The following is a 144,179-nucleotide window of genomic DNA, read 5'->3' as shown; positions in this document are numbered from 1 at the left end:
CAATTATTTAACTAATTATATAAAACAATATTGTCAATGCCCTACAAATAAACTGGTTTTATACATTTATTTTTTTATTCAAACCCAGAATTATATGTTTAATCCTTTAATGCAGGCCAAAGCACAGCATTGAGAGGTAATCTTTTTAGACAGAAGATTGGCTCACACGCTCACACACACACACACACACACACACACACGCACGCACGCACGCACACACACACACACACACACACACACACACACACACACACACACACACACACACACACACACACACACACACACACACTCAAGTCTGGTTCACTATCTTTCTGGGGACTCATAGACGTAATAGTTTTTATGCTGTACAAACCATATATTCTGTCCTCCTACACTGCTCCTACCCCTAAACCTACCCATCACACAACTTTCTGCATTTTTACATTTTCAAAAGAACTCATTCTGTTTGATTTATAAGCTTCTGTACCCATTGGGACCTCAGTTTAGGTCCCTACAGTGACGTGTCCCCATGAGTCTGTGTGCATTCAGGTTGAAGTCCCCACCAGGCTAGAACAACACACACACACACACACACACACACACACACACACACACACACACACACACACACACACACACACACACACACACACACACACACAGTAGTAATGCTGAAGTATGCTGCAGGCAACTCAAATCAGCTCAGCCCATCCCCCCACCCACAACACCCCCCTTCACCCCCCCCCCACCCCTCACACACACACACACACACACACACACACACACACACACACACACACACACACACACACACACACACACACACACACACACACTCATGACTGGTTCGCTATCTTTTTGGGGACTCATAGACGTAATGGTTTTTATGCCGTACAAACCATATATTCTGTCCTCCTACACTGCTCCTACCCCTAAACCTACCCATCACACAACTTTCTGCATTTTCACCTTTTCAAAAGAACTCATTCTGTCTGATTTATAAGCTTTTGTACCCATTGGGAAGTCCCCATGAGTCTGTGTGCATTCAGGTTTAAGTCCCCACCAGGCTAGAAAACCATTCACACACACACACAGAGGCAAGTTTTTTTTGCTTGAAAACTTATACAATATTGCCCTCTACTGGACATTTAAGTGAGAGCATAAGTGTTGAAAAAAAAAAAAAAAAAAAAACAGTGTGATATAAAGAATAACCAGCAGGTGGGAGTATAGCCTTATTTATGAACCAGGTACTTGTGTCCATATTTTGTATTTTTTAGGCTTTTGCTACGGGAACACCGTTTGAGATATCCAATAACCGTTCGCATTTTAGCATCTTCTGTATATTTACTTCATGTTGTCCGAGTTTGGAGGAGATTGAATGAATCGCTTTTGAGGAGAAGGTAAAAACTCAGAGCTCGCTTTCGACTTCTTGTTATCTTCCAACCAAATTATCTGACTTCCTGTTGGTCAGAGCCAATGACTTTAAATTAGAAAGTTGTCCGGCTCGAAATGTACAATATATATACCGAGTTTGGTGAATGTACATAAAACTAACCCCCCACTTTGGACAAAAGATGTCGCTACTGAGCCCCTCTACCACGCCCGTTTCTGAATCTTTGCTTGCATCTTCTGGACAGCATGTCAGATGTGTGTGTTGAGTTTCATGCAATTTCAAGCATGCTAAGTGTCTCAAAAACACCAAAAAAGATTATTAGACTTTGACACGTTGCCATGACAACAGTATTTCAAGAATCAGGAATCCATTTATATGTCTATATCTGCCATGTTTTGACATAATACTGATGAAGTTTGAAGTAAATCGGGTGAAAATAAGATGGGGATTTAAAGCATTTTTGAAAGTGACACACTTCCTGCTGCCAGTTGGTGGCGCTATAACTTTGACTCACAAAAGTCATATCCATGTGATCGGCCTCTTACAACGAACACACAGCTGAAGTTTCATCAAAATGAATTAATGTATGCAGAAGTTATAATACACTTCCTGTTTGCCTTTTCTCGCCATAAATTCGTCTCTTCGCCAAGGCCTAACCGTTTGAGATATCAAAAAGTTGCTCGCAATTTAGCATCCTCAGTATCTTGACTTCAGGCTGACCGAGTTTGGTGCTGATCGGGTGAATCGTCTAGGAGGAGTATCGCAAATTCCACAGCATGCGTTTTCCGAACAACCCATAATAGCTCACTTCCTGTTGGGCTGACGCATAACTTAGAGCACGAAAGTTGTTCGGCCCGATGAGCTCTATATGTGTACCGAGTTTCATATATGTACGTGCAAGTTGGTTTGATTTATAGACCATGTTTTCAGACCCCACTTTAGGGGGCGCTGTCGAGCCCCTCTGCCACGCCCGGGTCCCAGCCTCAGCCCGGCCCTGATGGCCGTGCATTCTGATGCGTGTGCAAAGTTTCAAGAGTTTTCGAGCATGGGAAGGGCCCCAAAAATGCCCAAATAGTCGGTAAAAAAAATAATAATATATAATAATAATAATCCTTAGAAGAACAATAGGGCTCTGCGCCCTTTCAGGGCTTGGGCCCTAATTAAAGCTGTGAGCAGCGATGGCGGGCCCAAGCCGGTGGCACCGCCACCCCGGTGGCATCAGCTTAACTGTGCACAGCAGGCCAACAGGCATTTAATATGGGAAAAAATAAATAAAGAGACTATGTCAAAGTCATTTTAATTCACCTCATTAACTGCAGCAACTGGTGCTGCTATGACCAGGAACCACAACACTCACATCTATGAGATCAATTACATTTTATTCATTAATTTTATGTCAGATGATGTCAAATGTCAATTTCAAAATGAGTGCAGAACACTGTCCAAATGCTGAAGTTGTATTATCCTGACACTTCTCTTAAAATTAAGCCAAATCACAGAGACCGCAACAATGATTTTAATATCAGTGTCAGGGAAGAGTAATATGCGTGCATATAATTTATGGAAGTTTATAATAAACAGCCACTTTTATAAAATCATGTGAAATTAAATTTTTTATCCATTTGAATTCTATCAATAAATAATTAGTTTAAAGAGGTGTTATACGTGATCTTTGCAAACACAGCGCATGACCTTCTTTAAAGCCCATGTTACAGAAAACAATTAAAAGTATTAGGATATCACTTTCAATTATGTGCAAATGTATTTTTTGCAGCTCAAAATATTGTAAGTTCAGAAGACCAGTGTTATATATATATATATATATAATACATTTTTTTAAACTTATTTTTCACAATAAAGTGATAGATATTGCTGATAGCCTATGATATGAAAGGGTTAAATTATGAAAAACAAGAAACAAGGCGACATACACAGAGTGAGAGAGACCCCCTCCACACACACACACACACACACACACACACACACACACACACACACACACACACACACACACACACACACACACACAGAGTGATCCTGAGAGAGAAGGGGGAGGGGGGGAGGGGGGGAATGACAGACACAAAATCTAAACAGTGAGAGAACATTGTTTTTATTTCACTGTCTGAAAACACTGTTTTGCAATAACAATAATAGTTTTATCTTCAAAACAGTGTTCCCTAGGACATATCCAACCTGGTTACTAAATAAGGCTACACTCCCACCTTCTGGTTATTCTATATGCCGGTAGCTCATTGGTTCTCATTTTTGTCCTTAAACAAAAGGCATTAATCTTCTCATTTTTTTAAGTTACACACACTACTTTTTTTTCCTTTTCTTTTTAAAGACAATTAAATGTGTTTTCTCTTTTGTTAGTAATGTTTTTTTAAATATCTATATTTTTTTATTAATAATTTTTTGTATTAACACAATTATTTAACTAATTATATAAAACAGTATTGTCAATTTCCTACAAATAAACTGGTTTTATACATGAATTTTTTTTATTCAAACCCAGAATAATATGTTTAATCCTTTAATGCAGGCCAAAGCACAGCATTGAGAGGTAATCTTTTTAGACAGAAGAGTGGCTCTCACACACACACACACACACACACACACACACACACACACACACACACACACACACACACACACACACTGTAGAAACCAGTGACACGTGTCCCAATGAGTCTGTGTGCATTCAGGTTGAAGTCCCCACCAGGCTAGAAAAAAGAACACACACACACACACACACACACACACACACACACACACACACACACACACACACACACACACACACACACACACACACACACACACACAGACACACACACAGTAGTAATGCTGAAGTATGCTGCAGGCAACTCTTATCAGTTAAGCCCATCCACCATCCACAACAACCCCCCCCCCCCCCCCCACACACACACACACACACACACACACACTCATGTCTGGTTCACCATCTATTTGGGGACTCACCATAGACATAATGGTTTTTATGCTGTACAAACCATATTCTGTCCTCCTACACAGCTCCTACCCCTGAACCTACCCATCACACAAAACTTTCTGCATTTTTACATTTTCAAAAGAACTCATTCTGTCTGATTTATAAGCTTTTGTACCCATTGGGAAGTCCCCATGAGTCTGTGTGCATTCAGGTTTAAGTCTCCACCAGGTTAGAAAACCATTCACACACACACACAGAGGCAAGGTTTTTTGCTTGAAAACTTATACAATATTGCCCTCTACTGGTCATTTAAGGGAGAGCATAAGTGTTGAAAAAAAAACAAAAAAAAAACTGTGTGATATAGAGAATAACCAGCAGGTGGGAGTATAGCCTTATTTATGAACCAGTTACTTGTGTCTCTCTTTTGTATTTTTTAAGCTTTTGCTACGGGAACACCGTTTGAGATATCCAATAACCGTTCGCATTTTAGCATCTTCTGTATATTTACTTCATGTCGTCCGAGTTTGAAAGAGATTGAATGAATCGTTTTTGAGGAGAAGGTAAAAACTCAGAGCTCGCTTTCGACTTCTTGTTATCTTCCAACCAAATTATCTGACTTCCTGTTGGTCACAGCTAATGACTGTAAATTAGAAAGTTGTCCGGCTCAAAATGTACAATATATATACCGAGTTTGGTGAATGTAGATAAAACTAACCCCCACGCTTTGGACAAAAGATGGCGCTACTGAGCCCCTCTACCACGCCCGTTTCTGAATCTTTGCTTGCATCTTCTGGACAGCATGTCTGATGTGTGTGTTGAGTTTCATGCAATTTCAAGCATTTGAAGAGTCTCAAAAACACCAAAAAAGATTATTAGACTTTGACACATTGCCATGACAACAGTTTTTCTAGAATCAGGAATCCATTCATATGTCTATATCTGCTATGTTTTGACATAATACTGATGAAGTTTGAAGTACATCGGGTGAAAATAAGATGGGGATTTAAAGCAATTTTGAAAGTGACACACTTCCTGCAGCCAGTTGGTGGCGCTATAACTGTGACTCACAAAAGTCATATCCATGTGATCGGCCTCTTACAACGAACACACAGCTGAAGTTTCATCAAAATGAATTAATGTATGCAAAAGTTATAACACACTTCCTGTTTCCTTTTTCTCGCCATAAATTTGTCTCTTCGCCACGGCCAAACCGTTTGAGATATCAAAAAGTTGCTCGCAATTTAGCATCCTCAGTGTCTTGACTTCATGCTGACCGAGTTTGGTGCTGATCGGGTCAATCGTCTAGGAGGAGTATCGCAAATTCCAGAGCGTGCGTTTTCCGAACAACCCATAATAGCTCACTTCCTGTTGGGCTGACGCATAACTTAGAGCACGAAAGTTGTTCGGCCCGATGAGCTCTATATGTGTACCGAGTTTCATATATGTCCGTGGAAGTTGGTTTGATTTATAGACCACGTTTTCAGACCCCACTTTAGGGGGCGCTGTCGAGCCCCCCTGCCACGCCCGGGTCCCAGCCTCAGCCCGGCCCTGATGGCCGCGCATTCTGATGCGTGTGCAAAGTTTCAAGAGTTTTCGAGCATGGGAAGGGCCCCAAAAATGCCCAAATAGTCGCGTAAAAAAATAATAAATAATAATAACAAAAAAGAATTAAAGCTGCGAGCAGCGATGACGGGCCCAAGCCGGGGGCACCGCCACCCCGGTGGCATCAGCTTAACTGTGCGCAGAAGGCCAATAGGCATTTAATATGGGAAAAAATAAAAGGACTATGTCAAAGTCATTTGAATTCACCTCATTAACTGCAGAAACTGGTGCTGCTATGACCAGGAACCACAACAGTCACATTTATGAGATCAATTACATTTTATTCACTAATTTTATGTCAGATGATGTCAAATGTCAATTTCAAAATGAGTGCAGAACACTGTCCAAATGCTGAAGTTGTATTATCCTTACACTTCTCTTTGTGTTTTTGACCTACCGTAGCTTCTGTTTGTTCACCAGTCTTATGCAGTAAAAAGCATGCATGTTTTTATTTTAATATGTGTGGCATTCAATATTTTTAAAAATATAAATAAATAAATAAATCTAAATCACAGAATCCACAAAAATGATTTTAATATCAGTGTCAGGTAAGAGTAATACACATGCACAATTTTGTAAGTCCAGAAGGCCTGTATATTTTTTAAAGATATGTTATATTTTGTGTGGTATTTTTAACTTATTTTTCACATCAAAGTGATAGCTATTTGTGATAGCCTATGATATAAAAGCGTTAAATTATGACAATCAAGAGACAAGGTGACACACACACACACACACACACACACACACACACACACACACACACACACACACACACACAGAGTGAGAGAGACCCCCCCCCCACACACACACACACACACACACGCACACACACACACACACACACACACAGAGTGAGCCTGAGAGAGTGGGGGGGGGGAGTAAGGACAGACAGAAAGAGAGAGGCATAGTCTGATTCCGATTGAACAAGATTTGAAACAAAAAATTAAATTTACATTCTCAAAAGAACTCATTCTGTGTGATTTATAAGCTTTTGTACCCATTGGGACCTCAATTTAGGTCCCTACAGTGACACGAGTCCCCATGAGTCTGTGTGCATTCAGGTTGAAGTCCCCACCAGGCTAGAAAAACATGAATATTGAACAAGATTTTAAACAAAAAATAATAATAAAATCTAAATGGTCGGAGAAAATTATTTGAAAAAGAAACTCAAATGTGTTTTTTTTATGTTAGTATTTTAGTTTTAAGAATTAATCTTCAAATACAAAATGTTAAAGAAAACCAATATATTGATAAAAAAAATACAAAAAGTACATTCATTTTACATTTTTATTCTTTCTGTGTTTGGTGACTATAGATAAAACTAGCCAAGTGTTTTATTTTTATACATTTTTCTCAGACTTATCCAGCCGTGTTCATAAATAAGGCTATACTCCCACCTTCTTTGTATTAACACAATTATTAAACTAATTATATAAAAAATATTGTCAATGCCTGTCAAATCTTCAGTGTCCTTTGTTTCATGTTGACCGAGTTGACTTTAGTATTTATCTAAAGGTCTTTTTATATTTGTATTTTCACAATTACGAAACTAATTATATAAAACGGTATTGTCAATGCTCTACAAATTAACTGGTTCCATACTTTTTCCATTTTTTTATTCAAACCCAGAAATATATATATATATATATATATATATATATATATATATATATATATATATATATATATATATATATATATATATATATATATATATATATATTTATTTATTTATTTATTTATCCTTTAATGCTGGCCAAAGCACACAGCAATAAAAGAGCTAATCTTTTCCTCATCAAAATGCAACTGGCACCCATCCCCCATCAGACACACACACACACACACACACACACACACACACACACACACACACACAGTCAGAGTCACATGTCTGGTCTCTGGTGTGCTATCTTTCTGGGGACTCACCATAGACTTAATGGTTTTTATACTGTACAAACCATATATTCTGTCCTCCTACACTGCTCCTACCCTAAACCTACCCATCACACAAAACTTTCTGCATTTTCACATTTTCAAAATAACTCATTCTGTATGATTTATAAGCTTTTGTACCCATTGGTAAGTCCCCATGAGTCTTTGTGCATTCAGGTTTAAGTCCCCACCAGGCTAAAAAAACATTCACACACACACACACACACACACACACACAGAGGCAAGGTTTTTTGCTTGAAAACTTATACAATATTGCCCTCTACTGGTCATTTAAATGAGAGCATAAGTGTTGAGAAAAAAAAAGAAAAAAAAACTGTGATTATATAGAATAACCAGCAGGTGGGAGTATAGCCTTATTTATGAACCAGGCACTGGTGTGCTTATTTTGTGTTTTTTAGGCTTTTGCTAAGGGAACACCGTTTGAGATATCCAATAACCATTCGCATTTTAGCATCTTCTGTATATTTACTTCATGTTGTCCGAGTTTGGAGGAGATTGAATGAATCGCTTTTGAGGAGAAGGTAAAAACTCAGAGCTCGCTTTCAACTTTTTCTCATTTTCAAACCAGATTATCTAACTTCCTGTTGGTCAGAGCTAATGACAGTAAATTAGAAAGTTGTCCGGCTCGAAAAGTACAATATATATACCGAGTTTGGTGAATGTAGATAAAACTAACCCCACACTTTGGACAAAAGATGGCGCTATTGAGCCCCTCTACCACGCCCGTTTCTGAATCTTTGCTTGCATCTTCTGGACAGCATGTCAGATGTGTGTGTTGAGTTTCATGCAATTTCAAGCATGCTAAGAGTCTCAAAAACACATAAAAAGATTATTAGACTTTGACACGTTGCCATGACAACAGTATTTCAAGAATCAGGAATCCATTCATATGTCTATATCTGCCATGTTTTGACATTATACTGATGAAGTTTGAAGTAAATCGGGTGAAAATAAGATGGGGATTTAAAGCAATTTTGAAAGTGACACACTTCCTGCTGCCAGTTGGTGGCGCTATAACTTTGACTCACAAAAGTCATATCCATGTGATCGGCCTCCTACAACGAACACACATCTGAAGTTTCATCAAAATGAATTAATGTATGCAGAAGTTATAACACACTTCCTGTTTCCCTTTTCTCGCCATAAATTTGTCTCTTCGCCACGGCCAAACCGTTTGAGATATCAAAAAGTTGCTCGCAATTTGGCATCCTCAGTGTCTTGACTTCATGCTGACCGAGTTTGGTGCTGATCGGGTGAATCGTCTAGGAGGAGTATCGCAAATTCCACAGCATGTGTTCCACAGCATGCGTTCAACAACCCCTAATAGCTCACTTCCTGTTGGGCTGACGCATAACTTAGAGCACGAAAGTTGTTTGGCCCGATGAGTTCTATATGTGTACCGAGTTTCATATATGTACGTGCAAGTCGGTTTGATTTATAGACCACGTTTTCAGAGCCCACTTTAGGGGGCGCTGTCGAGCCCCCCTGCCACGCCCGGGTCCCAGCCTCAGCCCGGCCCTGATGGCCGCGCATTCTGATGCGTGTGCAAAGTTTCAAGAGTTTTCGAGCACGGGAAGGGCCCCAAAAATGCCCAAATAGTCGCGTAAAAAAATAATAATAAATAATAATAACAAATAATCCTTAGAAGAACAATAGGGCTCTTCGCCCTTTCAGGGCTTGGGCCCTAATTAAAGCTGCGAGCAGCGATGATGGGCCCAAGCCGGGGGCACCGCCACCCCGGTGGCATCAGTTTAACTGTGCACAGCAAGCCAATAGGCATTTAATATGGGAAAAAATAAATAATGGGACTATGTCAAAGTCATTTGAATTCACCTCATTAACTGCAGCAACTGGTGCTGCTATGACCAGGAACCACAACACTCACATCTATGAGATCAATTACATTTTATTCATTAATTTTATGTCAGATGATGTCAAATGTCAATTTCAAAATGAGTGCAGAATACTTTCCAAATGCTGAAGTTGTATTATCCTTACACTTCTCTTTATGTGTTTTTGACCTACCGTAGCTTGTGATTGTTCACCAATTTTATGCAGCAAAAAGCATGCTTGTTTTATTTCAATATGTGTGGCATTCAATATTTTTTTTAAATAAAAAATAATAAAAAATAAAGCCAAATCACAGAAGCCGCAAAAATTATTTTAATATCAGTGTCAGGTAAGAGGAAAATGCCTGCATACATTTTATGGAAGTGTGTTATAAACAGCCACTTTTAAATGTTTAAATGTAATTAAATTTAAAATAACGATATCAAAGTCATCTGAATATATTTACTGGTCAAAGTCGACCTCTCTAAAACATGCAGCATGTTTTTATACCGCTGAGAATGTGCATGACAGGCAATATGCATTTAAACAGGAGAATATTTGAAAATTGCTCTAATATGCCACATGTATCACAGCAGCTGGTACCCCTATGATCACAAGCCACACCTATTATGAAATTTAAATATAGATTTTTTTTATTTTTATGTATTAGGATATAATGGGTCACTTTCAATTATGTGCAAATGTATATTTTGCAGCTCAAAATGTTGTAAGTTCAGAAGGCCAGTATTTAATTAAAGATATAGTATATTTTTTGTTTTTTTTAAAACTTATTTTTCACACTAAAGTGATAGTTATTTGTGATATGAAGGTTTAAATTATGACAATCAAGAGACAAGGTGATACACACAAAGAGTGAGACCCCTCCACACACACACACTCACACACACACACACACAAACAACCCAAACAGAGTGAAACTCAGAGAGGGAGAGTGAGGGGGGAGGGGAACGACAGACAGAGAGACAGAGTCTAATTCCGAAAGAAACAAGATAATCTAAACAGTGGGAGAAAGTTTTTTTTTTCTTCACTGTCTGGAAACACGGTTTTGCAATAACAATAGTTTTATCTTCAAAACGGTGTTCTCAAGGACATATCCAACCTGGTTCATAACTAAGGCTATACTCCCCACCGCTCTCATTTTCGTCCACAAATAAAAGGCATTAATCTGCTTATTTTTAGGTTACACAAACTTCTTTGTTTGAAAAGGAAACTCAAATGTGTTTTTTCTATTGTTACAAATTAACTGGTTCTATAATTTTATTGTAACCCAGAATAATATATTTTTTTATCCTTTAATGCTTGCCAAAGCACACAGCAATGAGCTAATCTTTTCACAATCAAAATGAAGCTGGCACCATCCCCCTCCAAACACACACACACACACACACACACACACACACACACACACACACACACACACATACTGAGAGAGAGAGAGAGAGAGAGAGAGAGAGAGAGAGAGAGAGAGAGAGAGGGGGGCAAAGTGAGATTTAGATTAAACATATTTTTCAGCAAAACAATAATAGTAAAGTCTAAACGGTGGGGAAAAGTTTCAAGCCACACCTATGATGTAATTTAATTATAGATGAATTCTAATGTTATAGGATATAATAGGTCATTTTCAAATATGTGCAAAGTTATCTTTTGAAGGGCAATATTTTGTAAGTCCAGGAAACCTGTATTTAATTCAAAAGTATTTTTTTATTTTTTTAACTTATTTTTTTACATTTGTATTAGCCTATGTTATGTAACGGTTCAATTATTACCATCGAGAGAAAGTGACTGACACACACACACACACACACACACACACACACACACCTGCAGCTTACTGTGTGTGTGTGTAAGCTGCAGCCCATCCCCCCTCCACACACACACACACACACACAAACACACACACTCATGTCTGGTTCGCTATCTTTTTGGGGACTCATAGACGTAATGGTTTTTATGCTGTACAAACCAAATATTCTGTCCTCCTACACTGCTCCTACCCCTAAACCTACCCATCACACAAAACTTTCTGCATTTTCACCTTTTCAAAAGAACTCATTCTGTCTGATTTATAAGCTTTTGTACCCATTGGGAAGTCCCCATGAGTCTGTGTGCATTCAGGTTTAAGTCCCCACCAGGCTAGAAAATCATTCACACACACACAGAGGCAAGTTTTTTTTCTTGAAAACTATTGCCCTCTACTGGTCATTTAAGTGAGAGCATAAGTGTTGAAAAAAAAAAAAAAAAAAACTGTGTGATATAAAGAATAACCAGCAGGTGGGAGTATAGCCTTATTTATGAACCAGGTACTTGTGTCCATATTTTGTATTTTTTAGGCTTTTGCTACAGGAACACCGTTTGAGATATCCAATAACCGTTCGCATTTTAGCATCTTCTGTATATTTACTTCATGTTGTCCGAGTTTGGAGGAGATTGAATGAATCGCTTTTGAGGACAAGGTAAAAACTCAGAGCTCGCTTTCGACTTCTTGTTATCTTCCAACCAAATTATCTGACTTCCTGTTGGTCAGAGCTAATGACTGTAAATTAGAAAGTTGTCCGGCTCGAAATGTACAATATATATACCGAGTTTGGTGAATGTACATAAAACTAACCCCCCACTTTGGACAAAAGATGGCGCTACTGAGCCCCTCTACCACGCCCGTTTCTGAATCTTTGCTTGCATCTTCTGGACAGCATGTCAGATGTGTGTGTTGAGTTTCATGCAATTTCAAGCATGCTAAGTGTCTCAAAAACACCTAAAAAGATTATTGGACTTTGACACGTTGCCATGACAACAGTATTTCAAGAATCAGGAATCCATTTATATGTCTATATCTGCCATGTTTTGACATTATACTGATGAAGTTTGAAGTAAATCGGGTGAAAATAAGATGGGGATTTAAAGCATTTTTGAAAGTGACACACTTCCTGCTGCCAGTTGGTGGCGCTATAACTTTGACTCACAAAAGTCATATCCATGTGATCGTCCTCTTACAACGAACACACAGCTGAAGTTTCATCAAAATGAATTAATGTATGCAGAAGTTATAATATACTTCCTGTTTGCCTTTTCTCGCCATAAATTCGTCTCTTCGCCACGGCCAAACCGTTTGAGATATCAAAAAGTTGCTCGCAATTTAGCATCCTCAGTGTCTTGACTTCATGCTGACCGAGTTTGGTGCTGATCGGGTCAATCGTCTAGGAGGAGTATCGCAAATTCCACAGCATGCGTTTTCCGAACAACCCATAATAGCTCACTTCCTGTTGGGCTGACGCATAACTTAGAGCACGAAAGTTGTTCGGCCCGATGAGCTCTATATGTGTACCGAGTTTCATATATGTACGTGCAAGTGTGTTTGATTTATAGACCCCGTTTTCAGAGCCCACTTTAGGGGGCGCTGTCGAGCCCCCCTGCCACGCCCGGGTCCCAGCCTCAGCCCGGCCCTGATGGCCGCGCATTCTGATGCGTGTGCAAAGTTTCAAGAGTTTTCGAGCATGGGAAGGGGCCCAAAAATGCCCAAATAGTCGCGTAAAAAAATAATAAATAATAATTAAAGCTGCGAGCAGCGATGACGGGCCCAAGCCGGGGGCACCGCCATCCCGGTGGCATCCGCTTAACTGAGCACAGCAGGCCAATAGGCATTTAATATGGGAAAAAATAAATAAAGGGACTATGTCAAAGTCATTTGAATTCACCTCATTAACTGCAGCAACTGGTGCTGCTATGACCAGGAACCACAACAGTCACATCTCTGAGATCAATTACATTTTATTCTTTAATTTTATGACAGGTGATGTCAAATGTCAATTTCAAAATGAGTGCAGAATACTGTCCAAATGCTGAAGTTGTATTATCCTTACACTTCTCTTAAAAATAAATTAAGCCAAATCACAGAGACCGTAACATGGATTTTAATATCAGTGTCAGGGAAGAGTAATATGCGTGCATAAAATTTATGGAAGTTTATTATAAACAGCCACTTTTATAAAATCATGTGAAATTTTATTTTTTAATTCATTTGAATTTTATCAATAAATAATTCGTTTAAAGAGGTGTCATACGTGATCTTTGCAAACACAGCACATGATCTTCTTTAAAGCCCATGTTATAGAAAACAATTAAAAGTATTAGGATATCACTTTCAATTATAAGCAAATGTATTTTTTGCAGCTCAAAATTTTGTAAGTTCAGAAGACCAGTATTTAATTAAAGATATAATATATGTTTTTGTTTTACTTATTTTTCACAATAAAGTGATAGATATTTGTGATAGCCTATGATATGAAAGGGTTAAATTATGAAAAAACAAGAGACAAGGTGACACACACAGAGTGAGAGAGACCCCCTCCACACACACACACACACACACACACACACACACACACACACACACACACACACACACACACACACACACACACACACACACACACACACACACACACACTCATGTCTGGTTCACTATCTTTTTGGGCACTCAGCATAGACGTAATGGTTTTTATGCTGTACAAACCATATATTCTGTCCTCCTACACTGCTCCTACCCTAAACCTACCCATCACACAACTTTCTGCATTTTCACCTTTTCAAAAGAACTCGTTCTGTCTGATTTATGAGCTTTTGTACCCATTGAGAAGTCCCCATGTGTCTGTGTGCATTCAGGTTTAATCCCCACCAGGCTAGAACAACACACACACACACACACACACACACACACACACACACACACACACACACACACACACACACAGTAGTAATGCTGAAGTATGCTGCAGGCAACTCAAATCAGCTCAGCCCATCCCCCATTCCCCCATCCACAACACATACACACAGCCACACACAGCCACACACACACACACACACACACACACACACACACACACACACACACACACACACACACACACACACACACACACACACACACACACACACACACTCATATCTGGTTCACTATCTTTCTGGGGACTCACCATAGACGTAATGGTTTTTATGCTGTACAAAACATTAATTCTGTCCTCCTACACTTCCCCTACTCCTAAACCTACCCATCACACAACTTTCTGCATTTTCACCTTTTCAAAAGAACTCATTCTGTGTGATTTATAAGCTTTTGTACCCATTGGGAAGTCCCCATGAGTCTGTGTGCATTCAGGTTTAAGTCCCCACCAGGTTAGAAAACCATTCACACACACACACAGAGGCAAGTTTTTTTGCTTGAAAACTTATACAATATTGCCCTCTACTGGACATTTAAGGGAGAGCATGTGTTGAAAAAAAAAAAAAAAAACACAGTGTGATATATAGAATAACCAGCAGGTGGGAGTATAGCCTTATTTATGAACCAGGCACGTGTGTCCCTATTTTGTGTTTTTTAGCCTTTTGCTACGGGAAAACCGTTTGAGGTATCCAATAACCGTTCGCATTTTAGCATCTTCTGTATATTTACTTCATGTTGTCCGAGTTTGGAGGAGATTGAATGAATCGCTTTTGAGGAGAAGGTAAAAACTCAGAGCTCGCTTTGCCACTTCTTGTTATCTTCCAACCAAATTATCTGACTTCCTGTTGGTCAGAGCTAATGACTGTAAATTAGAAAGTTGTCCGGCTCGAAATGTACAATATATATACCGAGTTTGGTGACTGCAGATAAAACTAACCCCCCACTTTGGACAAAAGTGACACACTTCCTGCTGCCAGTTGGTGGCGCTATAACTTTGACTCACAAAAGTCATATCCATGTGATCGGCCTCTTACAACGAACACACAGCTGAAGTTTCATCAAAATGAATTTATGTATGCAAAAGTTATAACACACTTCCTGTTTTCTTTTTCTCGCCATAAATTCGTCTCTTCGCCACGGCCAAACCGTTTGAGATATCAAAAAGTTGCTCGCAATTTAGCATCCTCAGTGTCTTGACTTCATGCTGACCGAGTTTGGTGCTGATCGGGTGAATCGTCTAGGAGGAGTATCGCAAATTCCACAGCATGCGTTTTCCGAACAACCCATAATAGCTCACTTCCTGTTGGGCGAAGCTTATGACTATGAGTGCGGAAGTTGTTTGGCCCGATGAGATCTATTAGTGTACCGAGTTTCATACATGTACGTGCAAGTGTGTTTAATATATAGACCCAGTTTTTCAAGGGGGCGCTGTTGAGCCCCCCTGCCACGCCCGGGTCAAAGGCCTCTGCCAGACCCTGTTGGCCGCGCATTCCGATGCGTGTGCAAAGTTTCAAGAGTTTTCGAGCATGGGAAGGGCCCCAAAAATGCCCAAAAGGCGAAAAGATAATAATAATAATAATAATAATTAAAGCTGCGAGCAGCGATGACGGGCCCAAGCCGGGAGCACCGTCACCCCGGTGGCATCAGCTTTACTGTGCACAGCAGGCCAATAGGCATTTAATATGGGAAAAATAAATAAAAGGACTATGTCAAAGTCATTTGAATTCACCTCATTAACTGCAGCAACTGGTGCTGCTATGACCAGGAACCACAACAGTCACATCTCTGAGATCAATTACATTTTATTCATTAATTTTATGTCAGATGATTTCAAATGAGTGCAGAATACTGTCCAAATGCTGAAGTTGTATTATCCTTACACTTCTCTTAAAAATAAATTAAGCCAAATCACAGAGACCGCAACAATGATTTTAATATCAGTGTCAGGTAAGAGTAATATGCGTGCATATAATTTATAGAAGTTTATTTTAAACAGCCACTTTTATAAGATCATGTGAAATTATATTTTTTTTATCCATTTGAATTTTATCAATAAATAATTAGTTTAAAGAGGTGTCATACGTGATCTTTGCAAACACATCACATGACCTTCTTTAAAGCCCGTGTTATAGAAAACAATTAAAAGTATTGGGACATCACTTTCAATTATGTGCAAATATATTTTTTGCAGCTCAAAATTTTGTAAGTTCAGAAGACCAGTATTTAATTAAAGATATAATATATGTTTTTGTTTTTTACTTATTTTTCACAATAAAGTGATAGATATTTGTGATAGCCTATGATATGAAAGGGTTAAATTATGAAAACACAAGAGAAAAGGTGACACACACACACAGAGTGAGAGAGACCCCCTCCACACACACACACACACACACACACCCACACACACATAGTGATCCTAAGAGAGGGAGAGTGAGGGGGGAGGGGAATGACAGACACAAAATCTAAACAGTGAGAGAACATTGTTTTTATTTCACTGTCTGAAAACACTGTTTTCCAATAACAACAATAGTTTTATCTTCAAAACAGTGTTCCCTAGGACATATCCAACCTGGTTACTCAATAAGGCTACACTTCCACCTTCTGGTTATTCTATATACCGGTAGCTCATTGGTTATCATTTTTGTCCTTAAACATTAATCTTCTCATTTTTAAGTTACACACACCAATTACTTTTTGTTGAAAAAGACAATTAAATGTGTTTTTGCCTTTGTTAGTAATTTTTTTTATTTATATTTATGTTTTATTAATAATTATTTGTATTAACACAATTATTTAACTAATTATATAAAACAATATTGTCAATGCCCTACAAATAAACTGGTTTTATACATTTATTTTTTTATTCAAACCCAGAATAATATGTTTTATCCTTTAATGCAGGCCAAAGCACAGCATTGAGAGGTAATCTTTTTAGACAGAAGATTGGCTCACACACACACACACACACACACACACACACACACACACACACACACACACACACACACACACACACACACACACACACACACACACACACACACACACACACACTCATGTCTGGTTCACTATCTTTCTGGGGACTCATAGACGTAATGGTTTTTATGCTGTATAAACCATATATTCTGTCCTCCTGCCCCTACCCCTAAACATACCCATCACAAAACTTTCTGCATTTTTACATTTTCAAAAGAACTCATTCTGTATGATTTATAAGCTTTTGTACCCATTGGGACCTCAATTTAGGCCCCTACAGTGACGTGTCCCCATGAGTCTGTGTGCATTCAGGTTGAAGTCCCCACCAGGCTAGAACAACACACACACACACACACACACACACACACACACACACACACACACACACACACACACACACACACACACACACACACACACACACACACACGTAATGCTGAAGTATGCTGCAGGCAACTCAAATCAGCTCAGCCCATCCCCCCATCCACAACACCCCCCTTCACCCCCCACCCCTCACACACACACACACACACACACACTCATGTCTGGTTCACTATCTTTTTCTGGGGACTCACCATAGATGTAATGGTTTTTATGCTGTACAAACCATATATTCTGTCCTTCTACACTGCTCCTGCCCCAAAACCTTCCCATCACACAAAACTTTCTGCATTTTCACCTTTTCAAAAGAACTCATTCTGTTTGATTTATAAGCTTTTGTACCCATTGGGAAGTCCCCATGAGTCTGTGTGCATTCAGGTTTAAGTCCCCACCAGGCTAGAAAACCATTCACACACACACACACAGAGGTAAGTTTTTTTTGCTTGAAAACTTATACAATATTGCCCTCTACTGGTCATTTAAGGGAGAGCATAAGTGTTGAAAAAAACAAACAAAAAAAAAACAGTGTGATATAGAGAATAACCAGCAGGTGGGAGTATAGCCTTATTTATGAACCAGGCACTTGTGTTCTTATTTTGTGTTTTTTAGGCTTTTGCTACGGGAAAACCGTTTGAGATATCCAATAACCGTTTGCATTTTAGCATCTTCTGTATATTTACTTTATGTTGTCCGAGTTTGGAGGAGATTGAATGAATCGCTTTTGAGGAGATGGTAAAAACTCAGAGCTCGCTTTGCCACTTCTTGTTATCTTCCAACCAAATTATCTGACTTCCTGTTGGTCAGAGCTAATGACTGTAAATTAGAAAGTTGTCCGGCTCGAAATGTACAATATATATACTGAGTTTGGTGAATGTAGATAAAACTAACCCCCCCACTTTGGACAAAAGTGACACACTTCCTGCTGCCAGTTGGTGGCGCTATAACTTTGACTCACAAAAGTCATATCCATGTGATCGGCCTCTTACAACGAACACACAGCTGAAGTTTCATCAAAATGAATTAATGTATGCAAAAGTTATAACACACTTCCTGTTTCCCTTTTCTCGCCATAAATTTGTCTCTTCGCCACGGCCAAACCATTTGAGATATCAAAAAGTTGCTCGCAATTTAGCATTCTCAGTGTCTTGACTTCATGCTGACTGAGTTTGGTGCTGATCGGGTGAATCGTCTAGGAGGAGTATCGCAAATTCCAGAGCATGCGTTTTCCGAACAACCCATAATAGCTCACTTCCTGTTGGGCAAAGCTTGTGACTATGAGTGCGGAAGTTGTTCGGCCTGATGAGATCTATAAGTGTACCGAGTTTCATACATGTACGTGCAAGTGTGTTTAATATATAGACCCAGTTTATCAAGGGGGCGCTGTTGAGCCCCCCTGCCACGCCCGGGTCAAAGGCCTCTGCCCGACCCTGTTGGCCGCGCATTCCGATGCGTGTGCAAAGTTTCAAGAGTTTTCGAGCATGGGAAGGGCCCCAAAAATGCCCAAAAGGCGAAAAGATAATAATAATAATAATAATTAAAGCTGCGAGCAGCGATGACGGGCCCAAGCCGGGGGCACCGCCACCCCGGTGGCATCAGCTTAACTGTGCACAGCAGGCCAATAGTCATTTAATATGGGAAAAAATAAATAAAGGGACTATGTCAAAGTCATTTGAATTCACCTCATTAACTGCAGCAACTGGTGCTGCTATGACCAGGAACCACAACACTCACATCTCTGAGATCAATTACATTTTATTCATTAATTTTATGTCAGATGATGTCAAATGTCAATTTCAAAATGAGTGCAGAATACTGTCCAAATGCTGAAGTTGTATTATTCTTACACTTCTCTTAAAAATAAATTAAGCCAAATCACAGAGACCGCAACAATGATTTTAATATCAGTGTCAGGTAAGAGTAATATGCGTGCATAAAATTTATGGAAGTTTATTATAAACAGCCACTTTTATAAATTCATGTGAAATTTAATTTTTTTATTCATTTGAATTCTATCAATAAATAATTAGTTTAAAGAGGTGTCATACGTGATCTTTGCAAACACAGCACATGACCTTCTTTAAAGCCCATGTCATAGAAAACAATTAAAAGTATTAGGATATCACTTTCAATTATGTGCAAATGTATTTTTTGCAGCTCAAAATTTTGTAAGTTCAAAAGACCAGTATTTAATTAAAGATATAATTTATGTTTTAGTTTTTTACTTATTTTTCACAATAAAGTGATAGATATTTGTGATAGCCTATGATATGAAAGGGTTAAATTATTAAAAAAACAAGAGACAAGGTGACACACAGAGTGAGAGAGACCCCCTCCACACACACACACACACACACACACACACACACACACACACACACACACACACACACACACACACACACACACACACACACACACAGTAGTAATGCTGAAGTATGCTGCAGGCAACCCTTATCAGCTAAGCTCAGCCCATCCACCATCCCCCCCCCTCCCAACACACACACACACACACACACACACAGACACACACACACACACACACACACACACACACACACACACACACACACACACACACACACACACACACACACACACACACACACACACACACACACACACACACACACACACTCATGTCTGGTTCACCATCTTTTTGGGGACTCAGCATAGATATAATGGTTTTTATGCTGTACAAACCATATATTCTGTCCTACACTGCCTCTGCCCATCACAGGAAACTTTCTGCATTTTCACATTTTCAAAGTAACTCATTCTGTATGATTTATAAGCTTTTGTACCCATTGGGACGTCCCCATGAGTCTGTGTGCATTCAGGTTTAAGTCCCCACCAGGTTAGAAAACCATTCACACACACAAACAGAGGCAAGTTTTTTTGCTTGAAAACTTATACAATATTGCCCTCTACTGGTCATTTAAGGGAGAGCATAAGTTTTGAAAAAAAAAAAACAGTGTGATATAGAGAATAACCAGCAGGTGGGAGTATAGCCTTATTTATGAACAAGGTACTTGTGTCCATATTTTGTATTTTTTAGGCTTTTGCTACGGGAACACCGTTTGAGATATCCAATAACCGTTCACATTTTAGCATCTTCTGTATATTTACTTCATGTTGTCCGAGTTTGGAGGAGATTGAATGAATCGCTTTTGAGGAGAAGGTAAAAACTCAGAGCTCGCTTTCGACTTCTTGTTATCTTCCAACCAAATTATCTGACTTCCTGTTGGTCAGAGCTAATGACTTTAAATTAGAAATTTGTCCGGCTCGAAATGTACAATATATATACCGAGTTTGGTGAATGTACATAAAACTAACCCCCCACTTTGGACAAAAGATGGCGCTACTGAGCCCCTCTACCACGCCCGTTTCTGAATCTTTGCTTGCATCTTCTGGACAGCATGTCAGATGTGTGTGTTGAGTTTCATGCAATTTCAAGCATGCTAAGTGTCTCAAAAACACCTAAAAAGATTATTGGACTTTGACACGTTGCCATGACAACAGTATTTCAAGAATCAGGAATCCATTTATATGTCTATATCTGCCATGTTTTGACATTATACTGATGAAGTTTGAAGTAAATCGGGTGAAAATAAGATGGGGATTTAAAGCATTTTTGAAAGTGACACACTTCCTGCTGCCAGTTGGTGGCGCTATAACTTTGACTCACAAAAGTCATATCCATGTGATCGTCCTCTTACAACGAACACACAGCTGAAGTTTCATCAAAATGAATTAATGTATGCAGAAGTTATAATACACTTCCTGTTTGCCTTTTCTCGCCATAAATTCGTCTCTTCGCCACGGCCAAACCGTTTGAGATATCAAAAAGTTGCTCGCAATTTAGCATCCTCAGTGTCTTGACTTCATGCTGACCGAGTTTGGTGCTGATCGGGTGAATTGTCTAGGAGGAGTATCGCAAATTCCACAGCATGCGTTTTCCGAACAACCCATAATAGCTCACTTCCTGTTGGGCTGACGCATAACTTAGAGCACGAAAGTTGTTCGGCCCGATGACCTCTATATGTGTACCGAGTTTCATATATGTACGTGCAAGTGTGTTTGATTTATAGACCACGTTTTCAGACCCCACTTTAGGGGGCGCTGTCGAGCCCCCCTGCCACGCTCGGGTCCCAGCCTCAGCCCGGCCCTGATGGCCGCGCATTCTGATGCGTGTGCAAAGTTTCAAGAGTTTTCGAGCATGGGAAGGGCCCCGAAAATGCCCAAATAGTCGCGTAAAAAAATAATAAATAATAATAATAACAAAAAAAAATAATTCTTAGAAGAACAATAGGGCTCTGCGCCCTTTCAGGGCTTGGGCCCTAATAATCCTTAGAAGAACAATAGGGCTCTTCGCCCTTTCAGGGCTTGGGCCCTAATAATCCTTAGAAGAACAATAGGGCTCTTCGCCCTTTCAGGGCTTGGGCCCTAATAATAACAAAAAAAAAAAATTCTTAGAAGAACAATAGGGCTCTGCGCCCTTTCAGGGCTTGGGCCCTAAAAATAATCCTTAGAAGAACAATAGGGCTCTGCGCCCTTTCAGGGCTTGGGCCCTAATAATAATAACAAATAATCCTTAGAAGAACAATAGGGCTCTGCGCCCTTTCAGGGCTTGGGCCCTAAAAACCCTTAGAAGAACAATAGGGCTCTGCGCCCTTTCAGGGCTTGGGCCCTAATAATAATCTTTAGAAGAACAATAGGGCTCTGCGCCCTTTCAGGGCTTGGGCCCTAATAATCCTTAGAAGAACAATAGGGCTCTGCGCCCTTTCAGGGCTTGGGCCCTAATAATAATAATAATCCTTAGAAGAACAATAGGGCTCTGCGCCCTTTCAGGGCTTGGGCCCTAATAATCCTTAGAAGAACAATAGGGCTCTGCGCCCTTTCAGGGCTTGGGCCCTAATAATCCTTAGAAGAACAATAGGGCTCTGCGCCCTTTCAGGGCTTGGGCCCTAATTAAAGCTGCGAGCAGCGATGACGGGCCCAAGCCGGTGGCACCACCCGGTGGCTTCAGGCAAATTGTGCAAGACAGGCAATATGCATTTAAACAGGAGAGTATTTTAAAATCGCTCAAATATGCCACATTTACCGCAGCAGCTGGTGCCGCTATGACCACAAGCCACACCCATGATGGAATTTAAATATAGATGAATTCTAATGTAATATGATATAATAGGTAATTTTCAAATATGTGCAAAGTTATCTTTTGCAGCTCAAAATTTTGTAAGTCCAGAAGGCCAGTATTTAATTCATGGTCTTTTTATTTTATTAACACAATTGTTAAACGAATTATATAAAACTATATTGTTAGTGCCCTACAAATTATGTTGGATTCACCACATTAACTGCAGCAGTTGGTGCTGCTATGACTACAAACCACAACAGTCACATCTATGAGATCAATTCAATTTAATGAATCAGTTTCATGTCAGATGATGTCACATCAATTTTAAATGAGCGCAGAATACCGTCCGAATGGTGATATTGTATTATCCTAACACTTCTCTACATGTGTTTTTGACCTACCTTAGCTATTTACAATCTTATGCAATTAAGCATGCTTTCATTTCAATATTTGTAGCATCCAATAAAAAAATGTTAATTACAAAATTGCCAAATCACAGAAACTGCAGCAATGATTTTAATATTAGTGTCAGGTAAGAGTAAGATGCGCGTCTAAATTTTATGGAAGTTTATTATAAACTTTATTATAAAATTTACTTAGACTAACTGGGTAAACCCAGCCTGATCTGCCAGCGATTTGACTTCGCCCTGCAACACAGTCTGAAAACCCGTACATTCATTTCTACTGCTTCTGTTACACTTTTGCGGGAACAAATCACAGACTAACTTATTCACCTGGCACACTATTGGCGAGTTTAGTAGTCTGTTTAGTTGACTATCCAATTGCATACAGAGTCATTCAAATAATGCTCATTGATCAATCTTAAATTGAGCTTGGTCTGGTGATACCCAGACAACTTATAAACTAGAAAATCATGTGAAATTTACTTTTTAAATCAATTTTATTTTTATCAGTAAATAATTAATTTTAAGACATGTGTCTTTTCAAAAACAGAATCCATTCGTATGTCTATATCTGTCCTGTTTTCACATTATACTGATGAAGTTTGAAGTAAATCGGGTGAAAGTAAGACAGTGATTTAATTTTTTTTCAAAAAGTGACACATCCTGCTGCCAGTTGGTGGCGCTATAACTTTGACTGAATATTGGAATGTAGATGTCTTCAGGCCAGGACTCTTGTCAAACATGTGAAGTTTGAGGCAGATCGGACATTGTATGCCTGCGGTACAACAAATTCCTGTGTCATGGCGAAACATCAACATTTGTGAGGCCGCCACAGACACACCCTTCAGGGAAAACTCAAGATCTTCCCAATTTAACACCACAAAGGCCTTTAGATTAGACTGTGCAAATACGATGTTGATATGATTAAATCTCTAGGAGGAGTTTGTTAAAATACAACGTCTGGCAATGGCAAAAACTGCACCAATTTACCAAAGAAAATTCAAAATATCTCACTTCCTGTTGGTTTTTCAGATTTGGCGCCTCGGGTCTTTTTTGTAGGTATTGGGCTGCTGAATGCGTCTACCGAATTTTCATACTCATACATGAAACACAGTGCGAATGACGCTTAATTTAAATTTTGTAGGTGGCGCTATCGAACCATTTTGCCACACCTAATTCTGAAACCCATATCAGATGTATGTTTTCACCACTTCTGATGCGTGTGCAAAGTTTCATGAGTTTTCATGCGTGTTTAGGCCCTCAAAAATGTAATTCATTTGGGAAAAGAAAAATGATGGTTTTAGCAATTACAATAAGGTCCTCACACCTTAAGCCCTAAATATCTGAGTTCCTGTTCGTCGGAGCTAATGACTGTAAATGAGAAAGTTGTTCGGCTCAAAGAGAACAATATATATACAGAGTTTGGTGACTGAAGATAAAACTAACCCCCCCACTTTTGACAAAAGATTGCATTACTTTTGTCAAAAGATGGCGCTACTGAGCTCCTCCACCATGCCCGATTTTAAGTCTTTGCCCATATCTACTGGACAGCATGTCTGATGTGTGTGTTGAGTTTCATGTAATTTGAAGCATTTTAAGAGTCTCAAAAGCAGCGAAAAAGAATGTTATAGTTTGATGTGTTGCCGAAGAAAATTCAAAATATCTCACTTCCTGTTGGTTTTTCAGATTTGGCGCCTTGGGTCTTTTTTGTAGGTATTGGGCTGCTGAATGCGTCTACTGAATTTTCATACTCATACATGAATGGTAGCGCGAATGACGCTTAATTTAAATTTTGTAGGTGGCGCTATCGAACCATTTTGCCACACCTAATTCTGAAACCCATATCAGATGTATGTTTTCACCACTTCTGATGCATGTGCAAAGTTTCATGAGTTTTCATGCGTGTTTAGGCCCTCAAAAATGTAATTCATTTGGGAAAAGAAAAATGATGGTTTTAGCAATTACAATAAGGTCCTCACACCTTAAGCCCTAAATATCTGAGTTCCTGTTCGTCGGAGCTAATGACTGTAAATTAGAAAGTTGTTCGGCTCAAAGAGAACAATATATATACAGAGTTTGGTGACTGAAGATAAAACTACCCCCCCCACTTTTGACAAAAGATTGCATTACTTTTGTTAAAAGATGGCGCTACTGAGCTCCTCAACCATGCCCGTTTTTAAGTCTTTGCCCATATCTACTGGACAGCATGTCTGATGTGTGTGTTGAGTTTCATGTAATTTGAAGCATTTTAAGAGTCTCAAAAGCAGCGAAAAAGAATGTTATAGTTTGATGTGTTGCCGTGGCAACAGTATATACAATATCAGGAAGTGCTTACCAGCTTTATATCTGCTATGGTTTGACATTATACTGATGAAGTTTGAAGTAAATCGGGTAAAAATAAGATGGTGATTTCAAAGCATTTTGAAAGTGACACACTTCCTGCTGCCAGTTGGTGGCGCTATAACTTTGACTCACAAAAGTCATATCCATATGATCAGCCTCTTACAACGAACACACAGCTGAAGTTTCATCAAAATGAATTAATGAATGCAGAAGTTATAACACACTTCCTGTTTCCCTTTTCTCGCCATAAATTCGTCTCCTCGCCACAGCCTAACCGTTTGAGATATCAAAAAGTTGCTCGCAATTTAGCATCCTCAGTGTCTTGACTTCATGCTGACCGAGTTTGGTGCTGATCGGGTGAATCGTCTTGGAGGAGTATCGCAAATTCCAGAGCATGCATTTTCCGAACAACCCATAATAGCTCACTTCCTGTTGGGCTGACACATAACTTAGAGCACGAAAGTTGTTTGGCCCGATGAGCTCTATATGTGTACCGAGTTTCATACATGTGCGTGCAAGTGTGTTTGATTTATAGACCATGTTTTCAGACCCCACTTTAGGGGGCGCTGTCGAGCCCCCCTGCCACGCCCAGGTACCAGCCTCAGCCCGGCCCTGATGGCCGCAGATTCCGATGTGTGTGCAAAGTTTCAAGAGTTTTCGAGCATGATAAGGGCCCCGAAAGTGCCCGAATAGTCGAAAAAGCTAAATTGTCCTTAGAAGAACAATAGGGCTCTGCGCCCTTTCAGGGCTTGGGCCCTAATAATAATCCTTAGAAGAACAATAGGGCTCTGCGCCCTTTCAGGGCTTGGGCCCTAATAATAATCCTTAGAAGAACAATAGGGCTCTTCGCCCTTTCAGGGCTTGGGCCCTAATAATCCTTAGAAGAACAATAGGGCTCTGCGCCCTTTCAGGGCTTGGGCCCTAATGATCTATGGTTTCACATTTTGACTTCGGTATCCATGGTTTCACCCATTTAGTGAGCGTTCCTCGTATTTTTCGCGTCCACTTCCACCTTTCCTCTTCCACAAGTAAAAGACCAAGGGCTGACAACGGCAATGCCATTTGCAACGTTCTGAAATGCACAAATCCGTCTGTGTGGGGAAACGAAAATGACAGCTGACATCTCTATAGCTCTTCCGGTTTCCCGCTTCGAATAACGAAAACAGACTACTGCCACCAGCTGGGACGGAAAGGTATTTCCTCTAACGCAGGCGCAGAACGGACGCGCTATTGGCCGTCTGATATCGAGCGTCGGCTTGGTGTGTCAGGGCAACTTTGGACCGCTTTGGACCCCAGACGCTGCCGACGTGAGCCAACGTGAGCCGACTCAGCAGTTTGCTTTCGTCGCCACTAGTTGATCGGCGTCGGCTTGGTGTGTTCCTAGCTTTAAACCTGAATGCACAAAGAGTCATGGGGACTTCCCAATGGGCACAAAAGCTTATAAATCATAAAGAATGAGTTCTTTTGAAAAGAAGAAAATGCAGAAAGTTGTGTGATGGGTAGGTTTAGGGGTAGGAGCAGTGTAGGAGGACAGAATATATGGTTTGTACAGCATAAAAACCATTATGTCTATGCTGAGTCCCCAGAAAGATAGTGAACCAGACATGAGTGTGTGTGTGTGTGTTGTGGATGAGGGATGGGTGATGGGCTGAGCTGATTTGAGTTGCCTGCAGCATACTTCAGCATTACTACTGTGTGTGTGTGTCTGTGTGTGTGTGTGTGTGTGTGTGTGTGTGTGTGTGTGTGTGCGTGTGTGTGTGTGTGTTGTTCTAGCCTGGTGGGGACTTCAACCTGAATGCACACAGACTCATGGGGACTCGTGCCACTGTAGGGACCTAAATTGAGGTCCCAATGGGTACAAAAGCTAATAAATCATACAGAATGAGTTCTTTTGAAAATGTAAAAATGCAGAAAGTTTTGTGTGATGGGTAGGTTTAGGGGAAGGGGCAGTGTAGGGGGACAGAATATATGGTTTGTACAGCATAAAAACCATTACGTCTATGCTGAGTCCCCAGAAAGATAGTGAACCAGACATGAATGTAAGTATGTAAGTGTGTGTGTGTGTGTGTGTGTGTGTGTGTGTGTGTGTGTGTGTGTGTGTGTGTGATCAACTCTTCTGTCTAAAAAGATTACCTCTCAATGCTGTGCTTTGGCTTGCATTAAAGGATAAAACATTATTCTGGGTTTGAATAAAAAAATAAATGTATAAAACCAGTTTATTTGTAGGGCGTTGACAATATTGTTTTATATAATTAGTTAAATAATTGTGTAAAGACAAATAATTATTAATAAAAAATATATACATATAAAAAACATTACTAACAAAGGAAAAAACACATTTGAGTGTTTTATTAAAAAAAAAGGGGAAAAAAGTGTAAGTGTGTGTGTGGAGGGAGTCTCTCTCACTCTGTGTGTGTGTCACCTTGTCTCTTGTTATTTCATAATTTAACCCTTTCATATCATAGGCTATAAATAATCAAATATCTATAACTTTATTGTGAAAAATAAGTAAAAAACTAAAACATATATGTTTAATTAAATACTGGTCTTCTGAACTTACAAAATTTTGAGCTGCAAAAAATGCATTTGCACATAATTTAAAGTGATATCCTAATACTTTTAATTGTTTTCTGTAACATGGGCTTTAAAGAAGGTCATGTGCTGTGTTTGCAAAGTTCACGTATGACATCTCTTTAAACTAATTATTTATTGATAGAATTCAAATGGATAAAAAAACATTAATTTCACATGATTTTATAAAAGTGGCTGTTTATAATAAACTTCCATAAATTGTATGCACGCATATTACTCTTACCTGACACTGATATTATAATCATTGTTGCGGTCTCTGTGATTTGACTTAATTTATTTTTAAGAGAAGTGTAAGGATAATATAACATCAGCATTTGGACAGTATTCTGCACTCATTTTGAAATTGACATTTGACATCATCTGACATAAAATTAATGAATAAAATGTAATTGATCTCATAGATGTGACTGTTGTGGTTCCTGGTCATAGCAGCACCAGTTGCTGCAGTTAATGAGGTGAATTCAAATTACTTTGACATAGTCCCTTTATTTTATTTGATTTTTTCCCATATTAAATGACTTTTGCCTGCTGTGCACAGATAAGCTGATGCCACCGGGGAGGCGGTGCCACCGGCTTGGGCCCGTCATCGCTGCTCGCAGCTTTAATTATTTTATATATATATATATTTTTTTTTACCGACTATTTTGGCATTTTCGAGGCGCTTTCCATGCTCGAAAACTCTTGAAACTTTGCACACGCATCAGAATGCGTGGCCATCAGGGCCGGGCTGAAGATGGTACCCGGGCGTGGCAGGGGGGCTCGACAGCGCTCCCTTGAATGCGAGATTTAATTAATAATCCATTAATAATTTTTTTTTATAAAAAGGTATTTGCCGGAATTGCAGTGTGAAAGGGGCTTATGTCTGTCGTTCCCCTCCCCCTCACTCTCCCTCTCTGAGTTTCACTCTGTTTGTGTGTGTGTGTGTGTTTGGAGGGGGTCTCTCTCACTCTTTATGTGTGTCACCTCAGCCCCTTTCACACTGCGATGTCTTTCACACACAACCCGTAACGGTCCCGGATCGAGTTGACACGTGACATCCTGATGTGACGTATAATGGCGAGCGATCTCAGCTTCAGCGCGGATAGTAAGGAGCTCAATGGTCTCGACTTGTGTCCAGTTTGCGCACATTTCTGCTTGTTTAATTTTTGTTTCTTTTGTATACGAACACTCTCTGCGTTTAAAACACTGACTAGCTCTTCTGTCACTGCAGGGTTGTATTATTGAAAAAACAAGCTCTAGGAGTCGCACGATAACTACGTACACGTTGCGGCATTAGTTTGGGCTTTTGTTCACACAGCGCTCGCCCTGGGTCGAATACCGCAATGTTACTAGGTCCCCGACCCAGGTTCAATTCGGTAATCAATTCCAGGAGGTGGTTGCTTTCACACAGAAGGCGACCCGGCAATGTTCCAGGAATTTTGCGGGTCTGACCTGCAGTGTGAAAGGGGCTCTTCCCAGCAAACACGTTTACTTTGTTGCAACGTCTGTGGCACGTTGCATTTCTACTATGGCAACGTCGCATGTCGACCTGCTCGCAACATTGTAACAACGTAGAATTGTAAGACGCGACGGGGCTGTAGCAACGTTGTTGCGCAACATTCAGCAACTTCAAGACGACATTCTGACAACTTATTTTTTCAATGCTATTCCCCATTCCCCATAGTGGTTCATTTTTAATTTCAGACATTATACTTTTTATATGCCTATTGTTTATCCTATTATTTAGGGGCGTAACAGTAAATTAATTATAATCAACACCTGCAACACACTTTTGAAGAGTAAAAATGACATAGCCTAGAAGTTTATTCAACTAATTCAACTTTATTAAACAGCATGTGGTAAGCGACCATACATACAGATACATTTAAAAAAAAAAAAAAAAAATAGAATAAACAAATATTTAGTTTAAGTATAATACATCAAACACACACAAAAAGCAAAGATAGGCCTAGGTCAGAACATTTAAGAACAAACTCGGGTTTTGTAGATAGCAGAAAATCGTATTCGAAAGCGTGATATGAGGTCGATTACCGGAATCATGTCCAGGAAATATCAACAAATCCAAAGGAGAAATGCAAGTCCAGAAACCAGCAGGTAAGAGATGTTGAACACTTTCTTAACGGTAAGGATCTGAGTAAATCTGCTAATGTTAAAAGAAATAGCGTTATGATGGTAATATACAAAATCTCAACCCTATGAATAATAACATGATTTTTCCGTTTATTTTAAATAAAAAAAATGTAGTTTGTAAAATAAAGAATGAATGAATGTCAAGTAGACACGGAAATTGTAGCTTGTTTGAATATTTACGTCTCAGCTAAGGTAAATTAAAAGCAATAGTCACGTATCCGCGTATCAAGTTATTATTAGAGCAATTTTCAAATATTCTCCTGTTTAAATGCATATTGCCTGTCGTGCACATTCTCAGCGGTATAAAAACAAGCTGCATGTTTTAGAGAGGTCGACTTTGACCAGTAAATATGGCATATTCAGATGACTTTGATATCGTTATTTTACATTTAATTACATTTAAACATTTAAAAGTGGCTGTTTATAATACACTTCCATAAAATGTATGCAGGCATATTACTCTTACCTGACACTGATATTAAAATAATTTTTTCGGTTTCTGTGATTTGGCTTTATTTATTAAAAAAAATATTGAATGCCACACATATTGAAATAAAAACAAGCATGCTTTTTGCTGCATAAAATTGGTGAGCAATCATAAGCTATGGTAGGTCAAAAACACAAAGAGAAGTGTAAGGATAATACAACTTCAGCATTTGGACAGCATTCTGCACTCATTTTGAAATTGAGATTTGACATCATCTAACATAAAATTAATGAATAAAATGTAATTGATCTCATGGATGTGAGTGTTGTGGTTCCTGGTCATAGCAGTACCAGTTGCTGCAGTTAATGAGGTGAATTCAAATGACTTTGACATAGTCCTTTTATTTTTTCCCATATTAAATGACTATTGCCTGCTGTGCACAGTTAAGCTGAGACCACCGGGGTGGTGGTGCCCGTCATCGCTTGGGCCCGTCATCGCTGCTCGCAGCTTTAGGCCTCGTCCACACAAAGCCAGCGCTTTCGTAATCCGATCATTTTTTTTCCTCGTTTCAAGAAATATCTGCGTCCACACGGGATTAAGAAAACGGACTAAAAACGATGTAGTTTACATGCCAGGCCAGTGTGTGGCGCTGTAATTCTGCCACAGAAATACACTAAAAACGGAGAAGAAGAGTTGTGGCTAGCAGGGGTATAGCAGTGGTCGGAGGTGAGCCAAAATCTCACAATTAAATAACAATAAATACATTTGCTACTTAACAGATGTGTTTTATTAATGCCTACACCTACCCCAACCCAAAACATACCCTTACAATAATGCAGATACGGTAATTAAATGACGGTTTAGAAAAATATCGGATTCATGCTTCTAAAACGCCGGATCCGTGTGGATGAAACGCTGATACGGTACAAAATTTATACGTATACAGCGAAACGCGTCTCCGTGTGGACAGGGCCTTAATTTGTTTTTGTTTTTACCACAGAAAGGACATGAAATATCGATTTGAATTGATTTTTATTTTTATTATGCGAGAAAAGAAAACATAAGCACAGTCATGAAAGAAAAAGGGTGCCAGGGACAATGTCAATTATACAGTTTAGCGTCAGGTGGTATACAAAAATGTGCAAAATGCCACAATTGACCAATAAAAATCAGGCATTACAGAGAACAGTGTAATAATTAACAATACATAAATTGATGAGTGACAATAGGTAATATATTTTATAAATAAATTTATATTAATTTTGTTTTGTTTTTATTCAACATTCCACAATATTAAATGCAAAATCTGACACACACCATTATAAAAGCTTCTAGCACCCAGAACACACACAGGAATTATAGTTACATAACAGAATAAAGTTATCAATATGCAAAAGCTCAGAACTGATTCAGTAAGTGGCACAACATCAAATAAGGGCAAAAGAAAGAATTAGCATACTTCAAGAGTATTGTTATTAGTAATATTACTGTTGACTGCTGGCCATCATACGTCATCGACATTTCCACTCCTTCCACACAAACACAGGCAGAATAACATACAGCAACCTCCTAAGAAGACGATGCCCAGCAATATATAGACCAATGTGGTGGTCCAGAAAGCAAATAGGTACAGTGTCTTATTGCAATAATCAGTGCTGTCGTAATTAGGCTGGTAAATAGAGTAGATCCATACATTACCTGTAGGGGAGACAATGGTGAAGAGGGCAATATGAAGCACTTCACAGGTTAAATCATTTATTGGAAAAACTGAACCTGGATAGTAATTTTAACAAATGTCTTTAATAAAGACCATCATGTGATGTATTATGATATACATGTTCTTTGACCTGAGCATCCTTAGTCTGCACTTTTCTGCACATTCCATGCTGAAATACCTTTGTGGCCAAGAAAGCAGATTTATTTTACATAAGGGTGGCCCTGCAATCCTGGTCGGCTTGTTAAGATTGCATGACCAGCAGAATACTGCTCTACCCAACACTTCCATTTCCAGAACAAATTAATCATAGGTGACTGTGAATAGGCCGTGAATAGGATATTTCTAAAAAGCCAATGCTCAAAGTGGGGATGAATATTGATTCTTTAATATTGATTTTTAAGAATAAGTCACCCAATCATCCAAATTCTTGCATATCATTTAAAGATTCAATGTGATTAACAGTCCACTATTTCTTTAAGCAAGTAAATAGGAGACAAAAATAGGAGGTACATGTTAAACAAATCTCAGAGTTATCTGGTGTAAAAGTGATTAATTTAATATTTTTAACATTTGCTTCTAAATATACACCAGTCAGGCATAACATTATGACTTAATGGGCACCCTAAATGGTCTGCGGCTATGCAGCCCCATATGCAACAAACTGTGATGCACTGTCTATTCTGACACCTTTCTTTTAGAACCAGCATTAACCTCTTAAACAATCTGAGCTAGAGTAGCTTGTCTGTTTGATCAGATCACACAGGCCAGCATTCACTCCCCACGTGCATCAATGAGCTTTGGCCACCCATGACCTATGGCCACCTATGTTGCCGGTTCACCACTGTTCCTTCCTTGGACCACTTTTGGTAGCTTTTGGACCACAACCCACTAGAGCTGCAGTTTTGGAGATGCCCTACGTCTAGACATCACAACTTAGCCCTTGTTAAACTCGCTCAAATCCTTACACTTGCACATTTTTCCTTTTTCTAAAACATCAACTTTGAGGCCAAAATGTTTACTTGCTGCCTAAAATATCCCACCCACTAACAGGTGCCGTGATGAAGAGATAATCAGTGTTATTCAAGTCATAATGTTATGCCTGATTGTTGTAGATTCCATATTGTACTCAGTACATACAGTTCCTCTCTAATTATATTATTACATCATATTATTTGTTTTATTACAGTACCTGTCAAAAGTTTGAAACTACAAATTTGTCTCCTATTCTCACCAAGGCTGGATTTATTCGATCAACAATACAGTGAAAACAGTTAACATTTTAATGTTAACATTTCTTGTTATTGTCAGTGTTGAAAACAAAATGCTGCTTAACAAAATTTTGTGGAAATAGTTACATTTTTTCAGGATTTTTTGATGAATAAAATGTTCACTGAAAAGCATGTATTACATTTATTTATTTACAAAATCTTTTTAATTTTGTAACATTATAAAATCGCTTTACTGTCACATTTGATCAATGTAACGCATCCTAATAATAACTGTAATATATTAACTGTATAATGTTACCGTTTTAATTTTGGTTAAAAAAATGTTCCAGTATATTATGTATTTTACAGCTAGTACAAAATGTATAATTTATAATATAAACATTGATTATATTGTTCAAATTGTCCAGAAATTCAAACAAAACGTTACTTAATGTGCCTTAAAATTATGAAATTGTATTGCTTTGAATTCATTTGTTCACATAAAAATATAATAATAATAATAATAATAATAATAATAATAATAATAATAATAATCACAACAATAACAGCTATTCTTTATTGTGATTTCAATTAACCATTTTTTGGCAAATTCTAAAAAAAAATTTTACATTTATTTTTTATTTACTAATCAAAGCCAATATTCGCTTGCATATTGTTTTTGAGTATTAACTCTGTTGTACCCTGTACACCGGTTAAAAATAGAGTTGTAATAGCTATATAATCTAAATTTCACATACATTTAATATAACATTTAATATAACAATTTATCTTACCAGCAATGAACCAGCAGAAGAGGAAAAGGGACACCAGTGAATTCCAGGCAGTGCAGAGACTACTCAGAAGAGTTTGAGTGCCATCTTCTGGCTCCTGAGCGCATGGAAGGCAGGACAACAGACCAAGGACTAATGCAAACACACCGGACACCAGCAGATAGATGGGAATATAGGGCTGCTTTGGACAGTCATGCAGATATATTGCACCTGAAAAATAAGAGTGATAATAGGCTTGTTTATATGCCCAAAATGAACTAATGTTTATAAAGACCTAGAATAATTAAGACATACCAATTGATACCTGAGCGATTGGCAGGACAGTCACAAAGAGTTTGGAGATTACTGTGAAAATTAAATCACTTTATTTAATATTTTTTTCCATGCATTTCTCCGTTTTATAAAAGTTTAAAATCCTACCATGAACACTTAAGCTATGTAGCTCTCTTATAACTTCCAAAGCATTTTCAAAAGGAAAATCATCATTAATAACAATTTAATAAAGCTTCACATTTAACATATTACATTCACACACAAAAACGCAGTAATCGTGAATACTTAGAACAGGTGTGCTGAGTTTGGGAGGCCTGCGAATGTTCTGCAACAAGCTTCTGTCTTCCATCGTCTTTACTTTACTCTGGCCTGACAGAAAAAGGAAAAGAAAAAAAAATATATAAATATCTTGCTGAGGAAACAAAGATTGACACTAGATTGACAAAAGTGACAGTGGATGTAAAAACTACAAACCACTCTTAACACAGCTGGTTTTTGCCATGTAAAAATGAAAAAGATATTTAAATAATTAAACTTATTTCTGCAAAGAGCAACTTGGGAGTCATGTTTGGTATATGCTGCACAACTGAGGAATTGAAGTACTAAATATTCTATGTTCAGAGGACCAGAGCAGGGACAGTGATCATGTTGGAAGACTACATTAGACCCCCACTCGGGGTGAGACTGTATAACTCTTAGTATTAATGATCTTGAGTTGCACCAGCGTACACCTGAGAAGGGCGGTGACATTGTGTGCAAAAGACCTTGTGCTACCATGTGCTTTAGTAAAGCGGAAGTAGTAATAGTTAGCCTAGATGTCAGCCGAACTTAGCCCCGCCCACAACATTTTTAGGTCGGGCAGTTCGGTCTGGCCTCGTTCCATAGAGGAGTAATTATCTCCGAACAGAAACTGTTCGGACCAATGAAATCATCAGGGTGGGCTTGGAGAGACGATGACGGACAGATGATAAACAGTAACGTAATCATGTACGTCATCAAATCTTAAACGGAGAGCTTGTTTGTATATGCATTCACCTTCACAATTTCTCTCAAAAATGATGATCATGTTGGGCAAGTACTCTGTGTATCATTAAATTCTTTTATTTTTTTACAACATTGGCAAAGATCGTTTATTCAGAGTTCGTACCCCTTTTCAAAGGTCAAATTCAAGCACTTTTTAAGCACTTTCAAGGTCCATTTTAAATATTTTTCCAGCACCTAATACCGCTGTAAATTACATACCAATACATTGTCAAAATTATTATTTAGTGTTATCATCACATTAAAAAGATAATAATGCTATAAACAGCCAAAATTGTGTTTCGTAAAGCAGAAGGCTCAGATATTTAACCAAATCACAAGTTTTATTTCTTTTAAATGTATCACTGTCTAAGTAGACTGTGCTTACTATCTAACCTGCCTTTGGGGTAGTTGTAAAAACAATTATCCTAAACAAAATCGCTCGACAGGTTCACTTAACTTTCAATTCATTTATTGAAAATTTTAAAAATGCAAGCATTCGTCTTTGAGGTAGACAGTCAGATTTAGCTCATTGACCGTTTCTACTTTTAATTAATTTCTTTTTTGTGTGTGTGTATGTCTATTAAAGTCTAGGCAATCAAATATTTCTTCTGAAGAGATCACTTTATATGATTAAGCTTTTTTTTTCATAAACATTGATCAATTACCATTACAATTATCTCATAAATATGCTTACAGTGCATGTTTTATAATTGTGTTGCAGTAGCTTGCATACTAGGTGTGTAACGATTCGTTTTAACAACGATTCGATTCGGCTGAAATAAAACAGTCACACTGATTAAAATTTTTGGCTAAAAAGTTACTGAATCGATTTCAAGTAGAAAAGTTACTGAATCGATTTCAGTCGCCGGGGGCCCACACTTCTGCTTTTTCCGGTCAGGTAAAAATAGCTATTTTTATCATATCAGATACATTTAAGGGGCCAAGGGCTTCGGCCATCGGCCCACTCTCTTCACTGAACTGAAATGAAGTAGTGGGCTGTACTTTCCACAAAATTTACATCAGGTTCAAGTACGCCAGCTTGGCTGGTGGTTATGTTGCCCGCATACCATGGCCTCCCATGGCCGAGACTGGTATTACGATACCTGTCGGGCCAGGGCTAGTAATGCTACTGCTAATTAAGGTTGCTATCTCTGCAGCACTATAACTTGACATTTTTTTAATGACATCATCGTCCTTATTTCTTCTCATTCTTTTGATGCGCGTAGGTCATTTTTTTGATATTTTTACCTCAATTTTTACAAATGCACCTTTAAATCGTATCAACCTCAAATCGTGATACGAATCTAATCGTTGTTAAAACTAATAGTTACACCCCTATTACAAACAGCACAAGAAGCTTGACTTCAAATGGTAAAAAGAAGAGAAAACAGTAATAAAATAAGAACAAATAAGCAAAAACAATAGCACAAATAAATCAGGTAGGCCTAGGTCTAACTGCATTCAGGTAAGAAACTGAATAAAAAAAATAAAACAAGTTATCAAATTTAGAATAACATTGGATTTTCATTGTAAAATTAAAAACATATTAATCTGTTAAAGTTACACAGGTTAATCAGTAAAGAGCAGCAAGTGATCTTTTGTCTTTTTGTAGTTTGAGTAACTGCTGCCCCTTTAAGACCTGACGCAAGTGTGGAAACAAAACACTGTTCCTGTTACTCATTCTTCTGAACTGTTTACGACTGTATTTACGTTAATAAACACCAAGATGAACATTGTAACATTTTTTGTGTGTATTCGACCATTAATAAGCTGGGAAAAGGAGCTATTTTTTATTTTATTTACTTGTACAGTCTTGTTCAAAATAATAGCAGTACAATGTGACTAACCAGAAAAATCAAGGTTTTTAGTATATTTTTTATTGCTACGTGGCAAACAAGTTACCAGTAGGTTCAGTAGATTGTCAGAAAACAAACAAGACTTAGCATTCATGATATGCACGCTCTTAAGGCTGTGCAATTGGGCAATTAGTTGAAAGGGGTGTGTTCAAAAAAATAGCAGTGTCTACCTTTGACTGTACAAACTCAAAACTATTTTGTACAAACATTTTTTTTTTCTGGGATTTAGCAATCCTGTGAATCACTTAACTAATATTTAGTTGTATGACCACAGTTTTTTAAAACTGCTTGACATCTGTGTGGCATGGAGTCAACCAACTTGTGGCACCTCTCAGCTGTTATTCCACTCCATGATTCTTTAACAACATTCCACAATTCATTCACATTTCTTGGTTTTGCTTCAGAAACAGCATTTTTGATATCACCCCACAAGTTCTCAATTGGATTAAGGTCTGGAGATTGGGCTGGCCACTCCATAACATTAATTTTGTTGGTTTGGAACCAAGACTTTGCCCGTTTACTAGTGTGTTTTGGGTCATTGTCTTGTTGAAACAACCATTTCAAGGGCATGTCCTCTTCAGCATAGGGCAACATGACCTCTTCAAGTATTTTAACATATGCAAACTGATCCATGATCCCTGGTATGCGATAAATAGGCCCAACACCATAGTAGGAGAAACATGCCCATATCATGATGCTTGCACCTCCATGCTTCACTGTCTTCACTGTGTACTGTGGCTTGAATTCAGAGTTTGGGGGTCGTCTCATAAACTGCCTGTGGCCCTTGGACCCAAAAAGAACAATTTTACTCTCATCAGTCCACAAAATGTTCCTCCATTTCTCTTTAGGCCAGTTGATGTGTTCTTTGGCAAATTGTAACCTCTTCTGCACATGCCTTTTTTTTAACCGAGGGACTTTGCGGGGGATTCTTGAAAATAGATTAGCTTCACACAGACGTCTTCTAACTGTCACAGTACTTACAGGTAACTCCAGACTGTGTTTGATCATCCTGGAGGTGATCATTGGCTGAGCCTTTGCCATTCTGGTTATTCTTCTATCCATTTTGATGGTTGTCTTCTGTTTTCTTCCACGTCTCTCTGGTTTTGCTCTCCATTTTAAGGCATTGGAGATCATTTTAGCTGAACAGCCTATCATTTTTTGCACCTCTTTATAGGTTTTCCCCTCTCTAATCAACTTTTTAATCAAAGTACGCTGTTCTTCTGAACAATGTCTTGAACGACCCATTTTCCTCAGCTTTCAAATGCATGTTCAACAAGTGTTGGCTTCATCCTTAAATAGGGGCCACCTGATTCACGCCTGTTTATTCACAAAATTGATGACCTCAGTGATTGAATGCCACACTGCTATTTTTTTGAACACACCCCTTTCAACTAATTGCCCAATTGCACAGCCTTAAGAGCGTGCATATCATGAATGCTGGGTCTCATTTGTTTTCTGAGAATCTACTGAACCTACTGGTAACTTGTTTGCCATGTAGCAATAAAAAAAATACGAAAAACCTTGATTATTCTGGTTAGTCACATTGTACTGCTATTATTTTGAACAAGACTGTATGTCAGAGGTTGGCTTTATAATGGTATGTGCGCACTTCAGATATGAGCGTGAAATCTGCGGGAATGTGTAGAATTATGTGCAATCCTGTGCGAAATTCAGGCCGATCACACACTAACACACTGTCATAAAGAAAAATCCAGCAGAACGCGTCGGGACGGTAGTGTTCAGAGGGTTAACCTGTCGGCCGGACATGGAGAGTAGAGCAACAGGTGTAAAGAGGACAGGTATCTTTTCGGATATTTCATTATCGATGCATATCAAAAATATCAATATTTTTGACAGCACTAAGTTACTTGTATGACCATCTGACACTATTTTTATTCACTGAGCTAACATTTGTAGGTTTTAATTTGCGGATTTGTGGCTACGTTCCCTGCCTATTCCACAAATGAACATGCCATAACGGACATGCTAATCTTACATTATCACATTATACATATAAGTATATGCAAATTCCTAGCTAGCCGTTAATAGCACAAGTTAAACAAATAGGCGCCAATGTGTAGGCTATAGTAAACTACTTTAGTTAGCTTACTTGAAAGTCTATGACTTAGCCTTTCATGTGACTCGAAAGAGCAGACTCGCCCATAGTGAAAAGCTGCACGTATTTTTGCAAACTTTACAAGAGGCACTTCGTGGGGGTTTTGTCCATTTGATCCAAAATTCGAATTTAGCATCTTTCAGCCAACATTCATTGAAACGACAACATGGGGGTGGAGTCACACATGGAAAGAGACGGGCAGATTGCGAGCACAGCAGGTTTCATTTTAGGCTCTCAAACATTTTATTTCTACATTTAATAAACAAAATATTTAGTCAGATAGGTATTTGATGTAAAGTTAATAGTTACAATTTCAAGTATTTTTAAGCACTTTTTCCAAAATTCAAGCATTTTTCAAACCTTGAAAACGCAACATCAAAATTCAAGCACTTTCAAGGATTTCAAGCACCCGTACGAACCCCGCGTGCAGACAGGGTTCCGTGAACTACTAGCCCTAAATAATAGCTTCTCGGGGGGTTATCCAGAAAAAAAATGGTGTTTGGGGGGTAAAATGTGTTATTTTGGCAAGGTTGCCTGCTAAAATTCGCACTCATGGGTCTATATATCACATAAAAGTTGCTTCAAGCCGCGGACATAGAAAACAACCAGCGGGGGAAAAAAGCAGACTTGGCAAAACACAGTTCCGTTGAGCTCTGTTGACGTCGCTTCGTTGCTCTGATTGGTTGTAGGTCTATCCAATTGATGTCTTTCCTGGCTCGGTTGAAACACGCCCCATAATCACAGCCCAATGGAGCAGTTTCAGACTCATATTCTGACTAGAATTGAGAATGACCACGTCAGGCTAAGTAATAGTAGCTTTTTGGCAGGATGGTGTCACGATAAATTGGAACAGTTTTAAGTCTTATTTTGGCTGATCTCTATTCTGGACTTGCACACAAACGGCTTTGCAATCATTTACCAAAATTTAATTTGTGTGTCAATATTACAAAGTCTATTAAGTAGGACATTACCACAGGCATGCTGAAGACAGATACAAAGAGGAAACGCACCAGCAAAGAGCGTTGATTTGTGTACAGCAGTAAACAAGGAAATGCTATATTGCTGATGTTCCACCTACTGATAGAGTGGATGTGCATTTTCATTCAGTCCGTCTGCTGTGTTTGTTTTATGCAGGTGTCTTCTAGCATAATTTCATAAAACTAAAGTGTGTTACATCTTTGTCTGCATCATGACTAAAATGTAGTATTTGTTTCTAATTTCAAATCGCTAGCTACATAAACTAAATCGACAAAAGTATTGGGGCACCCCACCAAATCATTGAATTCAGGCGTTCCAATCACTTGCATGGTCAAAGGTGTATAAAATTAAGCACCTAGGCATGCAGACTGACAGAAATAATGGATAGCTCTCAGGGGCTCAGTGAATTCAAGCATGGTACTGTGATAGGTTTCTACCTGTGCAACTATTCCTGAGAAAGTCCATTCATGAAATGTCATCCTTACTAAATATTCTACGGTCAACTGATAGTGTTATTACAACAGAGTGAAAGCAATTGGGAACAAGAGTGAAAGCAACTGGGAACAACAGGCCATGTAAAATCACAGAGTGGGGTCAGCGCATACTGAGGCGGAGAGTGTACAGAAGTCACCAACTTTCTGCAGTCACAACCTCAGAACTTAGGCCCTGTCCACACGAAGACAGCACTTTCCCAAACCAATGTTTTTTTCCCCTCATTTCAAGAAATATCTGCGTCCACACGAGTTTACAAAAACGGACTAAAACGATGTAGTTTGCATGCCAGGCCAGTGTGTGGCACTGTAATTCTGCCACAGAAATACACTAAAAACGGAGAAGAAGAGTTGTGGCTAGCAGGGGTATAGCAGTGGTCGGAGATGAGGCAAAATCTCACAATAAAATAACAATAAATACATTTGCTACTTAACAGATGTGTTTTATTAATGCATACACCTACCCCAACCCAAAACATACCCTCACAATAATGCAGATATGTTAATTAAATGACGCGATATTGATGTGCGCAGGCCCAGTGCCCGTAGTTGTATCCCTTAACTTTTTCACCGTGCTGGACGTAGTGTGATGACATCACCGTTTCAGAAAATATGCGGAGTCGCTGTACACAAGAAAACGGAAGATGATTGTTTTCAGATTTACCCACTTTGGGACCCGGTTTCGAAAAATATCGGATGCATGCTTCTAAAACGCCGGATTCGTGTGGACGAAACGCTGATACGTTACAAAATTTATATGTATACAGCTAAACGCGTCTCCGTGTGGACGGGGCCTTAGGATGGCCTTCAGATTAGCTCAAGAACAGTGCATAGAGAACTTCATGGAATGGGTTTCCATGGCAGGGCAGCTGTATCCAAGTCTTACATGTAAAGCCACTGTACTCTAGAGCAGGGGTTCCCAAACGTTTCAGACCGCAACTCCCAACATTAGACCGCTCACATTGGTTTCTATGTAAATACACTTCCCCGTGACCTCAAGAAGCGTGCTATCAACCGAGGTTAGAGAAAGCAGCTGTCTTTAGCGTCCCTGTTAAAGGTCCACTGAAATCATAATTTACGTTTTTTAGCTTTTAGTATGACTGTGTTAGCCGTAAAGTTATGAATAAGCTGGTATGTTCCAAAACTATGACAATTTGTATTTAGGAGATATAAGCATTCAAAATTTACAGTCTCTCACTTCTGTTAAAACGAATCTCAGATTTTGGTGACATCATCGCAGACTGCACTTTCTCGTCAAATCTTCTGTCCAATCAAAATGCTCTCTAGAATCTAAAGCCCGCCCCCTACACTGCTAAAGCTGCGGCTGAAATTGGTCAGTTGTTAACACACATTTACTAATTTCTACATGGTGAAAGGCACATAGCACACTATATATGTGATATGAAAGCATATTTACACTGAATCGTTTCCTTTGAGGCGAATAAAGTCAGTTATCACTTTAGTTTCACGCACCGCAGCAGCGCACACACCCTAACGCCTCTGGTCTAAATTTAGACTACAGACACGAGAGTGCAGCGTGGATCATATGTCCGCGCAGAAAACAAACATATCGTCCCATTTGAATTCTACACAGAATGCTGCATTTCAAAGCGATATGGAGGAGATTATGATGGTAAATAGTGTTAGAGGAAACTGGCTTTACCAAACAGAAAGGTCCGCTCTTGCGCTCTAGTCAAACTGTATATTAACGAAACGCTATTGGCTGCTTCAAAAAAGGGGAGGAGCTACTGACAGCTGAAGCCATTTCAGGGGAAATTACGTCAACACATTGAATAATGCGGCGCGTTTCAAGGCACTTCAGTGGGCCTTTAACTTGCCCAGCGCTGCGTCGGTTTGAATCCCGCTCGGTGCGGGTCGACTAGGAATCAGGGAGACCCAGTAAAAGTGCGGGGGACGAAAATACATTCTATTAAAAGTGTATTTAAATAATCTACGCCCATGCATGCATGCATCCAGTGTCTTTCCATCAAATGCCATCCTCAGGGTTTGATCGGTTGAAAGTTCTATCAGCGCATCTTCCATATCTGACGCCAGATGATTTGCTGTGGTTACATTGAACCTTATCCAGTCATATATTGGTCAGGAGCGTCTCCTTCAGGGAAATACGTATGAAAGTGATCCAAAAGGGACTGAAGGTGAGCAGTAATAGCGCGAGAGAGAGCTTGCGTGCATATAGTTGCCAGATTGGAAATGTTTAGGTAAAAACGTAGTGCATACGGGTTTCTTTTCACAGAAAAGATCTGTTTGGAGGATTTCATTACTGAAGGCGGGCAGGCGTCCCAAAACTTCTGGCAATATAGTGTATATTTTTTGTTTAAGGTCAGGTTGGCCAGTTTTAGAGCAAATAAATTTGCCTAAACAACGGGGGAAAAATAAATCACAGCAACCATGTGGCAAGGGGGGCGTGGTTCAGCGAGGTCTGCAGCGGGAGAGAGAGCCGCGGGACGAGCGGTAAGTGAGTGGGTTGGAAGCAGATTAATAACACCTGTCTCTCGTTCCAGTAATGAGTGCGGAGAGGGTATAAGACATTGGTGGAACCGGAGACCGAGGAGAGAGAGAGGGACTGCTGACGCGACACACACACACCCACGGACATTGAGATGTGAGACACGTTGACCCGGAAGCGGAACGTTTGAACCGACCCCCCTTGTCCTCTTCCTTCCTTCCAACAACGAACATTATCACACTGGTGCCGAAACCCGGGAAGGAAGTAGGACAGCGCCGCCGCCATGCAGACGCCCTCCGCCTCGCCATTTGCGGACATTATCACATCCCTCGCGGTCCTCCATCAGGACCAACATCAAGCCATGCTGGACCTTTGGGCAGACCAGGAGCGCCGCTTCGAGGCCATTGTCTGAGGCCAGCAAGAGGACCGCGAGAAGTTCCGGAGCTGGATCGACCGGGAGGTTCGCACTGAAGCCGCCGGGCTGGCCAGCGCACCGGTCCACGTGCCCCTCCACAAAATGGGGCCAGAGGACAATCCGGAGGCCTTCATAGACCTATTTCAGAAGGCCGCGGAGGCCTGCGGCTGGCCCCGGGCACAGTGGCCGGTGCGCCTCATACCGTTACTAACAGGAGAAGCCCAGGCGGCCGCACAACACCTGCCGGTGGCGAACCTCCTGAAGTACGAGGATCTGAAGAGGGCCATCCTACAGCGGGTCGGTCGGACCCCGGAGCAACACCGCCAGAGGTTCCGCTCCCTGGAATGGGGCAAGGCCGGCCGACCCTTCGCAATTGCCCAACAGCTCCGGGACTCGTGCCGCAGATGGCTCTTGGCCGGCGGAAGCGACGTGGACCATATCGTCGATCTGGTGGTGCTGGAGCAATTCATCACTCGGCTCCCAAGAAAGACCGCCGAGTGGGTCCAGTGCCACCGGCCCACGTCGCTGGAGACGGCCATCAACCTGGCGGAGGACCACCTGGTGGCGTGCCCGGGGGTCGGCGAGCCCTCACTAACCTCTCACTCTCTCTCTCCCCCCTCTGTCTCTCCTTCTCGCCCTGTCCCTCTCCCCAGGTCCCGTCCTCCAGGCCCTCCTCGCGTCCCCCCCCAGAGGATGGGCCCAGGACCGTCCGGGAGTTCGCGGGCTCCGCCCAGGGGGGCGGGGCCGCTGGGGGCGGGTGGGGACAATGGCTCTGGTTTCACACCCTCCCCGCGCTCATTTTCCAACCCACTCCCCGCCGCAGGGGCGGCGGGCAGGCCTGGGCTGGCCTGCTGGCGGTGCGGTGATCCGGATCATTTTGTGGACCGATGTCCGATGATGGACATCGGAACAATGATCCGGATCCCGAACGTCCCGCGGGCCACCCCCGATCAAGCAGGAGAATACCAAATTCCTGTGAGTATCAAGGGGGGTATATATCAGGCTTTGGTGGATTCAGGATGTAACCAAACCTCGATCCATCAAAGTCTGATGCAGCCTGGGGCATTGGATACAAGCCGCATGGTTAAGGTGCGGTGTGTGCACGGGGATGTGGTGGAATATCCGGTTGTCCCAGTCACGATACAGTTTCGGGGGAAAAAGCATAGTATAGAGGTGGCGGTTAGTCCCCACCTCCGGCATCCGCTAATTCTGGGGACGAATTGGCCCGCCTTTCCGGCTTTATTGGGGTCGTTATGCGCGGATGCCGCTTGGGAGAAAAAGGCGAGGAGGGAGGCGGCGCGAGTGCAGCTTGGAGAGACTGAGGCGGGACCCTTGGGGACAGCTTCAGAGGAACCGAGCGGGATCGAGAGACTGATTCTCTCGGACCGCGATGACTTTCCTCTGGAGCAGTCACAAGATGAGACCCTCAAAAATGCCTTCCAACAGGTCCGATCGATTGACGGCCAGCCTCTCCAACCTGCCTCGCCTGTCTCGTATCCGTATTTTGCCATAATAAAGGATCGGTTGTATCGAGTGACCCAAGGCACTCAGACAAAGGTAGATACAACCCAGTTATTAGTACCAAAGAGCCGCCGGGAAATGCTTTTCCAGGCGGCTCACTCGAATCCAATGGCGGGCCACCTGGGACAGGCGGCCACGCTGAATCGCCTCATGACCCGATTTTTTTTGGCCAGGCATTCATGACAATGTGCGCAGGTGGTGCGCGTCTTGTCCGGAATGTCAGTTGGTGAATCCACTGGCCGCCCCAAAAGCGCCATTGCGCCCCCTTCCATTAATGCAGGTCCCCTTCGAGAGAATTGCGATGGACCTCATCGGGCCATTAGAGCGATCCGCACGCGGACATCGTTTTGCGTTAGTCATCGTGGACTACGCAACACGATATCCGGAGGCAGTGGCTCTCCGCAACATCTCTGCGAAGAGTGTTGCGGACGCACTGTTTCGTCTGATCTCCCCACTGATCAAGGCACGGCGTTTATGTCACGCACGTTGAGCGAACTCTACGGATTATTGGGCATTAAATCCATTCGAACAAGCGTCTATCACCCACAAACGGACGGCTTGGTCGAACGGTTTAATCGCACTCTTAAATCCATGATCCGTAAGTTCGTACAGGAAGACGCCAAAAATTGGGATCGGTGGTTAGAACCCCTCTTATTTGCCGTGCAGGAGGTTCCACAAGCCTCCACGGGGTTTTCCCCCTTCGAGCTTCTCTACGGACGACAGCCCCGGGGGGTGCTGGACGTCCTACGAGAAACTTGGGAGGAGGGACCTTCTTTGGCCAAAAACGAAATTCAGTACGTCCTGGACTTGCGAACAAAACTCCACACCTTGGAGTTTTTTCACCTCTTCCTTCCTTCCAACAACGAACATTATCACAAACCAATATCAGAATAAGCCATTAAAAACCATTGTGGGATTACAAATTTATAAATTGTTATATCAAGGTTCCAATGTAATAGTATACTAACAGTTTGTTATGTACATAATGCTTTACAGTTTGGAGGTACAGACTGACTACATTCTAGGGAGATCAAGCTAATCAGTCTTTTGTCTTTATGCACTTCCTGATCTATAAGCAACATTGTCAGTGATCACATTTGCATCTATTCGTCTGATTGGTACTGTTATGCTGATAGGATTTGGATTGGTGGTCTGATTGGCACTGTTATGCTGATAGGATTAGGACTGGTGACATGGAAATGTATGAGGTGTGTCCCTTTTTACCTAAACAACATGTGCATTCCTTTGTTTAGATTGTCTCCTCCTCTACTGTGTAAATCCCTCCCCCTGAAATGTGGATAAATTACAATGTATACTGTTAGAATTAGACTTGGACGACTGCAGCCACAGACGGCACGTGTGTTTCGCAATAAAGAGGAACGCCTGCCCGAAAGATATACCCAAGCTCTCCTGGTCTTCACTTCTGAGTTTCCAACAGTTTTGGTGTCGTGACCCGGATAGAGATCCTCACCTGAATCCTGCTCAACAAAGATTCTGACTTCGTTCCAGACTGAATCCAGCTCAGCAAAGATTCTGACTTTGTTCCAGACTGAATCCAGCTCAACAAAGATTCTGACTTCGTTCCACCTGAATCCAGCTCAACAAAGATTCTGACTTCGTTCCAGACTGAATCCAGCTCAGCAAAGACTCTGACTTCGTTCCAGACTGAATCCAGCTCAGCAAAGACTCTGACTTCGTTCCAGACTGAATCCAGCTGAATTGTTCTGTACAACCAAGGGTTGGTGAGTCACTCTATCCCAAAGAACCATTAAGACCAGTACAAATTTGTTCTCCTCTGCACAGCCAGAGAAGAGTTGTCAGACAGCTGTAGGGTTTGATTAACTAAGTTATCCTCTAAAAAATGTGTTTTAGAGATGAAAGTTATCCTCTGTTTTCCAGGCAGGGAAGGTTAGCGTCACAAGCTAATAGTTTGTAAGCCTCTGTTTTTCAGGCAGGGAAGAATTGTTTAAAGCCTCTGTTTCTCAGGCAGGGAAGAATTGTTTTGCCTCTGTTCCAGGCAGGGAAGAATTAGCATCACCAGCTAATAGTTGTTCAGCCTCTGTTTTTCAGCAGGGAAGATTAGCATTACAGGCTAATATTTGTGTTGTCCTCTGTTTTGCCAAGGAAGGTGAACAGAAGTTGATCTATGTTAACAAGTATACCCTCTGTTAACTAGAGTTCTAGTGTTTTGATTGTGTGGTTACAAAGAAACATGTTTAGAAAGAATGCTAGACTGATCTCCACAACTGAAAAAGGTGGTCTTGCGACACCTTTGTGGTCAGATAGTGAATTTAAGTCTTTGTTAGGAGAGCACATGGACTCAATTGTGACTGAGTCAGTCAGATTGTTTTTGACAAAGAAATATGAGATCCATCCAGACAAGACTTGGTCGATTGATGAATGTAAAAAAAGTTTTAGGAGCATGTATTCGCAAGAACAACGTGAAAGGCATTATTTGTTGTCACAGAGAATTTGGTTTAGCGCTAGCTAGACAACAGTCTCAGCGTATCTCAGAGCTAGAGAAACAGAACAAAGAGTTCAGTGCTAGGGTAGCATCTTTGACAAAGAAATTGAACCGCAACAAAGCTGCAGAGAAAACTGATGTGAATGAAGTTAGTCAGACTGATAACATTTATCCTGACTTACAAACTTTGTTTGAAACAGATGTAGCTATCCAAACAGTAACTGATGTGCCTGTCGATTCAGTGAAGGTATGTGGTGCAAGGAAAAGATCTGGGATTGAAAGTGTTCCTCATAACTCTGTTGAACAAGTACAAACTATAGCTAAAGGACTAGCACCTAAAGACATAGAAAGATTATCCCAGAGCTTACCCTCAGCACGCACACATTTTTCTGAATTTAGAAGGACATTGTTATGCAAAATGCGTCTCTACGACATGTCGTTAACAGAAGTCACACAGCTGATGTCACAAATTCTAACTGAATCTGAATTCAACAGTTTTGAGTCTGCTGTTACTTCTGAACTACAACATGTCAGTAAAGGCGATATGAGAGAAGGTGTTTTGAAAATTCTAAAGAATATCATGGGACCCAAAGTAGACTGGTCCAAAATCACTAACTGTGTGCAAAGGAAAGAAGAAACTGTCAGCGAATACACTGAAAGATTTTGTCAGTCAGCTGTAACTTACAGTGGAATAGTTGATGATTCTGAATGTGTTTTAGATGACCAGGGAGCTTTTGTTCGCATCTGGTCAGATGGTCTTTTAGCCGAGTACAGAAAAGCATTGCCATTCCTAGATCTAACTTGGTCTAACAATACTCTCAGAAGTAACCTAGAAAGGTTAGCTACATGGGAAAGAGATGCTGATGTTAAGGCAAAAGTAAGAGTAGCAGCAGCTACATTTAGCACAAGAAATCAAGACAACAGATGTCCTAAGAGAGAAGGCAAATGCAACTACTGTGAAAAATCAGGTCACTGGGAGAAAGAGTATAGGAAGAAGTTGCAAGATAGTAAAATAAATACTATACATAATTCTGTTCCTTCTCAGCCAGCCTACAATCCTGAAGTAGTTCCGCCAGGGTACACTAAAACTTTAGGACAGCTTGCTCAGGCTCTTCTAAAAGCACAAAATGAACAGGCAAAAAACTAATTGTTGGGGCTGTGAGTAGCTACCTTTCCCCTGTAATCCGTCACAATAACAATAACATTTTTGTGAAAGGTAGCAAACAAGAGAAAGAGATTGACTTTTTGCTTGATACAGATGCACAAATTACAGTAATTCCTACAAAATTGGCTGAAGGTTTAAACATTGATCCAGCCCTTCAGGCTTCATCAGGAATGGTGTTAGGACAGACTGTAAATGTAAGATGCCCTCATGCAGTGTCCGCACTATTGAATCAAGCAAAAGTCACTTCTGTCACCTCTTCTCAATGGGGAAATTGGTTAACAACCCTCACAGCCCTGAACATTGATTTACAGCGTGCACCTGTCACGAACCCATCCTCATGTATGATGTCTCCAATGACTGAAGTTTTGTTAGAGGATGAAGGAGAAATGACTCATGATTGTGTTACGCTTACATACGCAGCTACAAGTGAAATAGCAGAAACTCCCTTTGAGAATGCAGAATTGGAGTTGTTTGTTGATGGTTCAATCATTGATAACCCCACAAAGGCAGTACAGAGTGCCAGAGAGAGAGTTGAGTCATGTTGGCAGATGCCACCAGAAGGTGGACACACGATCATCCAAGATCAGTGGGTGATGATAAAGTCATTCAGAAACAAGCCCTTAGAGCCTAAGTGTCAAGTACTACATCAAGTGATGTTGATTACAGCTGCTGCAGTGTTGTGTCAGGGAAGGAAAGCTTGGACGCATGTGTCACACTGTAAAGTTGTTCCTCCACCGACAGGGATAGGTTAGGACACACAGACCTTTTAGGAGCCCAGGAAAGAACCGAATGCAACAGGCATCGGGGGCCAATCCTGCGGTGAAGATTCCCTCATAGGCTTTCCCCTACTCACTAGTCCATCCTTACCTCACTGTTCTTTAGGTGTCGCAGGAATTAAGACATAGGGAAAATAGGAACAACAATAGCAGACTCAGATTGAACAGAGGAAACAACCCCAATGTTTGCAGTCTTTTAGAACAAATACTGCTCTGCTGTCTTTTGTTTTCTTTCTTACTCTGTGCAGATACCACTTGATGGCTGTCCCCAGATCTATACGCACCGACTTCCTCACCTGCGCATGAAGCCACAACCTCTAGAGGACAACTAGACCCACTACCGAGCCAATTGTCATGAAAAAAAAAAACACAACGCAGAGAATCACCTACGGGAACTTCAGTCATCTGTCAACATGATCAAGATTGCCTTGCTACTAATCATCATGGACATCGCACAAAGTGTAGACTCCAGAAACAACATATTCTTAGAGCTTATGAATATGTCAAGAAATGCCATGTTTGCTGGAAAGATGTCTGCATGCCACACCCACCTTCCGGAGAAGCAAGAATCCCATGGCTTGCATATGATGGGAGGAACTTCTGGTCTACAACATCCTACCCAGTCAATTCAACAGCAGGTTCACCCTGGTTTCTACATAATTCAGCTCCAACCACAAACCAGAAGATGGCTGCATTCAAGGACTCGCTTATGCACAAACATGGTGGTCAAGTACTCTTGAACAAAATCAAACAAGACATTCTTGATCTTTCAGCAAAATTACATCAGATGACTGAAGATAATTCTTCATGGTTCGGAAACCTGTAAGGTCAACAAATGACTCACAAGGACTATTCCAACCACAAAAGAACATTACCCGTAAGAACTAAACGAACCCAAGTGGCATGTTTGTTTCTGTGTCAGCATGTCATTTGTCACTACAGACAATCAACACAGAGCAAGTGATATGTGCCTGTAACTTTTTCAAGTTACATGAATAGAAGATGGGGCTTATGCTAACAAACATAAGCTATAGAATGGACTTATAAATTTGTATTATGTGAGAGTTATTAGAACTCTCAAAGGGGGGACTGTGGGATTACAAATTTATAAATTGTTATATCAAGGTTCCAATGTAATAGTATACTAACAGTTTGTTATGTACATAATGCTTTACAGTTTGGAGGTACAGACTGACTACATTCTAGGGAGATCAAGCTAATCAGTCTTTTGTCTTTATGCACTTCCTGATCTATAAGCAACATTGTCAGTGATCACATTTGCATCTATTCGTCTGATTGGTACTGTTATGCTGATAGGATTTGGATTGGTGGTCTGATTGGCACTGTTATGCTGATAGGATTAGGACTGGTGACATGGAAATGTATGAGGTGTGTCCCTTTTTACCTAAACAACATGTGCATTCCTTTGTTTAGATTGTCTCCTCCTCTACTGTGTAAATCCCTCCTCCTGAAATGTGGATAAATTACAATGTATACTGTTAGAATTAGACTTGGACGACTGCAGCCACAGACGGCACGTGTGTTTCTCAATAAAGAGGAACGCCTGCCCGAAAGATATACCCAAGCTCTCCTGGTCTTCACTTCTGAGTTTCCATAAAGCCAATAAATAAATACTAAATAAAACATTATTTTAAAAATGTAAAGAAGTCCGTTTTCACAGAGCAGTGTTTTTTTAGTTTTATTATTTTGTAGTTTGTATGGTTAATATTAATGTAGACTAACTGTCAGCACACTAAGGTTTAAAAAAAGGTGATTCTTCTGAAGCGAAGTTATGCATTTGTGTAAGAAAAATATCCATATTTAAAACTTTATAAACTAAAATAACTAGCTTTCGACGGACAGCCATACGCAAGTTGACTTACAGCAAAAGAGAAACCCCTGACGTGATCTATAGGAGAATCACAAGCTTTGACGAATCTTGCGGTTCAAATGAAAAGAGCTGGGCAATTATATTGACAAATTCAAGCCCCTCTTCTCTTATATCGAAATCCTCTGGCATTTCTCTATAAAAATTCTTGTTTTAGACTTCTAGTTCATGCTGTGTTTTGTTTAGCTCTATCCTCTGCACTTCCGCATTTGTGAATACGCATGCACAGTTTAGGATAAATGTATTAAAAAAGTTGTTGTATCATGTAATCATGCACAAACTGAACTTGACCATCTCTAAAGAAAGCTAGATGAGATTTTGATACAGAAATAGAGAAGACATTGATGAAATGCTTTTCATTTATTTGGCAAAAAAAGGAGATTGTGTATTGCTATCTCTACAGGAACTTATGTGCCTTTTTAGCACACAAAGACTGAACTGAAGAATTAACTTGCATTTACCAAACTCCCAACTGCAGTGTAACATTAGCTTATTTATACTCAACATTTCCGCAGGAGCGCAAGGGTGCACGTGGCAAAAATGATGTCAACGTGGAGTGCACGAGACCCAATTTTGCTTGCCGGTACGCACTTCAAATTTTTTAACTTTGCGTGCGCAACCGTAGAAGCACGAGTTCCAGGTGAAACTGGTCAAGCATGACCTCTCCTCACTCAGACTCCTCACTCAGTCTGCGCATCGAGTATAAAACATAGGTATTAAACACCTACCCAAATGGACGAGGTGCACGCGAGAGAGACGTGGAAAACAAACAACCATGCAAATGGAAAATATTGGGGCCGGAAAAGTTATCGAGCGATTAATTGATTTATTGACTATCACGACAGGCCTAGCCATGTGGAGCACTTTTATGATAGATGGATGCACTTTTATGGACTTAAAAATAGGGGTGCACCGATCCGACTGTTTCAGTCCCGATACCGATACCGATGCCTGGGCTTTATGTATCTGTCGATACCCGATACCGATCCAATACTATTGTTAAATTAATAATAAACTGTACACCTTCCTTGAAGAGACTAAAGGCACCAGACTTTACTAAATCAAGATAATAAGACAAAAAAACAGATGTATGCAAAGTGTGGAATTCTTATTTATTTAAAAAACAATTGTGCATTCAAATCTAAAATATAATTTAGGGCTCGACATTAAGCATGCTCATGTCTCTCCTTCGGATAAGTAAAATGGTCATTCACTTGTCCGAGTAAAAAATGTGCTTGTCTGGAAAAAAGTTAGATTTGTGTGTGTGTGTGTGTGTGTGTGTGTGTGTGTGTGTGTGTGTGTGTGTGTGTGTGTGTGTGTGTGTTTTAAATATAACTTATTCTGAAGCAATATTCACTCACAGTTAGTGTTCAATCATAGTGTTCAAATCTGCATATTTGTGATATTTTACCTTTATAAAGGGCATTTTCCCCTAATCTTATTAAATATAAGCTATGCTTCAGGTTTCAAATTATATTCTTAAATTTGATCTATATATTAAACCAGAAAAATTACTACTGCATTAAATAATGTTATGTGATTTGTATTTTTGAATAAACAAAATAAATGTTGAAAAATATAGGAAACTAAACCACCAGTAGGTGGCAGTAGGTGAGTCTTAATGAGTGAGTCATTGAGTCATTAATTCAAACGATTCATTCAAACGACTGATTCCTTTAAGAATGAGACAGTCGTTTACGAACAGGTTATTGAGTCTTTGATTCAACCACTGAATCATTCAAAACATGTGAGATGTGTTATGGTTCTGCTGTTTGGAACTTTGTTGCTTGGAATCTTTGTTTGGAACTATTTTCGCAGCTGAAATAGAACAAAAAGACTCAATATTGCATCTAAAATGTAAGTAACTAATGTTAATGATTGTTTATGGAGCTGTCATAGGAAATCAGTGACATTTTCATCGTGATGGTATTCAGGAAAACAGCACATTTGGTTGCGTGATGTTGTTTAACTGTATCATATGTTATAGAGATAAAACGTAACATTTTGAATGTTTGCCGAAATTACTATGTGTGAGCGGCGCTTTATTGATTTCTCCTGAAGATTTCTCCTCAACAACGTGTCGTTACCGTCAGTTCATTACATTAGCCTTTATCCATATCCTCTATCAGTCACTTACACTAAATTCATCCTTTGCATAGTGCAAAGTCAGTTGCTGAGCTGTATTGTCCACTCCTTTAGTGTTTGCTGAGCTGCAGGAATGCAGCATGCTTTTTAACATGGCGTTTCTGGATTAAATTGGTAGTATTGCCGACAGACGAACTAGTTGTTGTGGTAAGCATAAAAAATCTCTACACATCCGTCTCTCTGGCTCGCTCCATGTTGCTTCGAGCATGCGACACACGTGAAACTGACGAATGACGTAGTTCTGCTGCGAAAAAACAAAAAAACAAACACCTGGATCGGCCTGTGGATCTGTTCATTTTTCCGATCCCCGATCCAGCTTTGTTGTCAGTATCGCGGCCGATATCCGATCCTAATATCGGATCGGTGCACCCCTACTTAAAAACAGAAAGTGGAGAGGGACATTTAGCCACCAGTCATTGTGCTTGAGCCTGACAAGCCAGACCCACATCAAGATGTTTGGTCTGGAAACACACCATTGACAGGGCTCAATCCGAGGGGCGGGATGAATGGTTGTCTTTTAAACTCCCTCTGCACGCAATTGGATAGCGCTTCAACCAACCAGAGCAACGTGAAGCAGAGCTAGTTGAAGCTAGTAAACGTGAAGATTGAATTAGATAAACTAGATCGCCGAACACATCTTTTTAAGAATGACTTCAGTGCCATTCTTTGTTCTTTTCTCACAGAAAAGCTTAACTCCAAGTCTTCCAGAGTCGCGGTCAAAGCTAATTCGAAAGACTGCCGTTCATCAGCTTCTGTGTTTACTAGTAGAACACAAGTGCAACTCGGCCGTCATTATGTCAAGCCCCACCCACCGACTCTATACACCATGTGATTGGCCTGACCAGAGTTTGGTTTTTACAGGTCAGATGTGTATTGAGAGTTGCTAGACGATACTCGAGGCAGATTAGATTTGCTGCCGCTAAGGTGCGTCTAGATTTCTAGGCTAATTGTGCTTCACTCCAGTATTTAAAGTCTGAATAGCAAAGGCTGTGGTTAGAGGAATTAGTCCCCAGTGTGGTTTGCATGAGGCTGTTTAAAGTGCAAGAGATGTAACAGATACCATGCAAACCACGATGATTAAAATAAGACACCTCTGACCCACTTTATATTAGGTGGCCTTAACTACTATGAACTAACCTTGTAATTAATCATTTGATACAATGCACTTATTGTGTACTTACATGTTTTTACATTGTAGTGATCGGCCGATATTGATTTTTTTTATAACTGATACAGATTATTTGGATGTTTATGTGCCGATAGCCCAATATATAGAACCAATATTTATTTAAAGTGTTATTTCTGTTTTTTAAAATTACAGCAACAGCACTGAACTGAGCTTTTTTAAACACTGTAATTTTAGCTGCTCCCTTACATACAGAACAAAAGACATTCACATCATTAAATAGTCTGAAAAAAATAGCATTTTTTTAAATACCATAATCTTTTTAACATTAATGCTGTTTCACCTTTTTATTTATAAATACAGCCATATTAACAACAGGCAAAATATATTTATGAAGTCTAATATTTTCAAATGGAGAACATAAATGAGAGTTGAGTCTATCAAATCCCCATAAGCATAAATATAAGTATTCATTTTAAACTACAGTTTTAAAAGATTTATGTGTTTAATAGACTAAAGATCGAATATTCTCTGGAATTGTAATAGCTATGATGTATTCACGGGTTTTTTTCTTTTTCTTACAGAGTCAGAGTCAATCTCATCTAGTACAGTATCAAAATTAATGTTTGTGTATGTCTATGAAATGCCGACGACAGCGCTGTTTTCATCTCTGCGTTTAACTTACACGTCTCGCGGAGATAGGCCTAATAATTTATTTTCACGGAGCTGTAATTAATTATATGTTTAGTATATAAATGTTATATAGCAGACGTTAATATAATTAGGAGTTTTAAACAAGTCAGTCTTGTTTATACGGTGACTAGCCTATCAACTCAGTGAGAGAACGGCTGAACGCAACAGAGCATAAACAACACCGAGAGAGAAATAAGTTCAGCGCTTTCCAACATGCTCTCATTCATGGTGGCCTAATAATTCATTTTCACGGAGCTGTCATTAATAAGATGTTTATTATATAAATGTTATATAGCAGACATTAAAATAATTTACGGAGTTTTAAACGAGTCGGTCTTGTTTACATAGCCTACGGTAACGTTAGCATATATGCTGGAGCAACAACTTGGTGAGTGAACGCCTTAGCGTTGACGCTTGAGCATAAACACAGAAAGAAAGAAATTGGGTGCTTTTACTTCCAACATGCTCTCTTTCATGGCTGTTTTGTTTCATTCATGTGAAGTTTTTATTGTGACATGACGGATTACATGACGACTCCGTCAGTGAGTTTGTCTCTACAGCACCAAGTTTAAACTACATAACATAACATCTCTATTCTGTCCTCTGCATGCGTGTATGTTGGAATGATGAAGATGCCTCAATGACCACACAGATGAAGAAGTAAATTTGTATCTTTACTTGACTTTGTTGAGTGCAATCATGTTGTTTCTCTCATCTCTGTTAAATTATTTTTTTGTGAAACTGAAAAAGAAATACAAATATGCTTACTTAAATATAAATAAACAAATACAATGACTCATTAATACAATGTTTACATTACCATCGGTAAATTACAGTAGTCATTACGTGATCGCGTGGCGATCTTTTGAAATGTCTGAATAACGCACGTGGAACCGATAACATGCTTCTAATATATACATCATAACAAGATATAGACCCAAAATACATAAATTAAGAATAATAAATGAAACTTACAAGCAAAGCTTCTCCAAGGCGTTAAACAACAACAACGGAAAACGGCTGAAAGATGCACGCGATCTCTCTGATGTGCAGAACGGCTGATATGGCTGCAGAGTTTTCCGTGATTGTCTCTATGCAGCATAACAAATAAAGTTTTACAAAGGGAGGTAGTTTAAATCAAGGGGGTAATCTAGCGCTCGGAAAGCGTTCCACCCCTAGGGGCTGCCATTGCTAACCAAGCGATCACCTGCTGTTAGCATCCCATTGACTCCCATTCATTTTTGAGTCACTTTGACAGTGAATAACTTTACATCAGAGGCGTTTAAAGACTCCATTTGTCCATTGTTTATTTCTAAATTTATTTAAATAGTGCATAAATAATGCATAAAAAGCTCCGTCCCCTTGTATCTTACACTATCGCCCCGCAGAAGCTGTTTTTGTAAAAATAGGCTAACGATTGCGTCATAACCAACACGATTCTGTCGCACAGTTGAGAAATTACCGTATAGACAGGAGGAGACGCTCGCAGGCAATCTTTTACTGTCTATGAGACAGTCGGGGGGACGTGGAGACATAAAGTCTGATAAAGTCAAGGGGGAAGAATGGGGAGAAGCCCATAGTGAGCCAAAAACAACGGGAGAAAATATTTAAGCAACGTGATTCAGCTATTACTTTCCACAACTACTAGAAGACCTACAGCTGTCAGACAGGAGGCTCTCGTCACATCTACGTCGTCAAGCTCAGTCTGAGCCTGCGCAGTTCGCTCAGCCATCAGGAAGTGAGTGCCCCTAGGTTGACTTCATTATTTCGCCGTTGACGTCAATGGGGTCGCTCTGTCCATTTCTTTTACTGTCTATGGTTTAAATAAACCTTTGTAAAACAGCGCCATCTAGCAGAGGGGAATTAACTTTAGACAAGACGTAATAATCTCATAACATCTTATTTGTGCATATCTCAGTTGTGCATTAATGTTATGTTAAACAAAGTTTATTAATTAAGGGATGCAGGTTATTTTACCTTTGAACACCGTTGTTGACTTATCATCCCTCAGACAGTCCGTTAATGGCACGCTTGTATGCAATTCTCAAAACGTCCAGAAGATGGCGCCATTTATCGGGAAATACGATATTACAAAACCGATACCCGAATTATGGGAAAATGCTTAAATATCGGGGAATCCGATATATCGGTTGATCACTAATGTAATTGCGTTTGTAATAATTTCTGTAGTTCCATTTGTAATTACACAGTTGGCACTTCACTTACACCTAACCCTACCCTTAGACTTACCCATACCACCACACCTGTCCCCAACTCTACCCGTATCCCACCTCAATATCAGCAAAGGTGTTTTGTAATACACTTTGAACATAGTAAGTACGAAGACCTAAAAAGATGCAGCTCTGGGCCGCAGTCCAACATCACCGAGACCTCTGCTGCCGACTCCAGAACACTACCGGCCCATTCACCCCTACATGCCCAGACCTCCGACCCCGGTGAGGAGAGACCCCGGCTGGATGAGCACCACACGTCGTCCAGCACACCCACAGACACCTATGGCTCACTACACCCCTGTGAACCTGCAGTCACCAACTCCACGTCCACCGGCTGACCATCAAGCCCCCATCAGGAGGAAGAAATCAAAACACCCCACACACCCACACCAGGAGAAACCCCTGCAACCGAGAGCACAGAGCTACGCTGAAGCTGCAGCCCGGCCTCCTGCTCCGCCCTCCACCTCCACCTCTGCCAGCGAGCTGAGCCAGATCAGAGAGATGCTGCACACACTGTGCAACCAGCTCCTGAGCAGATAAGAACTACACACACAAACACAGTGCTCTATTGTGAAAAAAAAAAAAAAAACATACTACTGTATTTTTTGTACGCTACTATGTATGTGTGCACATGTAGATACACTAGCCTCATATGTTATATTATATTATTAGTTATTAGTTATCTTCTCTCTGTCTTACCACATAGGTCTATCTTTAAAAATACTGATGCGTTCTTTTCAAATAAGTTGTTGGAATATTCAGGGTCTTCATTCTTCAACATTTGGTTCTAAAAGCACAGACCCAGAATTTCTTAAAAATATCAAAGATGCTGATATTATAATCTTAACGGAAACCTGGTGTCGAAATGATGCGCTTACCTACTGTCCCTCAGGCTTTTATGAAATAATTGTGCCCTCAGTGAAACTAAATACAGTCCATCGTGGACGAGACTCGGGAGGAATCCTGGTGTGGTACAGAGAGGATCTGGCCAAACACATTTCTGTTATAACAGTTGGTAAGTTTCATTGCTGGTTAAAACTAAACAATAAAATTAATATTTCAAACACAGACACATATCTCTGTGCCATCTACATTCCTCCAGCGGATTCCCCTTACCATGATGAGGAATACATGAGCAACATCCACACAGAAACCAGCCATTTCCAGGCCCAGGGAAATGTGCTGCTGTGTGGAGACTTTAATGCAAGAACTGGATCTGAACCAGATAACATAGATCCAAAGGGCAATGAATATGTGTTTGGCCACAACCCCCTGAGTCTCACAAAAAATCTCCCACCAAGAAACAATCTAGACCAAACAGTGAACAAAAACGGAAGAGAGTTAGTGCACCTCTGCCGAGCCTCGGGCCTGTACATGCTCAACGGCAGGATCAGAGGGGACTCTTTAGGGAGGTTCACGTGTTGTTCAGCTCTTGGAGCTAGTGTAGTTGACTACGCCATCACTGACATGGACCCATCCTCCTTCAGTGCATTCACTGTCAAACAGCAAACTCCACTTTCTGACCATAACCAAACTAATATTTATATCAAAACACACCACACACCAGAACAAAACAGGCTGGAAACCTGCAAAATGCATCAGGTCCAGCAGAGATACAGGTGGGCTCAAGACAGCCCAGACAAATTTATCCAAGCCCTCAATTCGGAAGAAGTAAAACATCTGATAAATACATTTATTACTACACAATTCGAAACAACTAAAGATGGTGTTAATATGGCTACAAATGAAATAAATTACATATTTACAAAGGCAGCATATAAAAGTGAATTGAAAAAGAAAGTCAAAACATATACTAAAAAAACACCAAAAGATGAAAAATGGTTTGACTCAGACTGCAAAACATTAAGAAAACAACTTAGAAAATTATCAAATCTGAAACATAAAGAACCAGACAACACAGACATAAGAACAGAATACTGTTCAAAACTAAAACAATACAAAGACACAATTAGAGAGAAAAAGCAACACCATCTGACCAAAAGTTTACAGGAAATTGAACACTCAATCAATCAAAATCAGTTCTGGGATATGTGGAATAATCTGAGCACAACAAAACCACAAGATCTACCGATACAAGATGGAGAAATCTGGATGAAGCATTTTGAAAAATTATATAAAGAAATCCCACCAAAACACCTCAATGAGAATTATAATCAGATCAAACTAAATCTACAAATTTATGAAGACACATTTAAAAATAATCAGAATCCTCTTGACTTCCCAATTACACATGAAGAATTGACAAACAAACTCAAAAGCCAGAAAAGTAAGAAATCTTGTGGTCCTGACAGCATTCTGGGTGAGATGCTGAAACACAGCACCCCTGAGCTGCAGACGGCTGTGCTCAAATTATTCAACATTGTACTCAGTTCAGGCTGTTTTCCTGACATCTGGAGCCAAGGACTTATTACCCCAATTCACAAAAGTGGAAATAAATTGGACCCTAATAATTTCAGAGGCATTTGTGTGAGCAGTAATCTGGGGAAGTTATTTAGTAGTATTTTAAACAATAGAATTGTAAACTTCCTTAACGAACACAATGTCCTGAGTCCGAGTCAGATTGGCTTTCTTCCAAATCACAGAACTACTGATCACATTTACACCCTACACACCCTAATCAATAAACACGTAAAACAGACCAAAAACGGAAAAATATTTGCATGCTTTGTCGATTTCAAAAAAGCATTTGATTCTATTTGGCACAACGGATTATAGGGCTGGGCGATATGGCCCAAAAAAATTATCACGATATAATTTAGCATATCAGTCGATATCGATAAATATCACGATTAAATGTAAAATCTTTATTTCTTTAAAGTTTAAAGGCATATTTTTGCTCATGAGTGAAATATGTAGAAAACAGACAGTTAGCTGTAGTTTTAAACTATCCTTTATTGTCAAAACATGACAAACACTTCCCAAACAAGTGAACAATTTATTTAAACTGAGGTAGATTTATTTATTAAAATCTTAACTGTGGTCAGCATTTTTTACTCTCACTATATATCAATAATATATCATTATACAGGGCTTGACATTAAGCATGTTCATGTGCTTGTCCTTGGAACAAGTACATCGTTCAAGCTTGTCCAAGTAAAAAATTAGCTTGTCCGGAAAAGTGTGTGTGTGTTTGTGTGTGTGTGTGTGTGTGTGTGTTTGTGTGTTGTAAATATAATTTATTCTGAAGCAATATTCTCACCAGTGTTCAATCAGCTTTGACATATTTAAATCTGCATATTTGTGGTTTTTATTTTTATTGAATCATTTGAAATTTGTGATATTTTCACCTTTTATAAAGGGCATTTTCCCTTAATCTTATTAACTATAGGCTAAGCTTCATGTTTCATTTTATATTTGTAATTTTGATCAATACATTTAATTAAAATAAAACACTATAAGGGCTGTTACCAATCAAATTAAATAATTTACACTGAAAAATTACAACAGCATTAAATAATGTTTTGAGATTTGTAGTTTTGAATAGACAAATAAGACATGTTGGAAAGTATGTTTAAAGATCAAATTAAACCACCAGTAGGTGGCAGCAGGTGGCCGTCTTAATGAGCGAGTCATTGAGTCGTTCATTCAAACGATTCATTCAAACAATGAATCGTTCATTTACACACGTTGTTGTGAGACGCGTTGCGGTTCTGCTGTGAACGATTTTCGCAGCTGAAACAGAACAAATAATGCAATATTGAGCTTTTATATATTTAATTGTCTAAGTAAAACACTAAGAACGCAATCGGTCAAAAAAAAGCGTTTTAAGAAACATTTTGAGGCCCCTTCTCTTGCCTCACAGTGGATTGGTCCACCGTGCATCTCACCGACACACACACACAAACACACCTCACCGACAGTGGGCTGGTCGGGAGAGAGAAAAGTTCAGTATTTGTGGATCTCCAGTAAGGGCTGTCTAGTCTATTTTATTCATTTTAAACACCAGATGACATTATTTCTCTTTTGATACAGGCGATGCGGAGTCATTAATACATCACCAAAGACAAACAATTATGATAGCGATGTACAAGTCCGATGCTTTAGTGATTATAGTTTGGTAACGTTAGCCTGTTGTAAATAAGTCACCCATTACAGCTAACAAGGTAATAAGCCGGTGTGTGAATGTAGTTAATGTAGATTCACCGCTGTGTTGGGCTGCATGTTATATGGAAGGACTTTGAAGAAACAAGATAATTTAATAATTAAATTCTGTGTGGTCAACGTGAACCTATGATAAGCAGTCCACGCAAGTCGCTCTGTTTTATGTCGGATGGGATCGCTAAAATATCTCCAAACCACTGAAGTTGAGCGAACTAACTTGTCAACGATATCTGTGTCCTCTGAGCTGGCCGTGAGCGCTGCATTTTCTTCATTATTGCTCATTTTTATCGCTCCACTTATCTCCGATCCTCCAAGCCTGTCAGCCACAGACTGTAAACATTACCGCGTGCAGCACCCAGACGCCCGGTCTGCAATACGCATGCGCAGCATTACGCACAGCGCGTAAGCATTATATCGAGAATTTATCGACCTGTTGTTATCGTTTTATCGAGGAAAATTATATCGTGATAATTATCGTTATCGTTTATCGCCCAGCCCTAACGGATTATATCACAAACTTTTACAAAGCGGTGTAGGGGGTAAAGTTTATGACATTATAAAATCAATGTATTCGAACAACAAATGTGCAATACAAATTGGCAACAAACACACAGAATTCTTCACCCAGAAGAGAGGAGTGCGGCAGGGCTGTAGCCTGAGTCCAACGCTGTTCAACATTTACATTAATGAACTAGCGGTGCAGCTGGACCAGTCTACAGGCCCTGGACTCACTCTAGGAGACGAGCAGGTAAAGCTCCTGCTGTACGCAGATGACCTGGTGCTGCTGTCCCCCACTGCACAGGGACTACAGCAGCACCTGGACCTGCTGGAGAAATACTGCCAGAACTGGGCCTTGGCAGTCAACCTCACAAAGACCAACATTATGGTCTTTCAGAAAAAGCCCAGATGTCAGGAACACAGACACCAGTTCAGTCTAGGCAGCACCGCCCTAGAGCACACGATGCAGTATACTTACCTCGGCCTGGTCATCACTGCATCGGGGAGTTTCAGTTTGGCAGTGAATGCTCTCAAAGACAAAGCTCGAAGAGCTCTATACGCCATTAAGAAAAAATTCCAAACCATTGATTTACCGATTCCAATCTGGATTAAAATCTTTGATAGTGTGATTCAGCCCATTGCGCTGTATGGAAGTGAGGTTTGGGGTCCACTCAGTGATCAGAGCTACACTAGATGGGACAGGCATCCAACAGAAGCCCTACACACTGAATTCTGCAAAATTATCCTAAAATTACAAAGAAAAACACCCAATAATGCATGTAGGGCAGAATTAGGCAGATTCCCATTGATTATCAATATGCAAAAAAGATCCCTCAAATTCTGGATGCACCTTAAATCAAGTCCCACAGAATCGCTACATTATAAAGCGTTACAAACCCAAGAACTGAACCCCGAAAAAAGTCCCCTCAGTCAGCTGGTCCTGAGACTTACTAACCAGACTAACTCCACTAACACACACCAGTCTCAGACCAGCACTGCTTCTCACACGAACATCAGAACAAACCAAATTACCAAACAATTGAAGAATACATATCTGGAACATTGGGATCAGGAAACTAAAACACAAAGTAAATTACAATTCTATCGAACTCTAAAATCAAATTATGAATTGGAAAAATATCTCCAGAGTGTCAGAGACACAAAGCAGAGACGGATCCTGACCAAGTACAGGCTCAGTGAGCACAGTCTGGCCATCGAGACGGGCAGGCACAGAAAGAGCTGGTTACCCAGAGAGCAAAGGGTGTGTGTTCACTGTAGGACAGGAGAGATCGAGACAGAGACGCACTTCCTCCTTCACTGTCACAAATACATTTCTATAAGAGACCTCTACTTTAATAAATTTAATACATTAATGAATAACTTTACAGCCATGACTGAAATAGAACAAATAAACATAATACTAGGAGAGGGACAGACAGCCGCACTGGCTGCGAGATACGTGTGTGCGTGCCACAGCCTGAGAGACAGCAGGTGAGTGTGTGTGTAATGTGTGTAATGCATCTGACCTCAGTGTGTGTCCCTACTGTCCACCACAGTGACCCCCTGAATGTGTGATTGTGTGTATATGTTAAAACACTGTGGTATCAAATGTTCTAATTTGTTACACCGGTTATTTAAGTTCAAGTTAAGTTATACGGTGTTGTAATATTTTCTTTCTTATTACTATCAATTATTATTATTTATGTCAATGTGTATTATTATTTATGTAATTCGCTTTGGCAATATTGTATTTTTACATTCATGCCAATAAAGCAATCTTGAATTGAATTGAATTGAAGTACATTGTACTTTTTTTTGATGTAAGTACATAGTACTTAAAGGAACACTCCACTTTTTTGAAAATAGGCTCATTTTCCAAGTCCCTTAGAGTTAAACAGTTGAGTTTTACCGTTTTTGAATCCATTCAGCCTCTGTGTATCTGATCTCTGTATCTGGCGGTAGCACTTTTAGCATTGCTTAGCATACATCATTGAATCATATGAGTCCATTAGCATTGCTCTCAAAAATGACCAAAGACTTTTGACTATTTTTCCTAATTAAAACTTGACTAATCTGTACATTGTGTACTAAGACCATAGACCGTAAAAAAATATGGATGACTCGACATCATCCGTTTCCGCTTGGCAGATTTGAAGCTTTTAGGCGGCCTGCACGGCGCGGACATCTTGGGACCGAGTCTGCGCAGTAGCGATTTCGGGACCGGAGTTGCGCAGTAGAGCGCAGGAAGTAGAGCAGGAAGTACAGCTGCGATATCAAAAGCCCGCCCACACTCTCGCAGATGCAGAACAATTAATTATGTTGGTGTGAAATAAACAGTTATGGAAATGTAGAAATTAAAGCTAAAGCTCCAATCTGCCCCCAAAAATTTCGAAAATAGTCAGTTAGTGCCTCAGTGACAACTTCACTCAGAGAAGACGTCAGTCTCAGCTGTCAATCATGACGTCACACCCCCCGTTTTTATAGCATCAAATAACTAACTCAAACTAAACTTATTTTTAAAACGAACACCTGAAATGAAATAATCGTGATGATAACTGCCTTCAGTGACATAAACTAACTTTGGGGACAAAATTTTGAAGTGTAATTTTATTATTTAGTTTGCCTCGCGTCCATTAGAAAACACAGAGGGGCGGCTATACTGGGACCGGTCACCGGGGGGCGACCAAGGCGCAAAAGCTTCAGTAAATGAGAGGGAGACTGCAGGCTTGACTAAGACCAACAGAAAATTAAAAGTTTAGATTTTTATACCAATATAGATTGGACCTATTTTCTCATTCCTGCGTAAGAATTATGGAACTTTGCGGTCGTACCATGGGTTCAGTGGTGCAATGATATTACGCAGCGCCTGAAAGTAGTCCTCAGATAGGTAACTTCCAATACGACTAGCACTAAGTTTGTGTCGTGTCGTTGCAGCCGGCAAATTATGTAGTGGATTTACTGTGCAATTAACCATATTGTTCTGTGTGTCGTAAAGAGCTGTGATAGTGAGTCGAAGGTGTATACTACTACCATCATGTTTCACAGAATACCAACGAAAATCAAGTAATGAAAGAATCAGTGGTTGACTGCTATGAACCATAGATATTAAAACACCGGTAGATTCAAACAAGAAACTGTGTTTGCTCAAAGCATTTGGGACCAGATGACTATTTGGAAAACATGGATAGTGTTACCACAGTACGGCATCTAAAGGATATGGCCAGACAGGGCGAAGTGTATCTCCCCCTTGACTGTAAGTATAACAATTTTTTTTTTTGTTAGCTTGAATGACCAGATTGAAAAGCACTGCTGTTGTCTTTAGCCAACCTGTGAAAATGTTTCATTGCAGTTATTGTCTACAGTTTCTATGGTACAAAATACTATGTTAGTGATGTTACGTTCTGTTCCAAGGCTTCAGAGCATGTCTCATGCATTGAAAATTATTTGGCAGCCACCAAAAAAATGTTTGTCCCGTCAAAGCCTTATTTGATCAGTTTTTTGTGATTTATGAGTGAGATGACTGGGCGCATGTTAACTGAGTGACAAAGAGAAACAACAGAGAGCGCGCACTCTCTCTGTCTTCATAATTAGCAGTCTTAGCATATTTCATTCACATATTACGTTAGTCAAAATCAAAAGGTCGGCAGACCGAAACCATTTTTTCTTGAATTTTGACTCTTCTCTAACTCACCAGTTTGAATCTGCTCTCCTCGTCCCTTCTGCCCCAGTCTGTTCAGCCAGATTTCTCTTTCACATTTCAAAAGCTTGTCTTCAGTATAACTGTTATTCCGGTTCAAATAGATACGGTTCGGGATCTGCACCAAGTAAATATCTTCTGAATCGTCTCTCACAAATGTTTCCATGGTTACAACGCACGCGCTCTGAGCAAGCAGATCGTCACGCTGTTTATGTTGACAAAAGTTTGCCTATTAGGTGCTGTGTAATATGATCGCACCGCTGCCCTCATGACGGCCGCAAAGTTCCTACGCCGGAATGAGAAAGTAGATCCTAGCTAAAATGGTCTAAAAAAATAGAAACTTTTCATTTTTCATTGGTCTTAGTACACAATGTAACTATAGAGCCCCTTTCACACTGCACATCGGACCCACAATATTCCCGGAACATTGCCGGGTCACCTTCTGTGTGAAAGCCACCACGTCCCGGAATTGATTACCGAATTGAACCCGGGTCGGGGACCTAGTAACATTGCAGGGTTCGACCTTGGACGAGCGCTGTATGAACAAAAGCCAAAACTAATGAATTATTGCTGAATGGATTCAAAGAGGGTAAACCTCAACTGTTTAACTCTAAGGGACATGGAAAAGTGAGCCTATTTTCAAAAAAAGTGGAGTGTTCCTTTAAGGACACCTAATATAAAGTGGGGCAGGTACCTCAAATATAACCAACTGATATGATGTTTATTTTTTTATATTAAACATTGTAGCAGAAGATTTTCAGTCAGTTTTAAATATGACAGTTTGTATAATGTATATAAATACAAATGATCATATTACATGTGTATGTCAAATCAATGTACTCTAAATATATTTATTTTAGGGCTAGTACAAATACCTTTTTTTGAGCTTAGAAGCTTCGGAAGAAATCAACAATTAATATTCAAAGCTTCGTAAGGAGGAGGCTGAACATTCTCTCTAAAAAAGGCAGGAATCTTGAGATTCTCAGCCTCACCCGTGGGCAGGCCTTTTTATGCTCTTAGAACGGACACTGCACTAGTGATACAAAACACAGATCTGTTACGTCCCAGGAACAAGCTCCTATATTTCGCAGTAGATTCATTTAGATTGATAATAACAGGCTTGCTGCGATAGTCAGTGTTAGTGTTAGTTGCTCAGACATAATACCGGTTACATTCCTTGCCCACCACTGCACCGCCGCACAGTCGTTTTCATATTTTATAGTAGCAGAAATGTAAATTCAGTTAAAGAACAGATTAACTAACTACAATTAAAAACTGAACGTGCACCATGAGCCAAACGAGAGTTGCAGCAGGAGTAAGATTTAATTCATCACGAGAATGGGGAACTGGATGACAAGATGACGATCACGGAAGATTTGGTTTCAAAGTGAAATGTAAAAACGCCTATTTAAGGGAGTTTATCATTGTACTGTTTTGTTGTTGTATTTTTTATTAAAAGGTCCTGTTCTTCGCAATCCCATCTTTCAAACTTTAGTTAGTGTGAAATGTTGCTGTTAGAGCATAAATAATACCTGTAAAATTATAAAGCTCAAAGTTCGATGCCAAGCGAGATATTTTATTTAACAGAAGTTCCCTTTCAAATCCTACAGCGAACGGCCGGTTTGGACTACACCCCTGCACTTCCTTGCAGGAATGACTTCACTAGAACAGTTTGTTGACTAACCCTCCGCCCACAAGAACACGCAAAATAGGGGGCGCGGTCTTGTTGCTCTCCCACGTGGAGAAGAGCGCACATTGAGTGCTTGCATCTCTCCGTTATGGTAAGAAGCGGGACCTTTCCGGGGAAAGTGCGCTAAGCTGCTGTCCAATCACAACACGGAAAGCGCTGGCCCAATCAAAACTCATTACGTATTTCTGAAGGAGGGACTTCATAGAACAAGGAAATCATCAGGCCGTTTTTAGGACAGAGAAAACAGCAGTGTACAGATAAGAAAATTGTGTGAAAAATACTTTGTTTGCATGCAAAACAAACTCATGTTATATTGCACACTGTAAACACAATCAAGGCTTCAAAAACACATGAAGAAGTTTAATTTAAGCACACCATCTCATCTCACCTCCATCTGCAGCCCACAGCAGACTGATTGTTGGAGATAGTGCTTAAAGTAACTGTATGCAAGAAATGTATTTCAATTAATCATGACCCTGATATGTCACTAGACATTAAGAAATCATGTTCATTTCAAATACTTATATCACTGACAACAGTAGTCCGGCCAGGATATTGTCATTTAAAGGTCCCGTTCTTCGCGATTCCATCTTTCAAACTTTAGTTAGTGTGAAATGTTGCTGTTAAAGCATAAATAATACCTGTAAAATTATAAAGCTCAAAGTTCAATGCCAAGCGAGATATTTTATATAACAGAAGATCCCTTTCAAAGCCTACAGCGAACAGCCGGTTTGGACTATACCCCTGCACTTCCAGGCATGAATGGCGTCACTAGAACCGTTTGTTGACTAACCCTCTGCCCAAAAGTAAACGCAAAATAGGGGGGTGGTCTTGCTGCTCTCTCACGTGGAGAAGAGCGCGCATTCAGCGCTTGCATCTCCCCTTTTAGGGTAAGAGGTGGGACCTTTGGTGGGACCAAAGTGCGCTAAGCTGCTGTCCAATCACAACACAGGAAGCACTGGCCCAATCAGAACTCGTTACGTGTTTCTGAAGAAGGGACTTCATAGAACAAGGAAATTATCAGGCCTTTTTAGGACAGAGAAATCAGCGCTGTACAGATAAGTAAATTGTGTGAAAAATACTGTTTTTTTACACGCGAAACATGAACTCATGTTATATTGCACACTGTAAACATAATCAAAGCTTCGAAAACACGCGAAGAACGAGACCTTTAATAGTTGTTGTTTCAGCCCCGATTTCAGCCCTGGCAACCTCGATTCGGGGGGAGGGGGGGAGATGTAGTTTTGCAGTACCAGTTTTGGCCACAATCTTACATACGCTTCCTTTAAATATGTTCTGCCAAGCTTTGTAAATATAACACATTTTTAAATATTTTATAATATAAAATGCAACAGTCAGGTTCCGAAAAAAATAATAATTTTTTAACACAAATTTACAAACTAGGGGTTTCAATAGTTTTTTTTTTTAATTAATTGCAATTAATCACACATTTTTTAGCATTATAAACAATCATCTTATGTACATTTATTATTATTATGACAAATGCTTGCAGAGGGCACAAATGGCCAGGTGATTGTTGTTGTTATTAAAGCAGCTCAAATCCTTGTTCAATAATGGTCAAATGTCATTTAATTCAAATGATTCATAGTATTTAATATTTGACAACTTCTTTACTATAGACACTTTTCACAGACTGTGATGACATCGATATCGTAAATCCTGCAAAGTTTTTAGTATTTTTTTATGTATATACGTTTACAATACTTTATATTAAATTACTTTTGCATCAAATTACAAAAAACAAGTTATTGCTGCTGTGAGGGTGTTTCCAATAAAGAGTCTATGGGAGTGATGGTAAAAATTAATATCTTTCTCTCTTTTCACTGCTTTTATCAATCTCACTCTTTTTGTCCCCTCTTTTTAAAAGTTGTGAAATCACTATTGGGGAGTTTTTCTTTTGCTATTTAAGCAAATGCGGACAAACAAAAATATATGTAATGTATGACGACTTCTGCTCTGAGAAACCCGGAAATGTGAAGAGTCTAAAGAAATACTCAGTGGTGGAGGAAAGTACTGAATCTCAGTACTACAGTAAAAAGTACAAATAAACAGAGACATATTTATTTTAGTAAAAGCGGAAGTACCACAATGACAACCCTACTTAAGTAAAAATTACCTGATTTTAAATGTACTTTAAGTATTAAAAGTACTTGCATAACAATTTATTCTCTTAATTTCTTTTTCTTTTCCTTTCGGCTGTTCCCTTCAGGGGTTGCCACAGTGAATCATCTGCCTCCATTTATTCCTATCCCCTGTATCCTCTTCTCTCAGAACGACTACCTTCATGTCCTCGTTCAGTACATCCATAAACCTCCTCTTTGCTCTTCCTCTCGACCTCCTGCCTGGCAGCTCTAACCTCAGCATCCTTTTACCAATATATTCAATCTCCCTGCCCTGAACATGTCCAAACCATCTCAACCTGGCCTCTCTAACTTTGTCTCCAAAACATTTCACATGTGCTGTCCCTCAGATGTACTCATTCCTGATCCTATCTTTCAACATCTATCACTCCAACATCTTCAGCTCTGCAACCTCTTAATGTCTATATTCTAATAATAATAATTAATAGTATGGACTGTGGCATTTTAATTAAGTTAATGTAATTAATTGTGCTTACCATCTAGCCCAGTTTGCATAGAAAGTAATATTTCCTCCAGAGTGGAGAGCGCCTTTCTGAAAATTCAGCTCAGCGCTCTACCCAGAAGCTCCTTTGTGACATATTCTGGTTCAAATATAGGCCTATCTGAAATAAGTAGCTAGGGCTGCCCTCGACTAAAGTTTTTTTCTAGTAGTTGTTCATTTAAGCCATTGTTAACACGGGCGCCTCCATGTCATTGTCTGCTATATATCATAAATTAATTGCCTGGCCACTAGAGACTGGCTCCAAAAGGGAGTCAAATCTGTATCTCCCCCATGTTAAAATGCCCAACTTTACAGCAAGAAATATTTGGTTTACAGCCTGGTTCAACAAGTGGTTTATAGCTAATTACATCTGTTTAAATTATATTAAGCCTAAAGTTCTGTATAATTAAAGGCGTGGCAAATTGAGTGACAGGTGGATTGATGTTTGTCTGTTGCCATCACGTCACCTCAGCTCCACCCACAATCCCGCCTTTTTGCACATTTTCAGTTATCAAACAAACACAAACATCTTTACCTTGATTGCATTTTGTTCAATCAAAACAGCAGTGTGATGTTTTTTTGTTTTGTTTTTCACACTCATGCACTTCAGAAACAAATCTCAGAATATAACAGAGCCGTGTTTTAAAACGAAACACTGGAAAGAATAATTCGCTGAAACCGCAACGTGAGTTGTCGTGCCTATTAATGTAATAAAATTACTATGCACTCTAAAAACTCCAATTAATAAAATGTTGGAAGAGCAAAAAAATATATGTTGAACTAATTTTCTTACTTGTGCTTAGTTAAGAAGACTAATTATATTAAGTCTGCAGAAATATATTTGAAAAACATTAAATGAATTGATATTTTCAAATCCAGTTAACATTTAGAATTGCAAATGTTGACTGGACTAAAAAACACGAATCCAGTTAACATTTTATAAAAGTAGGCTATATGGCCAACACAATATTTTACTATGGTAAATAGATTTTTGTTTGTGCTGTTGAAATGGGCTGTTAGAAACATTTGATAAAATAGCCTATATCAGAACAATATTTGTGAAATTAGATGTATTTTCGATATTTTGTTTATGATGGTAGGCCCTATCTGCATTATAATGAGAAGATGGATCCTACAACACTTACATATTACATATTTAATATACATTACATATTTAATTCATGAACATATGTAGTTAATTGTGGCATTTAATCTGACTCATTTTAATGAATACGTACGAGAGCTTTTTTGACTACGCGAAAGGATCTGTATTGCTCGTTTGATTTCGCGGAAGCATCTCTGGAGTACTTTGATCCGCGGAGGGATACAGATCAAAGGACTTCGCGAGGTTCACCGAGAGGCAGCAGCAATTTTGAGGGTGCAGTTCACGCGTCAGGTAAGTGTTAATGATTAAACTGCAGACAAATATGTCGAACATATTAGGCTTGTGTGGATATTTAACGTTAGACGTGAAGTAAGAAGTAAATTAGAAGTAAATATATCCAAGGGAAATAGGGATTATTTAGGCCTAAGTGATGTCTACGTCAAGTTCACTCCTCATCGCATAAATTATTTACGTTACGTTAATGTGGTCTTTAACCATGTTTAAGTAATAATACATATTTTTGTTTTAAACTATAATACTATATAATGTATTTTAGATTTAATCTCAGCGTGTTGTGTGCTATTTATGTGTCAGACAAACTTTCTCTCATTAGCTATAGGCCAAGGTGCTGTGGTGATTTTTATACGTGCAAATTTACTGAAACATGTCAAATGTGTAACTTAATGTAGGCCAAATAATGTACGCTATTTAGGGTTACGTGGTTGTGTTAAACGTGATTTTTTTCGCGTTCCAACTTTTGAAATGGTCCTGTAAATTAAGGGAACAACATAACCCGAATACTATGATAAAATGGCGCTCATTTCATCGTCCTCACAAGTGGGACGAATTCTAAACTTTAGTTTAGTCACACATGCAAGTAAATTTTTTATATTGATAAAATGTATAAAGAATATATATTTTTTTATATTATTATTATTAATTTTTCTCTTTCTTTCTCCAACAGGGTGTGACCAAGATATCCATTGATGCTGACTGGTTGCAAAATTTCTCATCCAAGCCAGTCAGTTCTTCTTAAAGGGATAGTTAACCCAAAAATGAAAATTCTGTCATTTACCCTCATGTTGTTCCAAACCTGTATGAGTTTCTTTGTTCTGCTGAACACAAAATAAGATATTTGGAAGAATGTATGTAACCAAGCAGATGGAGCAACCAATCACTACCATAGTAGGGGGAAATACCATGGTAGTAAATGGTTGCTCCACCTGCTTTGTTACAAACATTCTTCCAAATATCTTATTTTGTGTTCAGCAGAATAAAGAAAATTATACAGTATTTGAACAATATGAGGGCGAATAAATGAGGACAGAATTTTCATTTTTGGTGAACTATCCCTTTTCCAGCTGAAACACTGACAAGTAGCAAGAATGCTCCACTGTATCTACTTTGACTGTGTGTGTTTTCAAAACTAAAGGTGCATTAAAGACATTATAGAAAAGTGACAAGGGCTTTGGTCATTTTTTAATTATTTAAAGATATTTGAAATTAATTCTTATGAAAATGTATTGTTTGTATGCCAAATGTTATAAATGCAGATGCAATGTGCTTTAATTTGTTTTTATCCTCACTATAACATGTTAACTAGTTCCACCACTGCAATCTCTAGTAACAATTAAAACCATTTAAAAATTAAACCCCTAATTAAAAAGTTTTAGTTGAATTAATTATAAAAACAGGTTGAGTAAACATACATTTTAAAGTTGAAGTCAAGTTTGAGCCAACTAAAAATTATTAATTCAATTAACTTTAAAAATAATTGAGCAAACTTACATTTTAATGTTGAAGTCAAGTTTGAGCCAATTAAAAAATATTAATTCAGGTAACAATTTCTAGAACGAAATTGAGTGAACATAAAATATCTGTGGAACTAGTTACTAAATAATAATTAGTTGAAAGCACTAGAAATTTTTTACAGTGCACTGTAAAAAATCCAACTTGCAAAATGTTGACTCAGTTTCAGATTTTAAGTTGAGTGGACAAATTTTTGAGGACAATGTTGAGTTTACTTATAAGAACGATTTCACTGCACGTATACTATGTCGTCCACTGAACACAAACAAGTAAGTTGAGAAAACGTAATGTTTTCATTTATTCATAACTTCCCGTCATCGCGCATGCGCAGAATGTCAGCGCTGTACCTTGCACGGGGTTTCCTCCTTCAACCACGCTTTGGAAGGGACTGGATTTCATCTGGTTGAGGTAAGTTTTCTTTAAAGGGGGCGTGAAACACTCAGTTTTAGTCAATCTCATGTCAATCTTGAGTACCTATAGAGTAGTATTGCATCCTTCATATCTCCGAAAAGTCTTTAGTTTTATCATATTTATAAAAGAAATATGGGCTGTACCGAGTCTTTCCGGAAAAAACCGAGCGCCTGGAGGCGTATCGTGTGGGCGGAGCTAAAGAATGACGAATGTGCATGTGCACAAAGCGGTGATGTCCTCAAGCGTGGAGAAACCCATCTATCTCAGCTAATACAGATAATGATCCACAATCAAATCTGAGGCTGAAATAAATTGAACAGGAGAAACGGCAACATCAGGACGTCCGTCCCTGTGGTATGTACTGTATTTAGGGGCCTTTGTGTGTCTTTACGCGCAGTTTATGAGGACATGATTTGGTTTATGGACTATTGTATGTGACTAACGTTAGACCTTAGCAAGAGGTAGCAAGCAAACCAGTTTTGCACGTCAGAGTCAGAATAGTGTAACGTTATACAGAACAACAAAGGAGTAACCGTTAGCGCATTTGAATGACGAAGCACGCGATCGTATCGTTTACTGATGTTTACTCATGCGACGGTAGCCAATAGCAGAGACATTTGAAGTTGATTTACTCACTGGCTGCTTCCAAGGACCGAACCTTTATCGCTGGGACCGCTCTGTCAAAAACACACTTCTTTGGTATGATTTGGTGAAGTCCTGTGACAGCAGTGACCGTGGAAATCCACTTTGCGACGCGACTGAAGCGATGCCTTGAAGCTTCCCGTCATTTCTGCGTTCAAATCGGTTCAAATGCAGCGCTGCCTTCCCGGAATGCTGTGCTGAAGCGTTGAAGTCCCTCGACGTCACCCATAGGAATAAAGTGGAGCGCGGCGTGACAGAAGTGTTGCGCGGACGACTGGATCTGCAGCTGAGAGACTGTTTACAGCGTGCATTTCCTCTCTCTCCCTCTAGTTACGCGCGCGCACCCTACCGGGAGAAGAGCCCGTACGGCCCATACAAGGACCTTCCGATCTATTTAACGTCAAGTAGACCCATACTCGAAAAAAACTCGCCGAAACTTGTGAGAAACCGGAAGGAGTATTTTTAACACAGAAATACTCCATCAAACGTCCAACATTAGTTTTTGGAAACTTTGTCTATGTTTAGGATGGGAATCCAAGTCTTTAAAGGTGTAAAAAGCTCAGTATGCATGAAACAGCATTTCACCCCCCCTTTAAGCTTTATGAATAAATTAAGCTACATATATGGCACACCTTGTTTGTTAAATGTTAAAAGACTAAACTCATACTAAAGCATGTGGTGATTAGTTATCTTGTTTGTTATCTGTTATGTTCGGTGATGCTGTTAGCAATCTGTTAACATTTGAAGGTATGTATCAACATATACAGCTAGAGTATGGCTGGATGGACTATATTTTTGTGGAGACTATATAAAATGTAGGCCTATATTGCTAGAGATTGTCCACGTAGCACAGTAACGTCTATTTAAAGCTGCACTTTGTAATACACTTTTTTATGTTCAAAATTGACGAAACATACAATGAACAAGTATTTTATGAATCCATTTTTCAAACCATGTTTTTGTCTTATCTTGAATCATTACACTACACCTATAATACATGTTTATTTTGGGACTATTTTAGCTCAGTCGGCGTCGATGCGGAGTTTCACAGTACTTTCGGCGTGACTCGTCCTCATAGACATAAACAGAGAGAAGTAGCTCCGACTACAATGTTCTTGTGCAAGACGCACACCGTTTTGTTTTGATTAACGTGCGCCAAAAGTTACAGCTTGAACGTTATTGACAACTTACACAAGTGTGAGGAAACATGCTTGAACGAGAAAAGAATAAGAAGGACGTGCATGATGTTAGAAATGTTAAAGACAGCATGTAAGTGCCAATCTTTTGTGTTTATTGCAATTTGATAGTGAAACATATACCCAATTTTGTCAAAAAGCTCACAGTGGGTAGCATTACCGTAAACACAGTAGGTTATGTCTTAACTGAACATAAATAATTTAGTGAATCCAAGATGTTTTAGTAGGATGTATTCGATGTGCTTTAGCTCTTAAAGGGACAGCAATCTAAGTACGTTACCTGCCGTCTTCTGTATATATTGTTACTCAGACAAGACAAAATCACTTAATGCTCTTTTATATCTTTATAAATACATTTATATTTAATTAAAACAGGGAGGGAATACTATGTATTGGGTTGTAATATCTTTTTATAATTCAATTTCTGTAATTCTACATGTTAAATTAACACACTGTAACTGCTTTTGCGTTTGTTTTTGTATTTGTCCTGTTTAGAAAAAAGAAAAAATAGCAACAACATCAAACATCAGTGATGCACTGACAAAAATCTGGCAGATGTGCACAAAATGTGACCTTTTGAAAGATCAGGTGAGTTTATTATTTTTAGATCTAAATGAAGTGTACACTTAATTCTTTCTGTAATAACAATGTTTTTTTTTCAGGAGAGCACCTTTTCCCTTCATTGGATGAACACACATCTAGTTGTACAGAGTATGGAGATGAGATGAAGTTCTTACTAGACCAACTTGAACATCAGGTAATTGTTTAGCATGTGATATATGTTTGATTAAAGGTTGAATGGTGTCATCTCTCTGTCAAGCTAAGTCCCATGCCTCTCTTTGGATATAACTTGTTCCATATTTGTTTTTTCTTTCTTTCAGTCACATACACTCCATTGTACTTGCTCAAAGAAAGGCCACAACTTTCAGAGGGACCTTTGTTTATGAGAGAAAAGTTTTGAAACATCCTGAAGACTTGCCTGGTAAGAAGATGTGTGTCATCATCAGCATATACACTCATGCCTGAAATACTTCACCTGTTCACCTGTTTATCAGGTCTATTTTGTCAAAAAGCTCACAGTGGGTAGCATTACCGTAAACACAGTAGGTTATGTCTTAAGTGAACATAAATAATTTAGTGAATCCAAGATGTTTTAGTAGGATGTATTAGATATGTGCTTTAGCTCTTAAAGGGACAGCAATCTATGTACCTGCCGTCTTGTGTATATATATTGTTACTCAAACAACAAGACAAAATCACTTAATGCTCTTTTGTATCTTTATAAATACATGTATATTTAATTAATACTGTGAAGACTATGCATTGGGTTGTTTTCACATTTTATTATTCCATTTCTGTAATGCTACGTGTTAAATTAACATACTGTAACTGCTTTTGTGTTTGTTTTTGTATTTGTCCTGTTTAGAAAGAAAAAAAAAAAAAAGCAACAACATCAAACATCAGTGATGCACTGACAAAAATCTGGCAGATGTGCAAAAACTGTGACCTTTTGAAAGATCAGGTGAGTTTATTATTTTTAGATCTAAATTAAGTGTACACTTAATTCTTACTGTTATAACAATGTTTTTGTTTTTTTCAGGGTCTGTGCTAAGTATTACAGGAGAGCACCTTTTCCCTTCATTAGATGAACACACATCTAGTTGTACAGAGTATGGAGATGAGATGAAGTTCTTACTAAACCAACTTGAACATCAGGTAATTGTTTAGCATGTGATATATGTTTGATTAAAGGTTGAATGGTGTCATCTCTCTGTCAAGCTAAGTCCCATGCCTCTCTTTGGATATAACTTGGATATAACTTGTTCCATATTTGTTTTTTCTGTCTTTCAGTCACATACACTTCAATGTACTTGCTCAAAGAAAGGCAACAACTTTCAGAGGGACCTTTGTTTATAAGAGAAAAGTTTGGAAACATCCTGAAGACTTGCCTGGTAAGATGATGTGTGTCATCATCAGCATACACTCATGCCTGAAATACTTTACCTGTTCACCTGCTTATCAGGTCCTTTTAGGTATACAAAACTTATCATTTGCTCTCTGTCAGCCAAAAGGCAGAGTAAAGAGATGAAAGCAGGGTACAAAGTCATGGTAAAAAATACTAAATTGAAAAATCATATTTGAAACTTTCTCAGTGATCAGTTTGATTTCATCTGAGAGCACAAATTCAACAAGTTGTTGTTGAATCAGCATTGTAATTACATCAATGCTGAAATGGCTTCTAACAGCACAGGTTCAGGTTTGACAGTGTTTGGGCTTGGGAAATATATTATGTTTATCAGTTTTAGTTCAATAGCTGAATTTGAACAAGCTTAAAAGGTTAGTTCAACTAAAAATGAAAATTAGCCCATGGTTTGTTCACCCTCAAGTCATTCTAGGTGTATAGGACATTCTTCATATATGCAGAGTTAAATAAATAATATCATGGCTCTTCAAAGCTTTATAATGGCATTGAATGGTGGTTTCTGTTTTGAAGTCCATAAAAGTGCATCTATCCATCATAAAAGTGTATCATTCATTCATTCATTCATTCATTCATTCATTCATTCATTCATTCATTCATTCATTCAAGCGAAGTAGCGTGTTTGTGTAAGAAAAATATCCATACTTAAAACTGTATAGACTAAAATATCTAGCTTCCAACGGTATGCAAGTCGACATGCGCTTGTGTGTGGGGCAGTTATATGATGGATAGAATAGCTGATGGATGGGTAGGTAAAAATGCGCTTTTTAATATATAACTCTGATATAACTCTGACTTGAGGGTGATTAAATCATGGTTTAATTTCATTTTTGGTAGGAACTAACCCTTTATAATCAGGGCCACCTTTACTTTTCAAATAAAGTTACATGAGCATGTTTAGGAACACACTGAACATACTGTGGTCCACTGGAAAATCCCAAATTTTATGCTTATTTCTATTGCAGGACATAGAGCCAGGATAAAGGGAGAAGATGAGGATCTTAACCATCTTTGAAAATGATGCCACCATCCACTCAAACCCAAATATAAGGTGCCTCTCTGTCATACTAAGAGCAGATTGGACCAGGTACTGTGCAATACCTTTGCTGCAATTGTTACTAAATATTTTTTTCAAAAGTGCTTAATGTTTTTGACCCCCAGTGCTCAGCAAGAGTCTGGTCCTTAAAAAAAAATGCTGCAGTCTTTATGGATAATCATAAGGTTGAGCATTTATTTATTTCAATTTGTACTCTAATTTAGTGCATAATCTTTTTTTGTTTATAAATATTGAAGAGTGGAGTAGAAGTTCATCACCTTCTAATGTACCTATTGGAGATAGAAAATGCTGTTTTGCAGAATTGTCAATAAATATTTTCTGTAATAATGGCAATGTATGTTGTATTGTGTTCTATTTTCAGTGTGGTTTGTTCTTGCTGCATTTGGATTCTTAACGTGAGGGCTATACAAGTATCTGGGTTAGATATTTGAAGAAAGTTGAACCAACTTACAAAAAGTACAAAGTTGAGTTAACTTAAAAAAATAAAGCAACCAGCTGCAAAGCATTTTTGAGTTTACTGAACTTCAAGACTTCTGAAGTTGTGCTAACTTGTTTCTTTGAGTTGGACTGGTAGTTAGATGGACTTACTGAGTAAAGTATAATTAACTTAATCAAATAAGTTTAGTGAACTTTCAAAAATGATTTGGCATAACTTCAACCACTGAAGTTGAGTAAACTCAAAAATGCTTTGCAGCTGGTTGCTTTATTTTTTTAAAGTTAACTCAACTTTTTATTTTTTACAGTGTGACATGAGAAGAAAATTTGCACTAAATTAACAATCTTTTAAATACTTCCTAATTTCACTAACCTTTAGTGTCGTGATTTATTTATTTATTTGATTAAACATGGATCTTTATTTAAAATGGCTTATTTCTGCTTTTGTAGGCTCATTCAGTAAATATAAGCACCTAATGTGCAAACTGGGTGCCAGTGTGATGAGACGTCATGCTCGGCTAGATTCGCCGAGAACTCGTTCATCTTCGGATGCGGAGCTGCGCGTTGAGTTACAAAAAATGCATATTATTTTGTTGTAAGGTGATATTTTTGCAAATGTTTCTTAAATAAATCAATGATATTTGTCCACTGGAACGATCACTTTAAATTGAAAATGGTTTACTAAAAGGCCTGCTTCAAATAAAAGACGTTCTTATCGGCAGTTCAGGTAAATAAAGGCCCCAGTCTTGATTTGAGGAATTACGGTAGCCTATCTAAAATAATATGACTATCTTAAATAACCCAGAGTCGATAATGTCGGGATGTTCGCATTTCTAAAGCTGAAGAGAATGAACACTAGCCGAAATAACGGCAGCGCTTTGCTAGTTGGTTATTAAACTCAACCAAAAGCTGTACTATTAATCAGATAAATACAACATATAATCATGTATTAAACAAGTAATCTTACAATTTGCATCTGTGGAAAAGTACACAAATATGCACATGAACTTGACCGCGCTCTGACTCTCGTTGTGGATTTCCTGCGCGCGTGCTGATACACTAGGGAACTAAAGCACGGAGAATACATATAACATTATATATTACAATCACCGCTTTGATAAATTATTATCAAAGCCTTACATTATTACTATGCTCAGTAGTACGGTTTAATCTTAGCCGTTGTACTCTGCTTTTTATCTTGTCCACCGATTTTTCTGTGTGTTCTCCTGCTTTTAATAATGTAAAGCTGCTTTGAAACAATGAAACAATTGTGAAAAGCGCTATAGCCTAAATTAAAATTGAATTGAATAAATAGATGAGCTAATAATAATAATCACTTTAATTTATATAGCGCCTTTCAAAGGACCCAAGGTCGCTTGCTCACTGACTTTATTGAATATTTTTGTGTGATAAAGAAAGTGTCTATTTTTGTCTTTTTGGCCAAAACAGACATGGCAGCAAGTCAATATCAAATATGAACATTCTGCAGAATGGTAAAGGCCCTGACTAATACTTAAGCACAAGCCACAGTCTTTTTTCTGCTAAAACAGTACAGACAATGGCCCTCATTTATCAATCTTGAGTAAAAACGGGCGTGTATGTGGGCATAAGATTATGCTTACACTTCTCTCACCGCTTGATTTATGAAGCTGTGCGCACCTCTGCAATCCAGGTGTACGCAGTATTTACCCTAGATAAATGCCTCGGCTGAAAACGATCGTCATTAAAATAAAACACCCCTATATATTCAAGTCTCCGCCTCCCCCACGCCCTCATTTTACGCCATGGATACACGGAAGACGGCAAAGAAGCGAAACTTCTCCGATGTTGAGATCGGCGCATTTCAATCATCTTACTAGTCCACTAGTCAGGGCACTGATTAGGACATAAGTCAATGGGCTGACTCCCTGATCAGTGCCCTAACTACTGAACTAGTGAGATGATTGAGACGCACGCGCCCATCGAGCCGATCACCAAGGAAGTGGAAAAAAGCAAAATTGTTTTATTTGAGAGTTTAAAGAGTGGGATTAAAGGCACCCAAAAAAACTAAATGTGGACCTAAATTAAGGGTAGGCCTACTGTTAATAGTGTGGGGGTTCAGAAACGCACTCCAGCTGTTTAAATAGCTGTTTGGATGTGAAATTATCACAATGCATTATTTTACAGAACGTGTTTTGAAACAATTAGCATTTAATTTCGTATCACGGCACGTGTAGGCTATTGGGGTGTACGATAGTGATGATGTGATGTGGAGTACCATTCATTCACATTAATAATTGCATGACAATTTGTAAGATTCTTCTTCTTCTTATGATTTTTATTATTAATGACGCTTATTGTTATTTAAAAGAAGAATGTCGTTATTATTTATTTTATTATTATTATTTTTTAAAAGAAGAAGAATGTCATTTTTATTATTTTGTCAGTCTGAATTATTTTCAGTCCCAGTCCGTGCGCAGCTGTCGGGCCTAACCCTGAAACGTCAGGTAAAGCGCACAGGCTCACGACTGGAGGAATACATATGCCTACAAATCAAATGCTTGGTATCACACAAATTAAACATTGAAGTCAATGTTGCACAAAAATAAACACTGAAGTTTATAATCACTATGTTGTTGTTGTTTTTTACAGTGGGTCATAATATAGCATATCTTTGTCAGTGCGTTTTGTGGTGTTGGGAATCGTTTTTCTGCGCATTTTCGCACTAACTCAAAACGTGCGTACACCACCTCCTGAGCTGCCATAGGATTTGAGCGTGCCGTATGTCAACGTCCATATTGATAAATCTCAAAGTCACCGTGGGTTTGGGTGTACGCAAGGTGTACGCTCATTTGATAAATGAGGGCCAATGTGCATGAGCAGGCACCAGTTCTGGGTACAATATTTTGCATCAACTTTACAGCAGAAAAAAACATGTTTACAGCCTGGTACAAATTGTGGTTTTGGCTTATAAGGCTAATTTTGATCTTCATGACAACTGTGAGGGGGGGGGGAATTCATTCGTTTACATTACATAAAACCTTAAAGTTCTGCATAATTAAGGGCGTGGTTACAAGTGGATAGCCATTTATCTGCCGTCTATAGTCATTGCATCACATAAAGCCTTAAATGTGCAGCTCCGCGCACATCCCGCCTTTTTGCCCATTTTCTGTTATCCGGGAGTGACACGCGATGACTCGTTTACAAGTAGGTGTGTAAGAAAATATTGATACACGTGAATATCCAATATTATGTTTGGCGATAGTGTATCGATTCTTAAAAACGCTGTATCGATATTTATATATTTATTTATTTATTTACATCCAAGATTCGTGGCTTTGTGTTCGGTTTAAACCACAGACTGTATAACACCCAACCGCTAGATGGCAGTGTTATCTCAGAACGTATAACGGACGCGGACCCGGAGAAGCGCAAGGTGAAAGTGCGCGCATCACTAGTGTTTACATTAGCAAACCCAGCTCTCAACACGATAGAATTATTCCGCACTTGCAGTATACAGAGCTGAAGTGTGGACTCATGCTGGTTTCAGCTAAAAAGAAGCCACTAAGGAAATAGACAAGAATCATTTTGTTTGCAAAATAGGCCAAGTTAAAATCGAATACTCGGGAAACACATTGAAACAGAGAGCTCGCTTAACATCCTGACGTCACCCGCGCTGCTGAGAAGTGTTTCGATAGAATGTACTGCACGTTTTCCTCTCAGTAACAAAATAAACACACACCAAAACTGACAGCGGTGGCAGGAGAACGAAAGATAATAGCGATGTGGATATGGATGCACCAGCTCTGCAGCTCAGTAACGTTACTTGCAATAGCACTTTATACAATAGACTGCTTTATAGAAAACAGCTTTAGGGTCCGATCACACAGAACGCGTTTTTCAGGTTTGAAAACGCGAGGCGCACTGCACTCCCTTTTTTGGTCGGCGTTTTCTCATTCAAAAATTAGCAGTGTGCTTTAATGTTTCTAGGCAACCCCCGAATCACCTGTACTGTCAGTCAAATCAATGTAACGGTCAACACAACGGAAGGCCCGCCGCTTCATTCATTCGGTTGGACAACAGAAAATAAGCGCAATGATGTTGCACGCTTTTCCGCTCAGAGTTGACTTTTTTCAACTTTATGCGCTCGGAGCGCTCCTTCAAAAACGCGAGGCGCAGCAAGCGGTTTAAACGCGAGGCGCCCAGGGCGCATAAGCAGCGCGCATAACGCTCTCTGCCAACCGAAATCCATTGAAAAAAGGCGCCTCTCGCTGCAAAAACGCGTTCTGTGTGATCGGGGCTACTGTGTTAAATATAAAACAAACAGTCATTCAGTCATGGAATGGACTGCACGTTCTGTTGTTAAATAGCCACTGCTATACTGTGAACCTTTAAAACATATACACATAAAGAATCCTGCAGTAACTTTACATTTCCCTCAACTTAGATTGCACATTGCATATGATTAGTGATATAAATTATACTGTATTAATTAAATAAAATACTTTGTCTCGTGTTTTAGGCTTATGGTTGTGTCCTTTATTCTTTTAAATTATAAAAAACAAAAACACACAAAAAAGAAATATCGCAATATATTGTAGAGCTGCAACTAACGATTATTTTTTCTGTCGTCTAATCTAACGATTATTTGTTCGATTAGTCGACTAATCTAACGATTTATTTTTTTACCCTTTGAAATTTTTCAAAATTCTGTGGCACCCCCTCGCATAAGTTACGCTAGAGGTGTAACAGTACAGACTGCTCACAGTTTGCTTTGTATTACGGTTTTAGGTTCACGTTTCAGTACAGTTCGGTATTTGCTTTGTTCAGGGGAAAAAGGACTACTGTCAAATGAAAATAAAGAAAATAAGAACAGATAACTTAAATAGAAGCAGCAGCACAAATAAATACTATTGAGCAAAGATGAGAACAAAATAAAAAATGCTTTTCAGGTAGGTCTATTAGTTTTTAGGTAGAGAAATGGAATGAAGTAATCAAAAGTAAAATAACCACACATTTAACTGTTTAAAATAAAAAATAATAATCCTTATTAAACTTACAAAAGCTATTCAGTCAGGAGCAGTGAGTGATGTCTTTATCTTTTGTTTGACATTAAACAGACAGCAGTGAAGGCTACTGCCCCTTTAAGACCCACGGATGGTCGTCGTATTTTCTGTATAAAGTTCACTTAAGGCATAGAGTAGGCTATGACAGTTTGACATACTTTTTGTGAGTTTGTCCGTTTAAGCACAGGATTTGAAAGATAACTCAATATTTGCGCGCTTTGGGACGAGTGCACAAAGACAGATCTTCTCATTCGAGTCTCCTGGCTACAAGGGGGTGATGACGGTGAAAATGACTGCTCATATTCGGACGTACAGCAGCACTCGCATGCGTTTTATAAAGTTTACAAAGAGAGACCGTTTTGCCCACGTTTTTCTTTTATTATCGCTGTTGTTGTAGTGTATACCTGAGGAGTCAGCGCGTGTATCCATCGACAGAAACATACATACAGCATTATTTCCAAGTTACAACCCATATTAAAGATGCGTCATCAGATGCGAGATGAACCGAAGTGTAAGTGCGTCCCCGCAACTTTTGCTCGGGATCCCGGTTGGGAAACACTGGTCTGTATTGATTGACACCGCGCTGGTTTGTTTAGAATTATATGAGCGCCGTGACCACGCGCTGCCGCGTGATGAAGACGTGTCGCAACTCTGTTATTCAACTGCTCTGGTTTTAAAAGCTATGTCATACTAAATGCGCCAAAATGCAATAAAACTTGTTTTACGGTCGAATGCAACGCGTGTGTGTGTGTGTGTGTGTGTGAGTGAATAAGAGACACGCAAAAGGACGGAGAGAGAACTTAAGGAAATGCAGCTAAACGAATATGTGTGCGTCTTTTAAATAGCGTAAAAATGAATGAATGACGAATGTGGCGGCCGTTATTGATTATGTGGCAGTCCGCCACAAATTAGTCTATGTGTGGGAAACGTTTGGCCTCTGTTTAAAGTATTCCCATACTTTTGATATTCGCGGTCTAGGTTTTTGTGATAGAACCAGGAGCAGAAACCAACATTACGCGAGATGAACGTCTGACACGACGCGTCGACGCATTTCACGAACGTCGTCGTATTTCCGTAGTCGACGCCATCGATGACGTCGACGCGTCGTTGCAGCACTAATATATTGCCTCTCTTACAATATCGCAATATATTGCAATATATCGTATCGTAACCCCTGTATCGTGATACGTATTGTATCGCCAGAGTCTTGGCAATACACAGCCCTATTTACAAGATGACAACGCCCAGCTCGACCATACTTTAAGCTTCAGAACGGCTTGTTGGAATCCTATGGGTGACATCACGGACCCTAAGTCCATATTTTTTTTACAGTCTATGAGGGGGCGGGGCCAAGATGGCGTCGTGAAAAGACGGTTTTGATGTAGCTCTTAAAAACTTTGTTCAAATCCCGGTTTAATTTAAACCTGTTCATGTTCAGAACTGATCCGAAGGTGCTATTTAATTTATTAATTAAATAGTCACACTTTTTTTTTTTTTTTGTGCAGTTTAGTTAAGCTTTTGTTAGACACGCATTTTGCTAAACGTTAGTACCTAGTCATAATCTACGTGCTTTTCTACAATTGTTGTGCTGACTTGCAAATATGGAAGATAAAGAAGAAACTCATCTTGCTATGCACAGTTATGCAAGGGGAACGCTAAGCAATGAAATGGATGCTGGACAGTCTGGTGGTTTCGTGCCTTTACCCGACACTCCTGAACCTAACCCTGCCAAAAAAAGCAAACCGAGTTTTGATAGTCCAGCGGTGAGTGATACTATGCTAATGAGATTCATGCAGAGAATGGAGGCCATGCACAAAGAAACTTTGCGCCGAATTCAAGGAGTTGAAAAGACGGTCATTGAGAACTCGAACTCTATTAAACAGATGAAAAAACCGACGAAATGGAAAAGAAAATCGGAAAGTTGGAGAAAGAAAACGTCAAACTTCGTGACAGATGTAGCGATTTGGATGCTTACAAGAGGAGGTGGACCCATTGCCGGGTCGCCTTCTGTGTGAAAGCAACCACATCCCGGAATTGATTACCGAATTGAACCCGGGTCGGGGACCTAGTAACATTGCGGTATTCGACCCGGGACGAGCGCTGTGTGAAAAAAAGCCAAAACTAATGCCGCAACGTGTACGTAGTTATCGTGCGACTCCTAGAGCTTGTTTTTTCAATAATACAACCCTGCAGTGCCAGAAGAGCTAGTCGGTGTTTTAAACTCAGAGTGTTCGTATACAAAAGAAACTAAAATTAAACAAGCAAGAAATGTGCGCAAACTGGACACAAGTCGAGACCACGGAGCTCCTTACTATCCGCGCTGAAGCTGAGATTGCTCGCCCTTATACGTCACATCAGGATGTCACGTGTCAACTCGTTCCGGGACCGTTACGGGTTGTGTGCGAAAGCGTACATATTACACATATTATGGTATTTAGCTGGCAGTGAGAATAGACCAAATCTAGCGGCCCGGGAACAAATGCCGGGTCGCATTATCCGTGTTTTTGCCGGAATCGCAGTGTGAAAGGAGCTTAGGAGTTATTTGCCCTAATTAAACATATTTACGTAATAAATATGCCTCCCTCACTTTATTAAAGGCTGTGATTTTATTAGTTGAATTTATTTATTTTATTATTACTTAATTATTATTATTTTTTATTATTATTATTTATTTAGTTTATTTCTATCTTTTTTACTCATGAAAGCCGATATTTAAATTCAGTTTTTGTTTTTCTGAACTTAAAAATGACCAGGTTAGTACCGGGTGAGCACTTTTGTGGTTGTTTGCTCCTTTTGAGGAAAGTGCGTTGAACTGGTGTACTCTTTTTGTTTACTCAGTTACTTTGTTTGTTTGTTTTCTTTTTCTTTCTTCTCTTTGCTCTTTATACTGTTCGTTGTTCATGTCATTGTCATTAATATCTTTTAACGCCAGGGGGCTCAGGGATAGTGTTAAACGGAAAGTAGGGGTGGGCGATATCTCGATATTTAAAATATATCGAGATATTTTTTCAGCTCGATATGGATTTGGACATATCGTATATATCGATATATTGTTTATATTTAATTCTGATTCGGCCACTTTGTTTGTTTGCCTTCTCTGTGTTGTGCTCGCTCCCGCTCGCGCGCCTCCCTCCTCTTGCTTTGTTCCCCCTCCCCTCGCGTGTTGTCTCATTGAACACGGCTGCTTCCACAACCAGGTGAGGATTAGTTATCATGTTGACAAGCGCGCACGTTGTTCAGGACTCAGTTTAGAGACCATGTTTTCCTTCTAACACAACTGCTTGCTAAAATTCATAAAGAAATATTAATGTTCATCATAGTTCAAATCGCACGTTTCACCCACAGTAGGTCAGGTGATTGACACTATTGGTGCGAGACGCACTCTCAGTCGCAATCATGCCAGTTTATGATCTGTGTCTAACTGATCGCATGGTTTTCGGTTAAAATGTCAAAATGGTCGCATATCGTTTGAAAACATTTAAAAAGTATTGCAATATCATTACTATTATTATTTTGTCAGCTTTATCACGGGATTATGATGAATATGTCTATTCATGTTTTAACCAAGAGGGAAAAACGCGACATCCCGAGTGTCCTGAGACACGCGGTGCTCTTCTGTAAGTTGTACTGTATCATATTATCATATAGCCTACCTTCTGACATTCATATTTCGTTCTGTAACTGGAAAAGAAGTGAAATTCAGCTCATGTGTAGCCTACATGATCTGCATGTTGAGTTTGAATTTTGTCAAACTCATGACAAACATCACTGTTTGAATTTTGATACAAATTTAACAGGGAATGGTGTTATGACAAAATCAGTTTATTTATATCTGTCATGTCCCCATCTTTCTGCAAAATGCTTACTGTTTACTTTAACTGTAAAAAAGGGAGTCTTTGATTCATCTTTTGAAAGCATGAAATAAATGAAAAGAAGGCAATATAATTTATTTTCTTTTACAGTTAAATTATTATTATTTATGTAATCAGGGAGTTTTTTTTTTTAAATGTCGCAAAAACAATTGACTACCTCTTTGTACTTCAATTTAAAAAAAAAAAGTTTTTTTGGTATTTGGCTTTTTTTTTTTTGCTGTAGTTTTTAGGGGGTTATTTTTCCTGTAAAGATATCGAGATATATATCGTATATCGAGATATATTTTTTGCTCCATATCGCCCAGCCCTAACGGAAAGCTCTTTTTATGTTTGCCAAAAAACACAAATCAGATTTCTGTTTCCTTCAGGAATGTCATTCTAATAAAGACGATTACAAATGGTGGAAATCTCAGTGGGGTAATGATATTTGGAGTTCACATGGCACTAAACACTCTGCTGGAGTAAGCATTTTGAGAAATACATTTAATTGGGATATATTAGGATCAGATTTAGATAGTTTGGGTCACTTTTATTTATTAGTGATTTCTGTTAACCAACAAACAGTGATTCTAGGAAATATATATGGGTACAACACTTCTTTGGATAATAACATTTTCTTTGAAATGTTAGATGAGAAACTCACATATTGGTCAAATAAATTCCCTAGTGCATTGTTCATACTAGGAGGAGATTTAAATGTATCAATTAAAAATTCTTTGGATAGATACCCTCCAAAGAGGACAGCATGTTTTAGCCCTGCACTGTTAGGGATAATAAATACATTTGAATTGGTGGACATTTGGCGAGACAGATACCCCAACAATTTGGCGTTTACCTGGTCCAACAAAAATGGATCAAGGCAATCTCGAATTGATTATTGACTCATATCAAAATGTATGTCCAATTTTGATCTAAATGTTGGCATTCAATGTACCCCTTTAACTGACCACAAAACTATTTTTATTAATACCCCCTTAAAGACTGGTTGTGCACCAGACCAATCCAAAGCCTCTTTGTGGAAACTTAACAGTTCGCTATTAGAATTACCAGATGTAAAGGAAAAAATTAAAGAATTAATTGCTAACTATTGGAAAACAGCCACAATTCAAAAAATCATTTTGTAGCAATTGGGAGCTTCTAAAATTTGAGAATGGTGTTTTTTTAAGAAAAGTTAGAGCAAAATTAGCCAAAAAAAGAAGAGTTATCTCTCAAAGTGACAGAATGTGTTGTGACAGCGTTGTTACTCATGGGGAAGTACAAAGTGCCATTAAGAGCTTGAAAAACAATAAATCCCCAGGATGTGATGGGATTACAGCGGAGCTGTACAAATTATTTGCTGATGAATTTGCTCCTTTTCTAACTAATGTTTTTAAAGAGAGTATTGAAAAAGAAGCTTTACCTCCTACTTTAACACAGGGTGTCTAATTCCTAAACCTAAGAAAGATCTTACTAATTTAGACAATTGGCGACCCATCACACTCCTTAACAATGATTATAAAATTTTTGCCATTATATTTGCTAGAAGGCTTAAAGAATGTTTGGACAGCGTTATAGACGAGACTCAATCTGGATTTATGAGGGACCGACACATAACTAATAGCATTAGATTAGTTTTAGATTTATTTGATTATGCCGATTTGGTGGAACATAATAGTTAAATACTTTTCCTGGATTTTTATAAGGCTTTTGATTCAGTGGAACATCATTTTATTTTTAAATCATTGCAAAAATTTGGTCTTGGTGAATATTTTTGTAAGGCCATAAGAACTCTGTATTACAATGGTAATAGTACAATCAAATTAAAGGGGGGGTGAAATGCTGTTTCATGCATACTGATCTTTTTACACTGTTAAAGACTTGGAATCCCATACTAAACATGGACAAAGTTTCAAAAGTTAAGGTGGACGTTTGATGGGAGTATTTCTTTGTCAAAAATACTACTTCCGGTTAGTCATAAGTTTCGGCAAGTTTTTTGAGATCATGCGTCCCCTTTGACGTTAATGGGGGCGGAATTTCCTTGTATGGGCCTTACGGACAATTCTACCGGAAGATCGTGAGAGAGAGCGAGGGAGAGAGCGAAAGCAACAGCCTACGCCCATCAAAGCGCTGGCTTGTAGGATGCTGGACAGGTGATGTGCACATAACAATGTCACCAAAAAAGTGCGTTTTTGGTTGCCAGACCAAGACAGTCCTGCACAGATTCCCCAAAACCCCGCGGTAAGGCAACAGTGGATGTAATTTGCTTTTCCGGATCAGCAACTGAGTTGCGCGAATGTTTATATCTGTTCGCTGCATTTCGGTGCCGACTGTTTCATAAACAAGGCCCAGCTCGACGCCGGATTTTCCCAATCGCCTAATGCTGAATGATGGAGCAGTCCCAACGTTAGAAGGGTGAGTGAGACTGCTTCAAATGTCTGTGTTTTTTTTTAGTCCGCTTACTGTCTACACAAACCACGCGTAAACACACAAACACACGTGCACAACTGCACTTCCCACATGTACACCTTCAAAGACAAAAATACGACGATATAATTCAAGTATAAATATGTAAATAACACAAGCCGCTAAGCATATTATATAGTTAGTGTATAACTTGTACCACATACAGACGTCCTGCTCTAGTCCTTTTTGCTGCTGCTCCTGTTCAACTGCAGCCTCTGGGTCTGATTCCGGATCATAGATGTATGGCTGTATCTGATTAAAAGCCATATTTTTATTTTGAATAAAGTTTTTTCCCCGCTGTTAGGGATGAGACAGCTTTACGACGCACTCGACTCAACACACAGCGCGCTGCTGCACACGTCATTATTTAGCTCCGCTCACACAACACGCCCCCACCCGCTCTGCTTTTTTCGGAAAGACTCGGAACAGCGCATCTTTCTTATATAATTATTCAAAAATAAAGACTTTTCGGAGATATGCAGGATGCAATGCTACTCTATAGGTACTCAAGATTGACATGACACTGACTGAAACTGAGTGTTTCACCCCCCCTTTAAAATATGTTACTTCTCCGAGGTTTAACTTGTCACGTGGTATCAGACAGGGATGTCCAATTATCCCCTTATTTGTTTTTACTAGTTTCGCATTTTCTTTTTATATTTACAATAGTGGTCTTCGTGGCATCACTATTGCTGACAAAAAGATAATCATCAGTCAATTGGCTGACGATACCACACTTTTTTTGCACGATGCAAACCAAATTCCGTTAGCACTAGAGTATATCCAGCAATTCTCCAAAGCATCAGGCTTATTTTTGAACCTCTCAAAATGGGAAATGATGTCCATCAAAGAGTGTAATTTGTCAGAAATTTGTAATATTCAAATTAAAGATCAGGTTTCATATTTCGGTGTTATTATAACAAAGAATGAATTAGAAAGATGCTCGTTAAATTTTAATCCAATTATTGAAAGTACACAAAAGAAATTTTAAATGTGGCTTCAACGAGATCTGTCGTTAAAGGGCAGAATTGTATTAGCCAAAGCGGAGGGTTTGTCCAGGTTGACATATGCTGCTCTTTCTTTGAGTGTTGACACTGCCATTCTAAAAAATTGATACAATGCTCCTCAACTTTGTTTGGAAGAATAAAACTCATTTTGTTCGAAAATCTGTACTTATGAACACCATTGAGAAGGGGGGTTTAGACTTTCTTGATTTTACCACTTTAAACAACACCTTTAAAATAAATTGGATAAAGAATGTTATTAATAAGCCCTCCTCTATCTGGAATCTGATCCCTAATGTTATTTTCTCCAAACTAGGTGGTTTAAAATTCTTATAAACCTGTAATTATAACATAATGAAAATCCCTCTCAAATTATCCCTTTTCTATAGCCAAATGTTATTAGCGTGGTCCCTCATTTTTAAACACAATTTTACACCTCACTCATATATAAATTGGAATAATAAGGACCTATTGTACATAAATCTCTTTTCTTTGATAGTTGGTTTAAAAATGATATTATTCTTGTATCTCAACTTTTTAACCAAAATGGTTCAATCTGTAATTATTCTGAGTTCTTGGTAAAGCATGGAATTCCTGTTACTCCAAAAGAGTTTGCAATTGTGGCTGATGCAGTGCCACAAGGAGTTCTTATGCTTTAGAAAGTATTTTCTTTTTCATCTCAGTGGATCTGTGCAAGACATTTGTTGGTAAACAGTGCCTTTCTACATCTAAATCCAGAAACAATAAGACAATTAGAGTCTTGTTTCAGGAGGAGATTGTTTCTGTGCCATATGTCATTTCTTACTGGAATGCTTTTGTAAATGATATTCCCTGGAAGAAAGTTTGGACATTGCCTCACAAATACCTGATAACCAACAAAGTAAAAGAAATTACTTTTAAGTTAATTCATAGGTTTTATCCAGACAAGTGCTATCTCAAAAGACTTAAAAATTACATTAATACCCTCTGTTCTTTTTGTTTAGAGAAACCTGAATCTACTTTACATTTATTTTGGAATTGCTCTCACACGGTTACATTTTGGTGTGATGTTTGTGACTTTATCAAAGGTTATGTGAATCCTAACTTTGAATTTACTTATAAAAATGTAATTTTTGGTTTTCACGAAGGTGAAGAGAAAAATTATATTTATTTTATAAACCTTATTTTTTTGTTAGCCAAATATCACATTCATAAACATTTTAACATTTAACTGTAAACCTCTTTTTTTAAGATTTAAACTTGAGATGAAAATGTATTTTGATTCCATTGAGTTTTCTAAAAACGTAAAAGCTACGAGAACAGCTGCTGTGCTTAAGGAATTGGAGCTTAATCTTGACTGAAGAACCTTGGTGTATTCCTTTATTGTGATATGACAATGAAGGAAATTGTTGTTATTGTTCCTTTATGCATCTAATTAAAAATAAATAAAATAAAAAATTAGTCTATGATTGCACTTAAAAAAATGCTCTTCTGGTAATTTTGTCTTGTTTCTAGTCTAAATATCTAACAATTCTTAAATCAAGTAAATTCTGAGGCAGTTTACTGACTCAGTGCATCACAGCGTGGTATGGTAACAGCACCAGTCATGACTGCAAAGCCCTGCAAAGAGTAGTGCGCTTGTCCGAGCGCATCTCAGGGTCAGCTCTTCCGTCTCTGCAGGACATCTACATCAAACGATGCAGAGGTAGAGCTAAAAAAAAATCATCAAGGACATTAATCACCCGGCCAACCCACACTTCACCCAGCTGCCTTCTGGTAAGCGCTTCCGTAGCCTGATGGCCAAAACTGAGAGACTCAGGAGGAGTTTCTTCCCACAGGCCATCAGACTCCTGAACGCTGTCACTTAACAACATGTGACTTCACCTCACTTCAGTACTAACAAACTCACATTCTGATATTGCACTGCACTTTATTCTTGTGTTCCATGTAACTACTCATTATAATGCTGTTTGTACATTACACTCCTGCACTTCTGTTATCCACGTATTTATTTTTATAGTCTCCAGTTTACTTTATCTCACTTATTTTATTCCACATCTCTTATTTCTTTTACTTGATTTATTCATAATTCTACATATGTATATATATATATATATATAGCACCTTTATCCTATTCCTATTTTATAATTTATTGTGCTTTTTTTTTTGTTAATTGTTATTTGCTGTCCATGGAGCGGACCTGTTTACATTTCACTGCCGGTTGTATTCTGTATAACTGTGTATGTGACAAATAAAACTCTTGAACTTGAATCAAGATGCATTTAAAATGACATAAGACATTTTTTCAGGTTTTCTTAAAAATACAATCAAAATGAAGTCGTTTTTTGCTTAAAACAGGCAAAATGATCTGCCAATGGAGTGAAAAAAATAATCTTGTTTCTGACTGAAATCTTGTTTCTTGTTTCCGTCCCAAACAGAAATAAAATTATTTTTCTCACCCCATTGGCAGATCATTTTGCTTGTTTTAAGCAAGAACTGACTTCATTTTTATTTTATTTTTAAGATAACAAGCAAACATATGTAATTTTACTTATCTAGTAAAAGCATCTTGATTTAAGAATTTTTAGATATTTGGACTGGAAACAAGAAGAAAAAAACTAAATAAAAATAGCATTTTTTGCAGTATAGCCTCCCTGCAAGCTTGTATTACACACAGTACAGCACAAACATCATAAGAGGCCAAATCAATTTAAAAAACTAATTGAACACAAAAAAAAATCAAAATTCCTCTGCCACCACAGGATATATTTAACCAAAAATGCAAGCACACATAACTAAAATATTTCAACACATATTAGTCACTCAGCAGGCCACATTGTGGAGGACATGCATCCATTCATTTGTCTGTTCAGTTGATTTGTATGGATTTGTCCTCCTGCATTCACTGCTGTGTGCAGACTTGCAGGATGTGTTATACAGACCTTTGAATGTGTATTTATCCTTCTGTTGTATAATATGCTTTGATTGTGTGCTTTCCATCTTATAGAGTCACTGTGTGACTTCAGTTTCAAAAGGAGCTGATGGTTTACCTGCTTTTTTATACTTTTTCAATAAAGAAACATAATGTTACACTTTGTGTTTTTATATTTACATGGAATGTGTATTTTTTTATGGCAGAGTATTAGGGCCACACTGAGGAAGAAGGAAAGTCATACATTTATGAAGCTGGTTCTTTCTGCAGAAAAGAAGCATATTCTTTTTACAGTCCCGATACTTACACTGTTCAAAAAATTCAGGTCTCAAATTGAAAATTTTCTAGTGACTGATCACATCTAAATTTTTCAGTTGGCCAAATTGAATTTCTGTGAATTGATGCAATTTCATTATATATATGTTAAATTGCATCAATTCAAAGAAATTCAATTTGGCCAACTGAAAAATTTAGATGTGATCAGTCACCTGTAATAAAGTTTTTTTTATATTTATATATATATTTTATAATATTATATATTATAAAACTTTATTACAGGCTCTAGGCCCTACAACAAGACATACAACATAAAGAAAGAAAAAATAGATGTGAGCAGTCACTAGAAAATGTTCTAATGGAGACCTGAATTTTTTTTTTAAACATTGTATCAGCGTATCATGTGATGCTGATGTGCCAAAAGATTCAGTATGTCCTTGTTTGTGAAACCATACTGAAGAACAATTCCACGAAATGCCCCACAGCTGTCATTTTAACAACTGTCCTCCTCTAAAACAATGGGTTACAATATTATGACTTAATTCTCAAAGTCTGTGAAATTTTCTTTTTTTCCCTCTGTGGCCTATTCTATCATTTTTATATATAGCCTTATAGTCTATGGGAAACTGTAAATTATCTAATAATAGCAACATCATGTAAAAATCATCATTTATCCAAAATGATTGAAATAAATGATCAAATACGTTTCAATAATGACAGTGGGTCTATGCGATGATAATGTACAGTGGGCAGTGGAATAACTATGGGTTTCCATTTGTGGTGACTGCTGACTGACATAAGGGATGAGATTAAATAGATCCTGGAATTTAGCCTGGTCTGGAGCAGGCTAGCTCCACAGAATAAATATTCATGGTAATTTATACTATAACATCCTACTGCCAACCTATCCAGCTTTAGTGCAACCGGATCACAGATAAATTAAGCCAGGATCACCAAGATATCCCAGCTTAATCCCTTATCCTAGTTTTGTGCAATAGGCCTCTGGAGCAGGTTTTATTCTGGGTTAGAGATCGCAAACCCAAACTGGACAGTTGCAAGTAAAGATGCAATAAAGCCACACCCTGTGTATCTCTCATTCTGAATTAAAGCATTTTATAATGAGAAAATTTAAGAAATAAAATGTTGCAGCTTTTGGTGCTAATTATATAAGATGAATTATAATCACTTTGATTATACATATAAATATATGTTCATATAAATATTATATTAATTGACAAGTGGGCAAATAGTAATACAAATATAATACATGCACTCATATTTATTTTAGGCAACATGTATTTATTTGAGCTCTTTGTGAACGTAATAATACATTTTTCTTAACTTTGAATAATTATTAGGCATATTTCTTTGATTCACATCATGCATTGATATAGTCAGATCATCTTTCAGCTGCCTTCTCAAACTTTCACTGCAGCAGTATTTATTCCTGCCCCGTAAACACATTTAATTTTTTATAATAATTTTCAAAACGATCTCTCAATTTTCAGAAGAGAAGGAAATCAAACGGACACTGTGATTGGCTGATTGCCACACGTGTCACACTTTCAGGCGCATGCACTTTCAGAGTTGATCGCTAACTCTGGATTAAACCGGAGTTGACAGAGAAAGTTTATACCGAGCTTTGAGAAACGGTTGAACTTGATCTAAACCAGGTTGGATTTACCTGGATTTGTCAACTCTAAACCTACTCTGAAACTCAGAGTTTGTTCAGCTAGCTTCATGCAACAAGACTCAGTACACCCCTAAATGCATTGAAGCAACTGCCATGTGATTGGATGATTAGTAGGGCTGCACGTTTTCAAGTTTTTCTTTAACCGTTAACCGAGGCCCTTAGCGGTTAATACTCGGTTAACCATAGTGTGCAACAGGGTTATTATTTTTAGTTTATTATTTTGACGACCGCAATCTCCGCAGTGAACGCGCCTATAGAGAGAAATGCACATCATGGATTACATAATCAGAGAGTAGCCTATTTCTTTTCGTTTTAAATTGTTAAAAGACATTTCAAGCTTTCTTAAGATATATTTCATGTCTGAGGCGTACGCTGAGTTTCGTTAAATTAGGATGAGATGCGCTCCAGTTCACGAGCAATGCAAGTGGCCGCGAGGGCACCTGCATGATTAGGGCATGTAGTAAAATATGCAGCCGAGAATTATTCACACAGCTAGCGTTTGACTCGCGCGGCTGAGCCTCTCCCAGCAGAGAGTTCAAGCATCTGTGGACTCGTCCCTTCAGGTCTGGCCATCTTGCTTTCAGTTCGCGATTAGCTTTTTTGTTTTCTTCATTACAGTTAAAGTAACCTCTGCTTTTCTCTAGTCATTCACAAGTTTCTCACTTCAAACTTTCTTTCTTCTGCTACGTTATGCACAGCGTGCGCGGCTCCCGCTCTGCTTCTGCCCTAATGCGATTTATAGTCCAGTGCGATTTATGTTATTTTCCCCTTCATGACGCATTTTTTGACTGATGCGACTCATACTGGAGCGACTTATAGCCTGAAAAATGTGGTAAGCACTGCATTGCACTACTTGCATTTTGCCCCGTCACTCTCAATTTTAAAGTGCTCCCACGCTTTCTTTGCCCGCTTCATTGCCCGCTTAGAAAGCTGGTCATTACTTCTTTTTGTGGATATTACAAATGTCTGGGAGCGCTCTGGCAGTCTCTAGGGGTGCAAAAAATATTACAACTAAATTCAAAGCACGTCATTGACTCCACTTAACCGAGCAAAAGTTTCACTCAGTTACGCAATTTTTAACGGTTAATAGGTTAACCATGGACACCCCTACATAATTGCATTAATGAGAAATTGAACAGGTGTTCCTAATAATCCTTTAGGTGAGTGTATGCGGTTCATAGGATATTACACATAGTTTGGAGGACAGCATTGGGTAGGATGTCAAAAACGTTGTATTGTATAATTTTTCTTCTCCATACGATTAATAGAAAAAAGTAATCAACAGATTATTCAAGAGCCAAAATAATCATTATATGCAGCCATAATACATATTATAAATACACAGCTCAAATGTGTGATACGATTAAATAGTGCTCATAAACGACTGTTGTATTATTATATGAAACAATGTAGAAGCAGTATTCCAGTGAGGAAGTGTCAAAATTATGAAGACATAGCCTACTTTTTTTTCTGAGGATTAGTTTGCACAGACTAATTTTCAACACAAGAATAGTAGGCTACTGTGTGCTAACTAAATGGGGTACATTTTGATTGCATGCAGAACTGCTCAGATTCACCACCAGTATCACAATAATAAACAATTAGTGGCAGTGATGTATCGGATAGTAATATTTATCATTCTACTCCAAGGTAACGTCATTGCACCATCTAAAAATAATCTGCTTGATTGCTGAAAGAATCCACAGGCACAATCACACACACTATATCACTCAGACACCCGTATCCCAGGAACACTCAAATGCTTGTACAGCACTCCCAGAGCCTGTTTGAAAGCGCACTGTTTCTAAAACAAAACAGAAAGCACTTGAACAAGCTCGTGCACGAAGAGTAAAAACACAGTATAAAATATGGTGGCTCTGATATATAAATGTATAGCGTTTCTCCATTGATCTAACAAACAGACAATGATATTTGAGACACAATTACTAGTAAAAAAATAAAAAATAATAATGCAATAAAGGTCTTCAGAAATGCAGCCTGAAACAAAATAGGCTAAGTTAGAAACCAGAGTAGCAAAACACTCAAAACTTTTATGGCCAGGCCAACATTTCAAATATTAACACTGCTAGTTAAGTAAACTAAAAACAAACGAACGACGCATGCAACGAACAGAACCAGTGTGTAAGTTAGCCTATGGGCTGTAACGTTAATTTGGTGGTGGTAGCGTCGCGTCTTTTCGCGAGCGTAAACTTTAAACAGCGGGTATTTCTGTTCTAATACATTTCAAGGCATCTTGTGTGAACACGGAAATAGCTACTTAATCTGGCGCTTGCTTGAATCAAAATTGTACACGTATGTGGGTTCAAATGCCCAACTTCTTTACTTTCTCTTGTCTCGAAACACCGTTCGAACAGATTTCATGGCTGCAAAACAATTTACGGTTCATATGTTAGCTGGTAGAACCGTCAGCAAAGTTGAGAGAAATACTTAAACTACTTACCAAAAACTAGAAAAATCCCGATTCACTGGTGGCTGTTATAATTGGGAGAGAACGTGAATACGGAAACTGGCCACTACCTAGTACTGCAGCCTGCTCGGAGGAGGGATCTTGCGCTTATTTGACAAGCATCGATCACATTAAAACTCTGAAACATTATGGTAAGGATGACGTTAAAACTTTCAACGAACACGCGCACATACACATACATACACGTCTACTTGACTAATTAACTGTTGCTCTCCACTGTTTCTGGTCATTTTGAAGAAACAAAAAAAGGGCAATCACTTTAAAAAAAAAAATCCTCTTCATAACTTCAAATATGCATATAAAAAAACTGCCAACTAAGAGGGGACCGGGAACTTTGACCGACCTATCCAACAGGGGACGCCTGCGATGGGACTTTGTTTGTGTTTAGAACTTGTTTTTTTTTTAGTGTGTGCGTGTGTGTGTGTGTGTGTGTGTGTGTGTGTGTGTGTGTGTGTGTGTGTGTGTGTGTGTGTGTGTGTGTGTGTGTAAACAAAGTGAACTGGCAATGAAGTCTTTCTTCAATATGTAACATTTGGGTAACACATCGAAAAAGGACAGGCGAAATGGTAAGGCAGCCGGGGACCCAGGGTCCTTGTAGCTGTTGCTAGCATGGTGGCTATCCACAACTTTCCCGAACTATTTTATTTTATTTTATTTTTTTTATTAAACATTTACTTACAGAATACAAAAGTAAGGATCCATAAGTCAGAAGGCAAAGCCAGAGGTTCAGGGACTGAAAAACATCACATTTGAGTTTGGAGAAAGAAAGAGAAAGAAAGAAAGAAATAAAGGAAGACTAAATAAATCAATGAGGAGGTATCAATTAAATACAGTCCTCCCTACAAAACATAAAATAATAACATTGGGGAAAAAAAATAATAATAAAAATAAATAAATAAATAATAATAATAACAATAATAATAATTATACAAAAATGCCAAAAAGTGAGCATACATTCAAAGTTTTAGTAGCCTTTTTGTTACAGGAGGCAGATAAGGATTTAATAAATATCTTAACATCTTCTTGAAAGTGAGAAAATTTTGGGGTAACTTTCATAGTTTTACATTTGTGGATAAAATATTTTGCAAGCAAAATAATTAAGTTGCAGAGAAAAAAAATATTTTCATATTGCCTCTCAAAAATTAAATACCCAAACAAAACATCCTTGAAATAAAGCTCAAAGTCATTATATATATTGTTTACAATGAACTGGCAAATGTCTTGCCAAAGTTTTCTTGTATGATCACAATGCCAAAATAGATGTGAAATAGTCTCTGGTTGTGAATCACAAAAAGTGCAATTTGCATCTATACTTAATTTAAACTTTGATACCATGAACGTTTTGACAGGGTAATATCGATGAATAAGCTTAAAAGAAATCTCTTTGACCTTATTTACTAATAGATACTTGTTAGGGAGAGTCCAAACCTTCTTCCATGAAATATTTTCCACTAATGTGTTCCATTTCGTAACAACATGAGGAGTAGAAACACAGTCCTTGAGAAAAAGAGAACGAATATCTCTATTATTTTTTAAAGTAGATTTAAAACATATCTTGCCTACATACGTGTCAGCCGGGTCTGGGAGAGGCAATTCGGAACTTGTCAAAAAACTATTATGGTCTTTAAATAGCATAATGACTCCATTAGGGATAGCACCAAATACAGTGGAAAACTGTTTTGGAGTAACAGGAATATTGTAGTGAGAAATAAATTCTTGATAAGTAAATAAGTAACCATCGTGATTAAATAATTGGCTCACTCGATTGATCCCATTCTTAAACCAGTTTTCAAGAAATAAAGACTTATGTTTATAACAAATATTCCTATTATTCCAAATTAAGCAATTGGTTGGAGAAAAATTATGTTTGAAAATCAAAGACCACGCTAATAGCGCTTGTTTGTGGAAGTTCGACAGAGCAACAGGGATCTTCTCAATGCTGAAGTTACACATCAACAGAAAATTCAAACCTCCCACCTGAGAAAAGACATACTCGGGTATAATATTCCAAATACTGAATGGATTTTTCAAGTAGTTCCTCAACCAGTTGATTTTAAAAGTATTATTTAACGTTGCAAAATCAACGAAATTAAGACCACCATTACTGAAGCTGTTGGATAAAACAGATTCCCTATCTCGAGGGAACTTCGAGCTGCGTCGAAACGCTAGGGGACGCCTCTGCGTGCCATGTCATGAAGCACTTGTGTAATCAGTCCAATAGCGGGACGATACGTCACGGGCGGGTGACGTCATCGACCAGGAAGCTATAAAGCATGCCCGGACCAAACAGTCACTAGCTTCTGTGTCTTCACAAGCGCTCTGTGTGAATTGTATGTCCATTTATTGTGTGTGTGTTCAAAAAAGAAAGAAAGAAAGAAATATGGCAAGTCAGTATAGGTGTTGTGTTCCTCCCTGTGGGGATACACACGTCCTAATGTGTGATGTGTTTGGGGCTCGAGCATGCCCAGTCAGCTCTCGAGGGGGTCGGCTGCGAGCATTGCGAGAGACTCCCAATGCGCATATTAAGATCACGCCGGGCACTCTTCGAGGAGAGTGCTTTGGCTCGCGGTCCTCAGGGCTCGGGTCCCGCTGTTGCCGAGGCGCAGCGAAGGCTCGCGTCCTGGGGATCGCAGTTGGATCTAGTGGCGGGGTTAGAGACGGGTGATCCCCTATCTCTGCCTTTACCCGCTGGATCTCATGCCTCAGTTAGCGAGCTGGAAGCACGCTCTGCGGTTTTCTTCCGCTCGCGCTGAGGCACAAGCGCAGCAGCACTCCAGCTCCGAGGAACTGGATGTTGTTAGCGCTGATGATGATCTGCCAAAAGAAAACGACACACACACACTCATAAAAAGAGGTGCTATTGGTGTAACTCGCGCTGTGTCCAGGTTAAGTTTAGACTGGCCGGCCGAGTGTCAAGAAGTTCGCCAAAAAATAAATAAATATATAAATAAAATAAGAAAGAGAAAGAACAATATAATGGCGAGCAGACAGTATGTTTGAGATTACGAGGGGCTGAATCTAGTGGCTCGGATCTCGCGTTTGCCGAGGCAGCGTGTAGATCACGGGTCTACAATATAGATTCTATGACTCGATCGCGGATCTCGCGCTTGCCGAGGCAGCGTGTAGATTACGGGGTTGAGTTTAGTGGCTCAGATCGCGTGTTTGCCGAGGCATCGCGTAGATTATGGGTCTGCATCTATCATTCAGAAAGGGCGACGATGTCTCGCGGGGAAGAGACGCTTGCGAGCTATCTCTCCCCCGAGTCCACATCGTCACACAGCCCCACAGCTGCCCACAACAAGCCGGTAAAAAAAAAAAAAAAAAAAGTCGGCTTTGGGGGTAGGGCATATTCGGCAGCAGATCAGGCGGCCGCCGGTTTGTATACGGCGGTTGCCCTGCAAGCATATAAAACAAGCAGACCTGCTGGGGGATATTGATATTGAGATGTGAAATATAAAAATATATATATATATATAAATAAATAAATAAATCAAAATGTCCCTCTGGGGCTGTCGGGCGGGGCAGCCTCAGCCGAGTACATCCTTTCTCAAACCTACACCGAGCAAAACAAAGAGAGAGCGTGGCCGCTCGGGGCCCCCCCCGCAGAGAGATCGGGGATCCGGGCGACGCGCTCAGCCGGGACCTTCCCGTGGTAGGGCGGATCTGAGGGCCGTCCTTACTGCTAGGAAGGCCTCGGCTAAGAAGTCTTGACGTCAGAGGCGCAGGACTTCCGATGGCAGTCCCCTCCGGGAGAGTGCGGCTCGCCGAGGCGCCTGCTCTTTCCCGGTGCCATCGGGGGGGGGCCGGTCTGCCAACCCTGCCACCGTTGGTGCTTCAGGGCGCGGCGGTCCCCGGCGAACATATATCTCCTTGTCCGCCCGGAAACGTAGCGGCTTGGGGATGTTCGCGCCCTCTCGTGAGGGCCCCGGGGCGGTCAGTTCGGTTGCTACCTGCCGGTTATCCGTTACAGGACACCGGGCTGACCACCCAGGAAAATCCAGAGACCAGCCTCGAGAGGCTAGTTCCCTTAGTAGATTTTCTGGCAGCGTGGAAACTTCTGCCGAATATCTCAGAATGGGTCCTGCTCACATTATAAAAAGGGTTCGGGTCACACCCACCCGTGTTCAGCAGGGTTACTCCTACGGTAGTAACCCCCGAGCAGCCTCTGGTCATGGAACGAGAGGTACAGACTCTTCTGCGAAAAGAGGCTATACACGGGTCCCTCCCCTCTTCAGAGAGTCGGGCTTTTACAGCCGGTACTTCATAGTTCCAAAGAAGGATGGAGGGTTAAGGCCTATTTTTAGATCTGAATCAGCTAAACAAAATGCTCACGATAAAACAGATTGTGTGTCACGTCAGGTCCGAGGACTGGTGTGTCACAATAGACCTAAAAAATGTATACTTCCACATCTCCATCCTTCCGCAGCACAGACAGGTCTTCAGGTTTGCTTTTGGGGGCGAAGCTTACCAGTATTGAGTGCTGCCATTCGGCCTAGCTTAATCACCCCACACTTTCACCAAGTGCGTGAATGCAGCTCTGGCTCAGGTGCGACTCCAGGGCATTCGCGTGCTCAACTATATCGACGATTGGCTGATGTTAGCATAGTCGAAACAGTGGGCGTTCAGCATTGAGATGCTGTTCTCGCCCATATGAGAGTGTTGGGGCTAAGGTTGAACGGAAAGAAATGTGTGCTGGCACCTATAAGCTGCAGAGTACTACTTTTCTGGCGGTAGTCTGGGACACGAAAATAATGTTGGCTCGGCTATCCCCTCCCAGGATAAAAACGATCCTGGATACTGTGAACCAGATAAAGCTAGGTCAGTCACTCACTGTGAAACACTTTCAGAGAGTGTTAGGGCTGATGACAGCAGCGTCCAACGGGGTACCTTTTGGCCTGCGGTACATGAGACCCTTACAGTGGTGGCTCAGGACCAAGGGGTTCTCCCTGAGGGGAAACCCTTTTTCGCTTGATCAAGGTCACGCGGCGCTGCCTACGTGCCTTAGTGAAGTGAAAAGATCCTTGGTTCCTGTACCAAGGTCCAGTTCTGGGGGCTCCTTGTCGTCGCGTAACGCTAACGACGGATGCCTCCCTAACTGGCTGGGGAGCGGTCATGAGTGGCCGCTCGGCCCAAGGTCTGAGCGGCCGTCAGCTCTCCTGGCACATAAACCAGCTGGAGCTGATGGCTGTGTTTCAATCATATAAAATCAAACACTTCCTCTCAGACCTGCGGGGCCGCCATGTGTTAGTTCGGTCAGACAACACTTCGGTGGTCTCGTATATAAATCACCAGGGGGGGTTGAGATTGCGTCGGGTGTGGAAGCTGACGCGTCATATGCTAACATGGGCCCACGGCAAGATGCTCTCGCTCAGGGCGATGTACATCCCGGGGGTCCTGTATGTAGCGGCAGACTCCCTGTCGAGGCAGGGAGTGATGCCGGGAGAATGGAGACTCCACCCGAGGTGGTGGAGGAGCTGTGGATCCGCTTTGGGCGAGCCCGGGTGGATCTGTTTGCGTCTCGAGAGACGACACACTGTCCAGCATATTTCTCCCTCACGCATCCAGCCCTGCTGGGGCTGGACGCAATGGTACAGACGTGGCCGAGGCTGCGTCTGTACACCTTCCCCCCTCTGGCATTGCTCCCAGGAGTGCTGGAGAGCGTCCGCCGGGACGGGGTTCAGCTTTTATTGGTAGCCCCGCTCTGGCCGGGCCAAGTATGGCTCGCCGACATTATGTCTCTCCTAGAAGGTCCTCCCTGGAAAATCCCAGTCAGGAGAGATCTTCTTTCGCAGGCCGGGGGGGTCAGTACTGCACCCGCTCCCGGAACTGTGGAAACGGTGGGCTTGGCCCCTGAGGGGGCCCAGTTCATAAACACGGGTCTATCTACTGAGGTGATAGAGACCATGTTGCACTCCAGAGCACCATCCACAAGGAGACTTTACGCACTCAAATGGAGAGTTTTTGTCGCCTGGTGTACGCACCAGGCTTTGGACCCTGTTAACTGCCCGTTCGGTTCAGTTCTTGAGTTCCTACAAGAAAAATTCTCCGCAGGGTTATCTCCGTCAACACTGAAAGTATATGTGTCGGCGATATCTGCTTATCATATTCCATTAGATAATGCATCATTGGGGAAACACCCTTGGGTCATGTGTTTCCTTCGTGGTACTTTGAGGCGCAGACCTGCGGCACGCTCGAGGGTGCCTACTTAGGCAGTGGCACCCTCTTGTCTGGAGTTTGCACCAGGAATGGTAAAAGCATTTCTCTTCCCGAGGGAAGGATATGCTCCCAAGGTCCCGACTAATGTGCCGGGACCACTAATGCTGCAGGCTTTCTGTCCGCCTCCGTTCACTAGTCAAGACCAAGAGAAGCTAAATCTGCTATGTCCGGTCAGGGCCCTAGATGCATATGTCCACAGGGCTGCCCTGTGGCGAAACTCAGAACAGTTGTTTGTGTGTTTTTGGGTCCCCGAGCAAGGGAAAACCGGCTTCAAAGCAGATGCTTAGCAAGTGGATAGTCGAGGCTATTTCGCTCGCTTATGAGTCGGCCGGACATCCTTCACCAATGAGGGTCCGCGCCCACTCCACTAGGAGTATGGCTGCCTCTATGGCTCTTATTTCGGGAGTTTCATTGTCAGAGGTATGTGATGCGGCTGGGTGGTCCTCTCCGCATACATTTGTGAGGTTTTACAATCTAGATGTAGCCTCTACACCGGGGTCCCGGGTGTTTCTGGGTTGATTCACACATACAGACATTTGGGACTCTGGCGGCGTGGGTATTGAGGTCCCCTAGCGTTTCGACGCAGCTCGAAGTTCCCTCGAGATAGGGAACGTCTCAGGTTACGTATGTAACCATGGTTCCCTGAGAGGGAACGAGACGCTGCGTCGAGATGCCATACTCCCGGCATGCCTGTGATCGATTTGTTCGACTTTTCCAGAAGCTAGTGACTGTTTGGTCCGGGCATGCTTTATAGCTTCCTGGTCGATGACGTCACCCGCCCGTGACGTATCGTCCCGCTATTGGACTGATTACACAAGTGCTTCATGACATGGCACGCAGAGGCGTCCCCTAGCGTTTCGACGCAGCGTCTCGTTCCCTCTCAGGGAACCATGGTTACATACGTAACCTGAGACGTTTTTTCATATAATGTGTCTTGTTTTTCCATACAAAATTACATAGTAGTTGATCAATATTTTTACACATTACTCTATCAAGGTTTAATGAGATAGCTGCATGTTAGACGTGAGATGCCTTCTGCCTTGGAGAGAAGAATCCTTCCTTTTAAAGATAAATATCTCTGAAGCCACTGATTAAATCTTTTTTTAGCTTTCTCTATGATGGGCAAAAAGTTCAACTCACTTCTAAGTTTTGAGTTTTTGGAAATTACTATTCCAAGGTAGGTTATTGTTTCTTTGACTTGGATATTACATATACTAGAAACAGATAATTGTTTGATTGGCATTAATTCACATTTAAGCACATTGAAATGAAGCCCGCATGCATTGGAGAACGTTTTAATTATATTAAGAGCCAAGGGAATCTGGTCTGAATTTTTAAGGAAAAGGGTAGTATCATCAGCCAGTTGACTGATGATGATCTCCCTTCCCATGATACCAACTCCTTGCAAGGCACTATTCTTAATATAATTGGCTAATAATTGAGTAGTCAATATAAACAAGTATGGCGAAATGGGGCAACCCTGACGTATTTCCCGCTGCAGTTCGAATCTTGGAGAGGTGCCATGCTTAAGCTTAATGGAAGAATTCCCATTGACATATAAACTGCTCTAATGAACAAGTTCCCAAAACCAAATTTTTCTAGAGTTTTGAATATAAAACCATGTTCAATAGAGTCGAAGGCTTTGTAAAAGTCCAGAAAAAGCATATAACTATCATCCCTCACTAACTCTGAGTAGTCTAAAAGATCAAGAACCAGCCGAATATTGTTTGAAATGTGTCTGTTTTTTAGAAAGCCTGATTGTGTTTCATCTATTATGTCCTCTAAAATAGTTTTTAAACATTTTGCAAATATTGTGGCGATGATTTTATAATCACAATTCAAAAGACTAATCGGACGCCAATTATCAATTAATAATACATCTTTTTTAGGTTTGGGGATAAGCGTTATTAAACTTTGTGTTAAGGTAGAGGGAAGAGATCCCACACTTATGCTTTCATAAATTACTTCTAATAAAAAGGGGGCTTAATCTTTTGCAAATCTTTGATAAAACTCTGAAGTGAGGCCATCAACACCTGGTGATTTATTAACCTTTAAATTTTTGATAGATTCGAGAACCTCAACTAATGTGATGGGGCGATCACAAAAATCTTTAACAGGAGCAATAATGCAATTAACGTTAACTATCGAGGCCATAAAGGATACAGTGCTGTCATAACAAAATCGGCTGCTATATAGATTCTTATAGAAATCTGAACAATATTTGGCAATTTCTTTTGGGTCTTCAGAGAGAGAGTTACCAATTTTAAGCTGGTGAATGTTGTTTTTAGTCAGAGACTTTTCCAATCTAAAAAAATAAGCTGAATTTTGTTCGCCTTCTTCAAGCCGGCGTCTTCTGGACCTTACAAAAGCACTTTCAGCTTTTACTTTATAAAGTTTATCCAATTTGTGTTGATACTCACAGAGAGTATTATTTTCTTCCACAGATAATCTATTAGGGCATCTAGATGACAAGTATGCAATGGTGGAAATGATGTCCTCTTCTTGGGCTCTTTTAAGTTTGGCAGTATTACTACAATAATTTCTGCAAAATTATCCCAATTCAAATTTAAGCAACTCCCAATGTTCACCATAAACCCGTTCTGCTTTGGCTTTAGTCCAAAAGCAATTAAAGGGGGGGTGAAACACTCAGTTTCGGTCAGTGTCATGTCAATCTTGAGTACCTATAGAGTAGCATTGCATCCTGCATATCTCCGAAAAGTCTTTATTTTTTTTATAATTATATAAGAAAGATGCGCTGTTCCGAGTCTTTCCGAAAAAAGCCGAGCGGGTGGGGGCGTATCGTGTGAGCGGAGCTAAATAATGACGTGTGCGCGCTGTTGCTATTGTGTTCAGTCGAGTGTGTCGTAAAGCTGTGTCATCCCTAACAGCGGGAAAAAAACTTTATTCAAAATAAAAATATGGCTTTTAATCAGATACAGCCATACATCTATGATCCGGAATCAGACCCAGAGGCTGCAGTTGAACAGGAGAAGCAGCAAAAACGACTAGAGCAGGACGCCTCTATGTGGTACAAGTTATACACTAACTATATAATATGCTTAGCGGCTTGTGTTATTTACATATTTATACTTGAATTATATCGTCGTATTTTTGTCTTTGAAGGTGTACATGTGGGAAGTGCAGTTGTGCACGTGTGTGTGTGTGTTTACGCGTGGTTTGTGTAGACGTTAGTAAGCAGACTGGTTTTGCACGGCAGGCTAAGTTAGTGTTTACATAGAAAGACACGGAATAGTAGCGCATTTGAATGAAGAAGCATGCTTATTTAGTTCAACATATTTCCCCACTCTTTGTGTATTGTTGTTTGGAGTGCTTTTACAATAAACAAACATAAAGTTACACATATAGTGGCCAGCTAAACAAATGTACACGCACTACACATCGCATGCTCCATTGATCAACTAACTATACGTGATCATGTTTGGGCTACTTGATGAGCATAGGCAAAAACACAGACATTTGAAGCAGTCTCACTCACCGCCTGCGGTTCTAACGTTGGGACCTTTATCGTTGGGACTGCTCCATCCTTCAGCATTAGGCGATCGGGAAAATCCGGCGTCGAGCTGGGCCTTGTTTATGAAACAGTCGGCACCGAAATGCAGCGAACAGATATAAACATTCACGCAACTCAGTTGCTGATCCGGAAAAGCAAATTACATCCACTGTTGCCTTAACGCGGGGTTTTTGGGGAATCTGTGCAGGACTGTCTTGGTCTGGCAACCAAAAACGCACTTTTTTGGTGACATTGTAATTGTGCACATCGCCTGTGCAGCAGCCTATGAGCCAGCGCTTTGATGGGCGTAGCCTGTTACTTTCCCTCTCTCCCTCTCTCTCTCTCACGCTCTTCCGGTAGAATTGTCCGTAAGGCCCATACAAGGAAATTCCGCCCCCATTAACGTCAAAGGGGACGCATGATCGCAAAAAACTTGCCGAAACTTATGACTAACCGGAAGTAGTATTTTTGACAAAGAAATACTCCCATCAAACGTCCACCTTAACTTTTGAAACTTTGTCCATGTTTAGTATGGGATTCCAAGTCTTTAACAGTGTAAAAAGATCAGTATGCATGAAACAGCATTTCACCCCCCCTTTAATAATCTTTTTTGCCTCTAAAATAACTGTCTCATGTTTCAGTACAGAGCTATTAAGTTTCCAATAGGAGTTATAAAATTTAGCAGAAGTCGCTGGGAGTAGATCAATGTTGATTTGTATCGCCTTATGATCAGTTAAAGGGGTAGATAAAATGTTAGTACTAAAATTGTCTTGAAGCACTTGGGAAACTAACCATAAATCTATTCTCGATTGCTTAGACCTTGAATTATTACACCAGGTAAAGGTTGCGCTATGAGGATGCTTAACTCTCCAAGCGTCAATCAGATCGAATCGCTGCATTAACATTTTAAGCTTTGTATTTGCACTAGAACAAGATCCTGGAGGCCATCTGTCAATTACATTATCTAATGTGATATTAAAGTCACCACCCAAGAGTATATGTGCATTAGGGAATTTGGCTAACCAATGAACAATTCTCTCTTCTATCCTATCCAAAAGAACATAATTTTCTGCCTTTGAATTGTACCCATAAATGTTCATGACAATGAAGTTAAAGTTATGAATTTGAACAACATGACAAACATAATGTCCATTGGTATCAAAGTCTGCATGAGATGTCATTTACCCACTGGGATTTCCAAAAAGGCACATCCTCAGAGATGCTGTGAGTCTCTTGAAGAAAACAAAAATCAGTTTTACGTTGTTTGGCAAATAAGAAAATGGCTTTCTGTTTTAAATTGTTCCTAAGTCCCCTGGCATTGAGCGAAATTAAAGATAAAGACATCAAAATAAGAGATTAGAATAAAATAACAAAAATAGAAGAAGTCACTTGAACAATTTTTTTCAGAACAGAAGCTCAGAGACAACTGCTAAACGTGATGAGAACAAAAAGCGCCACATCAACTGTAGTTTCGTATGTATAACCGGACTAAACATCGACTCTCGACAATGAAAATATAGTCCTGGTCAAAAATGACCTTTTGCAAAAAACAATAACAAAAAAAGAGTACCATTATTAAATTGAACTTGAGGTAAATGAAATAAGTAAAAATAAGTAGCGATGAAAAAGAAAAGCTTGTTTTTTATAAGCAAGCATGTAAACACCTTATCTCAAGGATGAAGGAATTCAGCCGGGCAAAAATATTTCTTTTTTCTCCACAAAGGCCCGACCAGCTACAAAGTAGGCAATCTTTCCTGCTTTCCGTGCCTCGTCTACTAATGGCCACAACTTCATTCTACTTTCTCTGTCGGCCTTGCAAAGATCCTCTCTGAAACGCAGACCGTTTTCCCGTAGATAAGTTGAGGTTTTGGCTGCGGCCCATACTGCTGCTCTGTGTATACGAGAAGAAAACTGGATGATTACACCGCGAGCAGAGTTCATTTTCTTCACACCAATACGATGCACAGTGTTGATCACATCCGGAAGACGATCAGCATATTCTGGCAGTAATTTCTGACAAATGTCAACCACTTCTCTCCTTACATTTTTCTCATCGATATTTTCTGGCACGCCGTGCAATTTCAAGTTCCAACGCCTGGAATACCGCTCCAATTCAGTGATGCGTGACTGCAGTGTGCCGATCCGATTGCTCTCTTTCAACAGCGATGACTCGACTTGAGAAACTTTAGTCTTCACCTCATTCACATCATTACATACGGAGTTAAGTTTTTCTCTCAATCCGGCAATGTGAGAAGTGTTGGCCGCGACCATCGACTCCAGCTTATCAGATCGTGTGTTGATGAGCTCAGAAAGTTTAGTAATAATGTCGTCCGCGGACTCACCTCTGCCTTTCTTTGAGGGAGGCTACACGGGAGTGTCAGGGAGCGCGGGGAAATCTACTTCTGACAACACCGAGAATTCCATTTTCTCACCAGGACCATAGTAATCGTGACAGCTGTCGACAAGGACGTTGTAGGCAGAAGCAGAGGTGGCTGACGACGACTCCGTGTCAACAGCCATTTCTTTCTTCTTTGTCGCAGAATTCTTTCTTTTCTTATCATTTGACATGTTTCTTAATCGTGAACTAATCTTAACGCCCGACTAGCACTTATCATTAAAATAAGGCACAGACTGGAATCAAAAAGTCAGTTTTATTGCTTAAAATTAACTTTGTTGATGGGCGCTTGGTCTCAACACCTGTACTCACGGCGCCATCTTGCGCGCTCTCCTCACTTTCCCGAACTAGCTGTGCGTGGCAACCAAGCCTGCAGTCTCCCCGCCCCCCGGTGACCGGTCCCAGTATAGCCGCCCCTCTGTGTTTTCTAATGGACGCGAGGCAAACTAAATAATAAAATTACACTTTAAAAATGTTTCCCTAAAGTTAGTTTATGTCACTGAAGGCAGTTATCACCACGATGATTTCATTTCAGGTGTTCGTTTTAAAAATAAGTTAGGTTTGAGTTAGTTATTTCCCAGCAAACACACAACGTTGGCACAACGTACTCAACCTTCTAACAACGTTGACACAACATAGCCAATAGGTTGCTATAATATGTTGTGTGGTGAAGGTTGTTACAGTGTTGTCACAACGTTGACATTGAACCACCGTCCGGACCATTGCTTAAAGTTGTGCCAAGGTATCTGGACAACCACTGGGCGACCTGTACTCGTCATCACTGTCCTGAAGCGTGAATATCAGCTTTTTAAATTTCAACTGACAGTTGAACCGTCTCAATCTTCAACGAGTAGGCTAATAACTTGATACGCGGATACGTGAGTATTGCTTTCAATTTACATTAGCTGATACGTAAATATTCAAACAAGCTACAATTTCCGTGTCTACGTGACAATTGTTCGTTCTTTATTTTACAAACTACATTTTTTTTTAAATAATATATATTTAAAATAAAATAAACGGACAAATCATGTTATTATTCATGGAGTTGCGATTTTGTGTATTACCATCATAACGCTATTTCTTTTAACGTTACCAGATTTACTCAGATCCTTACCGTTAAGAAAGTGTTCAACATCTCATACCTGCTGGTTTCTGGACTTGCATTTCACCTTTGGATTTGTTGATATTTCCTGGACATGATAAGTTACCGGTTACCGACCTCATATCACCCGGCTTTCGAATACGATTTTCTGTCATCTCAAACCCCGGTTTTGTTAAATGTTCTGACATAGGCCTATCTTTGCTTTTTTCTGTGTGTTTGATGTATTATATTTAAACTAAATATTTGTTTATTTTATTTTATTTATTTTTACAAAATGTATCTGTATGTATGGTCGCTTACCACATGCTGTTATAATAAAGTTGAATTAGTTGTGTAAGGCTGGAAAAACCTAGTAGATGCCGAAATGTCTAATCGCTCTGAGAAAACAAAGAAAATTAGCATCTGAACTCATTCATACAGTTAGAGTCTCTGTCCGAGACGACATCACACTGAGTGAACCATCTATGAATGACTCTAATTTACATGCCTTTCCTTTCACATGAAACTTCCCCCAAACTACTGCTCCCCCAAACTTGAGATCACCTGAAAAGCACCAGAAATCTATTTGTTACAATGTCAATCCTCACGATACAATATTATATGTGTTTGATATCATTTGAAATGTCTCAGTGCGACTTGTACAAATATCTCAACTCCACAGAAGTTAACCAAAAGATAATCAATGTTTTAAGGGTTTAAAGATATCTTTCCTTGGTGTATGGTGGGTGTGGCTTTCAGCCATTTGGCCTCTCTTCTAATCAAGTCTATAGAACTTGATCAATGCAAATTCCTATTGTGATGGGTATGTATCTGGTTCTGGGTATTTAAGGAAATGTTGCAAAGAGCTCAGGGCTCGATACTGTACTCAGGTCAGCCCGTAATGCTGGACGTTTTAACCCATGCAGCATTATGTAACCTTGATAAGTCAGGTATACATCTCATTCTTTACTTTAGAGTATTTGATGTGAAGTATACCTTTGAATTGATTATGTAATTGGCGTTATACATTTACCTGATTGTTAATAAATTGTTATACTTTGATTGATTCTGACTTGCTCTGGAATTATTCAGGTTATGAACGGACATAATTACAACAAAGGGTTAAACGGAATAATTAAATGTGTAGTTAAACTATTAAAGAATGACCAAATAACCAATTGGCATTCTAACCCAAATTCTAAATTATCATTAAATGGAGTCAGATAACGAGGAATTGGAATAAAATCCCCCTTTCCCCGCTGAAAAGACGAACGCGCAGCGACCTTCACCCGCCGATCGTTGGCCTCCATTGGGACGATTTGGGCGGCCTTACAGTTGAATAAATTTGTATGTCATTTTTACTCTTCAAAAGTGTTGCAGGTGTTGATTATAATTAATTTACTGTTAGGCCCATAAATAATAGGATAAACAATAGGCATATAAAAAGTATAATGTCTGAAATTAAAAATGAACCACTATGGGGAATGGGGAATATAGCATTAAAAAATAAGTTGTCAGAATGTCGTCTTGAAGTTGCTGAATGTTGCGCAACAACGTTGCTACAGCCCCGTCGCGTCTTACAATTCTACGTTGTTACAATGTTGGGAGCACGTCGACATGCGACGTTGCCATAGTAGAAATGCAACGTGCCACAGACGTTGCCACAACGTAAACGTGTTTGCTGGGTTGATGCTATAAAAACGGGGGGTGTGACGTCATGATTGACAGCTGAGACTGACGGCTTCTCTGAGTGAAGTTGTCACTGAGGCACTAACGGACTTTTTTCGAAATTTTTGGGAGCAGATTAGAGCTTTAGCTTTAATTTCTACATTTCCATAACTGTTTATTTCACACCAACATAATTAATTGTTCTGCATCTGCGAGAGTGTGGGCGGGCTTTTGATATCGCAGCTGTACTTCCTGCTCTACTTCCTGCGCTCTACTGCGCAACTCCGGTCCCGAAATAGCTAATGCGCAGAATCGGTCCCAAGATGTCAGCGCCGTGTACCCCCGCCGGAAAGCTTCAAATATGGCAAGCGGAAACGGATGATGTCGAGTCGTCCATATTTTTTTACGGTCTATGGTGGCAACAGGTTTCTTTTTCTTTTTTAAAAATTATTATTTATTTTATTACACAAAGATCACCTTGGATCTTTTTCTAGTTTAGCTCCAACTTTCAACAGACCTGTCTGGAACCTTCTAATGTTAATAGCCTACGCCTACTAAAACCTTGATTAACTGGTTAGGCCGTAGCCTATTCACACAACTTTTTACCTTACCCCTTCTCCTAAATGGAAATATATCCAGTTGCAGCCCTGCAGCAGACCAGTTTCAGAACCCCATCCATAATAATAATAATAATGCGTTCGATTTATATAGCACTTTTCAAGGCACTCAAAGTGCTTTACATTGAAGGGGGGAATCTCCTCAACCACCACCAATGTGCAGCATCCACCTGGATGATGCGACGGCAGCCATATTGCGCCAGAACGCTCACCACACACCAGCTGATTGGTGGAGAGGAGACCTAGTGATGAAGCCAATCAGGTTATGGGGATTATTAGGAGGCCATGATGGACAGAGGCCAGTGGGCAAATTTGGCCAGGATGCCAGGGTTAAACCCCTACTCTTTTTCCGAAAGACATCCTGCGATTTTTAATGACCACAGAGAGTCAGGACCTCGGTTTAACGTCTCATCCGAAGGATGGTGCTCTTTGTCAGTATAGTGTCCCCATCACTATACTGGGGTGTTAGGACCCACACAGACCACAGGGTGAGCACCCCCTGCTGGCCTCACTAACACCTCTACCAGCAGCTACCTGGTTTTCCCAATTGGTCTCCCATCCAGGTACTGACCAGACTCAGCCCTGCTTAGCTTCAGTGGGAAACCAGTCTTGGGCTACAGGGTGATATGGCTGCTGGTCCATCGACAGAACCGAAAGTGAGCGGCACTATAGGCTATACACATTTTCATGTGGATTTTAATCGGATCGATGTCTGCAATATTTGACAACAAGGCCTACTTTTAAATAAAGTTACTTTTCAATTAATATCCTTCAACAAGATAAATGCATTTAAGCCAGTGAGATGTGAACAGAATCATGAAGGAGAATATGTTAAGTTGTGTGTGATATTTCTGTCATGATGTGGTGGTGAACAAAATATTGAATCTGTTAAGGTCTTTCACGGTTTATCATTGAAGCTTTTTTTTTTGTATTTGTCAAAAGATATTATTTGTCTTAAAGGTAGGGTAGGTAGGAAATGGTTAAAAACGTTTCCAAATTTGTTTAAACTTTCTTTATATATCAATATATAATTAAAATGTAAGTACTCTGAAAAAGAAAGTATAAAAATTGAGTGTCTGTAGACCTCTCACGACTGATACAGCTCATTATTTCCATTCACTCCACCTTCTGCCTTCTGGGCTCTTTCCAAAGCCACACCCCCAAAACACATGAACGCGCCTCACCGACCAATCAGCTGGAAGACGCATTATTTACCTCAGAGGAGCGTGTATTTAATGACATCATGTCAGAATCACATGTAATAAAACATCTAACTTTATCAGTATGAATATAAACAAATAAGATGTCTTTTAGTACTCACTATCAAGCTAGAATACCGATACTGGTAAAGTTTAAAATATATTTTTGTTTGATTTGGTAACAAGCTAGTTATATTTATAAGGCAAAGAAAACGGGTAGCATCATGTTTTTCCAATAACATCAGTTCCCTTTCGAGAGTTCTTTCGCATTGCGTTTGCTAACACTATGGGGAATTCCTTTCCTCAAGATATTGAAGCCAAACTTTTATCCTAAAATTACCTTATAACACGCAGGAAGCTGCTGAATGCTGATTGGCTGTGCCGCTGCAACTGCAGCAACCTATGACGAGGCCGCTGGGCGGGACGGACCAATCAGGTCCTACTAAATTCCCGCCACAAGGAGCAACAGAATTAGCATAGCCAAGGTTATATAACCCCCTGCCTCGCCAGGTTAGTCAGATTAATTCTTCTTCAGCGACTCACCTCGCTGAGTTCTGGATCGAAGCTTGCCATCGACACGCACCCAGCGGAACTGCAGCCTGAGGACGTCAGTCTCCCCGCCTTCAGCCTGCCTTCCAGCTGCGCCATCCGGCACATATCCTTTACCTTCCTTACCTTTCAGATATGCCTCATTCCTGCGCCTCGTTTTCTCACAGACGAGGATCGTCATATCATCTGCGCTCCTTGTCTCGGACGAGACCACGAGCAGGCTGCACTCAACCAGGGCGGGTGCCCGGAGTGTGACGAACTGGCGCTGCAGACCCTTCGGGCTCGGCTCGCCAGTTTCGACCCGGATCCTGTCCCTTGCTCTCAGCCTCTCGAGCCACGGAAAAAGATAAGTCGTGACCAGAGGCCCCCGGAGCGCTCTGGCGAGCACATGCCGGCCTTTTCCCCGCGTGCCTCGCCATCGCCCGTCATGTTCGCTGAGGAACAGTGCGGCTCCCCTCGTTTGGCGGCCGCTGCTGTTTCCTTCAGCGGACCGGAGGAGGAGGAGGATGACAGCCTCTGGCTTGCTGCATCCGAAAGCGGCTGGTCGGATACCGTCACTCTGCGTGCCACCAAGGCCAACACTCGATCGGCAGATGTATGGCCAACCTGACGGTGTTGGAGCGCCATTTGTGGCTCAACCTAACTGAGATGAAAGACTTGGACAAGATCGCTTTTCTGGACGCACCTATGTCGCGTTCAGGACTATTCGGTCCCTCCTTGGTTGGGTTCACGGAACACTTCTCCGAGGTGCAAAAAGCTTTGCAGGCAATGCGACATTTCCTGCCCAAGCATTCCAGCTCCTCTACCAGCCGTCACGCTAAGGCTGGACCAGCCCAGCCCACCAAAGCGGCGCAACCAGCTAAACAGCCTCGCTCGGCGTATAAGACAGCGTTCCCGCTCTACGAGGTTTACCACCTTGCTCTCTTCCAGAACGTTCCCTAGCTCCCTTCAATCAGGTGGCGGGGAACAGCACTTACACAGCCAACGAACCCGCAAGCAAACACGCTCGCCTGTACACAAACGTTTTCACGGCGACCCATATGGGTCACGAAAGGAGCATTTTCTCTGCAGGCGGTGTGCCAGCATTAAAGCATGTACCCCTACACCCAATCACTCTGCCATGTTCCCCAGCTCCCTGCACTCAGGCGGCGGGAAAAAAAATCCCTCATAATCGTCACTCTAACGCAACATTATCGGGCCACCGAGTCCCTGTTACACAGCAACTCGACTCACAAGTTAATTCAGCCCCTGGCTTTGAAGGCCGAGGCCTGGCAGGCCATCCTAGGCATTTCAAAATGGGTGTTGAACATAATAAAACAAGGTTACTCGCTACAGTTTGCTCGCAGACCACCGCGCTTTCGCGCCATGGAAGAGACAACGGTGAGAAGCGACATAAGTCGCGTGCTTCGACCCGAGATAGCAAAACTGTTAACAAAAGGGGCGGTGGAAGCTGTACACCCCTCGCAGAGCGAGTCGGGCTTTTACAGTCGTTACTTCCTTGTACCAAAAAAGGACGGTGGTCTCAGCTCCTCAGAAATTTGAACAAAGCCCTTATGAAGCGCCCGTTCAGAATGTTGAGAACGAAACAAATCCTCGCGCACATTCACCCGGGAGATTGGTTTTTCACTGTGGATCTAGAGGATGCCTATTTCCACATACAGATAGCCCCTCATCACAGGTCTTTCTTGAGGGGAAATACAAGGTGCTACCCTTTGGTCTATCTCTAGCTCCCCGCACGTTTACGAAGTGCATGAAAGTGGCGCTAACACCGCTGAGGCTTCGGGGAATGAGAATCCTCAACTATCTTGACGACTGGCTCATAATAGCTCAGTCAGAGATACAATTACTAAACAACAGATCTTGGCTTCTCAACCATTTACAATGCTTGGGCCTCAGAATCAACATAGCAAAGAGCTCACTGTCAAAGCCCATTCTACTAGAGGCATGGCCTCTTCGTGGGCTTGGTCTACTGGTATCTCCCTGAATGATATCTGTGTGGCGGCAGGCTGGACCTCGCCGTCCACTTTTATCAGATTTTATAATTTGGATGTCCCTGCCTTACAGGCTGGGCTCCTTGCTGTGTAATACATTGACCCTTAGGCTCGATAGTCTGGCCTAGGTTAAGTATTGTATAAGTCATAAGCATTCCCTATATGAGTCATTATATATATATATATATATATATATATATATATATATATATATATATATATATATATATATATATATATATATATATACAGTCTTGTTCAAAATAATAGCAGTACAATGTGACTAACCTGAATAATCAAGGTTTTTCGTATATTTTTTTTTATTGCTACGTGGCAAACAAGTTACCAGTAGGTTCAGTAGATTCTCAGAAAACAAATGAGACCCAGCATTCATGATATGCACACTCTTAAGGCTGTGCAATTGGGCAATTAGTTGAATTAGTTGAAAGGGGTGTGTTCAAAAAAATAGCAGTGTGGCATTCAATCACTGAGGTCATCAATTTTGTGAAGAAACAGGTGTGAATCAGGTGGCCCCTATTTAAGGATGAAGCCAACACTTGTTGAACATGCATTTGAAAGCTGAGGAAAATGGGTCGTTCAAGACATTGTTCAGAAGAACAGCGTACTTTGATTAAAAAGTTGATTAGAGAGGGGAAAACCTATAAAGAGGTGCAAAAAATGATAGGCTGTTCAGCTAAAATGATCTCCAATGCCTTAAAATGGAGAGCAAAACCAGAGAGACGTGGAAGAAAACGGAAGACAACCATCAAAATGGATAGAAGAACAACCAGAATGGCAAAGGCTCAGCCAATGATCACCTCCAGGATGATCAAAGACAGTCTGGAGTTACCTGTAAGTACTGTGACAGTTAGAAGACGTCTGTGTGAAGCTAATCTATTTTCAAGAATCCCCCGCAAAGTCCCTCTGTTAAAAAAAAGGCATGTGCAGAAGAGGTTACAATTTGCCAAAGAACACATCAACTGGCCTAAAGAAAAAAAAAGGAACATTTTGTGGACTGATGAGAGTAAAATTGTTCTTTTTGGGTCCAAGGGCCACAGGCAGTTTGTGAGACGACCCCCAAACTCTGAATTCAAGCCACAGTACACAGTGAAGACAGTGAAGCATGGAGGTGCAAGCATCATGATATGGGCATGTTTCTCCTACTACGGTGTTGGGCCTATTTATCGCATACCAGGGATCATGGATCAGTTTGCATATGTTAAAATACTTGAAGAGGTCATGTTGCCCTATGCTGAAGAGGACATGCCCTTGAAACGGTTGTTTCAACAAGACAATGACCCAAAACACACTAGTAAACGGGCAAAGTCTTGGTTCCAAACCAACAAAATTAATGTTATGGAGTGGCCAGCCCAATCTCCAGACCTTAATCCAATTGAGAACTTGTGGGGTGATATCAAAAATGCTGTTTCTGAAGCAAAACCAAGAAATGTGAATGAATTGTGGAATGTTGTTAAAGAATCATGGAGTGGAATAACAGCTGAGAGGTGCCACAAGTTGGTTGACTCCAAGCCACACAGATGTAAAGCAGTTTTAAAAAACTGTGGTCATACAACTAAATATTAGTTTAGTGATTCACAGGATTGCTAAATCCCAGAAAAAAAAATGTTTGTACAAAATAGTTTTGAGTTTGTACAGTCAAAGGTAGACACTGCTATTTTTTTGAACACACCCCTTTCAACTAATTGCCCAATTGCACAGCCTTAAGAGCGTGCATATCATGAATGCTGGGTCTTGTTTGTTTTCTGACAATCTACTGAACCTACTGGTAACTTGTTTGCCACGTAGCAATAAAAAATATACTAAAAACCTTGATTATTCTGGTTAGTCACATTGTACTGCTATTATTTTGAACAAGACTGTATATATATATATATATATATATATATATATATATATATATATATATATATATATATATATATATATATATATATATACATAGATAGACATATATATTATTACACACACCTTATGTGTCATTCCTATTAAAACGACCCGACTCAGGTCTGGCTCATATTAGAACTTCATGACATCATGTTATGGGCTCACTTAGGTGGATATGGTGTCTCCGGGCTTCAGAGCCTGTAAGCAAGCACGGCGTTTTGCATTGGTTCCCCATAGCGTTAGCAAACGCAATACGAGAGAACTCTCGAAAGGGATGCTTCGGTTACTAACGTAACCTTGGTTCCCTGAGAAGAGGGAACGAGTATTGCCTCTCAGGAGTCGCTTCAGTAGATTAACCTGACTAACCTGGTGAGGCAGGGGGTTGGCTATGCCCTTGGCTATGCTAATTCTGTTGCCCCTTGTGGCGGGAATTTAGTAGGACCTGACTGGTCCGTCCCGCCCAGCGGCCTCGCCATAGGTTGCTGCAGTTGCAACAGCACAGCCAATCAGCACGCAGCAGCTTCCTGCTGAGAGCTGTGCAGCTGCACTGCGTTTTATAAGGTAACTTTAGGATAAAAATGTGGCTTCAATATCTCGAGGAAAGGAATTCCTCATAGCATTAGCAAACGCAATACTCGTTCCCTCTTCTCATGGAACCGAGGTTACGTTAGTAACCGAAGCGTTATACTGTAATGAAGATGAATTTCGTGTAAGATTCATAACATATACTGTGTTTTGCATGTAAGAGTTTCCATGATGAAAGCATTGTTGATTAGTAGTAGCTAAAGCTAACTTAGTTCTAAAAAAAAGTTCCTGTATACGGTGTACTAGCTTTTGCACATTTTGTTATCTAAAGTTATATTTAGCAAAATTCAACACAACAGCGATCAACTTGAGCTAAGCATATTGAGTATTTATCATCTCTACTAATGGCTAAGTGTATAACATTGTAACTTTATGCTAAGAAATGTTATGTTAGCTATATTAGGCAGCTTCATGTGCTCTTGATACATGCTTCATGAAAACATAAACCAAAAAAATATATAATCAAAATTAAAGATTGCCTGTCCAGCAGAAATACAGCCAGCAGTGGCATGAGTCGTTTTTCAGGTCCATCAGTTCTCACCATCGTTGAAAAGCCACGCAGATATTTACTCGCGTTTGATTTCTTTGTTTATCCAAAGACTTTCTGTTTATTGCCTTTACTCGTACTGTCTTCCTTTTTTGCATTGTTTGCCTTCGCTGACTGCAAAACCCTGCACTGTGAATTTTTATTGCTCTTTCTCTGCCATTATTTTGCCTAGGTTTCTAGCCTCTTGAACTGCTCAAATCAAACTAGCGCGCGCATGTGGGCAGATCCTGTAGCGAAAGCGGTGGTTGCCATGGTAGCGAGAGAGAGTGACAGTCGCCCAAGCCAATCATTTGTTTCGTCCCGAACTAAATAATGAGCTGTGTTTATTGCAGATTAAAAAGTCTAGAGTCACTCGATTTTTATACTCTTCTTTTCAGAGTACTTACATTTTAATTATGTATTGACATATAAAGAAAGTTTAAACAAATTTGGACAAAAGTGTTTTAGATCAGTCCTACCTTTAATAGGCTATTAAATAATTATTCAGTAAAAAAAAAAAAAAAAATTCATTTTCAAGGATGAAAACATTTTAATCGTTTCAAGTGTTTCCTCAGAAATGCCATGATATTTGCTTATGAGTCAAGTTTTTGTGTTTTAAGATAACTTTTTTTGCATGTTTCAATTTTTTTAACAAGAGTTCAGTACATGGACATCAAATACAGTGAGTCTCAAACACCATTGTTTTCTCCCTCATATGTAAATCTTGTTTGTAAAAAACACCATGAAAAAACATAATACCATTTTCAACATAATACCAACTGTGATCATTAATATGTACGCCCCCAACATTTGTATATTCCAGTGTAACTGGTATTAATTATAGATTGTGTTTTACTTTAAATTCACACAAAATCCTAATTTTCCTGCTATATACCGGTATGCATGTGAGAAAATAAAATGTATTTTTATGAGTTTTGCGTTCGTCGTGGTTGTGACGTCATTGGTGCTTTGCACGCTCTCGCTTCAGTCCGCGGGAGGTCTGAGTGGAGTTATCGGAGCAGTGTTTCGACACATCTGTGCTTCGGAATCTCTACACAGCATCGAAAATTCAGGTTCGCGTCAGCCATCCCTAATGTATTGTTTGCACTCCGGTTCAGAAAGAGTGTTATAAGTGAAAATAATCACTAATTAAACGACCGGTTTTGGTAATATGTACATGAGTATGCACACGTATGTGATCTATCCTCTTAAAGCTGTTTTTCCTGCATAAGTGAAAGTTTAACCGAGTGAATGCCATAGACAGTAAAAGAAATGGACAGAGCTATCCCATTGACTTCAACGGCGGAAAAATGAGGCCAATGAGAGGCACTCACTTCCTGATGGCCGAGCGATCTGCACAGGCTCAGACTGAGCTTGATGATGTAGATGTGACGTAAGCAACCTGTCTGACAGTTGTAGGTCTTCTAGTAGTTGTGGAAAGTGAAATCTGAATCACGTTGTTTAAATATTTTCTCCCGTTGCTTTTGGCTCACTATCGGCTTCTCCCCATTCTTCTCCCTTGACTTTATCGGACTTTGTTTCCACGTCCCCCCGACTGCCTCATAGACAGTAAAAGATTGTTTCTGAGCATCTGCTCCTCCTCCTGTCTATACGGTAATTTCTCAACTGTGCGACGGAGTTGCGTTGGTTATGACGCAATCGTTAGCCTATTTTTACAAAAACAGCTTCTACGGGACGATAGTGTAAGATACAAGGTAATGGAGCCTTTTATGCATTGTCGTGTTTCTTTATAAATAAACAAAATGAATGGGAGTCAATAGGATGCTAACAGCAGGTGATGGCTTGGTTAGCAATGGCCACCCCTATGGGTGGAACGTTTTCCGAGTGCTAGATTACCCCCTTGGTGAATGCAGTGTCACGTACTGTATATGTTAGTGTGAAAGTTGGCCTGTGAAGCATGTCTGCTGATATCTTTTCTTTGCTTGAATTTTGACAGGAGAAGGCTAATTAACTTTGCACAACATTAAATACAACATATTTACTGCGTATTTTCAACTCATGCAGGTACCCAGCAAACATTGGTCCGACGGCAACGTCGTGTCCCTGGCCAAAAATAGTCGCGGTAGGACGGCATGAAGCATTCAGATGCGCTTGTTCATGTCTACAGTTCTAAGGAGTTGCATGTATAATTGTTACTATGACTTTTAGCTCCGTGTAGTTCAATATATACCCTGTTGTGAGAGGACGTCACCTGGCGATGTCTTTTACATGTGCAGTTATAGTCCATCCTGACCCTTATGTTATGAAATCCTTGTGAAATATGCAAAAACTGTGCTTACACATTGGTTAATACTGCAATAATTCATTTAAGTGCACCAAGTATTTTTTTAATTTGCGAATAGACGTCCACGGACACGTACTAGTCTACATGTCTAGTCAAAGTTGCAAATATAGAAGTCTAATGATGTTATATATATATATATATATATATATATATATACAGTGCCTTGCGAAAGTATTCGGCCCCCTTGAACTTTGCGACCTTTTGCCACATTTCAGGCTTCAAACATAAAGATATAAAACTGTAATTTCACAATCATGAAGTGGAATTAAATTTATTGGATATTTCAAACTTTTTTAACAAATCAAAAACTGAAAAATTGGGCATGCAAAATTATTCGGCCCCTTTACTTTCAGTGCAGCAAACTCTCTCCAGAAGTTCAGTGAGGATCTCTGAATGGTCCAATGTTGACCTAAATGAATAATGATGATAAATAGAATACACCTGTGTGTAACCAAATCTCTGATTTGCAGGTATAACAGCACCTGCACTGTGATAGTCTCAGAGGTCCGTTTAAAGCGCAGAGAGCATGATGAAGAACAAGGAACACACCAGGCAGGTCCGAGATACTGTTGTGGAGAAGTTTAAAGCTGGATTTGGATACAAAAAGATTTCCCAAGCTTTAAACATCCCAAGGAGCACTGTGCAAGCTATAATATTGAAATGGAAGGAGTATCAGACCACTCCAAATCTACCAAGACCTGGCGGTCCCTCTAAACTTTCAGCTCATACAAGAAGAAGACTGATCAGAGATGCAGCCAAGAGGATCTGGATGAACTGCAGAGATCTACAGTTGAGGTGGGAGACTCTGTCCATAGGACAACAATCAGTCGTATACTGCACAAATCTGGCCTTTATGGACGAGTGGCAAGTGGAAAGCCATTTCTTAAAGATATCCATAAAAAGTGACATTTAAAGTTTGCCACAAGCCACCCGGGAGGTGTGGAAGCTTCTTCCACAAACATGTGGAAGAAGGTGCTCTGGTCAGATGAAACCAAAATTGAACTTTTTGGCAACAATGCAAAACGTTATGTTTGGCGTAAAAGCAACGCAGCTCATCACCCTGAACACACCATCCCCACTGTCAAACACTGTGGTGGCAGCATCATGGTTTGGGCCTGCTTTTCTTCAGCAGGGACAGGGAAGATGGTTTAAATTGATGGGAAGATGGATGGAGCCAAATACAGGACCATTCTGGAAGAAAACCTGATGGAGTCTGCAAAAGACCTGAGACTGGGACGGAGATTTGTCTTCCAACAAGACAATGGTCCAAAACATAAAGCAAAATCTACAATGGAATGGTTAAAAAATAAACATATCCAGGTGTTAGAATGGCCAAGTCAAAGTCCAGACCTGAATCCAATTGAGAATCTGTGGAAAGAACTGAAAACTGCTGTTCACAAACGCTCTCCATCCAACCTCACTGAGCTCGAGCTGTTCTGCAAGGAGGAATGGTCAAAAATTTCAGTCTCTCGATGTGTAAATCTGATAGAGACATACCCCAGGCGACTTACAGCTGTACTCGCAGCAAAAGGTGGCGCTACAAAGTATTAATTTAAGGGGGCCGAATAATTTTGCACACCCAATTTTTCAGTTTTTGATTTGTTAAAAAAGTTTGAAATATCCAATAAATTTTGTTCCACTTCATGATTGTGTCCCACTTGTTGTTGATTCTTCACAAAAAAATCACAGTTTTATATCTTTATGCTTGAAGCCTGAAATGTGGCAAAAGGTTGCAAAGTTCAAAGGGGCCGAATACTTTCGCAAGGCACTGTATATATACACACACACATACACACAAAATGTTTATTTACCCTGATTTCAAGATTTAATTTTTCTACCGTCACTAGAATAAATTTCTCAATACTTTTTTTAGGTCGCTTTTGCAAAACTCTCCACACTGTTAGTACAGAAATCTATGAGGGCTAAACTGTGGATCATTTATCATTGCTTTTGGACATTAATCTTTAGTGCATTTTGAATGTGAAATTAACTGCTAGGCATCCAAAGCCCTTACCAGGCAAAGCAGATTTAATCTCTCCTGGTCTTGGTCAAGGAACGGAGGCGGAGAGAATGCCTGCAGCATTACAGGGCCCGCTACATTAGTAGGGACCTTAGGAACATAACCTTCCCACGGGAATAAGAATGCTTTAACCATTCCAGGTGCAAATTCAAGGCAAGAGGGAGCTACCGAAAGAGCCTGTAAGTCTCCTATTCTTTTCAGGGACGAGCTAGCCAGAAGAAACACAGTTTTTAACGTGAGAAACTTTTCTGGTACCTCCTCGATGGGCTCAAACGGGGCTAACATTAGGCCCTCTAGTACTATGGCCAAGTCCCAGGTAGGCACCCTCGAGCGTGCCGCAGGCCTCAGCCTAAGTGTCCCACGGAGGAAACGAGTTACCCATGGGTGTTTCCCCACCATTTTCTAAAGGACTGTGGTAGGCAGATATAGCCACCACATAGACCTTTAAAGTTGAAGTTGAAGTTGAATAACCCTGAGGATAATTTTTCTTGCATAAACTCTTGCACTGAACCATCCGGGCAGTGAACTGGATTTAAAGAACGGCCTGTGCACCAGGCGACGGAAACTCTCCATTTTTAGGGCATACAATCTCCTCCTAGAGGGTGCTCTGGAGTGCAACATGAATTCTATTACCTCAGTAGATAGACCTGATTCTACAAGCCCACAGTTTCCATAACTCCGGGCACGGGTGTACCACTGAAACCCCCGCCTGGGATAGAAGGTCCCTCCTGACCGGGATCTCCCACGGGGGACCTTCGAGGAGAGACACAATGTCCAACAGCCATACTTGGCCCGGGCAGAACTGGGCTATCAATAACAGCTGGGCCCCGTCCCGGCAGACTCTCTCCAGCACTCCTGGAAGCAGCGCCAGAGGGGAAAAGGCGTACAGATGTCTGCATTCAGACGCAGCATTCAGCAATTCAGCATTCGATGCACCAACTTCCAGAAACGGCACGATCTTACACCCCCCTGGCGATTTATATAGTAGACCACTGATGTGTTGTCCGAATGTACTAACACATGGTGGCCCCTGAGGTCTGGGCAGGGGCGTAGCCATCTTTTCAGGAGTGAGGGGGACAGAAATGTCGTAATACCAATTTTGTTTTTTGATTTTTGGACGATATAATTTATCGCATCTCTTGCTTTTAATTTGGTAAGATATCAAATACAATGCTGAACAATAACCTCTAATATCTATAATATTTTTCTCCTATATTTTATGCCAATTTTATGATTGGTTTACTACAAACACTTGTGCATTAAGTCTCCATAGATTTTATGCAAAGTAAAAAAATATATACAGTCTTCTTCAAAATAATAGCAGTACAATGTGACTAACCAGAATAATCAAGGTTTTTAGTATATTTTTTATTGCTACGTGGCAAACAAGTTACCAGTAGGTTCAGTAGATTGTCAGAAAACAAACGAGACCCAGCATTCATGATATGCACGCTCTTAAGGCTGTGCAATTGGGCAATTAGTTGAAAGGGGTGTGTTCAAAAAAATAGCAGTGTCTACCTTTGACTGTACAAACTCAAAACTATTTTGAACAAACATTTTTTTTTCTTCTGGGATTTAGCAATCCTGTGAATCACTAAACTAATATTTAGTTGTATGACCACAGTTTTTTAAAACTGCTTGACATCTGTGTGGCATGGAGTCAACCAACTTGTGGCACCTCTCAGCTGTTATTCCACTCCATGATTCTTTAACAACATTCCACAATTCATTCACATTTCTTGGTTTTGCTTCAGAAACAGCATTTTTGATATCACCCCACAAGTTCTCAAATGGATTAAGGTCTGGAGATTGGGCTGGCCACTCCATAACATTAATTTTGTTGGTTTGGAACCAAGACTTTGCCCGTTTACTAGTGTGTTTTGGGTCATTGTCTTGTTGAAACAACCGTTTCAAGGGCATGACCTCTTCAGCATAGGGCAACATGACCTCTTCAAGTATTTTAACATATGCAAACTGATCCATGATCCCTGGTATGCGATAAATAGGCCCAACACCATAGTAGGAGAAACATGCCCATATCATGATGCTTGCACCTCCATGCTTCACTGTCTTCACTGTGTACTGTGGCTTGAATTCAGAGTTTGGGGGTCGTCTCTCAAACTGCCTGTGGCCCTTGGATCCAAAAAGAACAATTTTACTCACATCAGTCCACAAAATGTTCCTCCATTTCTCTTTAGGCCAGTTGATGTGTTCTTTGGCAAATTGTAACCTCTTCTGCACATGCCTTTTTTTTTAACAGAGGGACTTTGCGGGGGATTCTTGAAAATAGATTAGCTTCACACAGACGTCTTCTAACTGTCACAGTACTTACAGGTAACTCCAGACTGTCTTTGATCATCCTGGAGGTGATCATTGGCTGAGCCTTTGCCATTCTGGTTATTCTTCTATCCATTTTGATGGTTGTCTTCCGTTTTCTTCCACGTCTCTCTTCCACGTTTTGCTCTCCATTTTAAGGCATTGGAGATCATTTTAGCTGAACAGCCTAACCTTTTTTTGCACCTCTTTATAGGTTTTCCCCTCTCTAATCAACTTTTTAATCAAAGTACGCTGTTCTTCTGAACAATGTCTTGAACGACCCATTTTCCTCAGCTTTCAAATGCATGTTCAACAAGTGTTGGCTTCATCCTTAAATAGGGGCCACCTGATTCACACCTGTTTCTTCACAAAATTGATGACCTCAGTGATTGAATGCCACACTGCTATTTTTTTGAACACACCCCTTTCAACTAATTCAACTAATTGCCCAATTGCACAGCCTTAAGAGCGTGCATATCATGAATGCTGGGTCTCATTTGTTTTCTGAGAATCTACTGAACCTACTGGTAACTTGTTTGCCACGTAGCAATAAAAAATATACTAAAAACCTTGATTATTCTGGCTAGTCACATTGTACTGCTATTATTTTGAACAAGACTGTATATTCTGATGTAAACAAGCTGTTCTCTGTGTGAATATATAGTAAAGTGTAATTTATTCCTGTGATCAAAGCTGAATTTATCATCATTACTCCAGTCTTCAGTGTCACATGATCCTTCACTACTCATTCTCATATGAGGATTTGAGGATCAACACACATTTATGATTATTATCAGTTGTGCTGCTCATGGTGCTGCTTAATTTTTGTGGAAACCATCTAAACATTTGTGGTAAAATTAAAAAAAAGAGAGAAATTAATACTTTTATTGATCAGACATGCATTAAATTGATCACAAGGGATATTTTAAAAGATATATATTATAAATATTATAAAAGATAATAATTTATTTAATAAATGCAAATAAAAGCTGTCCATTGAACTTTCTAGTCATCAGAATCCTGAAAAATAAAAGGAATCATGGTTTCCACAAGCAGCACAACTGTTTTCAACACAGATAATAATCATAAATGTTTCTTGATTATAAAATCATCATATTAGAATGATTAGTGAAGGATCATGTGACACTGAAGACTGGACTAATGTTAAATTCAGCTTTGATCACAGAAATAAATTACTATATATATATATATTCACATAGAAAAAGGCTGTTTTAATTTGTAATAATATTTCACAATATTACTCTTTAACTATTTTTGATTAAATAAATGCAGCCGTGGTGAGCAGAAGACACTAAACATTAAAAAAGCTGCAATATTCATATGATACTTTATTGTCAATAAATAGGCTACATTGAGATGGCTTGAAAAACACACATAAATAATATATTGTCGCAATCGTCTGATTATCGTCGACACGTTTCATCTCTCATAACGATTGTTTTCCATCAGCTGCAGCTCCAGCATGACAGTGAGTTTCTACGAATCCGCTTTTGGACTTTCTATGAGAGCACCCTCCTCATATTTAGATGCAAATAAAATGGCAGGTCATGCATAGATAATTTTTTGTCTCTGAATTTAACATTGGCTTCTATGTAAATACATTTGACCGTGACACGTGAAGCGCGCTATCAACCGAGATTAGAGAAAGCTGTCTTTAGCGTCCCTGTTAACTTGCCCGCCGCCACACAGGGTAACGTTGGTTCAAATTCCGCTCGGAGCGGGTCGACTAGGATCGGTGAAACCCAGTAAAAGTACGGGGGACGAAAATACATTTTATTAAAAGTGAGGGGGACACGTCCCCCGCGTAATCTACGCCCATGGGTCTGCGAGAAAGTGCCTGAGTGACAGGAACACGGCCATTAGCTCCAGCTGGTTTATATGCCACGAAAGCTGATAGTCACTCCACAGACCCTGAGCTGAGCGGCCACTCATGACCGCCCCCCAGCCAGTTAGGGAGGCATCCGTCGTTAGCGTTAAGTGACGACAAGGAACCCCCAGAACTGGACCTTGGGATAGGACCAAGGATCCTTCCACTTCGCCAAGGCACGTAGACATTGTCGTGTGACCTTGATCAAGTGAAACGGATTTCCCCTCGGGGAGAAGCCCTTGGTCCTGAGCCACCACTGTAAAGGTCTCATGTACAGCAGGCCAAAAGGTATCTCGTTGGACGCTGCTGCCATTAGCCCCAAAATTCTTTGAAATGTTTTCACAGTGAGTGACTGACCTAGCTTTATCCGGTTTACGGTATCCAGGATTGCTTTTATCCCGGGAGGAGATAGCTGAGCCGACATTCATCTTGTGTCACAGACAAACCCCAGAAAAGTAGTGCTCTGCTGAGGTGCCAACACACTTTTCTTCACATTTAACCTTAGCCCCAACACTTTCATATCGGCGCGGACAGCATATGATCAATGCTTGGGATGCTGAACTGCCAACTGTTCCGACTGTGCCAATATGAGCCAATCGTCTATGTAATTGAGTAGGCGAATGCCCTGGAGTTGCAACTGAGCCAGAGCTGCATCCACGCACTTCGTGAAAGTGCAGGGCGATAAAGCTAGGCCAAATGGCAGCACCCGACACTGGTAAGGTTCGCCCCCAAAAGCAAACCTGAGGAATTTTCTGTGCTGCGGAAAAATGGAGATGTGGAAGTATGCAACTTTTAGGTCTATTGGGACACACCAGTCCTCGGACCTGGTCTGACACACGATCTGTTTCAGCGTGAGCATTTTGAATTTTAGTCTCTTTGCTGCCCTGTTTAACTGACGCAGATCTAAAATAGGCCGTAGCCCCCCATCCTTCTTTGGAACGATGAAGTACCGGCTGTAAAACCCTGACTCTCTACAGTGGGGAGGGACCCTTTCTATAGCCTCTTTTCGCAGAAGAGTCTGTACCTCTTGCTCCATGACCAGAGCCTGCTCGGGGCTTACTACTGTAGTAATAACCCAGCTGAATATGAATGGGTGTAACCCAAATTTAATTCTGTACCCTTTTTCTACTGTGAGCAGGACCCATTCTGAGATATTTGGCAGAAGTTTCCACGCTGCCAGAAAATCTACTAAGGGAACCAGCCTCTCGTGGCTGGCCTCTGGTTTTCTCTGAGTGGTCAGCCCGGTGTCCTGTAACGGCGTACCGGCAGGAAGCAACCGAATTGACCCCCTGAGGGTCCTCCTGGGAGGGCGCGAACATCCCCACGCCGCTACGTTTCCGGGCGGACATGGAGATATGAGTTCGCTGTGGACCGCTGCACCCTGAAGCACCATAGGTGGCAGGGTTGGCAGAATGACCCCCTGATGGCATCGAGAGAGAATGGGCGCCTCTGCGAGCCGCACTCTCCCGAAGGGTCTGCCATCGGACCCAGAGCTTTGGGCATCAGGGCTTCTTCGCTGAGGCCTTCCTGGAGATAATGACAGACCTTAAGTCTGCCCTACCTCGGAAAGACCTCGGCTGAGCGCGCTGCCCGGACCCCCAGTTTTTGGGGGAGAAACCGTTGGAATGCAGCCGCTTGTTTTTTAGCCTCTTGCAACCTCTCGACAACTGTGTTTACTGAGTCGCCGAAGAGGCCGGCCGGGGAGATAGGAGCATCCATTAGAAACGTTTTATCTCTTTCTTTGATGTCAAACAGATTTAGCTACAGATGCCTCTCCGTGGCGACCAGGGCTGCCATAGAGCGGCCGATGGATTTGGCCGTCTCCTTGGTGGCCCGGAGAGATTAATCTGCAGCCCTACTAATCTCTGCTATCGTTTCTCTCCCCACTTCCTCACATTCATCATCTATATCCCTCATCAGGTCAGCCTGATAAGCCTGACCTGCTGCCGAATACGCCCTGCCCACTAATGCTGAGGTTGTTCTAATGGGCTTAGTGGGCAGCTGCGGGGCTCTAAGCGATGATGCAGACTCGGGGGAGAGATAGCTCGCGAGCGTCTCTTCCACCCGAGGCATCGCCGCATATCTTTAGTTGAAGACTCTAAATGATGCCGGTTTTGCCCAGGTGTGGCGGTCCGGGAAAAACGGTAAGCCCCGCTTTGGAGGCTGTGATCTAGATGGTAGAAAGCACTTGTCTAATTTACTAAACTGACGGGCTTCCTGTTTCTCGGCAGGCCAGTCAAGACTTAATCTGGCTACAGCGCGAGTCACAACCTCTAAAACTTCCTCTTGAGCGTGTGTATGTGTGCAGGCAAAATGTGTTCATCATCCAGGCTCACAACATCCAGTTCCTCGGACCTGGAAAGCTGATGAGCCTGCGTCTCAGCACGAGCAGAAGATACTGCAGAGCGTGCTTCTAACTCGTGAACTGAAACGTGAGATCCAACGGGTAATGGCAGAGATAGGTGATCACCCATCTCTAGCCCCGCCGCTAGATCCATTTGCGACGGCAACAGCGGGACCCGAGCCCTGAGGACCGCGAGCCGAAGCACCCTCCTCAAAGAGTGCTCGGAGGGATCAAAGCGTTATCATGGGGAGCTTCTCGCAATGCTCACAGCCAGCCCCCTCGAGAGCTGACTGGGCATGCTCTAATCCCAAACATATAACACACAGCTCGTGTGTATCCCCACCCGTGATGTAGCGTGGGCAGGGAGTGACACACTGTCTGAACTGTTTGCTCGCCATTATTTCTTTCTTTCTTGATAGACAAATACACACATCAAATAGACAAACAATATTTCACATAGAGCGCTTGTGAAGACAGAAGCTGATGCTGTTTGGTCCGGGTGTGCTTTAAAGCTTCCTGGTCGATGACGTTACCCGCCTATGACGTATCTCCACGCTATTGGACAGATTTCACTAGTGCTTCATGACGCAATCACGCAGAGCCGTTCCCGTAGTGTTTCGACTCAGCTCAAGTTCCCTTGGAAAGGGAACTAATATGGTTACTGTCAATTAAGTTTAGTGTATGGTTTTAGGTTACATTATTTTCATCAACATTTCTGTGCCACTTACTGGTGATTTAATTTCCAAACTGCTGTTATGTGATGTGCAAGAAGCAGCACGGTATCATTTTGCAGAAATGTCACCATAGGCATGTTTCCAATGAAAGAAATATATTAAAATTCATAATGTCATAATATATTGAACTTGTACATAGTCACAAACAGAATTTGTTGCAAATTATGATAATTGGAAAATCAACATTTAAATCTTAAAATTTAACCTTAACATGTTAATTTAAATCTAGTCCGGCTGAATGCATCTAAATATATATATATTAACAATCTTTTGGGTAAGTGGCCATTGATTGTTCAGATGGGTCAATTTATAAGTAACTCAACACAAGCCATTCAATTAATGCGTCACATTAACTTCCACAATGCATCTGAATGAGCCATTTCACCAATTTGCAGGGTATTGTTTTAGCTGTTTATCATTATTATTAATAGGGCCCAAGCCCTGAAAGGGCGCAGAGCCCTATTGTTCTTCTAAGGATTATTATTAGGGCCCAAGCCCTGAAAGGGCGCAGAGCCCTATTGTTCTTCTAAGGATTATTATTAGGGCCCAAGCCCTGAAAGGGCGCAGAGCCCTATTGTTCTTCTAAGGATTATTAGGGCCCAAGCCCTGAAAGGGCGAAGAGCCCTATTGTTCTTCTAAGGATTATTATTATTAGGGCCCAAACCCTGAAAGGGCGCAGAGCCCTATTGTTCTTCTAAGGATTATTATTAGGGCCCAAGCCCTGAAAGGGCGCAGAGCCCTATTGTTCTTCTAAGGATTATTAGGGCCCAAGCCCTGAAAGGTCGCAGAGCCCTATTGTTCTTCTAAGGATTATTAGGGCCCAAGCCCTGAAAGAGCGCAGAGCCCTATTGTTCTTCTAAGGAAAATTTAGCTTTTTCGACTATTCGGGCACTTTCGGGGCCCTTATCATGCTCGAAAACTCTTGAAACTTTGCACACACAGCACCCACTATAGTGGGGTCTGAAAACATGGTCTATAAATCAAACACACTTGCACGTACATGTATGAAACTCGATACACATATAGAGCTCATTGGGCCGAACAACTTTCGTGCTCTAAGTTATGTGTCAGCCCAACAAGAAGTGAGCTATTATGGGTTGTTTGGAAAACGCATGCTGTGGAATTTAACATACTCCTCCTAGACAATTCACCCGATCAGCACCAAACTCGGTCAGCAAGGAATCAAGACACTGAGGATGCTAAATTGCGAGCAACTTTTTGATATCTCAAATGGTTTGGCCATGGCGAAGAGACAAATTTATGGCGAGAAAAGGGAAACAGGAAGTGTGTTATAACTTCTGCATACATTAATTCATTTTGATGAAACTTCAGCTGTGTGTTCGTTGTAAGAGGCCGATCACATGGATATGACTTTTGTGAGTCAAAGTTATAGCGCCACCAACTGGCAGCAGGAAGTGTGTCACTTTCAAAATGCTTTGAAATCACCATCTTATTTTTACCCGATTTACTTCAAACTTCATCAGTATAATGTCAAAACATAGCAGATATAAAGCTGGTAAGCACTTCCTGATATTGTATATACTGTTGCCACGGCAACACATCAAACTATAACATTCTTTTTTGCTGCTATTGAGACTCTTAAAATGCTTCAAATTATATGAAACTCAACACACACATCAGACATGCTGTCCAGTAGATAAGGGCAAAGACTTAAAAAGGGGCATGGTGGAGGAGCTCAGTAGCGCCATCTTTTGCTAAAAGTAATGCAATCTTTTGTCAAAAGTGGGGGGGTTAGTTTTATCTTCAGTCACCAAACTCTGTATATATATTGTTCTCTTTGAGCCGAACAAATTTCTAATTTACAGTCATTAGCTCCGACGAACAGGAACTCAGATATTTAGGGCTTAAGGTGTGAGGACCTCACTGTAATTGCTCAAACCATCATTTTTCTTTTCCCAAATGAATTACATTTTTGAGGGCCTAAACACGCATGAAAACTCATGAAACTTTGCACACGCATCAGAAGTGGTGAAAACATACATCTGATATGGGTTTCAGAATTAGGTGTGGCAAAATGGTTCGATAGCGCCACCTACAAAATTTAAATTAAGCGTCATTTGTGCTACATTTCATGTATGAGTATGAAAATTCGGTAGATGCATTCAACAGCCCAGTACCTACAAAAAAGACCCAGGGCGCCATATCTGAAAAACCAACAGAAAGTGAGATATTTTGAATTTTCTTTGGTAAATTGGTGCAGTTTTTGCCATTGCCAGACGTTGTACTTTAACAAACTCCTCCTAGAGATTTAATCATATCAACATCGTATTTGCACAGTCTAATCTAAAGGCCTTTGTGGTGTTAAATTGGGAAGATCTTGAGTTTTCCCTGAAGGGTGTGTCCGTGGCGGCCTCACAAATGTTGATGTTTCGCCATGACACAGGAAGTTGTTGTACCTCAGGCATACAATGTCCGATCTGCCTCAAACTTCACATGTTTGACAAGAGTCCTGGCCTGAAGACATAAGCTGTGTCCCAAAGTCAAGTGCACGCACTTCGAAGGCCGCATTTGAAGTGCGATTAAGTCATACCGGCACTACGAAGACTGTCCCAAAGTGAAGGCTGCACCCTCTGAAGGCCGCATTTGAAGTGCGATTACGTCACAGTGGCACTACGAAGGCTGTCCCAAAGTGAAACTGCACCTCTGAAGGCCGCATTTGAAGTGCGATTGCGTCACATTGGCGCGACGAAGGCTTCCGCAATTCATGAGCGACTTCAAAATGCGCCCTTCGGTTCTCAGGCAAAGGAAGGGTACAGCAGATGGGACCTTCCCATAACTTCGCAGCCTTCCCTATCCCAGAATTCATAGCACACTGGTGACTGACTTGTGCGGGCGCGGCATTATATTTCCCAGTTAAAGACGGTAGCGGTCGGTAACATAATTGTAGGCCTATAGCCTGGATACTATTGAACACAACAGCGCAAGCGCTTGAACTTGAAGAAAACAAAATGTTTAGTGCATTACTGCATTTTGTTCCCAGTTCCCTGACTGAGCAACCTACATCAACTTTAATTTCCCAAGTAGCAAAAATGTTATTTATTTCTCATTCTCAAGAAGGAATGAGTCCATTCTCCCCCTTTTTGCTCTTTCTGTCTCTTTTATTTTTTCTTTCTTTTTTCTGCGCTTTATTTAAATACAAATTAGATCTGCGCAGGGCTGTTATTTCGACCCATCACGCTATAGGATGTATTCCGCACCGCACCATCCCACTCAGCCTTAAAATTCACTCCATGCTCAAACGCTATAAATTAGGCTATTTTATTCCCGACCTCACCAATCCAGCTAAATTTAGATTTCGTTTCCAGGATCTCTCTTTTAAATGTCTCCTGCAGAAAGAGAGACGGGATAACAAAAGTAATAGGCCTAGGCTATGCTGACCATGCAATATTTTTTTCTCATCATAGGCTGTATAGCCTACACCATATAGGCCTAGCAAAAAAAAAAATGTCACAGAGAAAAATATCAAAGAATTTTAAAAAAAATCAAGATATTGAAAAATATCAATACCAAAAAAATATGAAATATTTGAGAAATGGAGGCAAAATGCAAATAAATTAGAACTGCTGGCGTGCGTAGTTGTAGTGCAAAATAAATGATTTTATATAAATTAATAAATGAATATGACGCTCACTGACGACGGTCCATTAGGCTAGTGAAAGTGTTCTCTAAGGCTGAACGTGGCCGGGATGCACAGAACAATTTCTCTAGGCTATAGTTAGCCTATTATTATTATTATTTTGTTTGTTTTATGCAAATAATTTCTGAATGAAACAAAAATTGCTATAGCCTATTCTTAATTTTCGTTAGGCCTAAGTGTTGGTTAAATACAAGTGAAGTGCTTGTTCTGTAGCCTACATTGTTTATTTGTGTACGCTAATGCAAGTTATAATTTGTACATTAAATTCACATCGGCCTTCATAGGCTACATATATTTTATTGTCATGCAAATAAAATATGTAGCCTAAATTAGCCTCAATTAAAATAAAGGGTTAATAGCCTACTTTACTTTTTACAACTATTATGCTAACTTAAGTTAAAGATCAGAAACCACCGAAATTCAATTTAACAGCTAAGAAAATATTTCTACACTTTCATTCAGCTGAGCGGAAGACCGGGACGGTACTAATGCACAATAGAGACCCTGGAAAGGCCTGTGCCCGCGGGACATCATCTTCTGGGATGATGAGGTGTATTTCCACTGTCCGCAGGTTGCAGGGATGAATCGGTCGGCGGCCATAAGTCTATGCTACAATGCATCTGAGATGATTTGAGTTCAATAAAAATATAGGCTAGCCTACTTAAATAAAGACTTGGACGTAAATAAATATATATAGGCCTTAATTCTAAAATCTCCTCACGAACGTCCGCTGTCAGTTGTCACACACCTGTGTTGCCAAGTCTGGAATTGGGATGCATTTAGCCTAGGCCTACTCTGTTGCTGTGGGTTGTTTTTAGCCTAGTCCACAGGTTTAAGTTGTCTTTATTTTAGCAATATTTCTACCAGGCGCAACCTGCGGTTTGACATATTTAGGCCATTTTTTCCCGTGATTCCGCTACTTTTGATTAGCAATTGGAGGGGTTTTGTTGTTCCGACCAGGCAACCCTGTCCATCGGGTTCGGCCTTTGAAGGCTACAACAGATGGAGCCTTCGTAGACTACCCTACCCATGAATTAATTGTGCGCAGGTGATAGGCAATTTGTATTTCAAGAACATGGCTGGAGAGAGTTCTGTGGCGTCCGAGGATTTCACATTTAAATGTAAGTATTGTGTTTTATTTTACCGAAATGCTTTAACTAAAAATGTTAGCTGTGTGCACCTAATCTCTTACGTGATCTTTCTATTGGTTTTAGGGAGCAATGAGCACACAGCTCAATTTATAAAATTAAGAGGTGAAAATGACCACCTATTTACTGGGGCAAAAAACTCTGCCAGCGTCGCTTGGAGGTAAGGCGACAAGCAATGTTTCCATTAGGCCATTATATTATTTTTTTTTTTTTTCGACTTTATGTTTCTGTCTTGTAGGCCTGTTAGGCTACTTTGGAATTCAGCTAATTGGTCAGCCGATTCAGTTCTTCCTCGGTCCTGCACACCAGAATCATCTGATTCTTAAGTCTTATTGCAGTTTCATTTTTTATTCATCAAACAACCAGAATGGACACAACCCGTCCCGGGTCTAGACCAGCGGTTTTACACCAGCAAAGTGCCAGGGGGACTTGCATCAATTTGAACTGCCACTTTACTGGTGTAAAATCGCTGGTGTATACACCCGGGACGAGTCTAGTGCATTTAACGTCAAATAATGTAAATGTTGATTTTTAAAAGTAGGCCCGTCAATTAGGCTATTTGGTAAATGTAAACTTATTAGTGGTGTGTGTCAAAAAATATGTTCAAGGACACTGACATGCGCTAAAGCAGTGCATCCAGTTGTTTTCGTTATTTTTTTCAAAGGCATCACATTTTATTGTAAATTTGGATATAACCCATAAAACATTTTACCGTTCCAATAAGGAGAAAGTCCATGTGAGGGTGCGACGTTTCTGCCAAATACGTTCAATTATAAAATTAGCCTATAAAAAATGCATAGGATGCACACCATTTGCGCTATATAGGCCTATGCCTATATAATATGAATGTAGCTACACAGTACCTACACAAAGAAAGGCCAGTATAGGGTCTGGCCGGGGACTGCTTGTGTCGAGCCATTCGACTGTGATTGTTTGAGAAAAATATGGCATGTAGCTGTAACAAACGCGTCCAGCTGAATTGATGACAGAACAGCTTGATCTTCGGCGGACCAAGGAGCGCAGCTATAATTATGCTGCATTCATGTGCTCTCGGAATTATCGTAAATACGAGTTTCCTTGATAAAAAAAACTGCACATTTAAAAAAAAAAAGGTCTCCCATTTCAAAATGTCAATATGATGAGTTTGTAATTACGAGTTCAGAAGTGGGAATTATCAAATTTGCATGTGAAGGCGGCACAGTTGTACAAATCAGGCCGTTTTAAAGAAAAACAAAAAATCAAGGAAAAATCAAGTTTTATTTTTTTCCTTTTTCAGAAAACAAGAAAAATGAGCTATTGTCATTTTTGTATGTTAGGCCTATATGAAAGTTTGTATGTTACTTAAACACTAAACGAATGATGCACGGATTTGTATGCATGTCCTGCTGAATCATATTTGTAATGTTAACATTGCATCCTTGTTTTAATATTTTTCATAACAGTTTTCATTTTCTCTTATTTCAGGACAATTCTGGAAAAGATGGCTCTGCTGGGCAAGGTAACTCCCTTGCAGGCCAAAAAAAAAATGGGAGAACCTAAAAAAAAAATACAAAGTAAGCAACACAAAACTTTGCTGAAATTAATTATATTGTTGCTGCTGCTGCTGCTAACATGTATGGCTTATTTGCTCTGCTTTAGGATTGCAAGTGTCCTGGGACAGGCCAAGGAGTTGGTGGAAAACCCACTGCTGCAACTTGGCCATGGTTTGTCCTCATGGATGAGGTGTTAGGACAGAGGCCTTCAAACAACCCCCCTGTCCTAATTGCCTCCATCCCTGAGGAAAGGCCAGGGCCAAGTTCAGCAGTGGGTGAGGAGGAGGAGGCACCAGCACCAGCACCAGCACCAGCACCAGCACCAGCACCAGCACCCAGAAAAAGAGGCCGGGAGGATGAGTTGATTGACCTTCTCAGGGAGGACATTCAATTCCAGAGAGAGACGGAGGAGAGAAGAGCCCAGGAGAGTCGGGAGCGCATGGATAGATTGTTTTCTCTTCTTGAGAGAATGGTTAACAAATATTTTTTTTTGTTAACCATTCTCTCAAGAAGAGAAAAAGTTAAAGGCTACAATAGTTTTATTTTGTTTTTGTGTACACTTTTGTTACATGTAAATAAAAGACATGAAATAGGTCTGTATTGTTGTTATTGTTTTTTTTTTAATGCAACAATTTTGCACATAAGCCATTGCCTGATACATGCATTTTTGCCCAAGTACATTTAAACAGTTAACTTGGTAAAATAAATGGTTTGATGCATGACTGACATATTTACAACATAACTTTAACGTAAACAGCATAAGAAAAACCTAAATGTTAAAATTGTGTAAAAAAAGAAAAGAAAACAAAAAACATTTCTTTATGCATTTATTCAGCTGAGCAGGGAGGCCCTTATTGTGCTGCTGGATGGGATGGGATGCCACAATAGAGACCCTGGTAAGGCCTCTGCCGGTGGGACATCATCTGGGATGGTCTCCAGAGTGTTTGTGCATATTTCCACTGTCCACTGCATTGTCTACCAATGGGTTTGCAGGGCTAACACAATCGACGGCTGTCATGTCGCTGCAATATTTTCAGAAAGGGGGAAGAATACATTAATCACACCATAAACATTTCAACATGCTAAAAAGTTATATGCTGCATTTCATTTGTGTCTTGTGTATATAGCTTCACAATTCTCTTACTTGCCTCTTACAAATAGTCATGGTCAGCGGGTACCTCCTCCAGGGCAGACACCTCAGCAGACAGCTGGTCTCTCCAGGGAGCACCACTGACTGTCTCCAAATCCTGCTCCCCCTCATCCTCTGCCATATCCTCCTCGTGCTCATCCTCCGGGGCTATGATGTCACCAACCCCAAGACAGATGTTATGGAGGATGGCACAGGCTGTTATGACCTGAAATGGTAAAAAAGGGAACAAAAGTATAGCTTCACAAAAATAAATCCGTTTCTACTTTCACAGTATTTTGCAAATGTCTTTGCAATTGACTTACATGGGGTACAAAGGTGTGGTGCACTTCCAGCGCTTGCAGGAAGATAGCCCTGAACCTGGTCTTCATCATCCCAAAAGCACGCTCTATAATAGAGCGTGCCCTGGAATGATGGACATTAAAGCGCTGGGCTCCCACACCTTGTACTGGTCTCTTGTAGGGAGTGATGAGGGGGAGTGGGTGTTGGAGACATGGGTACCCTCCGTCTGCCAGGATGAAGTGCCCTGGAGGAGGATACACTGACCTCCTGTACAGTGGGCTGTGGCGGAGCACCCGTGCATCATGCACTGACCCCGGCCAGCCCACGTAGGTGTCAATGAAGTGGCCCTGATGGTCACAAACTGCCTGCAGGATTATAGATGGGAACAGTTTCCTGTTCCTGTAGCACTGACCATCAGGGCCGCTTGGAGGCTTGATACGGACATGGCAGCCGTCGATTGCTCCTGCAGCTTTCAGGAAAGCTCTGTGCCTTGCCAGCCCTGCAAACCCACGGCAAACTGCTTCCAGCTTCTCTGGGGTGTTGGGGAGGTGGATAACTTTGTGGCGAATGGCCACCACCTCATCAGCGACTCGGTGGACAATGCGGTGGACAGTGGAACGGGGCATGTCAAATGCTCTGGAGACCACCCTGTATGATGTGCCACACGCCAGCCAGAAAAGAAACACCAGGGTCTCAATTGTGACACCCCATCCGTGTTGTCTTTGACTTCTCAACAGACCCAGCAGCACTGTCAGGGCCTCCCTGCTCAGCCGAAAGTCAGGACGTGTGTCACCATCTCCAAAAAACCTTTCCAGGAGTGGGGCACTGAGGTTTATCCTGCAGTACAGGGGTCTGCTCTGATTTAGGGAAAGAAGGAAAAGAGAAATTATGTACAGCTATATGACAAAGTAGGCTAATTGGTGGAAGAAATATAAAGATACTTGAGTAAACTACATTTAGTAACTACTTATAGTACATAAGGGGAACAAGTAGTCATGTGTAAAATCTTACACTGTCAAAATGTATCATGTGTCTTGTAATTTTCACATAAAACAATGAAGGTGATAAAATTAAAAATAATGTGTATATTTTCTTAAGAAAATTTTCATAAAGCTTTATAGTGTAGAAATTACTGGTGCACTACGGTGGATGTTGCAATTAATGTTCTTCAATTTAAAGTAGCCTCCTTTATTTACTGTTGGCTATGTAGAACAATGCACCACATAGTAAAAGGGCACAATTTTGTACTGTTTTTTATTTCTTTGCTTTTTTTAATGTATTCTCACAATATAACCAAATTGTTGCTAAGTGCGTCCCATATTAAAGCCTGCATCCATGAAATGGAGCACTGTTCACCTGTGCAGTGGCAGGACTGATCAGCGGCAGATTAATTCATTCATTTATTCACTGTATTTTAAGCTTAACTGCCATGGTGAAGAGAATAAACTATATGAAATTGCACCATGAAAAGACATTAGTCAGCATTTCAACCATCAGGTTTTTTTTTTTTTTACATTAAGCATCTCTATCATTTATTAATATAGGCCTACATTTAAAGGTGTAAACCAGAAACTCAGCATGCACGCTGCCTCTTATTGGGAAGGGGCAAAGCATTTTAACTTACCTGGTGATGGTCTTGGCTAAGCCTGAAGTACATCACCCGGCGCCACCGGGGGTGACATATTTGCGCCATCTCCTCCATCAAAAGATACAATATATATATATAAAAAAAAACATTTCCATCTCCATACTTGCAATTTATTTCTTATATATATATATATATATATATATATATATATATATATATATATATATATATATATATATATATATATATAGATATATATATAGATATAAAAATAGCTGTAGGATAGCTGTCCTTTTGCACCGTTGGTATCCGATAGGAATCAATGCAATAGCAATCGTTAACACCTGATAGCGCAATTACGAAATCCAACAAAACTCGCCGCGGCCTTTGAAGGGCACTAACTCATTTGGGGCGCATCGTGTTCACCCGTGTTTAGAATGCTTTTATTCCCGACCATCCCACTTTAGATTTACTTTCCAGGATGTGAAATTTAAATGTCCCTTACAGAAAGAATGTGTATAACAATTCAAAAATGTGGACTATTGCCAAGCCTACAATAATTGTGTTGATGTAATTCACACTGTTAAAAATATCTCCGAGGAAAAATAGGCTACGACATATATCACTCAATATTTACACACCAATAAACGAAATAAAAAATACAAATAAAGGAAAACCATTGGTTACTAGCATGTAAAATACAGTCTTGTATATGAAATTATTATTTTTATTATTATTATTTTACATGTAGCCAGCTAGCCTACCTAGTAGGCTATATATTATTTATTCCTACATTACATGAAACAATTTGTTCTTGTGCTAGTTAAATGACAATACATGATTCAATAGTACATTACTCAAAGTAGGCTACTTTTTACAAATGAATAAACTGAAGTTTAACATCACAATGAAGTTTGTTCAATTGGAGTACCATTTACACCGTTGCTGTGGGTTTTAGTTTAAGCCCCTACTTGAGCAATATTCATCCAGAACTTCCCCCGCGTTTGGGTGCGTTTTGGCATAGTTTTGATTAGCAATTGGAGGGCTTTTGTGTTGCAGACATGGCAACCCTGTCCCTCGGTTCGCCCTTCGTGCACTTTGAAGGCGTGGCCTGGCCTGGCCTTCGAAGTGCATGGCCGTCGAAGTGCGCACCCTTCACTTTGGGACACAGCTATAAACATGCCAATATTCAGTCAAAGTTATAGCGCCACCAACTGGCAGCAGGATGTGTCACTTTTTGAAAATTTTTTGAATCACTGTCTTACTTTCACCCGATTTACTTCAAACTTCATCAGTATAATGTGAAAACATGACAGATATAGACATACGAATGGATTCCTGATATTTTATATACTGTTGCTATGGCAATGTGTCAGTTAAATTATCTTTTGGGGTGTTTTTGAGACTTAGCATGCTTGAAATTGTGTGTGTGTGTGTGTGTGTGTGTGTGTGTGTGTGTGTGTGTGTGTGTGTGTGTGTGTGTGTGTGTGTGTGTGTTTATACATGGGCTTTACAGAAGGTCATTTGCTGTTTTTGAAAAGACACATGTCTTAAAATTAATTATTTACTGATAAAAATCAAATTGATTTAAAAAGTAAATTTCACATGATTTTCTAGTTTATAAGTTGTCTGGGTATCACCAGACCAAGCTCAATTTAAGATTGAACAATGAGCATTATTTGAATGACTCTGTATGCAATTGGATAGTCAACTAAACAGACTACTAAACTCACCAATAGCGTGCCAGGTGAATAAGTTAG

General features: G+C 40.0%; 2 protein-coding genes across 2 annotated transcripts; both read right to left on the bottom strand.

Annotated features, from left to right (window-relative positions):
- Nucleotides 1-31,862: 31,862 nt before the first annotated feature.
- Nucleotides 31,863-99,544, bottom strand: LOC137070637 (transmembrane protein 272-like). Its single transcript, XM_067437947.1, has 5 exons — nucleotides 99,185-99,544; nucleotides 35,122-35,205; nucleotides 34,858-34,908; nucleotides 34,567-34,773; nucleotides 31,863-32,545 (listed from the first exon to the last, which is right to left on the bottom strand). Exons 2-5 carry the CDS (start codon nucleotides 35,183-35,185, stop codon nucleotides 32,352-32,354), a joined length of 516 nt encoding a protein of 171 aa, XP_067294048.1. The 5' UTR covers nucleotides 35,186-35,205; nucleotides 99,185-99,544; the 3' UTR covers nucleotides 31,863-32,351.
- Nucleotides 99,545-140,553: 41,009 nt separating this feature from the next.
- Nucleotides 140,554-142,488, bottom strand: LOC137072160 (uncharacterized). Its single transcript, XM_067440377.1, has 3 exons — nucleotides 142,456-142,488; nucleotides 140,855-141,688; nucleotides 140,554-140,757 (listed from the first exon to the last, which is right to left on the bottom strand). The coding sequence occupies exons 1-3, from the start codon at nucleotides 142,486-142,488 to the stop codon at nucleotides 140,554-140,556; spliced, it is 1,071 nt and encodes a 356-aa protein (XP_067296478.1).
- Between the last annotated feature and the right edge of the window lie 1,691 nt (nucleotides 142,489-144,179).

This window comes from Pseudorasbora parva, chromosome 3, assembly GCF_024679245.1.
Source record: "Pseudorasbora parva isolate DD20220531a chromosome 3, ASM2467924v1, whole genome shotgun sequence".
NCBI classification, from domain to species: Eukaryota; Metazoa; Chordata; class Actinopteri; order Cypriniformes; family Gobionidae; genus Pseudorasbora; species Pseudorasbora parva.
The sequence above is the reverse complement of the archived record's forward strand: the minus strand, read 5'-3'. Positions and strand labels throughout refer to the sequence as shown.

What these genes read in the sequence shown, in the direction of transcription:
- LOC137072160 (XM_067440377.1), bottom strand. Translation starts at nt 142,488, where the DNA reads ATGTACTTCAGGCTTAGCCAAGACCATCACCAG. An exon ending in TTAGCCAAGACCATCACCAG is followed by an intron (nt 141,689 to 142,455) that starts GTAAGTTAAAAT and finishes TCCCTAAATCAG; the next exon opens with AGCAGACCCCTGTACTGCAG. An exon ending in ACCACACCTTTGTACCCCAT is followed by an intron (nt 140,758 to 140,854) that starts GTAAGTCAATTG and finishes TTACCATTTCAG; the next exon opens with GTCATAACAGCCTGTGCCAT.
- LOC137070637 (XM_067437947.1), bottom strand. Translation starts at nt 35,185, where the DNA reads ATGGAAGACAGAAGCTTGTTGCAGAACATTCGCAGGCCTCCCAAACTC. An exon ending in ACTCAGCACACCTGTTCTAA is followed by an intron (nt 34,909 to 35,121) that starts GTATTCACGATT and finishes TAATTTTCACAG; the next exon opens with TAATCTCCAAACTCTTTGTG. An exon ending in CTTCTGCTGGTTCATTGCTG is followed by an intron (nt 32,546 to 34,566) that starts GTAAGATAAATT and finishes TCTCCCCTACAG; the next exon opens with GTAATGTATGGATCTACTCT.